General features: G+C 34.2%; 7 protein-coding genes and 1 pseudogene across 12 annotated transcripts; 4 read left to right on the forward strand and 4 right to left on the reverse strand.

The window, feature by feature from the left end:
- Positions 1 to 2,105: 2,105 nt before the first annotated feature.
- LOC134283705 (uncharacterized) lies at positions 2,106 to 8,977 on the reverse strand (annotated as a pseudogene).
- Positions 8,978 to 20,376: 11,399 nt separating this feature from the next.
- Positions 20,377 to 26,714, forward strand: LOC134283718 (uncharacterized). The gene is made up of 9 exons (XM_062766196.1): positions 20,377 to 20,497; positions 20,608 to 20,704; positions 20,849 to 21,520; positions 21,651 to 22,382; positions 22,526 to 22,863; positions 23,595 to 23,754; positions 24,012 to 24,083; positions 24,340 to 25,198; positions 25,288 to 26,714. The coding sequence occupies exons 1-9, from the start codon at positions 20,384 to 20,386 to the stop codon at positions 26,480 to 26,482; spliced, it is 4,239 nt and encodes a 1,412-aa protein (XP_062622180.1). The 5' UTR covers positions 20,377 to 20,383; the 3' UTR covers positions 26,483 to 26,714.
- Positions 26,715 to 31,270: 4,556 nt separating this feature from the next.
- LOC134228359 (protein OS-9-like) lies at positions 31,271 to 38,944 on the reverse strand. The gene is made up of 16 exons (XM_062710020.1): positions 38,770 to 38,944; positions 37,711 to 37,890; positions 37,534 to 37,597; positions 37,298 to 37,374; positions 37,091 to 37,198; positions 36,631 to 36,832; positions 36,430 to 36,480; positions 35,587 to 35,808; positions 35,050 to 35,245; positions 34,512 to 34,603; positions 34,151 to 34,275; positions 33,827 to 33,932; positions 33,390 to 33,485; positions 32,984 to 33,241; positions 32,273 to 32,388; positions 31,271 to 31,978 (listed from the first exon to the last, which is right to left on the reverse strand). The coding sequence occupies exons 1-16, from the start codon at positions 38,917 to 38,919 to the stop codon at positions 31,868 to 31,870; spliced, it is 2,154 nt and encodes a 717-aa protein (XP_062566004.1). The 5' UTR covers positions 38,920 to 38,944; the 3' UTR covers positions 31,271 to 31,867.
- Positions 38,945 to 42,530: 3,586 nt separating this feature from the next.
- On the reverse strand, positions 42,531 to 47,382 carry LOC134228367 (zinc finger CCCH domain-containing protein 13-like). The gene is made up of 12 exons (XM_062710029.1): positions 47,195 to 47,382; positions 46,580 to 46,759; positions 46,215 to 46,400; positions 45,336 to 45,899; positions 45,155 to 45,208; positions 44,873 to 45,013; positions 44,559 to 44,629; positions 44,287 to 44,346; positions 44,074 to 44,141; positions 43,588 to 43,828; positions 42,928 to 43,002; positions 42,531 to 42,714 (listed from the first exon to the last, which is right to left on the reverse strand). The coding sequence occupies exons 1-12, from the start codon at positions 47,236 to 47,238 to the stop codon at positions 42,584 to 42,586; spliced, it is 1,815 nt and encodes a 604-aa protein (XP_062566013.1). The 5' UTR covers positions 47,239 to 47,382; the 3' UTR covers positions 42,531 to 42,583.
- A 2,774-nt stretch (positions 47,383 to 50,156) lies between these two features.
- Positions 50,157 to 52,926, forward strand: LOC134283492 (MRN complex-interacting protein-like). Its single transcript, XM_062765947.1, has 4 exons — positions 50,157 to 50,416; positions 51,451 to 51,648; positions 51,927 to 52,102; positions 52,225 to 52,926. The coding sequence occupies exons 1-4, from the start codon at positions 50,294 to 50,296 to the stop codon at positions 52,889 to 52,891; spliced, it is 1,164 nt and encodes a 387-aa protein (XP_062621931.1). The 5' UTR covers positions 50,157 to 50,293; the 3' UTR covers positions 52,892 to 52,926.
- An 8,170-nt stretch (positions 52,927 to 61,096) lies between these two features.
- On the reverse strand, positions 61,097 to 96,626 carry LOC134228380 (regulating synaptic membrane exocytosis protein 2-like). 5 transcript variants are annotated; one of them, XM_062710039.1, is made up of 23 exons: positions 96,060 to 96,626; positions 93,943 to 94,159; positions 89,001 to 89,045; positions 86,078 to 86,709; positions 82,429 to 83,195; positions 78,169 to 78,365; positions 76,638 to 76,743; positions 75,238 to 75,345; positions 72,593 to 72,716; positions 72,288 to 72,364; positions 72,005 to 72,111; positions 71,273 to 71,403; positions 70,947 to 71,112; positions 70,730 to 70,837; positions 70,132 to 70,258; positions 66,943 to 67,195; positions 66,528 to 66,637; positions 66,128 to 66,313; positions 65,890 to 66,007; positions 64,876 to 65,241; positions 64,543 to 64,763; positions 64,223 to 64,362; positions 61,097 to 63,905 (listed from the first exon to the last, which is right to left on the reverse strand). In XM_062710039.1, the coding sequence occupies exons 1-23, from the start codon at positions 96,197 to 96,199 to the stop codon at positions 63,675 to 63,677; spliced, it is 4,677 nt and encodes a 1,558-aa protein (XP_062566023.1). In that variant the 5' UTR covers positions 96,200 to 96,626; the 3' UTR covers positions 61,097 to 63,674. The 5 variants fall into 5 exon arrangements, with proteins under 5 accessions (XP_062566023.1, XP_062566017.1, XP_062566035.1 ...); XM_062710033.1 differs by having other exon boundaries at positions 72,273 to 72,364; XM_062710051.1 differs by lacking the exon at positions 78,169 to 78,365 and adding an exon at positions 80,647 to 80,735 and having other exon boundaries at positions 72,273 to 72,364.
- Positions 96,627 to 122,358: 25,732 nt separating this feature from the next.
- Positions 122,359 to 135,317, forward strand: LOC134228417 (signal transducing adapter molecule 2-like). Its single transcript, XM_062710070.1, has 15 exons — positions 122,359 to 122,495; positions 124,658 to 124,739; positions 126,030 to 126,105; positions 127,769 to 127,867; positions 128,145 to 128,230; positions 128,440 to 128,506; positions 128,880 to 128,955; positions 129,674 to 129,795; positions 130,070 to 130,155; positions 130,659 to 130,753; positions 130,880 to 130,959; positions 131,390 to 131,535; positions 132,709 to 132,853; positions 133,003 to 133,247; positions 133,492 to 135,317. Exons 1-15 carry the CDS (start codon positions 122,453 to 122,455, stop codon positions 133,694 to 133,696), a joined length of 1,653 nt encoding a protein of 550 aa, XP_062566054.1. The 5' UTR covers positions 122,359 to 122,452; the 3' UTR covers positions 133,697 to 135,317.
- Positions 135,318 to 136,818: 1,501 nt separating this feature from the next.
- On the forward strand, positions 136,819 to 141,922 carry LOC134228423 (AAC-rich mRNA clone AAC4 protein-like). 2 transcript variants are annotated; one of them, XM_062710090.1, is made up of 3 exons: positions 136,819 to 137,417; positions 137,679 to 137,841; positions 138,200 to 138,747. In XM_062710090.1, the coding sequence occupies exons 1-3, from the start codon at positions 137,217 to 137,219 to the stop codon at positions 138,388 to 138,390; spliced, it is 555 nt and encodes a 184-aa protein (XP_062566074.1). In that variant the 5' UTR covers positions 136,819 to 137,216; the 3' UTR covers positions 138,391 to 138,747. The 2 variants fall into 2 exon arrangements, with proteins under 2 accessions (XP_062566074.1, XP_062566067.1); XM_062710083.1 differs by lacking the exon at positions 138,200 to 138,747 and adding an exon at positions 141,197 to 141,922 and having other exon boundaries at positions 136,823 to 137,417.
- The last annotated feature ends 2,257 nt before the right edge of the window (positions 141,923 to 144,179 follow it).

Below are 144,179 nucleotides of genomic sequence, written 5' to 3' on the forward strand. Positions count from 1 at the left end.
TATGAAAGAAAGTCAAGTTAACGAGTTTTAGTCATGTTTATCGACTGTATATTATATTTTAACAAATAAATATATTAGTGACAAGTAACAGCTTTTTAAAAAGATTGCCTGACTAAATCAATCAATTTATCTGCATGAAAAGTGATAAACCTTTTGAGCATTAATACTTTCGTGGGTTTAAAACATATCCTAACTTTATATTTTGAGAACCATGTGCAATTGAAATCTTGATTTTATTTAACTTGTAGAAGAATCATCCCTACACTGCATACTAAAGAATTGTTATTCGGGGGGATGGGGGGGTCTGCTAGTGGAGTGATCTGCCCTTGGATCTAAATTGATTTCAAGCTCCATTGTAACACCTACATGTATTATAAAATTTGTTATCAAATCATGCATTGTAAACATTTCAAAAGATGGATATAATTACATACACATTTTGCTGGAGTGTATTTTCTCCTCTGAAGTAAACTGTAGTAATGTGTGTTTATTATTACTATTTTTTTCTTTAAAAAAAAGGGGGGTAGTGACACTACCATATATTGAGAATGAAATAATTAAATTCAAAATTTAGGCCTTTGTGGAAAGAAAAATTCTACATTTTTCACTGCTTTCTTATTTATTTTTGTGTATCTGAACAGAGACATATAATAATAGATGACTTGAACTGCGGTGTTTAGTTATAATTGGACTAGTCCATTTATGGAATAAACTAGGGATGTCAACGAATAGTCGACTATTCGACTGTCAGTCGAATGGACCGACGATCGAATAATGAAGCCACATTCGAATATTAAATAAATGCAAGAAAAGGGGGTGATAATGAAATGTTCATCTCAAAATTAAAAAAAAGGTCCTTTCTCAAACTATACACCTCAGACAAATAAGAGCTCAAACACAGTCACAGTATATAAATAATTTTCCACATTTTACATATTGAAAATACAGTGATTACATACCGCGATAATCATTTCTCAATCTACCGACTTTTTTTTTTTTGTTATTGTACGTAGTAAATTATGCAACTCTATACTGGACTACTAAAATAATTTAATTGACTTGTACCAATTATATTTATAAACTCTAGGTATTTCAAATGCTTAGGAACACACAATATTTGCATAGCCGTGAAGTTTTAAAGTTCGATAATTATGAAAACAATAATCTGACATAAAAGACATTTTGATGTCTAGCTTGGACAATCATTAATTGAACAAACAATATTTTACATTTTCATCGGAGGTGTGGATAGTGTGTGTTTACAATTCCCAATTTCCAATTTATTTCAATTTTCCAATTCATTTTAATCAATAAGCTTTCAAAACACTTTGCTATAAAAAAAAAATAATAAATGCTCTGAATAGTCGACTATCGTTCGAATAATGCAATCGAATGTTCGACTAAGGAAAACTAATATTTTGACATCCCTAGAATAAACCAACCGCGGGATAGGGAAACAAATTAGAAAAATCATTCATTTAGTGTTGCATGTCCATATGCTGATTTATACGATATGTTGTTTTAAAGAATGATATAAAACTTGTAGATAGAATTCCTGAGGCATTAGAATGAGGTTTTCATTGAAGTTAGCATACCCATTCATACAATTGAGCAATCTGAGAAAAAAGCGCGAAGATAGCTTCCTACTAGTGACCTTTAGCGCGAAAAGAGCGATTCACCCCTTTCGTAGAATATAAATGGACTAATCCAGTAGTATAAAAATGCAGAAAAAAGGTTACATGGACATGTTGAAACGGCGAATCACATGGAATAATCTGTTCCATGCAAAAAGAGTAAAGAAAGTAAATACTGCAGTGTTTTGCATCACTAGTATCATTCTTTTTTCTGAAAACTGTTTCTTTTAAAATGCAGGTAAAGACTTCCAATGTAAATCAGCTTGCACAAAATCTAGCTCTGTAGATATGATCGCGCACACTTTCGGATCTTGGAAATATCAATCCTTATACAGCCTGACGCCTGGCAACGAATAACAATTTGGCACTGATAATTTTATTTTTATAAACCCCATTTATTTTCTTCTAAATATATAAATGTTATCATTATTTTTTTAATTAAAGCGATAAAAAATTATTGATGTACAATGTTTAAAGCTTAGAACTTTCAACATAAATGTCATTATCAGCAGTTTCTGTTGTATCTTTATTTTCATTCAGATCCGGATTTGAATCTTCTTCAGTTGCGGTCTCAGAAGACTCTCGATCTGTTTGACTGTTTCCTGTAAAATTATAATCAGTTGATTCTTCTTCCTCTTTAATTCTATCTGCACTTTCGGTAGAATCATATATTACTTCACCGTCTAAGTTGGCCATTATTTCACTATATATAGACACTTTGACACCTAAGTTTTTATTTCGGCGGGTACGTTGGCGTCGCAGCTGGTCGTAAGTTATATCTGACTCCTCGTAGTAGGTTTCTTCCTCATTTAAAGGAGCTGATAGGGACGCAGTATTAAAAGAATTGCCTAATGAATCTCTTGATTGTTCAGAATTTTCCCCAAGTGATGAAGGTATTGCGTTCATATCTGTTGGTTCCGGTAACTGAGGTCTTCGGTTAATCAGGGAACTTTTTCTACGTTTATCTACTGTTGCGTAAACAGGCATCTCCTCTTCTAATCCACCTTTTTCCCCTTTGGACTCTTCATTATCTTGGCTTTTGTGAACAACTGAAGTGTCATCTTGTATTCCGCTGGACACTTCTGCATTGCCATAAATTGCTTGGCTTTCGTCGATGACTGGGGTGTTGTCTAAAACTCTGCTGCTGGTCTTCATATGATCATATGTTTCCTCAGAAGCTGACACTTCACTATAGGTTCTGTACTCATTTGGGTCTATTTTTTTCATTCTTCTCTGTCCCAGCAAATCATATGCATCATTGTTTTCAACATAGGGACTTTCCTCTTTCTTTGATCCTAAAGTTCGCTTTTTTCTTTCAAGGGTATTTATTGTAATATCCTCTGCAGAATAGTAAACAGATTCCGGTGTTTTAGAATTTTTGCGGGACATACGGAAAACAGACTCTCTAGCAGCAACGATGGATTGCCGCGATATGGCGTCATTTTCATAGGAGCCCATGTATCCATCTGTAAAGCTGTCCTTGGAAACGTAATTTGGATTGACAATAGATCGTAGCTGTGAAATGGGAAGATTCATTTTTCTGAAAAAGAGGAACATTAAAAACTAAATACTTTATGACTCAATACAAACAAATATAAATTGATGATATTACACTTCTACTTACTTTCTCTTGACTATAAATCGGACAAGTACAACAGCAACGCCAAATATCATTATCAAAAGCAAGATAGGGACCACTGCAAAAGTAAGCGAAAAATTGTTTTAATACACTTTACAACTATACGTTCGTATTTTTATGAACATCTTGAATAACCTGGCACTTACCAATGATTATAACCAGTAAGTTTGTAGGCATGCTTGTTGAGGAGAACACCATAGGATCTGAAATAATACATTAGAATTTTAAATTACATACATATATTTACATCTGAAATATTTCTTCTTTCTTATTTTAGATGTTCCAGATGTACATTGAAACCAGAAATTTCGAAAAAGTGCCAAAAATATTGATGACAAGATACATTTTGTATGTATATTGTATTCGTATTTATATTCAAAAGCTCGGTTACTTGAAGTTTTGATAACCCCCAACATTGATGTAGAAGTCATATATCCTTGTGTTGAAGTTAATTCTGTCATCGTAGTTGTATCTGTAACATAAATACTTGGTGTTCATTATATGATTTGTTAATTTGTTTAGCACATCCTTAAAACAGATCTTTTGTTTGTAAAACTCTATTTATATGCGAAAATAAGACTAAAAAGACGTCTATAATTAGAAACCTGAACATATTTCATTTTTGTATCAATACTCTTGCGAAAGTGAGAAAATGATGAAACATATCTGGCATATCAGACTTTCATCTTTTTTTCAAACCAGAGGTTACACTATTCATTCTCCATGACTATTTTGAAAAAGGTAGCGGTAATGTAACCTCAGAAACTTACAATATTTGTTTAGGAATTCCAAAGGATGTGAAGAACAATTTAAAGAATCACATTATAATCAATTTACATTACACATCGGTTCAGTTACTGTAATTAATACAGGACATGCAAGGTAATAACATGTTGTTAAAATAATATCTTTTCACAAAATTGACATTAACTAATATCTTCAATACTAGTAATCTCCTACCATGGGGAGGGGGTTATATAATCACCTCCAAACATTTGAAATCGCTAACTTGACAGCGATTATATCAATTATTTTACATGTAAGGATGACATGTACTCACCTGAGGTGGAACTTATCACTGTGCTTTGAGTTGTAAATGTTGTTATAGAACTTTGAGTTGTAAATGTTGTTATAGAACTACTGGTTGAAAGTGGCGTTGTTGTCTCTGTCGTCAAATCTTGACCTACATAAAAAATATGACTCCGCTTGTGTAATCTATATTTCGCACAAATATTAATGCATTTACTGAAAAAAGGGAGCAATGATAATACTTTCAGAAAGTTAGTGGTTATCGAAGGAAGGTCATGTCCTTACCACAGAGCGGGATGTTACAATATTCCGGGGACATCGTATCAGTACTGAAACACCAAGGCATCCCTCGATTATTGGGATTCCTACAATAGTTTTCCTGGTCTAAAAGATCCATAAACCCATTCTTAATGGACAGTTCGCTGCTCCATCGTGCACATGCACTACCATTTGCAGTGACATTTGTATGTCCAATGTAGTTCAAACCCTGATGATCTTCTAAACACTCTGTGACGTTATAGACTGTAAATATTGAAATTATTAATTTTCATTAAACTTTAAATTTCATATTATTAAAACAAAAACGTTTAAATTTAACTAATTGTCGCATTTAACATGAAAAGGATTTTATAAGTCTAATTTTCTCCCAAACATTACAACACAAAAATAGAATGCAGTATTCAACAATAGGCATGGTATACATGTATGTGCTATTTATGAATACCCTTTATGTAATTCATAAAAATCATGCTTATTTTTCCAAATCTTAACTCTCCCCCCCCCCCTACACACACACACAAATTAAAATACATATAAGGTATTGAAAATTAATTTTCAGTAACTTAAATCGTGCTTTGCGAAGTTTAATGTGGATGTGAGTTGATATTCGTATCAGCACGTGTAATATGTACGGTCACTTGATATATAAGGGATTTATCACTTCAAAACAAAAACCAAAATACCAAACATAGGCAATGTATTTCGTTGGCATTATATATCATTAATAATGCTAATATGAACATATCCGTTCGATATATATACTATCAATGCATTCCTCAAGGTATTTATTGACGTTTTTTTTTCTAATTAATGTATTGATTTTAATTTTCTAATGATTTTTTAAACCATCATAGTGATTAACTTTTTTCAGGAAAAATAAATAAAGTATACAGAAAACTGGTGAAAACTTTATCAGTATTACCTTGATATGACAATTGAAACCCATCTTCATTTTTACTTCTGTCACTGTAAAACATCATCGTAGCATCTCCTCGGTAGAAAGAGAAACTTCTGGGTACTGTATCACCACAAAACTGTCCCAAAATTCTGAAATCTGCATCCCTCAGCTGTAAACATATAATTACCTTTATTAAATGATAACTTAAATGATTGCAATATTCACTGATAATTATTAGCAATCGTTTGTTCTATACCTTGTTATGCAGATAAGTTTTCACCCTTGTATTATTTTCGCCCCATTCGTGCAACTCTCAACAAGACGTTTTTTTTAAACGTTCATACGTTTTGTTTTTTTTTTTAAAGTTTATACGTTTTTTTTTTCAAAAATACAATTTTGACTCTGGTACTTGGAAAGCAGTCCTTTAGATGAGATCGTATAAACCGAAGTCCCGAGTCGCAGTAGGTGCATGCATGAGAAAGGTTTCTCATTGCTTAATGTCAGTAAGAGCTTAGTATAGGACAAAATAAGCCGCTCTCCATCGCAAACAAATGGTAGCGTCTCCATACGAGTAAAAAATTATCGAGAGTGACGTTAAACAACACACATACAGACAAACAAAGACTATTTTTTTATTATTTAAACTTACCCTAACAAAATCGGAACACGATCCATCTTTGCTTTCTTTCTCAAGATCAAATGACAGAAAATTCAATTTCAATAGCTGATCCGGCCGAAAAATAAACTTGTAGACACACTGAACGTTGGATGGATATTTACTGGGGTAGTTTGGAGATGATATAGTACCTGATTCATCATTTATCATATACAGGCAATCTGCAAAATTACATGTTATTTATTGCAATGGTTATACCAACCATATTTTCATTTAAAGATAAAAAAATTTATTGAACTGATGAAACAGTTTCTTTTTATTCGAATGTGTATGTTTTAATGATCATTATTAATTGGTGTAAGGATTTTTTTTATTTCTCATATCTACCTCTGTCAACGAATGCGTATTCGCCTTTAAATCCCCTTTTACTGATAGAATCGTCCGATGTAAAAGTAATCCTGACAAACTGAGAGGCTGACACAAAGGTAAAAGTATCATCAGTAATTCCGTCGACCTCTTTGCATAAATCGTATGTCTGTGAGACTGAAGTGGGGGTTCCCTCAAATATCTATGAAATTAGAGGTTTATTAAAAATTAAATTAACTTAATTCAGTTGATTGGAAATCCTGAGAGAAAATATAATTCTAATTAACAATGTAATTCACAATCCTATTCCAACATTACAATGTTCTTCTTTTATTCTGATTAAACACACTTGAAATTGGCAAAGAATCAACCAGTAAATAGCAATCATCTGATATAATATGATCTCAAATTATTTGATGGCTTCCTTTGTAAGATTTTTTGCACATAGATATGTAATTTAAGCGATACAAAGTATTAGACATTATTGCTGTGGTGGAGATATGGAGAAAACGAACAGTATTCAACATCAAAAGTCCATAAAACAATACAAAATGGTAAAAGAGCAGACACGGACCTCCAAAACATCGGTGGTGGGGACAGGTGCAATGGCGGAGTAAGCATTCCCTGCAGACTGGTCAAACCCGCCGTGTGCCCCCTGTCATGATCGGGAAATAACGGAAAAATTCGTCGCCAATTCAGTATAATGGACTAACAGTATGAAAGACGTCAGTCAGCATTTAACTCAATGATAAATTTTATTTGCTGACAAAGTCATTGTATCGACCATAGAACTTACGAAATGATCTCTTTAAACGAGACTGCTGATATTCTTGTTTCATCAACTTGTTTGTCAATAATTTACCTCATTTTAGAAATTGTTCATACTTAGAACATACTCTTGCATACATCGAATTAACTGAGAGATGTAAACTCCGTATGCAGATGATGAAGGTATATTGCTGCATAAGTAAGGGAAGTTGATGATAGAAGAGTTAAAGTAATCACGCTTATCATAGAGCTTTGTTGTTAGATTACCATAAATGTCTTTTTCAAGTAAAGTATCCAAGTATGAAACAGATGTGTCAGACTCCGTGGTATCTTTTATCCCAAACTCACTAGGATACACAGTATCGACATAGGAGTGGAAATTGCTCATCTGGATATGTTCTTTTTTTAATTTCTCTACAGGCCACGATTCTATTGCCTTGCTAAAATCAAAATCGGCGCCTTTGCAAGAATCCATATTTCCAAGCGTTTGAAAGATAAAGCGCTTGCGTTATACCCCTATACCATTGTTTATTGACAATACGTTGTCGATATAAATGGCACGCCAAATTCACAGAAATGAGCTAAACATAGTTTCACAGTCAATAAACAAGGTTTTTTTTATTGAAAACTATAGTTTACGGACTGTAAACTATAGTTAACGACGTTAATCTATATTTTATATCTGTAAACCATACTAGTAGTTAACCCGATAATCTATGTTTCAAATCCGTAAACTATACTTAACACTGAAAACAATCATTTGCGACCGCACAACATCGATTATCTGATGAATACAGTTTCACGATTTGTACACTATGATTTACAACTATTAACTATTAACTACAGTTAACGATCTGATAAATATAGTTTCACGATTTATGAAACTATGATTAACAACTCTTAACTATAGTTTACGATTGTAATCTATAGTTCACTATGGCACACAAAATTCAAAAAAATACCCCAAAGTATAACATACGGACATACAGACGAACAGGCGAAATCCCAAATCAATATACACTTTTCAAGTGAGGGGTATACAAATTATTAAAAAGAAGCTTGTGGTATGGATTAATAAAAAATGTGCAGATGCTCAGAAAACGAGTGCTAAGAAGTAATGTCAAATTACGGCGTCGGTAACATTCTTACCGCAAGTGTCAGAGGTAACTCCTAATGTTGTGATTTATTTTCTATTTTTAATCGTAATCAATATAACTGAAAATTTTTTTATAGCAATACTCAAAATGTATAGGGGTAATTGTATATTAAATGTGGTTTAGAACAGTTGTGTCTTGACTTTTAAACATTTACACTCACCTCAATTGTGTCAAAACAAGATGTACCATAGCGTTCCACATCGATATCCGTCAGTGTTACTAATATCTTTCTTATCCACTGGACAGCTGATATCCCAGTCACATGACAAGTTGTCCCCATAGCCCTCTGGATATCCAGGGGAGGTAATATTGCCCGAGGAACTTGTTAAATTTCCACCACAAACATATGTATGCAGAAAATAGTTTGTCTCTTCTCCAATGTATACTAAAAGAAAAATGCTTAGTGTGCAATTCAATGGTTTACAAGTCTATTAAACAATATACAGTATACAATAATATTTTTTAACATTCAGGAATTGATATCTTTTAAGAAGCACAAAATATTACAAAAATATGCATTGAGAACTTACCGGCAAAAGCAAAATTTTGTATTGCAATAAATATGATGGCTTCTTGGACAAGTGATTTCATTTTTAGTCGTGACAATACATCTGTACAACAATATACAAAAACAACCGGATGTCCATTACTTGCCTAACGGACATTATGACTGCTGATCAGATGTTTGGTATATCATGTCCGGCTTCCTCATCATCTCAGTATCCATGTAATGCATGTATACGCACTATGAAATTGTCATGTAATGAGGCGTACTCGTATATCTACTTTCCTAAGGCGTTTGAACTATTACAATTCTTCTTTAATTCAAAACGTAAAGAAAAGGGTACCGTAAAAATTTGATGTTTCAGTAGTACTAGTCAGATTCATTCATTTATTCAAGAGAAAATAATTCAACTTAAAAACCTAACAATGATCAATGATAAACGTGATATGATTTCAATACTTCAACTTTTTCTTCAGTTCTGATTGCATCATTAACCCTCCTTACCACACATCGCCTGCATATGGGGTTTATGTTTCTTAGTTGATTCGGTACGCAAGAATGATATGTTCTACGTATGAACAATTTCTAAAACGAGGCAAGCTACTGACATACAACTTGATAAAAGAAGGATATCAACAATTTAATTTGAGGTCATCATTTTGCATGTTTTATGGTCTTAAAAAAGACCTTGTCAGCAAATTCTCAGTACAAGCTATCATTATGTCATATTCTCACTGACATTTTTTCATACTAATTGCACACTGAATAATCCCGATCATGTCCTGATCATGTCAAAGAGCACACGGCAAAGATGCTCATTCTTTCATGGAACTTGATCCCACCTCTGATGTTTCTGAATGTCCGTATATATTTGAAATGTTCCCAATATGTATTGTCTAAATGGATCTTGAGCTTGAAAACTTTTCGTTAATTCCCTGTAGTAATCATATTTTTGCAAAATACTCTATGCCAAATGTAAAAAAAAAAAAAACAATTTTAAGATAGCATGCACTTTCCATGTAATCATGTGAAAAAACGATGGTTCACCATGAGACTAAGACTTTAGATAAAGAAAACACTAATGATAAAAAAAGAAATCAGCTTCCAAGTTCCATAACATTTTTCTTTTATCGACAAAGTGTCAACGAGATGTCAAATATTACTTAAATTTTAGCACTGAATTAAATTTTTTTAAAACATACAAACAACAATGCCCTGGCCTGCATTTTGAAGTATGTTCTATTAACGGTTATAAACATCAAGATTTTAGAAGAGGACTCATTGCGTACGTATAAAGACAATTTGTTTGCTGGGTTAAGAGAAGGGAACAGATAGGTTGAAGTTTGTTCAAGAATTTCAGAGATATTGCAAAATGTTTACAAGAACCTTAGTTTTTGACTACACCAAGACGTAAAATCTAAAATTTGTAAGATCTTCATATCGTGTTAAGATTGAAATGTAATGATTGATTGATTGTATATTGTTTAACGTCCCTCTCGAGAATTTTTCACTCATATGGAGAGCCACCACATGCCGGTGGAGAGCTGAAAATGTTTTTTTTTCTGTTCTCGGCACTCAGGGCCATTGATCAGGGAGGGATATTTTTTCGTGCCAGCATCTTCTGCGACACGGGACCTCGGTTTAAACAGTCTCATCCGGAGGACCGGTCTCCACCTTCCATAGTGAGATTGAAAGGTTATGAAAAATAAATCAAAGTTTGTTTTTAACATATTTTCTCGATTCAGTTCTTAATGGAATGAGTTTTTAACTTTTTTGAATATGTACATTATTTCGGGTTCTGGTAATAAGGTACCTGGTATATTGTTTGGAACAAGAGGGCGTAATTATTTTCAAGTATTTCAAAGTTTATTTGCCTTTCTATCAAAGGATTTGAAAAAAAAAATCATTTTTTTTAAAATTGTAAATATTTCAGGTCTAGGTAAATTTTCTTTATTTGTGTGTGTGTGTGATCTTTTAAAATTTACCTTAAATGTATGTAACATTGAAATTTGAAGGATGATTTTTGCAAATTAAAATTCGTTTTGTCACAATGTTAGTCCTTTATAGATATGTGTCTATTTCTTATCAATTATTTAAATGAATAATTATCTTGATGTACAAAATTAATGTATTCATATATAACGCAATATTCGATATCGCCAATCTCTTGTATTCTAGATATGTTTTTTTTAATGAATAAAATTTTTAGTATTTGAAATGAATGATCCTCTTTGTCAAATATAATAAATGAAATTAGAAATAACAATAACAAAAGAAAACAAGATGTTTATTGATCAACAAATAATGATCACAGTAAGCTCTTTGGATTTTACAAGGTTATTTTACAAAGTTAATTTCCGTAAAGCCAAACCAGAAAGTTCTGTTAAGTTTTAATAATTTATATACGAAAAAGTACATGTACATATTTAGTGCTAGTGGAAAATGTCTTTTATTCACTCTTTCTTCTGTTCTGATTGCATGAAACTAAGCCAGCTCTGGAAAGAAACCAAAAGACGGTTACCAGTAATAATTCAATGTTCAATTATACAGTTACAATATCATTCCAGTTGCTACAAAATTCATACGTAATAGTGAATGTATGTATTTGAATTATGAAAATTCTTCAATTGACGTACATGTATACTTAAAATATATTTTTTTTCTATTTGCTGATTCAGCATAGCCTGAAAAGGTTTGATAAATTTACCTTTTTTCAATATACAAAGTGTGTTTTATATACGATACATACAGTAGGTTATAACGAAGCTTAATTTAATCAGTCAGAAATAAATGTGTAGCTCTGCTTAACATTTGTCTCATGGACATTAACGCAGATAAATGTATAAGATTTATAATCAAGTCAAACTCTGTTATAATTCTTCAGTTAAATTTGTTCAAAAACTAGGTTAGTCCATGTATACCACTGTCTGAAATTAAGCAAGTAATACGCTTAATACCGTCCCAATTATACTTCATGCTGAACATCATTTAGGAGGAGGATGCCTTTTGTACTAGTATAACTTCACAAAAAAGACCTGATTTACTTCGTGTTGAATGTAATATTAACTTGTCTGCAGATTCAATCCGGAAAAATCTCATTTCCTACGAGTTAAAGTGACAGTTTTAAACTTCGCAATTTACAGCTTCCGGCATATCATATTTATGACCAACCACGTCATAATAAATTAGATTAACTTAATGAAGACTCCAAACCCTTTATATCAATCTTAATTTAGTGTCAAATTTTCATTTAAAAGACATAACCATAAAATACGAGCAGGACGTATGGATAAGCCATGAATACCTTTGTCAAAGAAAAAAACAACGAAAACGTTGTCATCTCGAATTCATGCTCTTAATCGATGAGCTGTTTGATCTAACAATTAAGTCTCAGATTTAAATATATTTTAGGATTTCTATGAAGTAATGATTTACTTTATTCTAATACAGGCAATCAAGTTTTAGGAATTGCAGACAAATTGTTTTAAACACGCAAAAACCTTATTAAAACCATAGGGGGAAAGTTTGTCCATTCTTCATTTAATATAATCTTTAATCTTAACAAGTGTGGATGGGGTTGTTTCTGGGAAACTCTCTCTCTCTCTCTCTCTCTCTCTCTCTCTCTCCCTCTCTCTCTCTCATGCTGTTTTTCAAAAGGGAAGAGAACATTTTTTTTCGTATTTTCGGTCAGTTTTAATCCCATATTTTTCAACCTGCTATTGACAGATATTTTCAAAAATTTCGATAAATATTCAAAATATCAGCAGTGATGAATTGTCAAAACAACGTTTTTTATAAACCACTAAAAAAAATTCGTCAAAAATAAAATCTAAGTCTTTTATATGCTTTAGATGGTATTCTGACATTCACAATATCTGAGTCAATGATGAATTGGTTTTGGATTCAATTTGAAATTATAACTCTATGAGTATTATGATTAGCATTTAAAAATATACGGATTGATATTCGAAACATTTCTAAAACGAAGTTAGTTATTGAAAACAATTTGGTGAAAGGAGAATATCAACAATATTATTTTAAGTCCTTTCGCAAGTTTTAGGGTCGATATAATGGACTTGTCCACAAATACAATCTATCATTGCGTCAAAAGCCAATGGACGTTTTTCATAAGTTATTCACACACTGAATTGTTTACGGATTTCCCGTCATTTCCCGATCATGACAAGGAGCACACGACGGGTGTGATTGGTAGCCAGGGAATGCTAAATCCTCCATGGCACCTGCTTTCACCTCTAGTGTCTTAAAGGGTCGTGTTTGCTCTGACTTTTGAGCTTAAATACTAGTTCTGTCCGTTATCTCTATAATTCATGGACCTAAATTTACATGTCAGAAAATGCAACAAGGTTTAACGTATTATGCAGATTTAGTAATTTTTTGCAATAGATATGAATTACCATTGTTTTCTTTTTATAAGAATATTGTGAATATATAAGATTATGATTCTTCACGTGTTTTAAAATTAGCCTAAACCCATAGATACCTTTGTCTAAATGTCGTCTTCACCCATTCTTTCGTGTGCATATTCTTGGCATGCAGTCATGATGCGTGTGCATTTGTCCACAATTATATCGTCTAATGTTGCTCTATCTACAGCTCGTTTTCCGAAAAATAAACTGTTCATATTAGGATTCATTCCTCGCCTTCCAAAAAGTAAGGGCTGTTGCCCAACTAGCCTCGTAAGTCCTCTGGAGTTTTCTTTGGATGATGCTGATTTTAAAATTGTGATGGCCCCCAGAGCGATGATAATTGAGATAATGGTATATGTCCTCATTTTCTTTAAAATATACAGAAAATCATTAAAAATTTCAAAATTTGTTCATAAAAGTAAATGGAAAATAAGACATTATGTATATAAAATGAAAAGGGACAGGAAAATATAAAGAATAATTTCATGTACTATGAAGATTTTCTCTGCAAGGTATTGTTAGTTTATACAGAATTGTATGGTTATTTAGTAAAATTTCATGCAATTTTTTGCTTCTTATTAAACTTCACGATTTACATTCTTCGGTGTTTTATTTTTTGTTTTAATTTATCTATATATATTTATTCATTGGAGATACTGTTACTTTATATACGGTTGTACAACTATAATAAAAATTTAATTTGGTACTTAGTCCCGCTATGTCATGATCAAGAATTTTCTTCAAAAATATCTTTTCGGCAAAAATGGATGGGCATAGAATTAAGGAACACAAAAAATATTGTTCAAAGAAAAAAAAATTAATTTAATATTGATCGCAACAAAAAATATATATTCTAAAGCAATTTGGATAATATACTGATGGTTCTATTTTTGAATAGCTTTGATTTCGTTTTATTGTTGATTTATCAAAATTGTATTCATTCTTCATTTATTTATAAAAATTTGATCTGCATCTTTACGCTTACGTATTTGCATAGAGAAAAATAGTTTTTAAAAAAAATAGAACACATAAACCGTCTTTCTCCAGGCACTGTGTGCGAGAAAAGGCAGAATTACGCGTTCCACAGCTAGCATCAAAAATGTTACATTTGGTTGGTCAATCTCTAGCCTGAAACAGAATCCCAAATTAAGATGACAATTTTGCATGGCTTAATTAACAATCCTTCAAAATTGTGCATTCTAGGTAAATAGTAATAGTTTTCTACAAATATATGAAATCTTTGTTTTCCAAAATGCTTGCCTAATGCAAGCTAAGTCGACATGCAAAGCAATTTAAATGCTTATTTCTTTCAGGTTATTCTTCAATGCGTCAGTCAACTGAAATTAAACGGTCCAAATGCACAAAACTACACAAACCATATACATGTAACTTAACCTGCTATGATATCTTTTCCCACATCAATGCGAAATAATTTTACAAAAATCAGAGTAAAAAACACATGTTAAGCAAACAGAAAGAAAAATTCATTGTAAACATTTCATTTTTTTGCTACATGAATAACAGGAAATAAGAAAATCGTATATCGACGTGGTCTTTAATATAATAAATAACATTGTTTATTTTCTAATCAAGACAGAAGAATGCCACAAAAGGTGTTTCTTTTTATCAAAGATATTCATTAGATTAAAATACTGTAGTATTCTTAAAATATGTTTTTCAAAAGTTTTGGATTACTGTTTGCTATTATCACTAAATTATTTTTAAAAATTGTATCATCTCAAAAATCTGACAAATTATCATACGCTCTGTTAAAAGTAGATGATTCACAAATTCAGAGATATAATAATTGGAATAATTATTGTTATTTCCTAGCATGGACTTACCTTTAAGTTTCTTGAGTTGATTTTCTGTTTGTATTTCCCTTCAGACTGTTCCCTCTAACCCTCTTCCCTATATATTTGAAATGCTTAGAAGCCAAGCCTAAAAGCGAAGTTCCAGAAAAGGCGTAACTTGGCTAAAAGGCACGTGAAGACTGATAGCTAATTAACCCTCTCCGTCTGTTTCACCTGTAATTCCCTAATGAAGGGAACGTCATCAAATCAAATTAAATGCTTATTGATAAGGGCTGACCGTAAGTTAGATTTGTATGCTAGTGCCTTAATCTACTTAATGATGCCAAAAAATCTTTGATGTGAACGGAATAACACAAAGACGGGTGTAAACTGACCGCCTGCGTGCGGAGTTTGTCAATTTGTTTGGAGGAACTGAAATCTTTTTATTTGATGGATGATTTATTCTTGTCATACACCGAAGCTTTTAAGAAAATGATTTATGTTTCACAAATCTACCTGATTGAAGAACGTCTTTAGGGAAAATGACTTGTTCACATGCTGCTTACATCCGGTCAATGGTCTCTTTAGGAGAATCACTTGTGCGGAGGAACACTACATCAACAGTTGTACTTTTATTAATTCATAAAATTCTAGGTACATCTTGATTAAGACCACCAATATATGACCATACATCTACGTTGATACAAGTTTAAACTTGTATATAAATTTTGTGGTCTTTGATTTTTTTTTTTTTTTTTTTTTTTTTTTTGGTATAGTTATCCTCTGCTAAATGTTAAAATGTTATATTTCCATTTTCTTAAATTCAATATATAAACATTTTTTTTTAAATGTAAAGACATAGTTTTAACTGATTTTGGTGATGTTCTTGCTATTTGTCGGATCAAAATGTTCTATTTCATGATCGAACACATTCGCTAATTTCTAAGGGAAACAGAAATTATGATGCAAAAACTTTATTTTCTCTTATTCTCTTATTACAATTATTTTTTAAAATCGATTCTCAAAACTTTTTAACATCTTTGCAACATAATAATAAAGAATTAGATTGTGGGTTTGTCCTTCTTAAAGTTTAAAAAAGAGGATTGTTGGAATAAACCTAAAATTTATAGTAAGCACCTTCTTTTATTTGGTTATCCATCGTGGTTTACATCCAAATCAGCAAACGTTTTTTTTTGTTTTGAACATATTTTATTGACAATATGTCAATGGGATTGGACACAAGTTCCAAAACCTTCGATAGTCCTTTCCCATACATAAAATCTCAATAGCCATACAATATTTACGAAGATTTACAATTTTTCAATAATATATACATGAAAATAGAAGAAAAAAAACAATAGGTATTATTGCCCTAAATACCAATTGATATTCTAAAAATCATAATGGCGACAATAACCATAATAAAAATATTTTCAAAAGAGGTAGTAAATACAAATAAATGTTAATTGAAACGACCTGTATCCTGATAAATTTTTTAACAATACCAAATATTCTTTCATTTTTCTTGCAAAGATAATGATTCATCTCCCCAAAGCAGTCTATGTACATTTAACATTTTAATATCATTGAATACAAGTAAAGAATTCAACATTACAGGTCTAGCTTCTGGATACCGGGTATTTTCTACACACAGAGAAGTAATGATGACTATCCTCCTTATATCCACAAGAACAGTTTGGATTTGTTATAATGTTACATCTGTATAAGTCATAATTTAAAATACAATTGTGCCCTAATTTTGTATGTAAAATGTTAAGATACCTTTTCCATATGATAGATATCTGGGAGGCTTGTCACTATTATTATTCAGTTTTCTTTTGAAAATTCCTTTTGAAGTCATTTCTCTTATAGACTGACATATCAGTTTCATACTTGGATATTTTTCTACATTTTGGCTCGAAATAATTACTTGAATTACGATAATTGTAATTTGAAACAATGTTTCTAATTATTACTGAAACAAAATTTTTTGTAGATAATGAGGAGCTGGGTTATTGTGGATATTTAACAATGTTAAAAGTTTAGTTTTATCCCTTCTTATTATAGGAGGTTCCCATCCTGTTTCAACATATAACGAAATGCTTGATGCTAATACTGACAGACCTCTCACGATTCTTACAGCGGTTAGTTGAACTTTTTCAAGTTTTTCAAATCCAAATTATATATATTTGATGAAAACTTGGCATTTTCAGACATTTTTTACTTCAAACTTGTCTTTATGATGACGTTTAATTTTTATATCCAGTCATTCCAGTGGTGAAAATTAAATTCTTACCAATTTTTAGATTAACTAATGATTACGGAAATGCTTTACTTATGTTCCATTTACTTACTTTCTTAATCTTTAGTATCATCTTCATAAAATCTGAAATATGTAACATAGACTTGAATATGTATCATATACATACATATAGTGCACTTACTTAAGGTAATATATTGTCAGTCAAGTAATATGCCACCTTCTGTCATTTTTTTTTAATTATTTGTTTGTTTGTTTGTTTTTTTTTTCTTTTCTTTAAACGATTGATATCAAAATTTGATAAAATAGCAGGGTCGTACAAAAAGCGATGCAGTCTTTGTAAAAAAGAAACTTTAAAGTCAATTTGAACAAAACATATCAAGAACAGAGCAAACACGGACCTTTAAAACACAAGGTAAGATTGAGTGCCATGGTGGAGTGAACATCTGTCCTCAAAACTGATGTATGCTTCTTATCATGATCGGCAAGTACTGTAACAATCTGTAGAAATGGAGACAATTCAGTGTGTGAATAATGGCCCAAAATAATTATTTTGAAAAACGTCCAACAGCATTTGACTTAATGAGAGATTATAATTGCTTACAAGGTTGTTGTATCGACCATAGAACTTTCGAAATGATGACTTAAAAGCACAAGGGGCAGTTACATTTTTAATCCCTAAAAGTGTTCCTTGTTAATCTTTTTTACATGGTTTCCCTTTTACACATGTCTCTGTCTGTAGTTATGATCAGAACATTTCTAGAGGCCCGTGTTTTATGCCATATTTAAAGATTTTTGATATTTATAAACTTTTTTATAATCAAACACTGTTCAATATGTTCTCATTTATCAAAATTTAAACAGAATGGGTAAAAATAAGAAAACTATTGCTTTATTGTTTCCTGTTACATATACAGGAATTTGGAAGATCCATGAACATTTACCATTTCCTTCACGTTTGGTATTTATTTTATTTCAGAAGTACAGTATATAGCATTTATTACTCCAGATGGTTTCCTGATATAAAAAAGAAAATACTAGTAATGCATGGTTATGAGTGAAAAAACTTGACTGGGAGTTCTTGCCAAATTAGACCAATGTGCTGCCTTCTTCTGGTAATATGGTATCAAAAACTACAAATAAACACATGATATAAATGCCCTCTTTCATGCGAATTAAGAAGCAAGGACGTGCCAACATACAAGCAACAGCAAAGTGAAGCTAATGACTGTCATTTGTAATCGGAAATGGATAAAGTTCGGGTGGCTTAAATTTGCACTTTTGTTTTCTAAAAATGAACATTTTTTCCTAATTCATAATTATGTTTGTTGCTGAATTAAAGTTGGCAAACACGTATCCAATGCCGGTATTGAGGGTACCGTAACGAACAGTACAATTTTACCTTGTTATAACTATCCTTATTTTTAAACTGCAACTAATTATCCAACCTAGCTGTTGCTAAATCCTAATTTGAATCCTTAACATATCTAACAAAAGTTTACTTCTGATGAAAAATCCAGAATATAGCAATCGACTGCTGACTTACGTTAATTAATGAATTTTTAGCATGGTCTTCATATGACTAGCAATAATTTTAATTTATTCTAATGCCCCTTAATTAAGTGAATAAAATTGGACAGCATCTGCATTGTCTATTATTATTCATTTGTTAATATTCAAAAGGTTTACACAATCATGAACGGTATCATATACTATATATAAGATATTTATTTATATAAATTATTTATATCCATACAAAATATAGAGCTCTAGTGTATAAGATATTTACATGAGATCAAATTAAAAACTCAAAGTTTCCTTGAATTCAAGGCAACCTTAATAAATTGATCTTTATTGTATAATTTGTAAAGTTGGCGAATCTTCACATTTATAGGAACTTAGATATTTGCATAGGATTGTAACAGGAAAATCACACTAAATATTACATGAAATCATATAGAAATAGAAAACCGGACGTTTTGGTTTAGTGCATGTTTTATAAGGCAAGTGCAACTGAGGCGCCCCTGGAATCCAAGATGGCAAATGTAAATCCTTTCGTCTTTTATACACTGAGATATGATATTTTTAAATGCTTATTTCAGCATTTTTAGAATCTGAAATGGGTGTTTTTTTATTCTGACAGACATAGGAAAAAACCCAAATCAGATCATCCTTAAACAATTAAAGCTCCTACAAATTTAACAACTGGGGTAGTTATATAAAAAGCACATGTGTTTAAGAAAAATAAAGTGTTATGCTAGAAGAAGGAAAGTGTTTTAACTAACTTGGGATTATCACATTCACGTAGTACCTCTAGGTGCATACTATTAAATCAATTCTCATTTTAAGTTAAAAGATCAGGAAATAAAACAACAAAGCACAACACACATAAATAAACTGTTCACTGTGATAGTTCACATCCCCTTAAAGATCAATAAAACTGTTCAAATTAGTTTCCAGTTTGATGGAAAAGTTTTTAAAATGACTGGACCATATGTAATCATTTACGGTGGGGTTTTTTCCCCAAATACTTGATGAAATACTATTTTATTACATTTCAATTATTCAATGATTAAGACATATTTGTCTTGATTACCAATTGAGTTTTAAGAGTTATGTCCCTTTGTATTATTTTTAGAATTAACACTTGATGAAAATTCCCAAAATCGTGTCATTTAAATCCATTGAAATCGAAAATAAAATTATTTTAATTCGAATGATAACACTGCATTTGATATTCAAGGTAAATAAAAAAAAAAATATAAAATCTTGAGCATTAGATGGAATACATATTTTCTAGTAAAACAAACCATGTTGTAGTCTTTAAAAAAGTTAAACTGAAAGTACAAATTAATGAAAATTTCTGATAGCGTAAATAGATTGCTATTCTAATCAAACAGGAAACGAACTTTAGGTTAGAGTAAGGCGGATGTCCCTTCTAACGTTTTTAATTTGTTATTCAACGTTTGAGAATGCCTTGAAAGAATAGATTGTGATATTTGCCAAGCATCCATGCAGCATTGTTCTTTTAAGAATAACTTCTCAACGAAGATGGATGAATGCGATTTGTGTAGATCGGCATTGAATTGCTCTGGAAAGAGATCACGCTGTTCTTACTGTAAAAAGGTACTTTTTTATAAATCTAATTTCATTTGTATTAATTTCTGAACACTGCCGGTATCCTCGGTCTTATGTGATTTCAGAGTCCTTTCTTTTAACTTGTATTTCTCCAACAGGTGCTATGTGAAAGCTGCAGTGAATTGAAATCGAAACTACTTTTCATGACAAATTCATATGGAGACACTTGCTTATGCATTCTTCTACAGGAGCTGGGTATCATTTTTAATTAACATTCAATGATTCTAAACACTAAAAGTAAATATTTTCTCTACAAATATGACGTGAGATTAATTGCTGATACATATTTAAGTCTTAATTGTTATTTGAAAGTGATTTTTTATGACTTTGCATACACAGTGGGACCAGAGGTATCTGACACCCAAAAGAGTAAACTCAGTACTGCCGAAAAATCACCCCGTTCAGAAAACTCGAAAAGCATGAAAGATCTGGCGGACATTGAAAGAAAGAAATCGTCTGGGAATGAGTCTTGCCAAAATCTACCATCTCAAGAAAGTATCCTACATTTCAACAAAAGTGGATCTCATCATGAAATTAGTAACCTTGATACAATTGTTAGAAAAGGGTCTGAAAAAAAGGTTGACAATGAATCAAGTAAACAAAAAGAGCCTTTAAGGGAAGAAAGAAAAGAAAATTTAATTGAAGAGAGTGGAAGCAAATCAAGAAATATCGAAGCAGATAACAAAGACGAAATTGATTCTCCCGAACTTTTAAAAGAGACAACAAAACCCTCACAAGAGAACATCCCAGATAAAAAGTCAAATCAAATACTTATAGCATATCAAAGTGGACCTGAGAGTCTTGGAGAATTCACAAACAATTTTAGTGTCAAAAGTTCTACATCCTACGGGGTTCAGACAGATAAAGTGATGACTGGGAGTGATGAAGTCTTGGAGAAAAGAAAAGATGTAGATGACAAAAACCAATCTGAAAATGTTTTGGAAACCAGGACCCGTTATCAGTCGTTGTATCCTGTCATTGAGGCAACGGACCAAGGAACTGGGCAAAAGTGTAAGTTGGTATTATAAAAATGCATATAGATTCTTATATATTGTGCACATAGTATATTCTTTGTTTAAAAGATTAATTAATATTTCTAACACATTTATTTTATATGGAATATGATGTGTATTATTTAAAGGCAGCTCAGATCTCAAACATCACAGTGAAAACGAGAAGAAAGAGAAGGAAGAATCAAGTGACAACACAGCCATGATTAAACACCAAGAAAGTAGAAACGCGCAGAACATATTCTCACCAGACAAAGAACGTGTTCCTTCAAAATCCTTAAATGATAAACTAGAATCTAATGTTGATACAGATGCTTGGAGAAATGATGAATCCAGAAAGGCTCAAACACATTCTACACCACACTGGAATAAAATGCCCCCATCTTATCCAAACTGGGGATATGATCAGCCAATAGGAATGTTTTCCGATGGATTCCAACCCTTTGGGAATTGGAACAATAATTTAACACAAAATGCTTGGGACCTCCAAGATGCCAAGGGAAAAGATTCATCCAGTGATAGTCAGTCAAAGAACAATTTAATACCAAGGAATACAGAAGACTCAGATATGTTAACATCCTTGTCACCACCACAAGGAATAAATTTACCAGATCAAAATCATTTACTAGATGCTCATCTTCAGCCAAGTTGGCCATCATCATCTTTGATCACAGGAAGAGAGCTCAGAAGTCCAGTGACACCTCAAACGTGGAAAAATGAACAAGAAAGGCTTCGTGTGGAGACATCAGAAACCAACACTTTCGGTCAGACATCGAAGATAGACGTTTTGCCTGCCAAGAGAGAAATTCCATCGACATCATCAACAAAACATAAGAAGAAATTGTCAAAACATACTTGTGCAGGTAAGATGGGCATTACTAGGGCTATGAATGAAAAAGAGTCAGGATAGGTTGATTAATGACGTTTATTTGCAAAGTATCTGCATGAACGTACAGATTTTTTTTTTCCATTTAAATCCAGTCCATTAAACCTTCCATATTTGTAGGATGTGGCAGAAGAGACTGCGAGGGTCAGTTCATGAAGCTGATGAAAGCAATGACAGTCGCTGCTAAGAATAACAATTTCGTCGTTCATAATGTAGTTCCAGACGGAAACTGTATGTTTGCTGCCATTGTGGACCAACTAGAAATTAATGGCGACTGTTCTTTTAGCTCTAAATCACTCCGACAGGCCTGTGTGGAGCACCTGAAAAATCACCCCGAGTCTGATGATGGTACTCACTATGAAATGTTCATGGATGGAGAGTCCTGGTCGAATTATTTGGATCGTATGACCCAAGAGGGACAATGGGGAGATCATCTCATGTTACAGGCTATATCACAAGTACTCAACTCTCTCTCTTTCGCTCTTTCTCTCTCTCTCTCTCTCTCTCTAATAAAGTTTACGATCTGATTTGGAAAAGTTATATCATTAGATATTTTCTTTGCAAAATGCAAAGTCGTTATCAATATAATGTCATGTGTAATATTTATAGATTATACAAAAACGTTTCATTAAACTGAAAAAAATTGTTTCTCAGCACGGAAGATGAGAGAAAAATTATCCTTGTATTTCCCGTTTCATATACATGTATATTAATAGCAGATTAATGGTCATTTATAGAGTAGGAAGACAATGCATATTTGTAAAACAGTATTCAAGACTGAACGCAAAGATTTTCTACATCAAATATCTAAAGTTTTTACATTTTCCTTGCGTTAATTGCAAAACTAACTTGTAAGACATTGCTTTAAGTAGAAAATAGTTTTAAAAGCAGGATCTTTTTTATGCGTTGTTACTTAAACACGCCACCTAAGAGTTTTCGTATTAAAAAAGAAATATAATTTCATAAGGGAACGTACATGAATACTGGTAAAAATATCGACTAAGTGGCTGAAAATTGTAAACGGTTTCGACCTTTTCGGCTGGTTTTAAAATCTTCGCCGTCCACAATGTTAAGACTATAAGCCATCTTTTCTAGAAAAGGGTTGTTTCATGATGTAACTCAAATTGTATTTAAGATTTTAAATATCCATATTACTATGTTTGAAAAGTGTTTTATCTTTCTTAATAAGGTAACACAGAGGAACATAGAAGTTCTACATGCAGGAGAAAAAGAGGAGATAACTAAGATCACGACTGCTCTAGCAAAGGAAGACCAGAGGTGTTTACGATTGGGGCACGTGGGAGAGTTCCACTACGTCAGTCTACGAGAGGTACCAGAGGGAGATGTCAGTGGGTACCTTAATTCAAAATTTCATTAATATGTATGAACGATATCTTTATGTAAAATAGGGATATATTTTATACAGCGTGCTTGGTCTTTTAGAGCCATTAGTCTCTGTCTCAGCATTTTTATCGTTCCTTAATAATCCTTATTCGTACGTTTGCAATTTAGTTTGCTGATTTTATATGACATCTTTAAAATTAGAAACAAATATGTAAAAAATATAAATGTAATTTTTTTTTTTCATAAATGATTATTTTCGTAGGTCAATTTTCAAGTGAAGAGGAAGAGGAGTCGCTATATAGCTTGCCTCTGAACAGTTTATCGATATTTGAAGGTAAATACAATTAAATATGAATTCACAATGTAACATTTATTTTTATAAATCCGATTTTATTGATTCCTTTACTCTTGAAATAATTGTTTCCATGTCACAATATACGATTTTTTAAAATATGGTTTTGGAGTACAAATACATCTTTAAACATCACTGCTTGAGGAATCAAAATCCTTTCATTTTGAGCTTTTTTCTCACGAAAATTAAATTTCATATATAATTAGTTTCTGTCTTCAAATTAATGCTTTTTTTTCAGATACAAGAAAACGGGACATGTTTGTCGAGGATTATATTGATCCGTTTTGTGATATACCATCCCTTCATTTATCTTTTCTGCTGAAAAACATGTTCCCCATTAATATGGTTCTGAATGAATCTGACAATTTCAAGCATACAGCCATGTCAATGGAATACAAAAATAACAGCCACGGGATGCCCGACGACTTAGAAGGAACTGGACATACAGTAGAAAATGAAGCAAAATTTCCATCGTGGAAGGCCATTGGAGAAATAATTAACGGGCTGCATATTGACAATATTTTTAGGAAGTGGAAACCCAAAGGTACTGGACAGTCAAAAAATGACTTGTTATATGTTCCAATGTTATACGTTTATAGTCACATAACTACACATAGAACAGCAGAACATTTACATGACAATGTCAGAGGATCCTGTCCAGTGATTGTAAAAACTGATGAAACGCACCCAGGATATGCATACCTTATGACGTACTATCCGAGGAGCTGGAGTAAAGAAGATTGCAGTGAAGGTCCCGTTTACGTGCCCAACCACCATTCCGTTTTCATTCCCCCTGCCAATCCAAAATCTGAAGAAGCAAAGGACAAAGTGTCTTCCACTTATCCAACGTTTTCGTTGTATTCCAAATTAGTACCGTCACTTCACTCCGAGTGGCCAAAGGAAGCTCAAGAGTGGATTACAAGAAAAAGACCATCAAATTGGCCACCTGCTAATATCATCAGCACTATACAGGGAGAGGGGTGCCATCTTGTCAGTAAGGCACATCCTAATAGTTCAAACTCTGACATTGAGTTTAAGTTTTGCTTTGGTGTTGCAGAAAGGACACTCTGTAATGAGGCACTTAGTAGAGATCAAAGGTAATTATAGAATTTTTTTGGCTACAGTGCAAAATCGCCAGTATAAAGTCACATATGATCTGAATCCGAAACCTTTTTTTCTGTTGTAGATATTGTCTGACGGTGTTCCTGGAACTCTGCATCTTTGGACTAGAAGGGTGCACTGCAATTACCAAAAACCACTTAAAGAGAGTATTTTTCTATGCTTGTGAAGAACTGCCTGTCGATTGTTGGGCGTCTAACATGGGTTCTTGTTTGTTTTATCTTCTTGAGTCTCTTATTTCTCAAATTGAGCAGAAGAATATTCCATGTTATTTTATTCGTCAGAACAATACAATTGATCACTTAAGTGAAGAACAAATAAATGAAGCTCGAGAAAAAATCGGTTTGCTACGGGGGAGTCCACTGCAGTATTTGTTGAACTTATCTAAAGACAGCGACTATGGACTGGAAGTCCAGCAAATGATAATGGAGGACATGGCACAATTCAAACTTACTCACAATGTCAGAGAAAGCGTTTTGAATTGTTTTATTCCATATGCAATTAAATTGGCACGGTCATATATACTACGGAGACGCTTCAAGACAGCGATGGACACATTACAGACCGCTTACGAGGATAGATTAACTGTAGCAACTTGTGACGATCAGGTGCCTTTTCAGTCGATCTTCAGTGAAGCTGTCCAAGGAATTCCATTTGATAGCCAATGGTGGTTCCTTCTGTACTCAGATGAAAAACTAGGAATGACCATGTCATCAGATCTGAGTTTAAATCAACAACCAGTTACTCTTGGAGAGCTAGTGGGCCCCTCCATTGCTAAAGACTATGCTAATCATCTCATACCACAGCACATGGCTTACGAAAGATGCCAGTTGTACACAAACTTTGCATGGTTTCTGCTCTCAAAATACAGAACGCAACAAGCAGTTGAGTATCTCTCACTATGCATCACAACATACAAAGACAAACTTGACTTAGAGAGTAATCCTAGTTGCCCACCAGAGAGTCTGGAACAATACCACGACTTCAATGAAAGAACAATGTACAAGGTTTTGGTTTACCTTTATCAAGCTCTTTATAGACAAAAGCAAGAGCATACTTTTGTTCACTACTTTGACGTTGTAAGCAAAGTGTGTGAGAGGTTAGACTGTCGTGAGGCATACAGCAAAGCATATTACATGGCACAACAGCTGGACGAGCGATGGGCAAACATCTGGGCTGAGAAGTGCCGCGTCTGCCAGAGGTCCGATCCCAGCATAGACTATGATCTTTTTGTTGATACAATCCAAAATCCAGATTTTTAGGTGCAAACTGTCTGGTCTGAACATTGAAATCTTGCAATGTCTTGAATAATGCAATGACTACATATGACACCGTATCTTCAGTTTCCAAACTGGAAGAACACGTTTTTATAGAGTACAATGAATTTTTTCATTGGTGCAAATACAAAGATTTACATTCCTCTGCTGATTTTGTTTTAACTTCACAACTGATCACAGAGCGGGGTTTTACATCCCAAACAATAAACAGTCTTAGGTCACAGTACAATGCACTTTGTTTTCATAGAAAATCTTTGTCATGTTATTGACTTGATGTCTCTTCCTTTTCAAATTCTAGATTTAACCTAAAAGTAGTTTTTGAAACTTTTAGTCTTTCCAAAACTCTCAGTAAAAAAATTTCATTTTTTATGTAATATAACCTGAATGTCTTTCGACTAGGAGGTCAAAACAAAATGATTGCTGACTATTTTCATGTCTGCCAAGACAACTGACATGCTTACAAAAGATCATTGATACTGGGCAGTATGTCATACAGAGGAAACACTAGATATACGGAAAGGGACGGGAATGGGGGCCTTTAAGAAAGAGTCAATAATATTGTTTCAAACTCTATTTCAGAACCACTGTCTTAAAGATTTTATTTGGAAAATATGTACGAGCTAAGATACCCATTTTAAGATAAAATCGACTTGAAGGCTCCGAGGAATTACTATAGTAAACTTGAATAAATAAGATCATTTTATAGCTTTGAAAGCCCATGGCCAAGTATTACTAGTAAATTGTTTGAAATTGTATGTACGAGGGGTGATCAAAAAGTTCGGAAACTAATTGAATAACTTCCATACAAGAAACAATATTTGGTTTTAATGTTGATTATATTTTAAATTAATCATCCCCGATTTTAATGCACATCAACCACCGTTCTGCGCATGCGCGAATCACGTGATATTGGCGGTCACGTGACCCCCTCCGTAGCGTTCTGTCACAAAAGTTGAAAGATTTTTCCGAGTTTTATATTTCTTTCTATGTGAGTTAATTTTTATGACAAGAAGAGTTCATTTGTCAGAAATGGTCATATCTCGGCAACAGAATGGGTGGATAATAATATCCTTTCCAAAAATAAGCATGGCGACCATTAAAACACAAATCTTCTGTCTCAGGAGAGACCTTTATTCAAGGTGGATAGAGAATGGGTGCATCCTTTTTATCATATCTAATATGTTTAAAATCTAAAGTAAACGATATCTTAGGTATATAATACTTATATCATTGTTCAAATATTCAACTATTTTTCATAGTGCTAATTGGAGGTCTTTGATAGCAAATTGCTTAATTAAAAATACATATCTTTTCAAACTTGCTTTCACTGGGCAAGATGACAAGTATCATATTTAACCATCAGCCTTCCTTCACTAAAACGATTAATCCAATCATTAATTGAATTTATAGGAACTCATTTATCTCAATAAACTGTGTACAAATTATTATATGATACTGTAGAGGGATTTCTAAGATATACAATAAATTGTACAGTCGTTTGTTGAACGAGTTCGACTAAGACAACCATTTTTCGTCACAAGTGACCTAAATAGTGACGTCATTTTCACATTGTGACGTCACAAACGAGGAGAAAACCTTTATTCAGGATATGCTATTTAAAGAACTTGTGCATGGCTATGTGTGTACCGAATTTCATTCCAATCTGAATTGTGGTTTTGTAGATATAGAGATAGTTTGCGAACTTTTTGATCACCCCTCGTATGATACCTGTTTCCAGTACTTCAAGTGTTTGGACTTTTTATTGACTAAGCACAAAAAAATCAGAGCATTTAATTATTCCACGTCACCAGGTACTCTAACGACTTTCTGGTCGCCTAAATGCACATGTATGATTGGAGTCACCTGAAGAACAGAGAGACACTTTAGGGGTTGTTGCAACCACTATTGAAATACGACCACTTTTGAAATAATTATTTCAACAATGGTTGATTGTGCATTTCAATAACGAACATTGGTTGCAACCACTATTGAAAAACGACCTCTATTGAAATAATTATTTAAACAGTGATTGAAAGTGTATTTCAATAACGAACATTGGTTGCAACCGCTATTGAAATAATGTTCACTTTAAAATAAAGATTCAAAGATGCAAAGATTTCAAAAGTGATTAAAATATAGATTTCAAAACTGATTGAAATCTTGATTTCAATAGTGCATTAAACAATGATTCCACAAGATATTAAAATAATTATTTTTATCGTTGCTGACAATGATTTCAATACCAACTAATGTTTTTATTTAAGTTTTCCTTTTTTGCAGAAATTTCCATTAATGCACAGACACTTTTTATTAAACTAACCTACCTATAATTCAAACATGTATGCAAATGTTATGAGCAAGCCCCTGTTGAATCTGGCCGAATCGGCGAAAACCAACAGACAATCAATTAATAATAGCCAATTTTGAAATAATTTTGTTAAATATCCGGCGTCTGTCCACATCTATCAGGTCTTGTATCTCGGCCTTGTAAACAGCATGAAAAGTGTTGGCATTTGGTATTTTGGTCATGTATTGCTTGGTACTATGGCTTTTGTAAAAGAGACAGTCATGGTTACAGAACTCGTGACATTTCAACTTGAACTTAAACATACTTTTCAAAATATTTTGAATTACCGAAATGCAGCGTATTTTGTTAATTTTAGAGGCAAGTCTGTGCTATTTAGCATCTGCACTAATTGGCATAATACAGTGTACATGACAAAATACGAGCTTTACATTTCCCTTGGCCTCCCTTGGCCTGCACCTACTTTTAAAAATACTACAAACGATTAATCAATTTCAGGTTGATTGATTGATTGTTTGTTGTTTTACATCTCATTCGAGAATTTTTCACCCGTGTAGATACGTCACCCTATACTGGTGAAGGGCTTCAAAATTTGACCTTTGCTCGGCACTCAGGGCTATGGAGCAGTGAGGGATCTTTATCGTACCAACGCCTGCCATGACATGGGACCTCGATTTTTCAGATCTAATCCGAAGGATCCGCAACTTTCACTTCAAGTGCCGAATGCATGGCGAAGGAACAGTTGCTTCCCTTTTTTATCAACATAGGTCAGTCGCGGCCGAGATTCTAACTCATAATAGTTTATAACGTTAGTTTATATAAATAAAATACTATTTTCTTTTATTTCGAATACATGTACTTTCTTTTTTCATTAATTTTAGCTTTCAAGGTTGGGGAACTGGTGAGCAAAAGACACAAGTTACTCAAAACACTTTAGTTTTTTTTTTATTAGTTTCACATAAATTTACTAAACTTTGAAGTATATGAAATGGGCTTTTCCGTAGCCAACTATTCTTAAATTGGATTTTTTATATATATATATATTCACCATCTAAAGATGAAATTAACATCAGAACAAAAAGGAAATCGATATTTTGATACTTTAAAGGACCAGACCCAAGACATTTACTAAGTAGTTCTGAATGCAATGCAATGAGTGCTTGTGGAATTGGGGAAAATTGTTAAAAGGGGGTAAACCAGGTCTGTATTGGAGGTTGAAGATGTGGCATTGAATAATATAACTAATGCCAAACCTCCAAGTGCGTATGCCGAAAAAATCATTCATAAAAACGTGAGAACCTTTAGTTTATTTGAATACAGGACAAGGGATTGCCCTTACAACCCAAGGCTCCTTTAGGATATCAGAATTTTTCATTTGATTTAAAATGATATCGCTTTATACCCCAATAGGTAATGTTTGCCATTCAAATTATGTACGAGATAACAATTGCTACAAAGTTAAGACAAAACGTGGTACATACATTTACTCTTTACAAGAAGTACCGGGTATCAGTCTTACTGTACATAAATAGATGTACAGATATTCAGTCTTACTGTACATAAATAATTATAACACAGAGAATGTATCAGTAAATATAGCAAAACTGACTGCTAGTATAATTTTTATTACTTTCAACTCATCTAGTTGAGTTAAAAATACTACTAGACAGATGTAAATGAAATGGAAAGTAATGAAATAGGTGTATATTTTTAATAAATTTATTTTTAAAAATGGACAAATTTCAGTTTAAAGAGCAAGAGCCATCTTATGCATAAAATGGCCCTGTACTTATATCAATTAATTAATTATCACCCTCTTTCCCATTTCATATATTAAAATAAAGTAGACACTTTGTGCTTTCATTTTCTTTAATAAAATTTCGTTTTGAGAATCCGCATATTGGAAAACAGGCTTTGAGATATTGCAATGTTCTTGAAATTTGCATAAAACATGCGTATTTAACTACCTTCAGCAAAGAATTAAAATATGAGCACACCCCACAATCCAAAAAATAAAACATGTTTTTTGATCTTCAGAAACAGATCTTTCATTATGTATTTGCATATTTTGGATCAGAGGTTGTGCTCTTTATGAAATATTGAAAAAATGCTTCAAGTTTAGGTCATTTTTAAAGGAATTACAGGAAATGAGGAAAATGATGCATTGTATGACGTCATAATGCATTGACAAGATGTAAAATTACGTCATGGTTAATAGATACGTGGTCACCAACACTCCAAGTGATAAATACTGCATTTGCAACCTAAACTAAGCCGTTTTGATTTTTCAGAAATTCTCAGGGCCAAATAAGGACCAAAGTGGCTCTTGCTCTTTTCCATCCAAAGTTTCACTATTATGCAGTGATATTACTTTTACATATTTTTAGTGTGTATAAAAGAAAAACAAATCCATGTTTTTCCTTATATGGATAAAACCTTACTGCTCAAATTTATATAATTTATAACATTTCTATAATTATTGATAAAATATCACAATATCCTTCAAATTCAGTTGAATTAATTAAATAGCAACAAGGAAAAAATAAACTCCTTTGTCAAATTGCCCCATTGCCCATCATGTATACCATTCTCAAGAAAAATACATACAAAATTTACTATGTGCCATGTACAAACTTTAAAGCAGTTGACCTCTGGTCAATAGATAAATATACATGTAATTTGATGGGTGAACTGATTCCATCATTCTGACCCCTCCTCAGAATCTCCAAAACGTCTTGTCACTTTATTTGTGTAAGTGGAACTGAGATTTGACTGCTTTCATATTTTGTGTGTATAGTTGTAATTTCTTGCAAAATTTTAATGCAAACTTTCAAGACACAAACTCATACTCTTTCTTAACCAAAAAAACATATACATATACACTGTACACACAAATACACTTGCATATCCATTTACACACAGGCAAAAAAAAATTACTTTGATTTTCATCATCAAAATAAATAAATTTTAACCTGTCCATAGACAAAATGTATCCAATAACCAACCAAGAAAATAAAAAAAAAAAAATTATGAAAGACACTGAGTGGTGTGATTCTGTAGGCTGCTTAGGGAACTACCTCGGGGGATTTCCTCCTACTTTTACCCCAGACTTTGTTGTAGTTTGACTCCATGTTTGATTGTCGAACCTCTTCCTCTGCTGCCTCATGGTCCCCGCCCTAAAGTAACACAATTTTTTTAAAATCATGATTTGATGATCAAAGGAATCTAAAATTTTTGTTTAAATTCAACTTTTGAATACTTTCATCAGAAAACAATAGAACAGTTTTGTCTGGTTTTAAGAATCGACATTCCCAAAACTTGAAATCTTTTTTAGAAATCAAATACAGACTATTTTTGTGTTTTATATGAAATTACTTAGCCATAATTATGCATTGAGTTTATCAGTAGACTAAATTTGCCAAACATAAGGAGAATCTATAATAAGTCTGATATAATATTTCTGTAATTACCAGAATGGAGACAATCATATTTTTAAATGCACTGGTATCCTCTGCAGACAGTAGATGAACATCGTCTTTATCATCAACATAACCAGCAGTAATTATCTTCACCTGAATCTTTCCATCTACACAAATCAAAAAAAATTTAATTTCTGAACTGTCGTTAACTTATTTATGAACAATACTGAGGAAAGTCTTTCATCAATTATATTTTTGCATAAATATAAACAGATCTAACTACTTTGGCCATCTTTGCTAGCCAAGGGTTTCTCATCCAGGTGCAAATTTATATTTCCTATTTAGTTTCCCAATTGAAATTTTTTGCACATTAGCTAAATTATGAATGACACCATAGCTATTTATTAAAGTATGGCATGTTATCCTATGAATCCTTGAAAAAAAATCATGACTTCTGACGGCACCATAGGCCATACGAGTAGCAGATCATACATCCTTTGCTAGTTATGATGTACTCTGGCTAGATAAATAATTGTGAACAAAAGGGGGTAGAGTAAAACTTGTTTCGTACAAACACAGACATGGATATTGCGAATTCACGGATACAGCGAAGTTATCTTGGATCCCCAGCTATATAAATTTCACGAATTCCTTATACATATATGACGAATTATGGATATAGCAAAGGAATTTCATTGGTCCCAGTGACTTCGTTATAACTGAGTTTTACTATATTACAGATAAAATCAGAACAAGCCTTACTTCCTAGATCTAGCCCCGCCTTCTGTAGCTGGTCCTGTACATCTTCCTCCAGCTTCTGGGTCTGGGGAGTACTTTTCATAGCACTCTTCTGAAATTCTCCCTTTGTTAATTTTGTAACTCTTATCTTCACACGATCCTTTGATGATGATTTGGATGATGATTGTGATAATGATGAAGATGATGACAAAGAGGATGAAGATGATTTAGATGACGATGAAGACTTGTCATCTGATGAAAGCTCTTCTGTTTTTGATGGACCTGAAAAAAAAATCTTCATTTAAATTCCATTCCATTCACACTTTTATACGTATTATCCAGTTAAAAAAAAATTACTTTTTAGTCTTATTTTGAATTGAAGTTTTATATTCTTCATTAAAATATAGGTATGTACTCATATTCTGCTTGCCTTTTGCTATTTCATCTAATTCCTTGTCTAATTTTTGTTGAAGTTTAGCATTTTTTTCTGATATCCTCTCAAGCTCTTTGTCAACATTTAGAATGTCTGAAAAAAGAATACAATGTAAAATATGCATGTTACTATTTTTTTCACAAAATTTTCTTGTCATTTTTCCAATTTTTTGCAAATTTTTCCACATAAATGAATTTTAATCAAATGTGCCTGCATCACTTTTGGCACAGATAATTATATCTTGTTTGCAGTATACAACGTAGACATTATCACTGGCAGGAATTATATTCAAGCCTTCTTTATTTATTCGTGCATAGGGTTACAACAACAAAATAATTGTCTGTAACCAGATGAACAAGAAGGGGTACCACAAAATAAAATAAATATGGTAATAAAGCAAAATAAAGGTACATGATCAATCCTTTTTAGCTCACCTTTCTCTGTTTTGTCCAGCCTTTCTATGAGTTTATTTAAAGTCTTACTCAGCTCTTTCTGGGCTCCTTTTCTGTCCTCTAATTCTATACCTGTCTCTTCTTCAGCCTACAAGAATTTTTACTCATACGGATACATTCTCCAAATTATCAATTTTTTTCAACTTTCTTTTATAAAATGTCTATTCTGTATCTATCTAAATTCCTGAAATGACTTATTTTCATCAATCTTTAAAAAAAATCAGTATATTTTCTTTTTTCAGCACAAACAATCTTTCTTAACAATCATAACCCATAACAAGGGAAATAAATTCATTTTCTACAAACCTCTTCAATAATCTCATCAAATTCACTCTCCATGGTTTTCCTGAGAGATTCCTTAATGCTGGCCAAGTTATTCCTATTTTTAGTAAATTTCTCTCGCACACTGTTGATATCATCATCTTGGATCTCTAAAAAATAAATACAAAACATTCAGGATGCAAATACAATAGAACAGGAAACAAACTCTATAACACTGATGATCTTCATATCCTACACTTTCAGTAGAATTAGAGTAAGATGAATGCTCCACCAACTTCCTTAAATAAGTTGTTTCTAAAATTGAATGAATTTATACATTTATGCAGATAATTAAAGATGAACAAATTTCCTACATTAACATGTACAGAGAACTGAAGACTCTAACCTTTGAAAGACTGAAGAACTTTTTCATCCACCCCATCTAGTTCTTTGTCTATATCACTAACTGTGTCTTGAATCTTTTCTGTAATAGACTTTCTGAAAAGATTAAGTATAGGAATCAGAATATATATAATCAGATAATAAAAGGATAACAAAAAACAAATACATTCATTCTGGCCTCAAGACCATAAACTGAGAACAGACTTAAGTCTAAATTTAAGACCAGTATAAGTTTTAAGATAACTTTGTTAACGAAACAAAATTTACTTCATGTATTTGAATTTAAATTTTACAGAGATTTGCAAATTTTCGAGCAAAAATGTCAAGCAAAACTCAAGATATTAAAAATCAAAATTTTGACTTGTCTATTCTTAGTTTATGGTCTTGGGGCCTGATCCCAATTTCTTCTTTTGGGAGGAGGGGAACGAAAAATGTATTTAATTAAAGATATCACATACAATACTTGTCTTTAAATTTTTCTATGATATTCCCAAAAGACATGCTATTTCTCACCTGGAAATTCAATAAACAAAAGCTCTTACTTCTCAAATTTCAGTGTGGAATCTTTCTGTTTATTAGCCCCCTCTGGACTTGATTCTTCTTCAGTTGATTCCTCTTCCTCCGTCTTCTTCTTCTTCACCAAGCTCTCTACCTCAGATTGAGCCTCCTTCAACATATCCTCCAAGTCATCCATGTTTCTCACTACTTTCACTTTCATTTTCATATCTACATCTTGCCCTGTATTCATTAGATAAAAAGTTATTCAAATTTTTTTTATGCTAGCATCATATAGTTTTCAGAATCTACAGTAAAACTCGGTTATAACGAAGTCACTGGGACCTGTGAAATTACTTCGCTATATCCGTAATTCGTTATATCCGTATTAGGAATTAATAAAATGTTCATGGTGGGGGATCCAAGAAAACTTCGCTATATCCATAAATTCGCAATATCCGTGTTCGTACTAAATGAGTTTTACTGTATATAAATGTACATCCATTAAATACATGTTAAGCAAAATAAAGACAGAGATATGTGTAAACAAAAAATTAATCAACAGATGGGGAAATTTTTACTACCTCCAAACTGATCCGAGAGTTTAACGATGTCATCCTTCAGTCCAGATGATATAAGTTTTTCAATCTTAGACATGTCAGCACCTAAATCTGACACATCCTTGAATTCAAATGAGCGACTATTGTCAGTTTTCTTAATAGAGTTGGGGAGTGGCAAATCTTTTTGAACTTTGGAATCCATAATTTTTTCATCTGAATTGAATAAAGCATCTGCATCTCTTAATTCTACAAAACATAAATGACAAATGCATTATTTTCAAGTCTTGATATTTGAAATATTAAGCTTCCTCAATAAAAGGTGTTAAAATATTTTCACATACTGGTGCTTGTCCCTATGATAATAATTTTTTCAAATTAACTGACTTGCTTCATAAAATAAGTAGCTTTCAAATAAAAATAAACAAGAGATGTTTGTAAAACACTTATGCCCACCTTTCCCCACATTGGATTTTTTTCTAAGTCCAAAAGGGCATAACTCTGTCTAAAATGGTTCAATCCTACCAAAACAAATTCAGCTGAAAAATCTGTATACTAAATTTCATTTTAATATTTGCAACCTCTGCAAAGAAAATGAACGGAAACTGCAAATAAGTGGAATTTTTCTAAGTCCAAGGGGCATAATTTTGTCTAAAATGGTGTGATTGTACCCAAAACAGAACTTGACCCAGATATTCACCTGATAAACCTGTATACCAAATTTCATTTCAGTATGTGCAACGGTTGTGAAGAAAATGAACAGAAACTAAATAGATCGACAGACCGACAGACAGCAGCAAAGCATTATGCCCTCCCTTCTTCGAAGGGGGGCATAAATATATAACAATCCCTTTAGAATATCAGTCTCACCTTTTTCTATTCTCTGTTCTTCTTCCAGCTTCTCTTTCATTATTCTTTTTTCTAAAAACAATTGAAAAGAATCTCACTATGTTTCCATATTTTATAATCTACATAAGTCTATCAATCCCTTTTCGACTGAACTACAATAGATATACATAGTTCTACCATTATATGGTTCGGACATCATACAGACAATCACCAGTACATTACCTTCCTCCTCCTTGAGGTAGTCCTGATAGATCTCCTCTGACACGGCGGGGTGACAGGTGATGGGGACAGGTTTCTGGTGGGTGGGGAGTTTGAGATAGGGGTGATGACATATTTTGGTGGTGTGAATAGTCATTACATAGGAACACGTCTCTGGCTCGTCCAGCCTGGCTATGTAATCACCTCTACCCTCCTCACAAAGGAACTGAATATATTAAAAGCAAATGTTTATATGTATCATGCATATAAATATGAGACTGATAAAATTAATAAAATTGCTGGTGCATCAATGAAGTACTTTAAGATAAATGAGATACTGATTTTTCAAGTGGAAACATTGAGTACTATGCAAATTTAAACTAATCAAAATTAATACATTCAAGACAAAGAAAACTTGATAGATTTTTACAATAAACATTAGCATAAGTAAAATGAAAAAAAAAAGAAATGTTTTGATACAAACCCTGACTTCTGTTTTTCTGGCTTTTCCTGTAAGGTCACATTTTGAGCCATTGATGTACTGCTGGCTGTGATATCGATTCAATCGATTTTTATTTCTTGATTTGATTTCCTTTGGTAAAAATAAAAAAAATTACAATGTATGCACATAAACATATTAACTGTTCTTTTTTCTAAATATTAAGATTATTAGGACAACTGTATATCATACCATATTTGTTTCATTTCTCCAGTCAAACTCTGATTCATAATATCCCAACATGATCACATTTCCTTCAATTCTGCCATCTAGCAAAATAAATAAATAAATAAATAAATAAATGTAATTTCATGTTCATTTTTTAAACTTCAGACTAAAAAGTCCTAAAAAAAAGAATTCAAATTTGCCAGAAGAGATAGTAAAATTGTTTAACTAAACTTATTTAACAAATTGTGTCAAAGCTTTACCTTCCATATGAAACTGGCGGACATGTTTTCCATAACAAAACTCATAACTCCACCAATCTCTAGTCTGGAATATAAATTTAAATGTACATTTAATTATAGAAAAAAAATTAAAATACTACATCATTATTGCAAACAGCATATAAATTCATTTTGAAAATGGCTTTATTCAGTGTATACCTTAAAAAGACAAGGGCCTGACTCCATGGCTTTCAGTAACTCTGGGACCCCTGTCTCCATGGCTATTTTCTCCTCCTCTTCCTTTTGTTTCTCTGCTTCCATCTGACTTGGGATAGTACAGCGATACACCTGACCATGCTTTGATGTAACATCAATGGTTTCACTGAGTTTATCTGTATCCTACCAATTTTAACAGTTAGGTACAGTTTAATGATAATTTACAATCTCAAGTATGACACACCAGGTCTTATCTGCTCTGTTCTCTACCCCCTATATAAAAATACATAGATAGAATGTTCTATCACTAAAATGATATTGTCCTACAGACCCATATTTTAAGATAGACTTCATTCTGTGTATTCTAAATGTAGCAAAATAAACACGGGCGATAACTCGTACTCAGTGCATTTACTATGAACAATCCAAAGAGTTCTGAATGTAAACATGGCAGATAAATTTAAAGCAAGAAAAACCGTTGAGAAAATTAGTTGAATTTTCCTCTTTTTATGGATTATTTTTTGGGATAAAAGGCATATACAATCCCAAAAAGGTTTGCTTTGATTAATTTGGTAGTTATTTTCAGTGCAACCCTTTTTGTATTCTTCAAAATCGTTTTGGAGCGGATCCGCTCCGATTTGCTAAATTGCAAGTATATGGGACATATTCTAACTGTGGTGAAGGCTTGTTCTGAGACATAATTAGATTATTCTGACTAAAAAATACACAGTGTACTTTAATATGGAGAGTAGATAACAGAGCGGATATGATGCCCCTGCGAACAGAGCAAAGAAGATGTCCTAACTATATAAATCACTAACTTTATATTGTTGCATGAACTCATTTCATATTAACAGGGCCAAACAGTTATAAATCACATTTACAATCTAGACTAAATGCTAACATGTCATCCTCAAGTATTAACAAACTGATTAAGTAATGTTAAGAACACAGCAGAAACTTAAGTAGTCAGAAAATGTTACATATACCTGTACGACTGAGATAATTCGAAATGTTTACAGATAGAAACCATACGGTAGAAACTTATGCACAAAAACATACCTGTGTTGACAATAAAACGGGTTTATTTAGTATATCTATGCCATAATTTATATTTTTTAGCTCTTCCATGTCCAAAAAACTTGCCACGGTCTTGCATAATAATAAAAATGAGAAAATTATCAGTCCTGCTTGTTTTGATTCCATTTTCATTGCGCAAGCGCACTCTCATCTGTCAAATCATCAAAAACATTTTCCGGTGTAAAATTTTACATTCGAACGCACCCGAGAAAGTATAGAAATCTAGGCCTAGTCGGTTTATTTTTATTTTTTTATTTTTATTTTTGTTTTCATGAGAATCATCTGAAGGGAACTAAAGTGCCTTCTCGTTTTCTTAAATTCATATTAATTAATGTTTTATTTATTTATTTATTTAGGCCTATTTATTTATTCATTGTTATTTGCCCCCTTTATGATAAATTTAAATACAAATTGGGGGTCCAAGTGTAAAAGTTTAGAGTGAGACATTTAAAAAAAATATTTTGAAAAACTTAAATTGCATGCGTTTAAAGAAGTGGAGTGTGGCAACATAATTTTCCGTTTATCACCAAAGTGAACTATCCTGATTAGTTACAATTTCATGAAAAGGTTGAAATGGTTCGCCGAAAAACATGTCTCGCCCACAGGCACCTGACGTTACTTATTTTTCTTTTAATAAAAAAAATATACACATACCGAATAATAAATTTATTATTCGGTATGTGTATATTTTTTTTATTAAAAGAAAAATAAGTAACGTCAGGTGCCTGTGGTCTCGCCCTACGAAGTCAAGGATGGGCAACGCACTTTGAAAAATTACGCAATTTGAAAAAAAAAATCAAAGTGCGTTAAAATTGAGACAAACACAACGCACTTTCAACGAAAACATTCAAAGTAAATTAATAAGAGTGTATATCAATATTAGAATTACGATGGATGAAAAAAAATGTGTTTAAAAAATATGGAATTAAATTTTGAGAGCATTTTAAAATTATTTGTTTTAAATCTTCCGAAAATCTAATGAATTGATCTATCTACCCTCATCGAGAACGACGAGTAGGTCTTTCAGTCCAACTCTTTATCTTTCATATGTAGGCGTCGATGGCAAAATGAAAGGGATGCTGGTAATTAGCTGCAGATCTGTAGCGTTATGGTTTTATATATTTGTCTTTTGCCATAACATCTGTAGCATTATGGCTTTACATATTTGTCTTTGCCATAACGCTACAGATCCCGTAATGCAAAAAAGGTGCAATTTACGGCGCAACATTTTTTGCGCACTTTTGGGGAGAATTCCTCCACTTTCCAGCATCGGTCAATTAACTACCTTTCACTACCTAATTCTAGGCACATTATTTAACTAATCTGTATATTTTATCCATCTCCCGGCTCTTTATAATCGTCTCTACAAGTGATAAATTCGCTTGATTAAAATAATAAAATTATTTGTTAGATTGCTGTAAATTCACTTTAAACGAGTTTATTGCCTGTAGAGACAACTAAAAAAGGTTAGGAGGTGGATAAAATATACATATTGGCTAAAGAATGTGCGTAGAATAAGGGAGTGAAAGGTAGTTAATTGACCGATGGTGGAGAAAATCTTAAAAGTGCGCAAAAAATATTGCACCGTAAATTGCACCTTTTTTGTATTACGGGATCTGTAGCGTTATGGACAAAGACAAATACAGTACATAAAACCATAACGCTACAGATCTGCAGCTAGGGTTATTGAAGGTGGAAGGGGGGAGCTAAATAAAAAAAAATGCAAGCCCCAATTTTTATTGCCTATATTAAGTATTTACATAACTGATACATGTATGATGTTGAAAACTTTCAATAAGTTTGCCCTAACGTAAAATACAGGAAAACTAGAAAATGTTCAGTACAACAAAACGTATTCGAGGGAGAGAATTTATACTATGGAAAAAATCAAAACTGCTCCCTTTTTCTTTAAAAGAAATGCAGTAATGTAAATTAGATAATACCTCGGGCACGATATTTTTGGATAGAGAGTCAATTTTTCGTTATTTTTGATTTGGATTTTTTTCAAATACAGTACATTGTAAATGTGTTCCAGAAGATAAATTTATGAGAAAGATGAATAAAAATGTCCTTAGACCCGGGATGTATACTCTCGGGGAAGGGGGGGGGGGGGGGCTGTCCACAAGCACCTGTGTGAAACACAACTCAGTTTTATTTGCCATTCTATAAGAAAAAGGGAAACTAATCAGTATCAAAATATCACATAGCAGAAGAATGTGCGGACTTGATATTCAGTATGTCAGCATATTGTAACTTACGATGTTTTCACCCCCCTTTCCCCATAAAGAAAACTCATTCAATTCTAGAATAAACTCAGTATTAATGAACTACCAGTACAATGATTATCTGAATTACACGGGATTTCAAAGGATTTTTCATTCCATAAATTAAATATACATATTCTTTTACAAAATATGACAGATATTCTATTAAAGATTGAAACCTTCAAAAGAAAGCTGTCAATATTTTAATAATAATCAAAAACTTTTGTTGTCATTTGAGAGTCCGGGTTCCAAAAAACTATAATTCTGATCAGAACAAACTTTGCAAGATAAAATATATGATTATGCCCCGTAATCAGAGATTCATGGGTACATATGTAGTTCCTGTTTGTACATTCGTCTGTCTGCTTGTGCTCAGCCTTTGAATAAATGGGCTGGGGCAGGATTTTCATATTTCACATATGTAAACCAAACTTTAACTTTGGCTATAACTTTTAAACAGTTGTTGCAATACCTTTAAAATGTATTCATCAAAACTGCACCCTAGCCTCTCAAAGTATGACTAAGTTACATTACTAATACATGTACATTTGTACTGCCACCACTCAAGCTGTCACAAGCAAACTTAAAAACAATTATATATATATTATAGCACTTGACAGTATTCACAGATATAATACAATGAAGCAAAACGCCTTGAATTTTAGCTTTATTCATTGATATCTCACATGACTATGTATATATTGTACAGGTTTCCATTGTCAAGTTACAAATTACATTAAACATTGGAAATCTACTTCCTTGAACATGTTTGATTCTGGCACACATCTGTAAAATCATAAGCTGGATAAAACTTGCTGGTCTCTTGTAACACAGCTGTCAAGTCCAATCAAATTCATACATACATTTAAAAAATATATATTTACATCATTATACACAAACATTGTGGGAACAATGTGTTGCAAACTTGTAGCTGTTTTTCATTTACAACTGCCTGACAAACAAACTATGTCGACTGAAACAAACAGCTACAACATGTTGAAGGGATCCAATCACTGATTCAGAAGTACTTTGATCATCCCCTGTCACACTGTCAATGATGGAAATGTTGAGAACACATTATGGAATTTAGAGAGACTCAATCAGAAGTTTCAGTGTAATTATTCTTGTTCTTTGGTAAATGATTTGTTGAATATGATACCGATAGAAACTTTTTGCTTAAAGAAGTACTGTGTAATGGGTACAGGGTATGAGGTTTAAAAATTGTTAATCTGGTAAATGATTTCTTTGTGATACAGCTGTAGTGGTACTCGCATGGTGCAATGGGAATGATTATTTATGTGATAGTGGTACTTAAATGGTAAAATGGTACTGACTGCTCATGTGTTATTGTTGTTGTTCTTGTGTGGTAGTGGTACTTGTGTGGTAAATTGGTACTGATTGCTTGTTATGGTATTGTTGTGTTTATGTGTTAATGGTACTGGTGTGGTACATTTGTAAAGGTACTGATTGCTTGTATGTGGTAGTGGTACTTGTGTGGTAACTTTGTACTTTTTGCTATGGTATTGTTGTGTCTATGTGGTAGTACTGGTGGGCTTGTTATCATCATGTGACTTGTCCTCTGCTTTCATCTCCTCTTTGTCTTCCTTCTCTATGGTATCATACAAGTCGTGTTTCCAGGTGTCCAAATCTCGTGAACGTTTGTCTATAAATTTTATAAAAAGGATTAGAGTGAATAAGAAAAAATTGTTATCATTAGACAGAGCGCAATGTCTTTTGTCTATATCAATGATAATTTGTTACATTAAATGCCGATCTAGATTACATGTATACAATATGAAATCTGAAAATTTAAAGAGAAAAACTAATACAAGTAAAAGAGAGTAGAATCATATAAAACACGGTATCTTTATTTTACCTGACTTATAATGAAATCCATATTTTTTGTTGTAATTGTCATCTCCCTCTTCAGGATAGTCATGTGAACGTTTATCTGCAAGAAAAAATCAAAGGGACCATACAAAAGTACAATGTACAGTAAAACTCGGTTATAACGAAGTCACAGGGACCTATGAAATTACTTCGCTATATCCGTAATTCGTTATACCCGTATAAGAAATTCATTAAATTTATATAGCTGGGGATCCAAGATGACTTCGCTATATCCGTAAATTCGCTATATCCGTGTTCGTGCTAAACGAGTTTTGCTGTACGTATATTCTTCCAATACAGTCCTAATAAATTATCCAGTGAAGTATACTACAATGAATACATAACATTCTGAATCAAAAAATAATACATCATTGTGTAAATGAAAATATTCCATTATTTTAAACTTTATGAATGTTTTGACATAACTGAAAAACAATATTCAACATTTGATTTTTAAACTTTCAGAAATATATTGATTTGAAAGACAGAGAAATAATAGGAAACATAGTTTATGAACTAAATTAAATTTTTTTTTTGCAGTTTTATATTATTTCTAAATCTCAGATAATATCTAACTATTACATAAATTCAGAAAATTGGAAGATTCCCTCAGAAATTAAGAGAGTAAAATCACCAAGACTTGTACCTGATTTATAATAGGAATCATATTTTTTGACATAGTCATCATCCCCATCCTTATCAGAGGAGTAGTAATTAGAAGTGGGCCTGTAGTTACTGTTGTAGTTACTGTAGCCCCGCCCCCTGAATCTGCCCCTAAATCCTCGCCCTCTGTACCCTCCTCTGAACGGCCTCCGAAATCGTCCGCGGAATCCCCGAGAATTATTAAATCTTCCTCTTGAACTGGAATCACCTTCTCTGTTATCATGCTGAATTAAAAAATCAGAGTTAGTTTGTGAGATTCAGATTTTCAGTCTTATCAAACTTGCAATAAACAATACAAGAATTTTGTAAGATCCAGGGGGAAAAATTACAATGTAAAGCAGTTACTGTGTATTCATAACATTTCAAATCTATTCATTCAATTAATGTTTCCTAAATCATAGATGTTATACTTTTCATTCTGGCCCTTAAAGTCCTGGCGTCGGGCAATGCTGTCCAAAACCTTACTTACCTCAAAATACATTGGATTCTTGGGTATCATTTCTGGATTTTCCTTCCATGCTTCAAATTTGTATTTCCCTGAAATAATATCCAGGATGGAGATAAGTTTTGACAAAAACACAAATATAAGTAGACCCCCAAACTTGAAGAAATCAGCATCTCATCACCCAATTGAGGAAGACATAATAAGCCTTCCAAAAATAATTCTGAATATTTGACTAACCAGGTCTGTTTTTAAAATCTGGCAGTTCCTCAGAATCAGACTTCTTTCCTAACCTTTCATCTGCAATAACAGTGTACTGCTAAAACAATATCTGTACAATATCTCATGATATTCACCAATTGTGATTATGAAAAGAGAATAACCCCTTTTAACAATCATCCTTTGCCTTTTCCTTTTATGGACAATTACTGAATCATCCAATAAGTATTAAAAAATGGAATTTAGTGTTAATATTTATGCATAACTTCCTTTTTTACGAGCATATATATTACCCAGTGATCTCTTTCTATCTCTGTCTGAGTGCTCCCGTCCTGAGCCTTTCCTTCTGTCTTCTAACTTCCTCCTGCAATCAAAAAATGACACAATCAGAAACAAAGACTGCATGGTTACAAAGCTCACAACTGATCTTATGTTTATTTTCTTTTTTTACAATTGTGATTCAATTTATATGATTACTAAAATTCTTCAACTATAATTAATGTGCAACAGTCAAATCTGAATATACTGGATAATATGAGAGTCATCAATTCCTTCATAATTGTCTTTTTCTAAAGTAGTCTCAAACATTCACAAGACTGTGATCTACCTTGCATCAAAAGAGTCATCATCATCATGTTTCCGTTTCATCAAATTATGACGTAAATCATTCGGGTTAATGCTTTTACTGTCGTACCCTTCCGATTCCTGGAAAATTTTCTCATACCTGGGATCAGGCTTAGGATTTAATCTGTGTATGGACAAGGAATTGATCATGAGTTCATAAAAAAACAAAGTCAAACAATTATGCATGTTTTCCATGTTAGCCCATGCATCTACATATCCAGTTGCTAACCTGAATTCCCACACTACATTCAGTACACTTATTTACCTGACTTTGGGCTCTCTAGGTCGGTCTGCAGATCGCACTGTCCTCGTGTCCTCTCTGTTGTAATAATTACTTTGTTTTATTTCAAAATACATTTTTTGTATAAAAAAATTTTAATTTGCCAGAAGGTGAATTTCTAATTTGATTAAATGAGTATCAATAAAGGTGAAATTTCAACTTATACCTGTCAGGTGAGTACCTGCTACCAGAACGGTTGGATTTCTTGTGATCATCTGATGGAACGACACTTATAGTTCTCTTCTCATCATAAATTTGCTCATCTAAAATATTATCTAGGCCAAAAATCTTAATTTCCTCACGATCAAAAATAGGTTTCTTTCCTTCATCTCTTCTACGCAACATAACAAAACTATACATGTCAATATTTCTAACAACAGGCTTATTTGGAGTGTTGCGTAGATTAGGGCCAGTGCGATGGATCCCAATGGTGATGTTTTCATCAATTCTGACTGGCCCTACAAAGTCCGAGTCAATAGTTTCGAATCTCTCAGATAAAAGTGGCCTCCTGGAACTAGGGGGAGCCACCGTCACTGTTCCTATGACACCAGGGGGCAGTGCTGAATGAGTGTTGTCAGGTGACAGATCCCGATAGGATTTGAATCCTCCAACACCCAGGGAGGATGAAGGTTTACTGAAGGGGTCCTCAAGGGAAACAGGAAAGGTTGACGTCTCAGGGCGTCCCAGTGATGATAGTCCTACCTTAAAGGAATCTCTTCTCTTTTCATCCCTGCACAAAGACAACAATACATGTTATTAATTGTAAGAGAATATTTGTAAAACTTGATGCAGAAACCTCAACCTGACTATATATAGTTTAAATGTTGTAATTTCTTTTTAAATACTTGAAAATCAACCAATAAGAAATTGCTACAATACAAATTTTTCTTACATTATTTACATTTTATTTTCTCAAACAAAATATTACATGTGTACTAAGAGTCTAAATCATTCTAAAAATATGAATTTACATTAAAGACTTCTCCATTTCACTGCAGTATCATTTTATCAAATAATAATAAAACAACCATGCCACTTTACTTACAAACTTAGGGGTCGCAATCCCCTCCCTGATACTTCGGGGGACTTTCTCCTTGGTGACCGGGAACGAGACCTTTTCTTTGGCGATGGTGAACGAGATCTAGAATAACGATGGCCTGAATCTTTTCTGTATGGAGACCTGTCACGTTTTTCAAATGGAGACCTGTCACGTTTTTCATATGTAGGTTTTCTGTTGTTAAAAAAAAATTAAAACATGATATTATCATAAAATAAATATAACAACTTGAATAATTTCAACAAGTTCTAATAATCAAAAAGTGTCAAAATCATAATTTTAACATAGAAAAAGGAATTCTACAGTTCATTGAAAATCCCATTTGTTGAACAAAAATATATTGTAAGCATCACCTTCCATAAGGCACATTGTGTCCTCCTCCTCTACCTCTGCTAAATCCTGAGGATCTGTGTTTTGGAGAAAATTGTTTTTTCCCTCTGTACTTTGGGGAGAATGACCTTGACCTTCTTGGAGATCTTGATCCTCTAGGTGATCTTGACCTTTTCCTTCTGTCATAGCGTTTCTCCGGTGTCCTGCAAAGAGGATACAATGTCAGATACAATGTCATATTAGACTTAACAGATGTAAACAACTGACTAGTACTCAGTATGCGACAATTCCTAACTCTGAATTCTATGACATTTAGTGCATGTCAGCTTCAGATATAGGTAGATTAAGCTATTGATAGGTTTAAATACCTAGATAGCTATATTTAGCTATATAGGTGGATCTAGTGATTTTCCTGGACCTGTTACTCTTATCAGGATGTGCATTATTGAAATGAAAGTAGAACACTTTAATAAACTTTTAAATAAATTTTAAAATATCAAACACACATGCTATATTTATCTTCTAAAATGCAAATTGAAGACTTTTACATTTTATTACCACCTTATTATTACAAGTTTCTCCCTCTGTGGAACTTGAACTGAGGAAATTCGATATTATTGAGCATGAACATATTTTACCTTCTATAGCCTCTTCTCGGCGAATATGACTTTTCCCTTGGCATGCCTAATGTTCATATAAATACGGTGACTAAGTGATTTACCAAATGATGATTCGCAATATTTTCAAATAATGAAAATTCCAATTTCAGCTGAAATGGAAAGTAATGGAGGGGTAGTCGATACAAATTAACTCGTTCAATAGTAATTCTTACCTTCACTTAATATTCAAATATTCTCATTACTTTATCCCATTATTCTGGTAGAAGTATAGTAATATAAACATATACTTAAATAATCTATGTATATAATCAAATAAATAAAACATGCTAAATACGTAAATAATTTTAATTAAACGACGACTCATTTTTAGAACGACATAGCTGATAAAAGAAAAGATGGAGGGATTTTCAATTTCAGATAAATAATAAAATATTTATCATGATAAAATTTATGTAATATAGGTATTATTAATGAATTCTGGGTAATAAGAATTTTTTTTGATATGTCTATGTGTTATTGAAATAATTACTATGTATAATTTTCTTTATTTAATGTTAGATATGTAGGTATGGTATACACAAAATTAAACTTAAGCAGTTATGAGGTACAGTAGGCCTATCTATGGCACGCCAAATTCACAAAAAAGAGCTTAACATATATAGTTTCAAAGTCAATAAACTAGGTTCATCGGTTGTAAACTATAATTTACGGACTTTAAACTATAGTTAACAACATTAATCTCTTATTTTTAATAATCTGTAAACTATAGTTAACGTGATAATCTATATGTTTCAGAACCGTAAACTATACTTAACATTGAACATGTTGAAAACAATCATTTGCGATTGCAAAACATAGATTACCATTGGCATGCCACTGGTACAGTTTTTTGCACAATTTGTAATTTTTGTGGTTCACAGCTTTTAACTATAGTTAACGATCTGATAAATATAATTTCACGATTTGTGAAACAAAATCACATAAAAATCATATCAAACAGTTAAATTCACAATTTTAAAGTGTGTTTATAGACGTGAATCTATGTTTATCAACAAAATCTATTGTTAACGTTTTAATATGTTGACGGTGCGACCGTTAGAGCGAGCGCAAACTCTTCTATTGTTTTAATTTATGTGTCAACTTAGAAGACAAACCGCATCGTGACATTTGGTATTACCAACGTTTCCATTGGACGTCACATGACGTAACATTTGTAAGTTACAAATGCCAAGAAAAAACTGAACAGTGCTGAAAGTTAATGAAAAAAGTTACGTTTACAATTAATCTTCAATATGTATCCATTTAATCAAAGCAAACTTTTTGTTGCAAAACATTTGCTGTATCTGATAAAGAACGCAACTTTGCTAAGTGATGCACTTTTAACTATAGTTAACGCGGCAAAAAAATTTCAAGAATGAATGTGCAGTAGTCCGAATTTTCTCTTCGCCCAGGCATTGTAAATTATAGTTTCGCAGTTACGAGCGTCTATGTTTATCAACAAAATCTATTGTTAACGTTTTATTACAGACATGTAAACTTAGACTAGCATTCGTAAACTATAGTTAACAACCGTTAAATATAGTTTTACAGATGAAAACTATAGTTAACAAATTGTTAACTATAGTTCACGGTTTGTAAACTATAGTTTACAGTCGATAAACCTAGTTTATCAACTGTGAAACTATGTTTAGCTTATTTTTGTGAATTTTGTGTGCCATACCTATCAATGCTATCATGGTGCTATTCATGCAAGTGTAACAAGGAACATTTGTCTCTGGTGACATTGATGTAACACTGTGATCTAATGCATTGATTAACACGAGTGACGAATAAAAAATTTAGCTGTTTAGTAAACATGGAAGTAGACCAAATTTGTTTGATGCAAGAGTATACTTAAATTTAAGTCTCCAGAGTACAAATTCAACTAATTGACAAGAGATTTCCTCATGATATAACTTAGATAGAATGTTCTATTGTTAAAATGTTATTGTCTAACGGACCGGGTTGTCTCAAGACACAGTTAGATTATTCTAACAAGTATAACTAGATAACAAAGTTAAAATGGTGGTGATTATAAAATAGCCGAAAACATTTGATAATAGATGCATATCATCTGCATGTGAATTGTATGTCTCTCAGTTGATTCAATATGCAAGAACAAAATGCTATATCTGAAGGTAGGCAAGCTATTGACAAACATGTTGATGAGACAAGGATATCAATAGTCCCATTTGAAATAAATTTTGCAAGTTTTATAGTTGATACTACATTGTATATACAATGACCTTGTAAGCAAATGCAAAAATCACGTTAATTCACTCATGTAATATGACACAATTGTACCGTAAAATCTGCAATTTGTACTCCATTCTGCAAGTTCTTTGAAATTTTATCGTTAATTTTATTTGAAATGTCCAAACAATTGAGAGATTGTAGTGACATCAGAGAGGGGACGGGTTTCTTTTTCCAATATTCCATTAAGTTTTACCCCTTGAAAAAAACAGACATAGATCTAGGAAATATTTAAATGAACTACTAAGAAATAAATAAAATGCATTCAGAGACCTAGTTTTTAAAGGTCAAAAAAGATTGATAGGCTGGGTATTGGCCAGAGATTTCGTACTGCAATATATTGCGATATTTCAAAATGTATCATGTAATGAAAATAACATGGCATTTTCTTATTATTATTAACATTAATTTGCAGGTAGAATGTACATAACTATGAAAAGTAACCAAAAGGGAAAAAATCTTGTTGCTTTTATCAAAGTTCTGATCTAAAATATATCCATAAAACAGCTCCTGTCATACTTTTTGGCTTAATAACAAACCTTTCTTACATTTATTTTTATATTCAATGATAAAATTCCTTAGTCTTAGCATTTTGCCAATATATCAATATTTCTCATTATTCATAGTACATGTATTAACCTTTCCATGGATTTTAATATTTTTGATCTAGGTAACCTTTGGTATTGACCTTGACCTTTGAGTTTGACCCACTTTTGTTTTAAAGAAAACTTGAACCTTGGACATAACTTCTCAATCATAATAAATTTAAAATATTTAAAATTGATTATTTTTTTTAGGGTTGACATGTACCAATTATCCTGAAAGATGCCTCAAGAATTCCACGTCCTACAGTGCTACAGTTGTTCCACATTTCAAGTACATCAAGTGAAAAAGTCCAGTAACAAGTGGAACTGTAAACTTTGTGGAGAGAAGCAATCCATCAAGAAAGTAAGAGAGTCTATCTGGAGAGTATGGATATTTAGTATATCATCTGTAGATATAACCTTATAGAAAATCAAGTGTTCTATTGAAATCACTGGATCACACAACATACTGTAAAAGTCATAACCATTAAGGTTAATGCTACATTCATTTAGTACAAGCACAGATATTGCAAAGAACTTTATTCGGTAATAACCAATATTTGCCTCCCAAATCAAACTTTGATGGAGATATATTTAATTAAGTTCTTAAACAGGGGAGTATATGCTGACTTCAAAGCACCGAATATTTTCATAAGTAATGACGCCATATGTAGGTAATGACGTCACAAACATGAGGTAAATTTCTGCTTTTTATGAATCTTACAGAAAAATGTACATATAATATTTTGAGTAAGCGCATGTGTGTTCAGGATTAATATTTTGATATAATGTGTAGAATGATAATATCAATGAAATATGTCAATAGTAAGAGAGCTCTATAAATTTTAAAGCTAAAATTGTTGAAATTTTGTATTTCATCTTTCTGAAAAATATATGAAATCGGACTAGTTTGTTCATAAAAACAAAAATTGTGAATACACTGCTTTGACACTATAATATTTTCTGATAATTTACATTTCTCTTACAATTTATTGAATTCAGCACATTTCAGGAAGTTTTCAAAATTTGACTTTTGTGGGGGCAAATATATGCAATATACCGCATATAGTTCTTTACAGATAAACTAAAGTGAAGATTACTTTGATCTCATTCTTATAAATTTTATGAATTAAGATTGTTCAATAATCAGTGTTAAATAGAAATAATAAACTAAAATGTAGCGAATGTAATTTCACAGGTCCCAGCAACTATATTATAAACCCATTTTTTATGTATTTCCCTTGTGTAACTTATTTTTTTTGTCAAAAGTAGTATTCACTAAGAAAAAATACATTTTTCAAGATGTTTTCAATTGTACAGTCTCATCAAACACTCTGAGGAATCATTCCTGATTTTTTTGCGATATCTGAGTTTAATCTACATTTTGTCACATTGTAGGTTTTTGGCAGAGGGAGTGGTGCTGACTGTAGACAGCATGTACAGAGACTGAATACTCTCAGACAGCAGCAGGAAGTAGCAGTGGTAGACAGTGCTTATCAGGATGTAGCAGTGGCAGTCAGTGCTTATCAGGATGTAGCAGTGGTAGACAGTTCTTATCAGGGTTTCTCAGGGGATAAGGGTCCAGACAGTGAAGAGGTCAGGTTTTCTTGTAGCACTAGTCTGTAGTCCTGTCTGTCTAAATTTGGGATGGGTTTAGTCTTTTGGATTCAAGAAAATACCGGTAAAATGACTAATATGACTCTTCAAATGGAAAGGATTTGAAGTGGCTGATATTTTACAAAGAAGTGGAAAAATCTTGTATTTATTTTAAGAAGTTTGAAGCTAAAAACATGTATTGATATGAGTTACCAATAGTAAAATCATTATTTTTAAATCAAAAAGGGGGTAATAATGAACATGGATTAAAATTGTGATTGACACAGAGTCAGGACATTCCTCAACACAACTCTGGCAGTAAGTGGAGTCAGTATGTGGAGGAAGCTCATGAAGACTCCACCGCGGAATACCCACAACCTGAGGAGGAGCTGTATACCACAGATGGGAACCAATTTTATTGCCCCAAAAAGAGAAAAAGAGACTATGGAAAAAGGTAAAATTTTAACTTTTGGTATTATTTTTTAACAGTGTCTCCTGGGAATAAATTTTAAATATACCCTTATGTAATAAAATTGCAAAGATTGTCAAATCTTACTCTCTTACCTTCAAATTTAGTTGTAGCTACAACAACAAAAGACAGATTTATCAAAGAGATGATGCCGATTTTTCAAGTAAGAGGACATGGAAAGGACAAAAAGAGAATCTGCAATATGGTTATGATACAGACTACAGTACATGTAATACCCAGCCTAATCATAACTTTAGCCAACCAAAATCCTACACATCTGATCCAAATAATTATGGACCAAATGGAACAAAGTCATCATTACAGAATACAGCCAATTGTAATGAAGGAAGCTTATTCTCAATTGCCAACAGAGACAATGTGGCAGGATTTGAAGGGTTTGAGACATTGAAAACAATTAATCAAAACCAAATTTCTGCTTGTGCTACAAATTCTGAACCAAAACCTCAGAACACTCCAAAGACTAAAAGCTCTTCTCTGTCCAGTAACAGAGGAAGTAAAGGATCTAAGTGGGACCAGTTTCTTGCCGAGGGGAGTGATGAAGATTCAGAGGATACTGAAGAAACGTCAGTAGAGAGTTCCCAGGTTGTCCAGTCACTTATCAAAGAGCCAGCAAGGTTACACAGCAAAGTGCAGGAAACTGGAAGTGTAATCATGTCAAGCAACTGTGAATACTACAAGTCTGTTACTGTGACAGGAAGTGAAATAGGAATGTTTTCTGTAGGAGATCTTGAGGATTCTGACTTTGATGTATGAATATATTGTATTGACCATTAAAAAGTTAAAGCAAAGAAAGCAATAAAAATAATTTGATCGTGTTTTTTTTTCTATTCAACATGCATTGAAATTCTTAAGACCTTGCTCTGAAGGTTTCATATACTGCCATAGGTCCCAAAATATTAGCAGTAAATTAATTATTACATAGATTCTGGAGAAAGACCACTCACAAAATAAAATTTCTTGTTTTCATTTTAAAAATTGCTGGAATAGATGTAAAACAAGATAAACAGTGCATCAATAAATTGAAGTACTTATGATTTGACACATTCTAGTCATTCTGTGATACCTCGTACAATGGAATCTACAGTTATGATCAAATCAAATGTCCATACAAATGATACTAAATGACTTTCCTGGAGATTACTTTCTCACACTGTAACCCAGTCTGGTTCAGACAACACAAGCTGAGTCAGATTGGGTTCACAGAGTGTCCAAGGATAAATAGTGATGTGACCTTCATCCAAGTACTAGATGAGGTCATAGTCTTAATAGATCTTATTTTAATTTTTGTCTCAGTAGTGTTCCCTCCTTTTAACCCTATCTGGCTAACACCACCATGTTAAAAGTGTATGCAGTTACTTTGAACTACCAGGTAATTTTCAAGGTCAGAGGTTAAGGTAACAAAAACAAAAGGCCCAGGGGCCACATCGCTCACCTGAGCTATGAAAATGCACAAATCAGATCAGAATTGAAAGTTTACTTGGGGGTGGGGGAAGGTTTAAATCTTTAATACATGAGGATGCTTACATGTCAATATGACTTAACACAGCCTTTCTGTTATTGAGATTTTTCCCTTTATTTTCCTATGTAAAACTTTGATCCACCATTGAGACCCTTCCCTACCCTTGGAGGTTATGATTTGAACAAATTTAATTCTACACTACCTGAGGATGATTCCATATAGATATCACTAATCATGGCTTTGCTATTCTTTAGAAAATATTTTTAAAAATATATTTAAATGTAAAACTTGGATCCCCCATTGTGGCCCCACCCTATCCCTTGGGGGTTATGATTTGAACAAACTAGAATCTACAGTATCTGAGCATGCTTCCATAAAAATATCACTCATCATGGCTTTGCAGTACTTGAGAAGAAACTTTTTAAAGATTTCCCTATATATTCCAATGTAAAACTTTGATCAGCCATTGTGGCCCTACCTTACCCCGGGGGCCATGATTTGAACAAACTTTAATGTACACTCTCTGAGGATGATTCAACATGAGTTTCATCTTTCCTGTCCCTATGGATCTTGAGAAAAAGATTTTTCCTATATATTCCTATGTAAAATTTTGATTGGCCATTGTGGCTCCACCCTTGCACCGGGGGCCATGATTTGAACAAACTTGAATGTACACTATCTGAAGATGATTCAACATGAGTTTCATCCTTCCTGTCCCAATGGTTCTTGAGAAGAACATTTTTAAAGATTTTTCCTATATATTCCTATGTAAAAATTTGATCAGCCATTGTGGTCCCACCCTTGCCCTGGGGGTCCTGATTTGAACAAACTTGAATGTTCCACTTGAGTTTCATCTTTCCTTGAGAAGAAGATTTTTTTTAAAAATGCCATTAATTTTTCACTAATTCATAGGGATGAGTCAATTTTTTTCATCTTTCCTGGCCCAGTAAAAGTGTAAATAAATATGAACAAGTAAATTGATGAAGTAAAACATTTTTTTTTTTAAATGTCATTTAATACAACATTTATTTTTCAATTTATTTATCAGATAAACACAAGAAATATATTCGTAAGTGGTTCATGGTGTTTTTGCTTAAAAAAATAAACTACTCCGTAATTGTACTGTAACTCTTTGTTGCATTTGACGAAGAAGGCATGGAACTTGACCCCGATTTACGATTTTCATTTGATTTTATAGTATAAATTTGAAGCCTTTGCCGTCTGGCATGTAATGAAACACAACCATATCAACAGTCGCGCGTGTAATATCAAGGAAATACTTTGATTTGACAAAATTATCTAATTTATTTAATTATAACAGACCCTAAAAGATGTTCAGTGAAAACAAATAATTAAAGAAAATTAGAAGACAGCCGAAGGTGAGAAAAGCCTGGTAACAGTGTCACGATAATTACTGTATAAACACTGCCAAAGGCGATAAGTCATTTGAAGAAACCCTAATTACTGTATGTACAAGTGCAAAATTTTACCTTTTAAAACAGATTGTTTAATTCATTAATAAATAAGCTTAGAAATATTCAAAAATATACATCCGAGTAACCGAGTACCGATTTTAGTAGACGGTTAAACGGACATCCCTACTAATTCAAATTTTGGAAGAAGGCGTGGCCCTTCAGAACAAACTTGAATCCTCTTTACCCAAGGATACTTTGTAGCCTGAAATTGGCTGGTTCTTAAGAAGAAGATGAAAATGTGAAAAATTTACAACAACGACAACAATGACGACGGCAACGACAGACAATGGACAAAATGATCACAGTATTTTTTTTTTTTTGGAAGCATGTACATGTACACTCTCTCATTTTGGACCAGTTTTGCAAATATCTTGGTCTGCATTAATTTTGTAGTTAAAAGTCATCCTTAAGACAAGACACTGTCTTGATCACATAATGTTTCCATGGCCCATTTCAACTCGCATATTCCTTACTTTCTTAAATTTTTAATGCATATGAAGTGATCAACCTTGTACCCAACTAATTTACCACAGCAAGTTTTGTCCTTTTCTTTTGTATCATTCTGTGGCTTTTTAAAGAAAATATTTCCATTGACTTTTTTCTCGTTTTTTTTTTGGGGGGGGGGGATAACGTTTTAAAATTATGGTATGCTTTTTGAACAGGCAATAATAAGTTGACATTTTTCCATATTTGCGAAAATCGGTCCTCTGCTTGTAATATGCTTTTTTGTAACTTTCAAGGTCAGCGCTTCGAATACTGCTTGCAGCAGAGGAATGGCTGTTTTGCAAATTACTTAAAAGTTGCATAAGTACGCAAAATATTCCGTTCTTAACTAATAGAGATGACAATTACATTTAAAGGATAATAACCGCTCGGACATTTTAAGAAATTATAAACACCAAATTAATGACCGCTTATCTGGCCTTATCTCGACCGTTCTGACGCTCTAGACACTTTATCTCTTCTATAAAACAAGTCAGAGAAAGGCACCTTAATTAAAAATCTTCCCTTTGAAGTTCACTGTGTCCAGAAAATCAGCCAGGTATTTCTAAATTCTTGCAATTCTTTCAGAGTATCTGCTAAATATATTTTCTGAGTGAAAAATTACTTAGTAATAGAAGTCATGTGCTTGATATTAATTATTTTCACTTTTATGTTCCTTTTTTATATTCAATCAAAAATCTTCAAATGATAATCAGAAAAAAATCTTCAATATTTAGATACATCAAAAAACGTGAGCAACATTTTATTTAAAATTAGTAACATACAAAGATTTCGTTTTCAGTTCAGTTTTGTATGGAATCCGGATAGGGCCACGCACTTCACTATCGCACCATCGAATATATACGCATAGTTACATGTGTAACGATGAAGGATGATGCGATAGCGCGATCTTTTGGCGCGATTCGATAGTGAATATCGCTTCATGTCTACGTGAGCAACATTTTATTTAAAATAATCGCATTAACCATCGTTCATCGATTTCGCACTGTCGCGCCATAGCATCATCGTCATCGCGCTATCGCACCATCACTTCATCGCTATCGCACCATCGCCTCATCGTCATCGCATTATTTTTTAAACCTCGATGGTGGGATGATGCGATAGTGAAGTGCGTGGCCCTATCCGGATTCCATAGTTTTGATCGCATTCTTTCTTTACATAAGTTACATGTTAAAGTTGGATGCAATTTCAAATGAAACTGCCTTTTAAAAAAATATTTCAATGACAACGGAAAATTTTTAATTGCTCCTTTGTAGAAAATGATAGTAAAGGTTTTTCTTGGTGTCCTGATGACGTCACTGGCCGTAGAGATGATTCTCAGCTGCAGGTCCAGCTACCAAAATAGTCACTACAGTCAGTGCTACTGCGCATGCGACGACAACCTGTTTAATCCATGTATCAAGAACTGTAGTGTTACATACACAGACCACACACATCTGAACCATTGCAACATAAGATGTCACGACAAACTAGCGCATTGTCTTCATGTCTGCAACCATCCCGAGGTTATTGGCTAATCAAAGATGATTACACGCAATGTTATAACCGATATCGGTTTTCAAAGATTTATAAAATATTGTTGGGGAATCTTTTTTGTTATTTTGTTTCCATCTTTAATTTAAAAGTGAAAGTGTTGTTTTTCATCATGGGAACAAAGGATCCACATTACTAATAGGTAATTTATCGCACGATGACATAGACCTTCATAAAAGTGGTGAATACGTCAGGCGAGCTAAGTAGTCACAAGGCATATGTTTTGCAATGGTAGGAGAAAGTGATTGAAAAGCGAGACAAAAAAAAATGGGCATATTGGCATTAACTTTCAATTTCGGCAGAAATAAAGTTCGGTATAATACTTGAATATTTTTTTCATTTTTTTGACATGATTATTCATAAATATTTTACGATATAAAAGTTGAAAATGACTTAAATAAAAAAAAAATGCATTAATGAAAAGAATAAAAATTACAACCAAATGGCACAAAATTAAATTATAAAGTGATTTTTAACGAAGATGACATCCAAATAAATTCCATTTAATCGGTGAAACCATTCCATTGGGAGCTTACCTCATGTAATTCTGTAAATGACGATAGATAAGTACATATAGGTCTACCCCCTCTGTGCTATAAAATGAAATAAAATAAAGTTATTTTATAGTATAGAGAAGGGTAGACCTATATATACTTATCTTTCGTCATTTACAGAATTACATGGGGAGCGCCTTTGATTATAATGTCCATCTACGGGTCAAGATCTGAACAAATCTATACTGTCTGAAGATGCATCAATTTCAATACGATTAATCGGGGCGTTGTTATTTTTACGAAGATCTTTAAACTACTTATTACTCTAGATCTGTAAAAAATTAAGTTTTCATAATGGCAAAACCCTTCCCCGGGGTTCATAATTTGAACAAACTCACTACTCTGCTCGTGGTTACTGCTGTTCTTCAATATTTTCAAAGGATTTTCCCCTCTACATCATGTACATTTCTAAGTGAAAACGTGATTTCAAATTGTGGTCCTACTCTATACCAATGAGGGCATAATTTGAACAAATTTCTTCTAGATCAATATGGCTTAGCATGGTATAGTTATCCTTGAGAGTTTTTCCTTTTATACTCAATGTTACACTATGATCCCATTGTGGCACCACCTTGTCCACAGAATGTCAAGGGTTCTTGAGAAGATTCATAAAAGACCGATGCCACTAAAATTTTACTATTTCTTTAATATTCTCTTTGAAAGAGGACGCGGCCCTTTATTTGAACATTAAACTTGAGTCTTTTGTCTATGAATACTTTCACAGGCACTTGGGGTATGGACCCCCTTTTCCATTTTTTTCTCTTTAAATCTGGGATCAGTAACTTTTCCTCTATTTTGTATTCTAAAATACATGCACTAAATGTTATACAGTATTAAAAATGTAACCCTTTTGTCTCTATAAGCTGTTTTTAAATACATAGTTTTTGACTGATACATAAAAAGAGAGAAGCCTTCTCTCTTTTTATGTATCAGTCAAAAGCGATATACTAGTATTTAAAAACAGCTTATAGAGACAACAGCTTTTATAGACGGCCACGTTTCACGCTAAAGTGGCCTTGCAAAGACTATCCTGCAAAAGATGAGGTGGGAAGACAACATCCCTTAGTGGACTGGACTGAGCCTCGCATAAACCCAGAGAGCGACAGAAAGCAGAGATTTATGGATAAAAGTGGTGGATAGGTCTTCGAAGGTGCCCCAACGACATCCACGGAAGTCAAGGGATAGGTGAAGGGTGAAGGTGAATAGAGACAAAAGGGTTACACTACTGATAACATATAGTGCATATTAGAATACAAAAATAGGAAAAAGGTTACTTGATCCCAGATTTAAAAAATAGAAAAAGGGGGGGGGGGCATACCCCAAGTGCCTGTGGATGCTTTATGGCAATTTTGGTTAAAAACTAGTCTAGCGGTTTTGGAGAAGGAATCAAAATTATGTGACATTTAGAGATTGAAGAATAAATGAGAAAAACTGTGAGTAGAAAAGCTCACTTTGGGTTTTCACCTAAGGTGAGCTAAAAACAGCACCTTCTATTACTACCTGCAGAAATTTTAAGAGAATTTTTATGCGCCCTGATTGATAGATCCGGGGCGTATATTGTTTTTGTCCTGTTTGTTTGTTTGTTTGTCTGCAAACTTTAACCTTCTCCATAACTTTTGAACCAAGAAAGATAGAGACTTCATATTTGGTATGCATACTTCACTAATTAAGCTCTTTCAAATGACACCAAGGTCAATGGCTTTGTGACCTTGACTGTGACCTATATACTAAAAAGAGCTTTTCATCTGCAAACTATAACCTTCGCCATAACTTTTGAACCACGAAAGGTAGATATTTCATGTTTGGTATGCGTACTCCACTAATTAAGCTCTTTCAAATGACACCAAGGTCAATGACCTTTTGACCTTGACCTGTATGCTAAAAATAGTTTTTTCATACCTTTGCCATAACTTTCGAACCATAGAAGATAGAGACTGCACATTTAGTATCCATACTTCACTAATTAATCTTTTTCAAATGACACCAAGGTTAACTAGAACTGTCCAATAGGGACAAATACCCCCCGCTGGGTTTTTCAGAGAAGGTGTCAATTCAAAAATACTTTATGGATCTAGAGGTGTTCACTATTTACTACAAAAATTTCAGTGAAATATAATTGCTCATCATGTTTCTTAATGAATGAAACAAATGTGCAACCAAATGACTTTTGACATTTTTTAAAATTTTTTTCATTTTATTTTTTTTTATTACTGCATTAAAAAAATAAATTGCAATTATGTGTTATGTCACTCTGCAAACTGATTGTTAAAAAAAAAAACCATTATACAAAATCAAATTAATCTTGATATATCAATTTGAAATGCATTTTGAAAATAAAGAGCTGGTCATCCAGTAATGAAGTGCTTTGACAGACAATAAATTACCTTGTGCCTTATTCCCTGGAGATAGATAACACACACCCTTGATAAGAGATATGCATTAACAACTTCCAACACCAAACTCATTAATTTATCTTTAACTGGATGCATGTCCAGTCATTATTCCCAAGAGACAAATGAAATTACATTATCTTCTGTGCAATGTAAAAACTGTTTTTAACACTTGATGATGTTTCTTTTTTTAAGTTTTTATGAGTAGTTTTAAGCTGTAGTATTTTTGACCAGATATTCTAGATTCTATATCTCAAACCTTATACACGAGCCCAAAATGAACAAGTCAATTAAAATAAAAAATAAAACCTGTAAAATGCAAAAAAATCAACAAAAAGAGTTGAAAATTCCACGTGCACACCTTCATATGGTGAATAATAAGTGTACAAATTTTCAGATTAATCCTTGCAATAGTTTCTGTCCAGACAAAACCACAAAATAAAAATGAAAAAACACCTGTAAAATTCAAAATAATAATCCAATCAAGATGAAAACATCAGGTCACAACTTCATATGGTGAATAATATGTGTACAAATTTTCAGACAAATCCTTCCAATAGTTTCTGAGTAATGGTCCGGACAAAATCTTGTCTACAGCTAGACAGACAGACGGACATGGTGATTCCAATATACCCCCCCTAAACTTCGTTTGCAGGGGGTATAATGACCTTGTGACCTTGACTATGACCTGTATGCTAAAAATAGTTTTTTTTTTGTACATTTGCCATAACTCTTGAACCATAAGAGATAGAGACTTCATATTTGGTATCCATACTTTACTAATCAAGTTCTTTCAAATGACATCAAGGTCAATGAAGTTGTGACCTTGACTGTGACATATATGCTAAAAGTCTTTTTAAAAATTTTGTTGCAACCAGGCGCATAGTGTTTCACAAACACATCTTGTTTGCTTTTTCTTTTGAAACATGTAATTGAATTTTTAGCTATCCCTGGTCATTGCAATTCTCTTGCATCTTCAGTTCCTTTGTGTCCATTAAGCCCTCTTATTTCCAATAAGAATAAATGCTTTTAAAAATAACAAATTCAAGATTTCATATTGACTTTATTTGATTGTAACAGTGTAAAGTTGATTCCTTTCCTAAATTTCAACAAAATGGTGCTGTCATGATGAAAGATTCAACAAAGTTAAAACAAACTGGTCAGAATATAGGAAAACCGTCAAGTCTACTGCAGAAAAATATTTCCAGCTAAACAAAACTCATTTTACAGACTTTAAGCAAAAAGTTTTTATTCTCATTAAATCCATCCAGTTTCTTTTTTTTTAAAAATAAAAACCATAAAGCACTCTTTGGTGGGAATATTGGGTACTACATGACCGAAATATGATCCCCCATGTGAGTTAGTCATGTGACAATCTAAGTTACAATGTATCTTAAAAATTTGTTAAGAATCAATGCAAACTTCCTCATTGTATAAAACTGACTTAAGTATAGGAATATGAATATTGTTTACATACATACACCTGGTGAATATACATGAAGATAAAACTGGATTTTCAGCTAATAATGCAGTGCAGAACTGTGTAAGTAAATATGTAGGTAAATAAGCTCTGTATTAAGCTACAGTCAAAATAAGTTGTTACAAAATGTAAATAAATATTTTTTGGGATTAAATTCACACCATATAGATTTTGACAAGAAAGAATCAGTTACAATTCTTCAATTTGTCCTGAAATGCCTTTTGAAAAATGTTATGAAGCACTATCTTTCATATATGTCATGGTCAAAACTTTCATAATCTAGAATTGTTTTACCCTGATTATATACTATTAAGTAGAGAAGAATTTGTGCTTCCTTTGAAAAACTGTGGCATTTGAAAAGATTTCAAGTGAAACTCTTTATTTTTAGGAGGTAATAATGTTACAGCAATTCTAATGACAGTCTGGATTTAAAAAGGGGAGGGGGAAATTGTTGCTTATAACATTCAACTATTTCAACCCCAAATGAGTAATTTCTGATATTGGGTTACATATTGTATGGTAATTAAGTCTTTTTCCCAAAAGAAAATTGCTGTTATGGACCTGGAGGAAATTATCAAATGAATACAAGTACACATACACAGCTTACTCTGTCAACTCTCATTTGCCAAGATCTCCATGTTAAATTTACATTAACACTGTCATTTTCCACACACAATCATGCTCCAACTATTCATTAAGAAAGTCTCTATATAACAACAAACTTATTTACACATCTTATAATCGTAACTTCTAAGGGAAAATTAAATACACACCTATTCTAAATATGCAACATACATGTAAATGTATCATAAGAAATATATAGAAATATTATCCATATGTAATGTATATATCTTAATTAAAGAGGAAAAACAAAATGATCACAGATTTTTGTTTCAATAACAAGGAAAAACAGTCATAATATAAAAATTCAACTCAAACTTCAATTGACACCTGATTTTTAACTAGAAACTCAACAAAAACTCATGTGCATAACACATAACTTTTAACTACACAAGTTTACAACAATGACATTTATACCCTATGCATAATCTTCAACAAATGCAACTACTTTTCACATAAAAAATTTCACAAATAAATAAAAATGTTAATAAAAAATGATCCTTGAACTAATGCAGACATTCTATACATCAACTTCTGAAATCAACAGTTTTCATCCTTAAACAACATTTTCAACTGATCAAATCTTGCTGTTTATATACAAAAGGTGGTGCATGCCATGGGAAAAATGGAACAATGCATATGAAATAGTTTACATTTCATTACTGTTAGCCCTAGAGGGTTGTTTTCAGTTTTTTTTAAACATATACTTTTATTTTTTAAAGTACTAACAGTTCTCAATGCCACAGATATTGCGTGCAATCAAAAACCTGTCCGTTTCTTTATTTGGGATTAATTCCTTCGGACCAGAATACTTATTTTCCTCTCATACAAAACATTCCAGAACAGTTCTTATATTAAACGTTAATTTGCATACTCTGCATGACACATGCATAAATTAATCAATCCGATATTCATTAGATATCCAATTCACACTGTGCATGATACATGCAAATAGCAATTGAATGTACTTAGGAATTCTGTGAAATCACTAATTTCCTTAGGGTTTTTATTTCAGTGTTTTTCATGGAGTAAAGACTCCAAGAAATATATGTCCAGCATGTTATCAACAGTATCACATGTATCATCTATCAACCATGAAATGGAATCTCCAAGATCCAGTTTTTATTTCTTTCCACTATGAAAACTTGACCCCTTGGAAATCAGTGATACTATGAAAGTACATGGCCTGAAGTTAAGGGGGGAAATCACACACACAAATGCTTTATCAAATGGAACAGCTCATCATTCGCAAGACTGCATCTTTGCTGACATGATACCATGAATGTCAAAAAATTTTAATATGCATTAAAAGATGATGTAATTGTATGATAATCAATAAATATTTCATTAAAAGACAACAAGATCTTTTTTTTATACTAAATGCAGCAGGCCACTTTATGCATGAGTTATGTGCCCTTTATGCTATTATATAGTCAATAATTATAAATTGCATACTCTACTACAAATTTGGAAAAGGTTAATTATGATAAGACAGTAAACAAGCTAAAATCTAGCTAATGCTACGTTCGCGGGCTGTTGTTATTGTAACCACTATCTAGAGATGTTGTTGAGCCTTTGCGAGAGTGACCAATCGTCGATGACGATGAATGATGACCAGCCAATGAAGAGCTAGTGAATAACTTGTACCAGCCAATAACAATGTTTGAAAGATCTAAGTGATCTAGGAGTATTTGTGCCACACCCATAAACACTTTACGGTCCATTCTTCCATAATCTCCCCATACTGTAACCTAAAAAAGAGAGAAGTTTTGTAATCAGCAAGCTATACATTGAATAACTTTGATTTTTTTAAGAAAATCCAATAAAAAAGATTCTAAATATGATCTATTTTTTATTCTGATATTGTTCTCACTAAGTTTAAACTTTGCTGAAAGAATGAGTAGTAGCATTTTGAGATATTTATGGCCATGCTACTTTTTTGCAACCATGGAACACTGTTCATGACAAAAATAATTTTTACATCTTATAGAAATTTAAAGTGTTCCTGACAACACATTAGGATGTGAATAAATGAATGTAAATTATTAAAGATTGTGCTGCAATTTACTTGTAGTATTTTGCCCCTGTAGTCCTCGGTGAAGGCCAGCTGTTGTTGATACAGAGGATCTAATGTTCGTCTGGCCACCGTGGTCTTCTGTTTTTCCACACAGTGCTTCCCATCAATTAAGTACACCTTCACATAAGGAGCTGCAAAAGACAACAACTCATTTATATTTTCATATAAATGATTTACATTATTAAATATTTTGCTTGAGAATGCCATAATTATTTAGCAGAAATTTCATTATTTTCATGAAGATATCTCAAAATTTAATACAGCAATATATATTAAGGCATTTAATTTCTAGCTGATCATGGGTTACAAACCTGGAAGAATTTTGGCCCCTGCTTTAGGAATAAGGCCCCGGGCCCTGATGACCTCCACCTCCAGGTGGTGCTTCCTGTCGTACAGACTGAGCTGGATCTCCCCCAGACAAGCTGAGCCCAGGACCTGACGCCCCACAAGCTGAGCTGGACCTAGTCCATCAATAAAATCCCCAAACTGTCCCTCAGGGCCCAGTCTCATTCCTGCAGGATTCAGCCACAGACTACAGGGGAAAATACACATTGTATAATATATACTAAGTTCTAATCAATGTCAGTTGAATTGGGCTGAAATTTTGTTTTCTTAAAATTTATGTATATAGAAGTATTACTTACACACTCCCAGAATCACTGCTAATACTCCCAATACTGCCGTCAGTAGAGTCCTTACTTGGCTGCTTCACCAGACCTCGTCCGGACAACACTTCCTCACTTCGCTGGATGGAGCTCTTCTTCTTCCCATCAGACAGCTGTGAAGCGCTGCTACTTCTGCGCTGGAGACCAATCAGTGACCCAATCTTGTGACCCAGACTTGGCCGCCTTCGCCGACCCTCGGTGACACACGACCCGACCTCAGAGTCGGACATACTACCACTACTGCTCTGTTTCTGGAAGCCTTGACTATCACCAGTGGGAGTTCGTACAGAAGGTTGCTGTTGTCTGGGTATGGTAGACTTGGTATTTATTTTTTCTTTAAATTGGCTGAAATAGATAACAAACACATTGAAATGACATGAATAAATGGAGCTTTCCTATTCAGAATATGTTGTGTACACACTACAAACATATCACAAATCCACTTTATCCCTAGACATAGCTGCAGAAATGTAGCTCTCTGCTTGAGAAAATTTGGACAGATAAAGCAGAGAGCTACAGATCCAAGCGTTGTAAAAACCTTCGATTTACGCCGATGATTTTTTGTCGCTCACTATGGGTATTTTTTTGTGTATTTTATACTTTCCCCAGCTATGAAAATAATTTTAAATGGTATTTGATAATTAATTAATCATACTTCAAGGACTGTTTCAGACCCAGAAAAGGTAAACAAAGTATCAAATATAAGAGTTAAATATATGAATTAGTATAGGATACCATTTTAAAAGCCAGAGAAAGCTTTAATTACACAAATAAATACCTAAAGTAGTGACAGAAAATCATCGACGTAAATCGAAGGTTTTTACGACGCTTGGATCTGTAGCTCTCTGCTTTATCTGTCCGAATTTTCTAAAGCAGAGAGCTACAGTTCTGCAGCTACCCTAGACATGGAGTCACTGTATTTTCAGAATTTATATTCAATAGATTTTATTACTGTTGGCTAGACATACTAACTCCTGTCAATAGTCAACTGACCTAAATTTTCTGTGAGGTTTCTCAGACTGGGTGGAGCGAACACTTATGGTGCTGACTTTGGAGATTTCGGAGATGTCGCTATCGCCATCACTTGGAATATCATATTCATTGCCCAAATCTGAAACCATTCAAATGAAACTGCTAGACTCAAGATAATAAGAGTTTTTCCAATTTATCATCTAAATAACTCAATGCCACAGTTGATGAAAATGTCCTGAGTCTACGATTCCTCCCCTACCTTTTCTGCGCCCCCGTGAGAGGTCTCTGTCGTACTGGGGATACCCCCGTTCCCGGGATATAGATCTGTCGTAAGCTCTGCTGTGACGTCCCCTCATTGCTTCACTGTCAGAGAGATTTGGGGTCACACTGCCTGGTCGCATACGACTCTTGATCTGACGAGCTCTCTCTTCTAAATCTCTCACAACTGATAAATGTATAAAAAGTGTGTCATCAAATATATTTCTTTATGTAGATGGTACTTTGAACTTTTACTGGACAAACTTAAAGCAAAGTAGGACTTATATTAATCCATAGTAATTGTGATTTCATTTTTAAAGCCAATTCTATAAATATGTGATATTTGGTATAATATAAATAATACCCTGAAGTCACTGAATCATACTGTAAGGCTGACTAACCTCTATCTCTGCTTTCTCTCTGAGCGTCTGTAGGAATTGCAGGCAACTGTCTCTTCTTGGGTGAGGGAGTGTTGGAGGGCGAATTTGCCATCAGTCGGGAGGGGGATGAGCTACAGTGAAATTAGTTAATATAAGAAAGATTTAACGTATAAAAGGTATATAGAGAGACTGCTATGCAGTACCTGAGTACTGTACATCCAGATGAGTTGATACTGTGAATCTATTTGTACCATACATTATACAAGTTAGCAAGAAGTAGTTATGCAATTTTTGAAAGAAAGAATTAAATCAATATCTAATTTCAGCAATCTCAACGCTTTCACTGATGCCAAAATTGAATCTTTATTTGATGATTGTTTCAGTTAAACAATCTATTTATCATGATGTCTTTCTTTGTATGTATATATATTTGTACCTTAGATCCGGTGGGGAGAGTGAGCGGGTTACTGTTTCAGGCACACGATGGTAGGAGGAGGAAGGTGTCCTTGACCTATTTCTGGTGTGAATGTCAGGCGGTTTGGGGGAGGTTGACCTATTTCTGGGGTGAATATCAGGCGGTTTGGGGGATGTTGACCTCTGATGCGGGCTCTGTTCCCCGGGGACAGACAACTTCTCTACAGCAGTCTTTGAGTGTCGGTGAGAACGTTCATGTTCCTCTCGACTGGATACTGAAATAATCAAACAATACTTATCATATATAGAACAAATTCTATAACACAAAGAGCATCAATAGAGGCTGTGCATCACATTTTTTAAATTTCATATTTATGTTTAAATAAATAATTCAGTTTATCAACAAAGGAGCCTTGATTAATCTAGATGATAATAATTCAGACGCTTCACCTTTAGGACTAAATTAGAGTGTAATAATTCATATTCATATACCAAGTTATGTTTCTGTTTAGGAACACAAGTGTCTGGATTAATGCGGTTCCACTGTACGTTTCATATTAACTGGCATGCAAAGCAGTTTTACTTACATAAAAAAAACATAGGTAATCAGAGATTACAGAGCTCACCTCAACAAATGTTGTTTTTAAGTAAGGCAAAGTCACACAATTAACCAACAAAAAGTGTACATCCCAAAATGAAAATATTTATGCAATTTTGATCTGATACTTTGGAATAGACCTATATAAAAACTTCAAACTAGTTCTTTTTCATGAAATTGTAATTAAAATCAGCATCTGAATCAAATTTGAGAGTTTCATCCCTTGATGCATCATTTGTGCAAGTTTGGTTTATACAATGTTATATAAGCCATATAGTTTTTTTTGGTAATAGACCTGCACCCATAACTTTTACCTGGTCCATTATCTGAAAAATGTATGTCACATCCCACATCCGAAGCAAGTCCATTAATGTGTATCCTAAACTGTATTGTCCATGCAAGTTTGCTCATTATAGGGCTCATAGTTACTTGGAAATGAAACCTGCATCAAAAACTAACCTTTTCACTCATCCAAAAAATGTAGGTCAGATTCAGCATCTGAAGCAAGCCTGGTAGTATGCATCCCAAGATGTTTCATCCATGCAAGTTAAGTCATTATAGGGCTCATATTATCTTAGAAATGAAACCTGCACCTAAAACTTTAACCTGTTCACTCATCTGGAAAATGTAGGTCAGATCCAGCATCCGAAACAAGCCTGGTATTGTGCATCCTAAGATGTACCATCCACGCAAGTTTGGTCAACATAGGGCTCATAGTTACTTGGAAATGAGACCTGCTCCAAAAACATTTACCTGTTCACTCAACCAGAAAATGTAGGTCAGATTCAGCATCTGAAGCAAGCCTGGTATTATACATCCCAAGATGTTTCATCCATGCAAGTTAAGTCATTATAGGGCTCATAGTATCTTAGAAATGAAACCTGCACCTAAGACTTTAACCTATTCACTCATCTGGAAAATGTAGGTCAGATCCAGCATCCGAAACAAGCCTGGTATTGTGCATCCTAAGATGTACCATCCGTGCAAGTTTGGTCAATATAGGGCTCATTGTTACTTGGAAATGAGACCTGCTCCAAAAACATTTACCTGTTCACTCAACCAGAAAATGTAGGTCAGATTCAGCATCCGAAGCAAGTCCTGTAGTATGCATCCTTAGATGTATCATCCATGCAAGTTTAGTCATTATAGTGCTCATAGTACCATTGAAATGAAACGAAATGAGACCTGCACCAAAAACTTTAACCTGTTCACTCAACGGGAAAGTGTAGGTCAGATTCAGCATCTGAAGCAAGTCTGGTAGTGTACAACCTTAGATGTATCATCCATCCAAGTTTGGTCAACATATGGCTTATAGTTACTTGGAAATAAGACCTGCAACAAAAACATTAACCTGTTCACTCAACCGGAAAATGTAGGTCAGATTCAGCATCCAAAGCAAGCCCAGTAGTGTACATTCTTAGATGTATCACCCATGCAAGTTTGGTCAACATAGGGTTTATAGTTCCTTGGAAATGAGACCTACACCAAAAACTGCACCAAAAATGTTAACCTGCTCCAAAAACATTAACCGGGTCATTCCTTTGCTGAAATTGCAGCATCTGAATCTTTGACTGGTACAATGAAACACACTAGAAGCATCTTCCATGCATGTCTAATCAATATAGGACATAGAAGTACTTAAAAAGAAAACTGCTCCAAAAAACTTAACCTGGGACACCGACACCGACGCCGACACCGAGGGTATTACATAAGCTCCCCTAACTTCGTTGAGGTGAGCTAAAAATCTGTCCAGTAATTTCCTTTTTACTTATTATAAGAATCAATAGTTCTACAGTAATTATCATGTGAAGGGAAAGCCAAGGAGAAAAGTTTTTCAGTGTGGTCAAACACTAGATAAAGGAAAGTTTTGCATTGAGTTTACCATAATCAATTTTAAGCTAGATAAAAAAGTTTAACCATCACCATGTGTATAACTATAGTACTAAGTAATCATGGAAAGATAAGTTTTGTATGGAGCAGCTCTCCTCAAGTTTCTACAGAGGCTAAAATACATAATTCTTAGACAAGGAAGAGAGATTCTATCCATCACCATTTGCTTAGTTAGGCTGCATTCTTAGAGTTTATCTAACAATACCTATAGCTTCTCTTAACCTGGTGACAGGGTCCTCCTTAGCTATGGGAGGTTCCCGAGCTAGGGGGGAGATAGCTGGGTGGAATCGGCTCTTAAGAATGGGTATGGGCCTTGTGCGTATGTGTGAGTATCTGTAATCAGTGGGGTCTGAGTATTCATCACTTCCTGCTGAACTACCGTATGAACTGCAGGAACTAGTCTTATCCCGGCGCCAAACTTCTGCTGTTACACAATATAATCTGTTGTCTTACTCACAGTCCAGAGATTGAAAAAAGTACTTACAGATACAAAATGTGTCTCTATGCTCCTCATTGAGTGAACAGACATTAGTTAATAAGTGAAGAAACAAATTCAGAATCAATATCTGTGATATTTGGTGTATCTACCTTATTATATTGTGTATCGTGGATCAAACCCACCAAAAAATTTTATCAAAACTCCACCTATGTGCATGGTCAAGTAATTTTCTGTCTTGTTATTATTAATACAATGTGTAATTTAAGAAGAATGTGTGAGTTTACCTGGGATATTTCCCATGAACCTTTCGTCCATATCAAACTCGGACATGTCACTGTCGCTGTGACCTCGGGAGCTAACAGGGGGGGATAGGTGATCTTTCCTTCCATAATATGCCTCCTGATGAGTTTTCTGGAAAACCAAAATTATTAACGATTAAAAACCTCTTAAAAGGTGTTTTACATACATTTATATATATATTATCTGACATAAGATTATCTTCAATAGTTAGTTTTATGTATGTTGAAATACCGTATGAGTAGAATTTTTAGCGAGGATTTAATTTTGGCATTATTAGCGAGGGTGCTGATATTGCTAAAAATTAATTGCGTTTTATTTGTAATAGCTTCTTAAATGTGCATTTTAAAATTGCTAAAATAACATCTCGCTAAAAATAAATTACCAGTTTTTAAGGACAAATCGCTAAATTTGCATCTCGCTAAAATTTCCACTTATACGGTATTCATGAATGCAAAATTGCTACCAAAAACATAAATGCACAAATTTACATATCAAACTTGAGTATTCAGACAAATAAAGAGGGTTTTATGCCCAGAGAGATTACTCAGGTGAGCTAAAATACATGGAAGGATTAAAACTTACAGTTCTGGGTGAGGACTCAGGAAGGGGTAAACTGCTCTCATCGTGTTGTGACAGGGCGTACCAGAAGGGGTCATCCTCTAAGTTAGCACTGTGCAAGTCAAGCAGGACCTGTTAACAGATATCTTTATTTATTGTTTGGCTATTTTGACAAAACAAAATTTCTAGCTGTAATAAAATATTAACCTGTACAGTAAACTTTGTAAAAAATAATATTTACCTCTCCCAGAAATTCACTAGGTCCCATGCGATCGTAGTCCCATACAGTAATCTCCAGCAGTGAGTTACGGAGGTCCGCTATCGTGACTCCGTCGTACATAAAGGTCTGGTTCCAGGTAGGCTCGTTGCTATTCATCACTGTTTTTGTTCGCCTCCTACTTTTTTCACTAAAATTAGACGTATATTTTCTACATACATATTTGTATTCATCACACAACTTTAAACAGCACATCTCAGAAAAAATTATAGAAAGCTCTTGTTCATTTATAAAAATTTTCAATACAAGTTTCAAAATTGTTTTTCTTATTAAAGATAAGGAAAACAAACCTCCTATCTGGAAGTAGATAGACTTTGCAGTAAGGGTGTCTGAACTGGCCTTTAGTTGTGGGAGGCAAGTTTGTAGCACTGATGATGGTCAGAATCAACTCCTGTTCCTTCACATTGTACCACAACTTCAACTGAAAGCAGACCAATCTCTTTATAGTAAAACTTGGATCCCTCCCCCTCCTCCCAGAAATACATAAGAGCATGCAATGTAAATCTTTTTTATTTTAAAGAACTTTTTTCGTGGTAATTTAACATGACTGTCTTCTCTTGAGAAATTTGTTCTCTCATATACTGTTATTATAGTTTTTAAATAAAAGACTAAGTTTAATGCCAAAAATAGCCATCAATCATAAAAATTTCACCTTATCTATGAAGAAATCAAAAAGTAACATAAGGTGTAACCAGATTTGGTGATCCACTGCATTTAGAAAATATGCATTTTTCTTTTTAAACCTTCTCAGATGGAACCATACTAAATCACAACAACAGGTATTAAAATAAATTTTATGTTTCTATAATTTGGTCAAATCCATATTGATGAAGAATTAGGAGTGCTGCTAATTGCCCATTTTACCATTCAGACATCTTCTTTGTTTTTGATACAACAGAGACAAAATTGATTTTCTTCGGTTTTACTATGCATGTCTTCAATCTGATCTGATTTTCCCTAATTAACTGTCTCGTCAAACTAAAATTGGAAAGTCTGGAAATTAGAGCGGCTGTAACAGTTACCTGGATTTTGCCCATGGATTTGGAAGTCTGCATCCTTGACCTAGAACTGGAGGGTAAAGGGGTTGTTTCTGAGAGATTTGGTCTTCTGCCATGGCCATTGGTATAATCTGAATTTAAAAAAATTCATTGCAATTAAATTCGTACATTCTCAGCTTTGATCTCTTGTTTCCCTAGTTGGACAATTTATTTTGTCCTTAAGTTACTTTTTCATAGCAAACCATATATACTGCATAAATTCCATTAATAAATGTAATGTATATATACTGACCTTTGACCCTCTTACCTCTTTGGTCATGGTCCAGTGGACTTCGTCGAGTATTATGGTCACTTTGTTGTAATCCTGGTGGAACTTCACCAGAACTGCAAGTAAATAAAAATATGAGAACCAAAATATCTGGCTTAAAAAATGCAACAAGAACACATCAATCAAACTTCAGAATACTCCAACATGTCCAATTTGAGAATACTTTCATATTTTATTTAAAATCTAGAATAGTTTTCAAAAAATATCCAAATAATTCTTAAACTTGCAGAAATTTCCATTAACTTTGAAAATAACAATGAAAATGTTGCAATTTGTTTCCTTACATGGCATTACGATGGACAATTAGCTCCACCTGTGGTTCCTGCTTGGACTCCATGATGATGTCTCGAACCTCCTCAAACGTGGCTCTCTGTAGACATCTCCCATTGAACTCCAGCACCTCATCACCTACAATAAACACACTCATAGAGCACCTCATCACCTACAATAAACACACTCATAGAGCACCTCATCACCTACAATATATAGACTCATAGAGCACCTCATCACCTACAATAAACACACTCATAGAGCACCTCATCACCTACAATATACAGACTCATAGAGCACCTCATCACCTCCAATAAACACACTCATAGAGCACCTCATCACCTACAATAAACACACTCATAGAGCACCTCATCACCTTTAATAAACACAGACTCATAGATCACCTCATCACCTACAATAAACACAGACTCATCGATCACCTCATCACCTACAATAAACACAGACTCATAGATCACCTCATCACCTACAATATACAGACTCATAGAGCACCTCATCACCTACAATAAACACAGACTCATAGATCACCTCATCACCTACAATAAACATAGATTACTTCAGTACTAGTAGTTGAGGTTAATATACAAAATTTTTCATCCTACAAAAACCTTTCCCAACTGTGGCACAAGTCTTCAATAGTGTTGTCAAATCGGTTGAAAATCAGAATCGATTAATCGGTAGCATCGGTTGACCTTAACCAACTGATCATCGGCCAATAATCGAATCGGTAACTCTTTGCATAAAATAGGCATTAGATTTTATAAAGATTAGAATTTTATTGTTAAATAATGTAAGTAAAGGTGCATTGTACAGATCGAAATTCTAAAAACAGTATATATGCAGTTTGATTAACAATTTCAGTAATACAAACTTTTGCATGATTATGAAATACTTGGCCTGGGAAACATAAGCATTGACAGATCAGGTTTTAATTTCCATGATCATCTAAAATGTATATGGAATTAATTTTTAAAGCTATTATAAGACATTTGATATTGCGAATTCCTTGTAATTCCCTATGAAATGACAGGTGAATTCCCCCAAATACTGAAAACTAATTTATTTCATTTACACAAGTAGTTTAGTTTCTTCAGTTTAGAAATACAAATATCATTATCTTTTGATTTATTTTAAACAGATTTTAAGTACATGTATTTTAAAATAGTAAAGGACAACTCTTGAAAGATATATATTTTGATAACAAGAGCCTGTTCTTGAAATAAAAGTGAGAAAACTGTAAAAAAAAAAAAAAGATATGTGCTGAAATATACCGATTAATAGATTGTTAAAATCTCCAATCGATTGTCTAAAATCGACAGTCTTTCCGACCGATCATCGATTATAAATCAATCATTGTGACAACACTAGTCTTCAATAAGCAACACAAAATGCCTTTTGCAGCATCTTATGCATTGGCCATGTTGACCAAACAAGACTGGTCAAGGTAGGACTTGGAGATCTGTGGGAATTGACCTGCTTCAATTTTGTTTACCTCGTCTTGCACTGATTCAGAAGGTATACAGATATAAGTTCAACATCCCAAGCATGTCAGAGAGTGGTCCATGTAGAGCTTGGAAAATGAACTTGCTTAAAAAAATACTAACTTGGGATCCAAGAACAGAGGGTATTTATACAGCATACATGTATAAGTATTCCCCAACCTTATAGAGGTTTGTTGAAACCCAGAATTATTTTCACATAATATTTAATGCTTCCAATTGATTGACTTGAAATAAGATCACTGAATGACCTAGATGTTGTACTCTCTAAACAACATTGGGAGAAAAATCAATCCCTCGGAAGAGACATGACAAGAAGAAACCCAATCTGTTCATTGTGACTGTTTCAAAAAACAATAGCTGGACAAACTGGTTTGAACCGAAAATAGGTCCATTTTTCATCATGCACCAAATGACTCGAAATTTTCTCTATTTCAATTCTTAAAACAGTTTGTCTATTGTGTGTAATTTTGTGTAGATGCTTCATGCAAATGCATGAAAATAATTACAGGTTACAAGCTAATTCTCAGGGGTTCTGTAAAGAGTTCCGAGCTAGGCATTCTGAAAAATGAACTTTCCTCTCTTGGCATAGATTCAGAAACTGTGTTAACATCAACATATAAGCACCCTCTTATGACAAAACATGAATGAATTATGTATGAATAGCAGAGAGCATCCCATATCTTATAGTCCTGAACAACTAAAATTAGCAGTTTTTAATAAAGGATCATAACCATCTGGGGGTAATAAAATTAACAGATCATATCAGGATGGAAATTATGTATCTTAAATTCCATATTTATATACCTTCCATTACTCCTATCAAAGGATAATAATATTTACAGCTTGTATGAAGGTATGCAAAAGGATTACTACTTACAGTTATATAATGTGTTTATAAAATAAGAAAATTTGGTTGTCCAATTCATTTTTTACTTTGGCCTATCCTGTTAAGCCTGACAAATATTATGGCTTAGCACTCATGGGTTGGAATGAACTGCCTAAGTCTCTTTCTTGTAAAAAAAAAGTTACAACTAAAATGGCTTTGATGCAATGCTTAATTTTCTTTTCCCCTACTTCATCCTTATTATTATTAAAATCAAGATATTCATGATAATGAGAGAAGTAAGGTTAAACTATACCTGGTCTGAGATGGCCTACAGTATCTGCTATACTGCCCTTTTTGACTTTCGTAATGTATGCACCGTGTTGGCCTAAAGGGGTCTCTCTTCCTCCAACAATACTTAACCCTAGAGAGAAGGAAAGACCTGTATTATTTAGTAGTTATTAACATAACTTACCATATATCAATGAAAGCACAACGGTTCCCTGATCAAATGATCATGGTTGTGTCTTATAACACAATTTCTCAGAATTTGATGACTAACATTTGAACATCTGCTCATTAGTATCTTTTGATATCATCTGTATGATCTTTAAAATTCAACAGTACTGTGGCTTTTATCATAAGATATTTATGCTCCTTTTATATGTTTTTGCTTTAGTCAAGGTAATATCTTGCTTTTACATCTTTTTACGTATTTGAGATCTCATATCTTAACGTATGTGCAAATATTATAATGGTCTTTTTCTGAACTGGAAATATACAATTATTGTTGTTTTTAGGTCAATACGATGATTTAACCATCTGAATAGAACAATATTCACCAAGTCCGAAGGCTGAGGATTAAGGTTAGGTTTTTGGGGATGGGTGGGTCATGGGTCCCCTCCCTTCCCCTCAAACACCTCCACCCCAAATCATAATTCCCCTTTTTAGTGTTCACATAAATGGAAGTTATTGGTAGCAAATGAAATAACTTTCAAAAATGTATCAATTGGAAATTTCCTGATTTATTTTTACACAAATGTAGAGAAAGTAAATCCTTATATTTACATGGAAGGTCACGTGCAGATAAACATAACAGTATTTTTTCTACATTGTTGAATCTCAACCAATCAGAGAGATAGGACAGGTAGGAACTATTGAATCATATAACAATCATTTTAAGAACACATTGGCTTTCACAAAAAATATTAAACCCCCTTCTCTGTATACATTGTCAGTATGTCTGTCTATGTCAACATTTGTCAGTTTTGTCACAGATTTCTGGTATGTCAATTTATTTTGTAGATTTGAACTTTATATTAAGCATTTGTGTAATTCTAATATCTGCATGCTGTTGTTTAAGGTTATACCGTATAGTGGGTTATTTTAGCAGAATGCTAATTTTGGCTTATTTTGGCGTTTTGATGGTAGCCTGCTAAAATTTGAATCGCTAAAATAGTCAGTTCTCTTCTTAGTATTCATTTGCAAAGAGCTGAATCACTGTGTCCGCTAAAATAAATTACGACAAAATTATTGGCATACCTTTGAGAAGGCAAAGCACCAAATTTTACACCTGCCAAGAAAACCCACTATACTGTACCTTGAAATTCAGTTTCCTTTAAATATCCCACTTTTTCCCCTCTTAGAGCCATATACTGTGACTAAAGAATTTAACGACTTTAACAGAAATCCAGTTTATATGTGTTTACAACCTACCTAAAATAGCACAATCATCCTGTCTTGCTCCATCAATGGTTTTTTTAAGAATCATGTGACCTACGTAGGTAGAGCCATCTGATGATAATTTCCAAGTGACAGGATGCTACAATTCCAGCATTAAATCAGTCACAGCAATCAAATCGTTAAATCAGACACACAAAATAAATCAACATTCTATGATCTTTGAATTTTTACAAAAGTTTTGCAGTGTTCACTTTATGACTCAAATGATTTCATTGGAGTCAGCAGACAATTTAAAATTTTCTTTTCCTTTGACATTTTATACCTTGTATGCAGCAAATGAAACTGTAGCATATTTAGAGATTTCAAATTTTCAAATAAATTTACTTTAAATGTCAAAGCTTCTGCTCTTATTATAAAATTAAATTTCATCATCTCATTTAATAAAACATTATCTATACAGACAATATATGTGTGGTAAATCCCAAAGCATGTCCTACTTAAGTCAAAAAAAATAAATGCATGGTACTTTGAAAATGAGCACATAAACAGACTACATATCTACCACAATACAGAAACTACAGCAGAAATGATCAACACATGCACCAATCAATACAAAAAAAGAATGTATGAAACACACAAAAGTAGGAATACCATTGATGGAAGGAAAATTGTCGAGATACTAGAATAGGTTAACATGAAAATGTCACTGAAAGCCAGACAACACCAGGGTCCTCTGAAAGCAGTTTGGAGCTTCATGTACAAAAAAAGTCATATAATACTGAATTTCAATTGTATTTACATTTTTTTAAAATCTACTTTCCCATTGTCTATGTATTAACTACGTTTCATTTTATAAAGAGAATCCTATGGGACACCTCAAAAGATGAGGAGCAAAATATCGGAGCTCTGTATGATCAAGTGGCATGAAGTTACCCCCCTTTGACAGTGGCTACATATATCTAATCATCATTTTTTTCTGTGTAATATTAACTAAATTGCGTAATTCTAAAGATCAGGGAAAAATCTACTGTGCACTTGCTGTAAATAGTGCATAAAGAAAAGAGTTAATGATGAAAATTTGAAAAAATTGTGACAAATGCTATTTAGAAAAATTAATGTCTAACATGAACATTGGACAGACACCACAATTTCAAAACAGGGAACTGTTAAACATAACTTCTTGTCTTCCAAAATATTGGGCTTTTTAGAATTTTTAAAATATTTTCTAAATAAATTAAATTTATTAAAATGGTTTATTATGAAAGGAAGATTTATTTTTTAAAAAGCTTAACATGAAACTCAAATGAGTAGCTTGTCGTAGTAAATTCGATTGAAATTTTCTCAGGACTTCTTTTTATGGAGTTACTTGCACTGTTTACAATTATGCAGAATTATGGAGTTTAGAACTTTTGAGTCACTTGTCAATGTATTAATTTCCAAGTTCATGTGACAACAAGTTATGTTTTATTAAAATCTTGAAATTGCATGCCTAAATACAATGCATGTAAAAGAGGCTTTCCAGTAGAGGAGGAAGCATTTTGGCGTTAGGAACATTTGGTGGTACCTTGGAACTGTCTTCGTTTAATGTTTGGCTACTACTGGAGTGCCCTGTATCTATTCCAGAGTCTTTCAAAACATGTGTCTCGGTCTCATACGCAGCGTTCTTGCAGCAAACATTGCCATGGCAACATTTTTGACAGCCATTATAGGTGTCGGGCCTACCAGCCGAAATAGTTTGCCTTAAACTGCTTTCATTTCCCCCTGGAAACATAAAAATGGCAAGCTCTAAAAAATGGAGAAACAAAGGGCGAGAGAAAACACAAAAAAAAATACAAAAAAAGAATCCACTACTGCCCAGTAAAATAAAAAAAAAACATGTATAAAACAATAAAGCAACCACAGTTATATATTCCAACACCAGCCAAAAAAAAATTCATCATATTCATCCTGAAAATGTGTCGCTAGCTTGTCAATTCTTTTTTTTCCCCTTTCAACAAGGAAGCTGTCTCTAGGAGTATAAAGAACGTTCATTTTCTTTTTTGCACTAAAGGACTAGCGTGAATCTGGAGGGGAATCAATCCCCCTATATCCGGGATCTTATTCCAGTCTATTTACACAATATTCCTTAATGTCAGGATTTTCCTGACAGCTGAAGATGATGGATGATCATAAGAATGCAGAATTGACCAAATCTGTCTATCAAACCAGAATGGATGACTAAATAAAGCATATAACTTATCCCACAGAGCTGTTTTCAAATCACACAGTCTCCAGTATCAATCTCCCTTTTTTTTTTAATGAAAGCCAACATTTTTTTTTATGTGCGAGGACTGAAAGAAAAATTCCAGTATTTGTGGACTTAATGCACTCCAAATGCATATTTTTAAAACTGAACGCTTTCAAGGAAAAAATACATAGGAAGAAGAAACAGTGTGACCTTATAATGCTAATCTTTATTAAAGTCCATTACAAATCTTCTAACTTGTCAAAGTTTACTTTCAACTAGGAGACTTTCTTAATGATGGGGCTAATTTCTAAAAACAATGTCCCATACTCTTTGTAAGCACCATGCATTACAAGTGATGCAAAACAAAACCCAATGGTATGCATGCTTCAAAGATGTCTCTGCTATTTAATGTGCAAATCAATAATGTTCTCGTGAATCGCCATCAATAATTAAATAGCTGTTCATATATTGTTATCAAAATTCCTCGACAATAGATTGCACAATATGTACAGTCTTTTTGGTCCAATGACTTAATTACATGCCATTTTACACTATGGATTTAGGTTTTCTTTAAAACAAGTCTTCTGTAACTTTGGTTATGTAATATTTCATGAATTCATGATTAGAACTTGAAATCTTTTATTGAATGTTCTTTGTACTAAAGTTCAACTTATTTATGTTATTTGCCAGAATGAGTATCATTTTGAATCTTGTGATGAAAGTGAATTATCTGCATAAAAAATGCATGTACTATAATAGTCATTTAAAGATGACAAATTTCTACACAAAAAGCTGCCAGAATCCAAATATTAAAGAGCTCCCTTCAGCATCTTCATTCCTGTACATAGAATTTGAATTTTAAAAGTAAAAAAAAAAGTACCAAAGTCCCTAAATACAATTTTCCTATGGGCAGGAAAGTTAGGTGTGTTGATAATTAAAGAGGCATTATCTTTAATACATACAAAAAACCTGAGATGGAACCACTCTGGTTCCAAATTATCTGGGTGAAAATGGTCTTAACAGATATATGTCTAAAGACGACATAATTTTACTAGCTGTTGATCAAAAATATGTAATTATCTTTTTAACATATAGCAGGGTACTTTGAACAAATTGTTTATAATTCCTTTCTTTTATCAAAACACTTTAATTAACCTAAAAACATTTCAGGTAATTAGAATCCAATTCCACAGAAAACATTTGTAATGTTAATTATTTCTTCGGGGGTCAAAACAGGAAAACCTATACCATCAAAGTACAAGTTATTGACCAATCAATGTAGAGCACGATCTCCAGCGTAAATCATCTCAAACGTCTAGACAATAAACAAGCACAAAGTGCATTTAAATTACAATCAAAAACAGCAAATTTTAATTACTATTGAAACAGCAATATCAGGATTTGACAGAAGGATTAACAGGTCATTCATGAACTTTTAATCTTCGTTGACAGAAACATGACTCCCCAATAAGTTTACTTTATGGCTCAATTAAGTTTCAACCTCATTAACCAATGAAAGGTGACAGATAGACATCTCTGAGACTTTGGGCCCTGTATATTACAGCCATGTGTCTGTTTTTCCCCCCAAATGAGGCAATATGATGAATTTTTTAAGAATACACAGAAATCAATAACTACATATGTCTCCTTATGCAGATTGTGTCTGGCTCAGCTTTTAGAAAAAAGCTATCATTCTGCAGTCAAGAGCAATACTCAGAAGCTGTAATATATATACGTGATAATGCATGGCAAGAGACAGCTGTACTCTACCCCCGCCAGACTACTTACAGACACACGGACAGCATGCAAACTCACCGACAGAAACTTTTTAATCTTAGCAGCTAATATCTCATCCTTTCTCCATCTTTCTTCTCCCATTTCTAATTCCCCTAAGCATACATTTGCTGTTGCCGGGGATATATATATATAACGGCCATATATTAGTAAGAACTCAAATTACATATAAACTTCTACGATATTTTCTTTTTTTTTTATATATTAGATAAGCCAGTTCTTAACAATTATTTAGGAAAAAAGTAATTTTTAGGAAGTATTTCATATTCTAGAAATTAGCAAAATTGACAAACATACTTCCATACTGGTTTAATAGTTAATTTTTGATGTCCACAAAAACCAAATTTGTGCTGAACTATAGACCAGATGCCATTAATTTTTGAAAGATGTGCAATACCTAAACCAGTTAGATCTATTTAAGATTGAAATCAAAACATTAATTTTCAAAATTATAGCACTGTATGTTCATTTTATACATACTACGATGAGTAAACCTACATAAACATGAATATAGAGAGGATGTATAGAGACAGTGCCTCACTTCCTATCCTTTTTTTTTAAATTCATAATTAAATATTTTTATCTTTGAAAAACATAAAAATTCTAAAGAATTCTCCTTAAATACGAGGGTCATTCAAAAAATACGTAGACAATGCGTCTCATCGTCATATAATTATTACAAGATTATGGATCAACACATTTTCGTAAACATATACATTTATTTTGTCGAAGTGTGAAGTTTCATTCCATTTCATTAAATAGAACTAAAGTTAGCCAAAATTTAAACCAACATGTTTTGTTACCACGGAGCACGTCAACCAACATTGTAACGTCAAAGATAACGTTGAAAAAGTTTGTCAAAATTATACTAATTTTCTTAATTTCAAACACGGTTTGTAGCGTCTTCTCCATTCAAAAAAGCATATCTATAACACTCAACACCTAGTTTGCGAACAATTGTACAAATATAGCTTTAATAAGGGTGTCATTGTTTTCAAATTTTCTAGTTTACCATGTAACTCTATTAATTCTGCAACAGTGAAGCAAACATCACGTTCAATGACGTTCCTAACTCTTTCGACAATATTTTTAACTTTAACCTGTTTCTTTGCAAACAATCCATCGTCCGATTCAAACACGCTACCACTCAAAAATTTTATTTTCCATTTAATACAAATACACAGATTATTTTTCATACAGATCCTGGTTAAATATAGAGAGGAATGTGAAGTATAATTTTAGCTACTTACTGCTCCGTGAGACGTCATGTTTGTTTGCTTTTTTTAATCAAGTCCATTTGTAGTTAGAAACTGATATCTTTTAAATGGAGCGACATATTACATAACCTGATTTCATTTTAATTAAAACAACAATACTTTATCAATACATGTAAATTTTATTTCGCTTCAGCTCCATTTATTAGAGGTATGGTTGTAAATACTATAAAGTGAAAATTAGTAAATTAAAAATTTTTGCTGTTCTAAATCCGTTGTAATTTTAATAAATATGAAGATACATTCCAATTTTTTTCCTCAAATTATTTGAATCTGTTGTTAAAACATTTGTACCAAATTTGGATATAATATGACGTTAAATAAAAAAGTTAGGACAAAAGTCTACGAACTTTTTGAATGACCCTCGTATAGAACTATTGACTAATATTAACTGTAAATTCTGTATATTGTTCTTTATTTTCCATCCAAATACCAGGGAAAAGTGATCAGCATGTACAGTATATCAAATAATGAAATTTAATAAATCTGTTCTTTCATACAACTTAAGTAAAAACTACAGAGTACCCACCTTTTTCACTGACGATGCTCTCACTCTCTTCCTCTCCTTCGTAACTAGAATTCTCCGGGGTGGATCTAATTTCGTCGTCGGAGCTACTGAGTGAGTGCTGTCTTTGTTTTTTGTTCCCCTTGCGGTGTTTATGGGGTTTAGGTGGGGGAGGCCTGGCACAGTCTGAGGGGTCAGAGCTCAGGGAATCGGCCCTCAGGTTCTCCATTTTCTTGCGATTGTTGTTGTTATTGTTCTTGGTTAAGTTTCTTCCCGCTGCTGCACTGGGATCAAGGTGTGAAGAGACACTGTGTGTGTAACTGTAAGATCCATTATTAGCACGCCCACTCTCGTCCTTTACTGTGGGGGACACGTTTCTCATTTTGTGACGGGAGGAGACACTGGGGGACCGCGGTGAGGGGGACTCCCCATGATACATGTCTATCCCCTCCTTCCCCTTCTCCCTCTCGGACGTAGTGGGTGACCTACGACTGGAACTAACCACGGGTGTCCGCTCTGGTCGCGACAATCGGCCACTCCCACTCCGATCCAGTTTCCCTGATGAGGGAGGTTGCATATTGTTGACTTTTGAGAGAGAAGAGTCTCTTGTTCGTCTCTTTTCACCGTCTAACATGTCTACACGCTCGCGTGAGCCACGTATTGTCTCTTTGTCTGCATAGTCATGGCCTTTCATGCCTTCCACCGGAGACTGCCTGTAGTGATCAGGGTCTTTGCTACGTTTATAGACTATGTCATGCTCACTTCGATGAGGGTCACGATGTCTTTCATCTCTGTAAATAAATATTCCATGTTGAAAATCATTCAAAAAAGTTATATTGTCTGTAACTGTACAGTTTATAACTGCATATTTTTTGACAGAGAAAAATATTTGGTACTAAAGTGGATTTTTGAATAACCAAATAAATGTAATTATGAACATTGCAAAAATGCAGAGACTGAGACTTCCTTTGTTATGAATAGGTTCACAAAAAGGGCATTTACACTAATGTATTTAATGACAACTTTATGAAAAAAAATCTTATTTATCTGAAGTCACTATAAGCTTTATTTATCCCTATTTTCTTTGGAACCTGTCCCTGAGTTTCCAGATAAGACAATTAAGTTCTATTGTACTGATCAAATAGGTGAATTATTTTAGAAAGAAATGCAACATACATGTATATACACATATTTGTATTATCATTTTCACATTTTGTCCATATTTAGACATAGTTTATGGTTGGAATTGCACAGAATGCTTGATCATAATTCCCCCCTGTTTTGTAATTTGTTTTTTGCTGCAGTTTTTTTTCCATAGTGAGACAAATGCTGCATATTGATCTGAGAGAAGAAGGTGTCATGAGAAACAGTTGCTTTAACCTTAAAAATCAATTTTATTATAGAATGCACACAGAAATGCACAGATAAAAAAAGGTAGAAAATTTATATTTGAATTCTTTTTCTTTGAAACTTTTTTTCCCATTCACTGATGTGATAAAAAAGAACCACAAGGGATTTGTTCTCCTTAACATACATATACATAAACAAGAGACATAATTTCATCTTCAGAGCCTGGCATTCTTTAGTAGCCAAATCTGTAGCCCGCCAATCCTACATATTATGTGTCTTTCTAATCAATCTCCTTATAATTACATGTACAAAAATTTTTTTATGCAATTATTTTTTTGAAATAGTATATTTTAGGGTTTAATGAGACACAAAGTCCAAACCATATAATGTAAACACCCCTCCCCCATTTTCCCAAAAGTGTCTACGTAAAATAAATAAACCACACGAAATGAAATGATCGTGATATTTTTGAGGATTTTTGCAAGACTATAATCAATGTTAGGGATTGACTCCATTCTTGGAAAGAAACCATGAAGCTATAAACTGCATCGGGGGAAATCATAAGACTTGGTCATTATAAGTGCAGTGTTATATTGATTTAGCTATTTTTACTCACGTTCTCTAACTTGATCTGCCACAACTGGGTTTATAACTATATGTTTTGTCAATGATTTACACCACAATGTGCTATATATCAGTTTGCTAAGCCATAGCTAAAACAAGTTACATAGGAATAGGGAACATTTGGTACCTAAAGATTATGTTCCTTATATTATTATGTTTTAAAAACTCCTCCCCATTTCTGCTGGGGTCATTTAGTCCCTAAGGAAAACCAAAGTATTAATTTAAAAACTGATGTCTGTGAAGCAAACGATTCTCAATATACTGAGTGCTCAGTCAATTTCTTCCTATGTCCAAATTAGACCTTGACCTTTGATTTTGTGACCTCCACATCAATGAGGGTCACTGGCTCCTTAAGCACTGTTAAGTTCCAGAACAAATGTATCAAAGTTAATATTTGCCAAGCAAAGTGTATAAAATATACTGGTAAAATAAAATACCTTTCTTTATTTTCATACCTTGTGTTTGTCTACTACCTCTTAAGGAAACAGCATACCAAGTATGATGACTGTCAAGCAAATAGTTCTGAAGATATTGGTGGCCAATATTTTCATTGTCCAGTTTGACCTTTGACCTTGTGGCCTCAAATAATTAGCGGTCTTCTACCCATAAAAGACAAGTGGTGTTTCAAATTTCAAGCTTGTCAATCAAAGTGTATTAAATATATATATACAGTTAAATAGCTTCCTATTTCTTGTTTGACTCTTGACCTTTGACCTTGTGTCCTCAAAATCAAAAGGAGTAATCTACTCCTAAAGGGGGAGCATAGTACTATCACATTTTTTTACTAGTTTTCTAAACATTTTAAAATTTTAATTTACGCAGTACAGTTAAGGTGCGCAATGGAAATATCGACTAAATTTTGTATTTAAAAATGTTCTCGGGATTAGTACATTATTTATATCGGATAATTGTAATTATGACTACATATGAGGACGATTATATTTTATATTTAGACTAGTCACGTGATGCGGCAGTCACGCGATATTAGCACATTGACTTGAAGTATTGATGTTACATATAAATATCACTAGTGCAAGGGCATAACCGATTTAAAAAGGTATATAATTATTTTCAATACACATTGTAGTTTCTAAAAAGGTATTCTGCAATTTCATTGTAAAAATTATACTTGTATGACCGAATTCTATATTTTTTTTGTCAAATGAAATAGATATAATTAAATTATTTTATATCAGGAAGCACTTTTCAGATATAAAATAGAAATTTAAAATTCTTATCCATTGTATGCCCTTGCACTAGATCGATTTATTAAGACCCCCCAAATTACCCTCCGATGTACTCGCATACAAATACACGGCAGTGTCAATTAAATACGTAATGTACAGAAAATATATTGTGTGAAGAAGACCTCATAGAATATCTGTAAAAAATATTTTAAATAGAGAATACATAAGGAAAATATTACTTGATCTGTCTCTCACTGCATACAAACTACGTCACGGGGTCATATTGACAAGTGTATTGCGATCAGTGACTTGTTTATAATTTTGATTTTAAAGACAAAACAACACGCTGTAGTAAGTTTTTATGTACATTTTAAAATTTTTCTGGTTAAATTTAGATAAACTCATTTTGTGGTATTTTAAAAAAAATAATTGAATGATGTCATAATATACCTTAACTGTGCTGCGTAGATTTTATATAAAAATAATTGTAAAAATAATTATCTGTCTACCACCTGAGATCTCTGGGCCCATCTCGTACTCGTTTATCAGGGTGAGTATCACGTCCCCTCTTCATGTCGTCTCGTGGTCCCCGCTCCCTCGATGGATCTCTGGATCGTGATGAACCCTCCCCCCTACCCATTCTATCACCATGTCGGAATTCTTGAGCAAATCTTCTATCTGTCTCTGACAGCCTTGTTTCACTGTAATGTCTTCTAGAAGCAGGAGAGCGATCGCGGTTTCGTCCCCGCTCAGTCCCTTGTCCATGTTCACGAAACTTCTCACCATCTTCAGGAGTCAACGCATATTGTTCATTATGTCTTCCTCGACCGTGTTGTTGTGAACTTCCTGTATCCAAAGATGTCTGTCTCCTAATGCCCTCCTTGGGATGAGGGTGTGGTCCCCTGGGTCCTGATTTGATATTTTCTTTGTCCGACCCCGATATGGTTCCATCTGCTTTCTTTTCGTAGATTTTTGGTCGTTTTTCATTAGGAGGACTAATTTCTGCCTTGATGGAGGCTGTGTCGCTCTCTGTCTGGGTGTCTAGACCTAGCTGGACTGGTTTAGCCATTCCCCCGTGGTACCAAGCCCCTGTTTTTGCCAGAAGATCCTGCTTCTTACGGCAAAGGTTACAGGACCACACAGTCTGTAAATATAGAATTGATAAGTGTGTAAAATTGAATTGGCATCAACAAATTTTTTCCATTGCAGAAAAAAAAGTCAAGTCTATTGCATAAGGCTGAAAAGTAGACAAATCTTAATTCAAAATGGTGCAAAAAATTATTAGTAATCAGACTCTCAGACCATGCATGTATTCTACAAATGAATTTCACATTTTAACAAATGCATAAATGAAAAAAGAAAAAGATAACAATAGAGGTCTATTTCAAAAAATCAACAATCAATGCAAATCTGTGAACATGGTATTAACAGAGAAATACCAGCGGTGGGATCAGATGCACAGAAGTAGTAAGCATACCCTGTTCTGAAATACAAATTTCGAGACTCTTATGATGAGAAAAGAATTGCTTTAATTACTGAAGTATTGTAAATGTGAAAATTTACATGAGCTCTTTAATGGGCTAATCAACACCGGTAGATAAAAACCATTTGCAAGGGGGTTATTTCAGGCACAAAAGCGGACAAAATTGAACATGACTTGAAAGTTAGAATTTTTACTTGTTTACATATATATACTTATCGAATAATAAAATATATTGTTGATACATTCTTGGAAATGTCTACTAATTAATTTTCCAAAAAAAAAATAAAAATAAAAAGGACAGATATGGGACAGTTTTCACTTCCTGGATCAATATTCAAGCACTTGAACAACTCCACTCCATGAAATGTCACTTGGCTTGTAAAACCATTACTTCTGGTACACTTTATTGGTGCTTTTACCTTCACCATTCTGACATTATGTGTTCTGTTCACTGCCTGCCACTCAGTGTGGGAGGTGAGAAGTGCTTGCTTTTATGTGACAGTGAATATTTTATTAGGGATCAGCCAATAAACTGTCATCCTCCCCCTCCTACTATTCCCTCGTGGATTGTATAATTCCTACTCAAAGTCTAATCCATTAAATAGTCAATTTTTACAAATATTACACAACATATAATTAGTACTTTTCCAATAGATATGGCTAATAATTTATTCCAGGATCTGAAATTTGTGTCCATCTTTTAAATCAAATTTGAATGCCTTTTCAATTGTGAATATCTTTTTAACAAAACATATAACACTATAATAAATTAACAGTGATTAATATACCAGTAACAACAACCAAAATTAGCTTAACGGATAAGGGTACGTCAACAATATTTTGTAACAATCATGTTTTAACTGTACACAATCATGTTTTAACTGTAAATCACTTTTTATCTCCATAATTACACTTGCACTCATATAATTGTATGATTAATGTTAATATTCAACAAGCTCGCGAAAATTTTGTCTTAAATTTCGCGAAAATATAGTGATCTACAATATGCAACAAACAGATTTTTTTCAAAATAATTAAAGATTTCAAAATAATTAAAGTATTCATCAAATATATATCAAATAAACAAAGAAATGCATACATAACTAACATTACATCAAACTCAAGTACTGAAAAACTTTGAAGACACTCTTCTCATGCATTGAAAAAAATCACAAAAAATCCATCTGTACTTTACTACAAATCACATATAAAACTATTTGCCATTTTACTAATTGTCTTTACAACTATTGCCCTTTAGAAGATATTAATGTGACATTTTCCACATCTTAAGTTTTAAGCATAGGACAGCTAGACACCAATTATAAGATCCGTTCCCTCAAATTACTGTAAAAATTATCATCCCCCAATTTCTTAATTCTAAATGTCAAACATTTCACTCATTTGTTGTAAAAACTTTCGCAAAGACTGTGTTTTTATATGATGAAGTACTGCTACATCTAGTGCATTCAATCCAGGTAGCTCGTTCGTTTTCTACATCTCTGAATCAAACAGCTGAATGCAAAAGTTTCATTAGATCCTGAACATGCCACATATCAGACAAACAAACACAATCATGTACCCATTTTTAAAACAAAGCATAACTAAATGTGAAAAAAATTGAAGAACTAAGAAATCTTGCATGTATATGCATGCAGTTATAATAACGGAATGTGTTCAATGGATATGAATTAGCATCTAGTTTTGTATTTGTTTCAATTCAGAAAAATGTTACGTATACAGCCAAATTTAACTCAAAAATACATGTAAACTAAAGATTTGAAATCATATATACTCCACATGAATGTTAGCATTTAATTATTTTTTTAATTTTTTTTTTTTTTGGAGTTAAATATTTCATTAATTGTATTAGTTAATGGGAATGAAAGGTTATGATGATCACACTGACCAATGAGAATTGACTTCAGTGAATACAACAGCCAATCGAAACTTACAGTTGGTGGATTGTTGACAGGGGGTGCAGTTTTATCATCCAATTTCTAACAGACAGGAAAAGAAAACATGGTCAAGTTCAAAGCAAAAATAGCTGAGTTAATAATTTTAATTATTACCAAAACTAAGTCTTTCATAAATATACTTAAAGACACATATATAATTTTGGAAGAAATATATCATAAAATAGATGTTGCAGGTATACATGCATATATAATTTGATCATGAAAAAAATATTTGCATCAATCTACATTAAATCAACGACGGCCGGTGCATTTATCTACTTGGGGGTGTGCAAGCGATGCAACATGAGAATTAAAAGAAGAAGACCCTCTGAGGCTATATTGCTCTCAATTTTCCGATGATCTTCCCCCGCACGGATCAATAGGAGGCATGGTATCCCCATCGACCCAGTAAAGCACGTAATTCCGCTTCCCTTTGTTATCTACATATAAGCTATTGATCTGTTCTCTCTGATGGAACCCACCGCTCTGAGATGCCATAATTAAGAGATATGCAACCACAAGTCATTTGGTGAAATTCTAAAATGTGCACCAGGTTTCTAAGCTTATTAATTGCACAAGCATTCAATAAACTTTATAGATGAGATGAAATGTATTGACCATATCATTTATATAAAAGCAAAAGAAAAAAAAAATTTGGCAATTTCATAACAAAAACATTTGAACATATTCAATAATGAACAACTCACATTACTGGTATGTTTCTTTACAATATATAAAATTATATCCAGATATGACTTTCCAAAACACCAATCATTAAATAGGTATATTAACAAAGAATACACAAAGAAAAGTAAAAGCAAATTAGTTCAACAGTTGATTCACTGTAAATTAATGGACTTGTACATGCAGGCCATTTTTTGGTGTTGTGTAATATTTGACTGCTGAGAGTATTTTTTTTCATGAGATAGCAAAAAGATTTCGCAAAATCACAAAATACAGCACATTATAACAGGCTGTAGGAAGAAATTTCAGTTTAGGTGGGCATAACCTAATAATTTCTGTGGGGGGACCAAATATTTTTCAGTTTGCGAGTCACACTAAGATATCAAGTAGATATACAGTATACAAGAGTATCTTCAGTGGGTTGTTTAAATTTTCATCTTTGTTACATTCATTGATGATGTGACATTGGTCTATCTGCACTTTCAGAGGAGTGCATCTAAGTAAACAAGAACAGCTTGCCAATAAAACCCTTACAAACAAACACCACCAAATGTTACACCAGAAATCACAATCTCAATGTTATTTGAATGCATATCAAATCTGAAAAAGGGGAAGGTCATACTAAATCAACATAATAAACTTGCACTGTTTCTATGAAAAATGTATCACTTGATTAATGCTAAAATTGATCAGTATGGTTATCTTTCATGAACAAATGTATCTATATATATATATATATGCAATTACCTTGTACATGTAAATATAAAATTTGTGCAATTAATTCAGAAAACATGAACATCCCAGTAAGTTTTTATTTAAATTGATTGACATTTTTTCACAAACATTTTGAAGTACAAAAGCAAAGAGTTCCACAAATGTATGTGAAAACAGACCCCAGAGTGACAACAGTTTTGAGTGAAACCGATCAATAAAAAAATTGCAAATAAGTATAGTCAAATTAAGTCTGCAATGTGGTCTCTGCCTGATTTCACATTATTCAAATGTCACATAAATAGTCTAAAATTATATCATATAGTCGTAGATGCCGATTATAAGTTTAATGCGATGGAGCAATGCCAGATATGATCATGTGCCTCTGAGTGTTTGCACAGTAAGCTATACAGCATAAGCATGACAGGTATTGATTGAATTCTTCTGACGATGTCCAAAGCTACACCAAACAGTCATTGTGAATGTAAATAACTGCAGTCTATGAAAACAGCCAATAACTCAAACTTGCAGAAGTTTCATAATGAATTTCTGCAACTGTACAGATCACCATGGAAGGATCAAAACAAAGAATGTTTTTTGCAACAACGAGAAATTCTATACCATAGCAAATGTTTATAAGTAGAAGAATCTAGAAAATCAAGATTCCCTAATTATGTTAATTAAAGAGCTAGGTTTCCATTGTGCATAAAGTGACCCTATCCATAAACCAATTAATTAGCTGTCACTTTTTATCCAATTTCAAACATCATTTAGATATTCGTAATTTCATTTCCTATTAAAAAGTTTCCTTCGTGAGTTCAGGTATTGGACAACAGACTGTGAAATTGCAGTGTTCTTGAATTTTGCAAAATAAACAGGTGTTTCTGCATGTGTACATGTACCTTCAATAAAGAATTAAAATACAGTAAAACTTGGTTTTAAGGAAGGTTACAGTGGAACTCTAAATTTTGCTTCCCTTTAACCAAGATTCTTTATATCTTTAAAGTTTAAAGCAATATGTTAAAAGAAATGTCTTCCATGAGATTCATTAAAAGTTCTTGATAACTAAAATATTCTGATAGGTGGGTTCTTCATAACCCAGTTTAACTGTACAAACACAACTTTTAATCCTGAAAATGACTGCTTTATAACTTCTGAAACAGCTCTATCATTATATAGTTGCACTTTTTCGATCACAAGTTGTGCTCTATGTGAAACAATGAAAAAAAAACTCAAACTTTAGTTAGTTATTTTTGAAGAATATTTCAGGATAAAGGAATAACAGTTCATTTCATGATGTCATAATTAACGCATGACTAGTGAGGAAGTATTACTAGGTCATTTTCAAAAGAAATGAAGATACCAAAGACCCAAGTAATATCAAGTGCATATAAGAACAAAAAAGTTTGGATAACTTTTGATTGGATGGTATACATGCTGCATAATGCAAGACTGTGAAGCAATGGAAACCTTTGGATATTAGCTGGAGATCTCTATATGAAGGTCAAAGATCTGAAAAGCACCGCAGAATATTTGAATATCCAAACAATGCTCCAAAATCCTTCCCCTGAACCAGCCCTCTCTGCACCAGTGAGGAATAGCTCCATATTGATTGTACTGATTTTCTTATATAAAGATAACAGCAGTTAAATATTACCAAGCTTAGAATCAGCATTCAGACTTGCACAGTAAATTCAGGGGAGCAAACATAGGTCCCTACAGAGCTAACTTCCTTTTTCACCATTAAAATATAGGATTGACTATTCCTTGTTTGTTAGGCTAAATCTTTAATGATTCACTAAAATATCTGCTATTCATTACAATATTTCAATGTAATAGTATTTTGAAGCACTTTAATATCTTGAAATCTTTGCAATGCCATGCAGTAGAAACAAAAATTCTTGTTCATGTTTAATTCACAATCACTTTGTCTCAATCGTTTGCCCTTATAAAATTGTTATTGATTCACAGTATTGTAAAATTTGACCTTCAAGACCACTAAGCTTCAAAGATTCCCTACAATTATGATCAAATACATTATGTATGAATTATCAATTCAAGTAATTCACTACAGTGATGCACCAATTTTCTTGAAATCAGCTTGTGGTAAACTGCATCCCTTGCTTAAGGAAAGGTACTGACATTTTTAACAATGCATCTCATAAACACGGTCAGTGAATGAAAAATAATACTAATAACCTTTGAAATTCATATTTTTTTGTTTTATTATAAAAATCATCGACTATAAGGATTATGGGTAATAAACTGTATGAAATGACATAATACACATAAAAATCTTCACTGCCTTTTGGCATCGAATGTTCCTTTGACATGTGCAAATATATCTGCAATAACTGTTGTTATAAATTCCTTGAGTGTTCTGGCTAGAAGTGAACACTTATCAATATTATGATAAATTATTAACGGACAGATCCAGCGAGCAAGTGTTCAATTACACGGGATAACAATAGAACTGTGTATTGCTTTTTATCCCTTATGTGCAGTACATGATTGACTGTTCCATTGTCAGTGACTAATGGAAAAGATGGGTTGTGATGAAAGGTCCAGTATCATTTAACCACGGACAGAAAAACTTAGTCACAGATGGATGTGCAGCTAAATACAGTCCATTCTGTAAATTTGATTCAAGAAAAGAAAGAGGCCCAAAAAGAACCATAGAGTGTCAGTCATGGTGAAATAGAAAGGGGGTGGAGGAGAAAAGAGAGAGAGAGAGAGAGAGAGAGAGAGAGAGAGAGAGAGAGAGAGAGAGAGAGAGAGAGAGAGATGGAAGATGCAGGGTTACATCCTTAATCACATCTCACTTCAGTGTTTTTGACAAAAAGACAATCCAAAAATTCAATGCATGTCCCTTATTTCTTCAGTTCTTTTTAACTTTAATTTTTATGAGATTTATTTTTGGTATAGTGTCTTAAAGCCATCCATGAAAATCGTTTGCTTGGCATAACTTAAGTGAGAGTTGCATACCCAGGAGAGAGGGAACTTATTTTCTTTCTTTTAAACATTTATTAAAGTAAAATTTAAATTGTTGATAAAATGTTAATAAGTAGTAAATATAATTTTTTTTTAACATTTTAAAATAAAAAAAAATCCCATCAACAGAGAACACTGATTTTGCTTAGATCCTATCATGGTGCATGTGATAAGCGGCCAAGATTGATTGATTGAATGAATAAAAGAAATTCTTTTAGGTCAATAAATTTTTTTCAAGAGGAGTCATTATGATGAGATGGGAAACAATACTATTGGAAACAGTTAATAATTTTTTGCTTTAGGATAGGTTTTTTGGTATATTGGGGTGGTTTTACAAAAACACTCATGACTCAAGACCAGAAACCTTAGTTGATTTCAAATTTTGAAAAATTAATGATATTCTGAAGATCTGCAATCTCAATATGATGTTCCTTAGCATAAGTTTGATACAACACAAGTACATTGCAAAACTCCTAAAGAGAACATTGTTAGATATTAAAAAAAATAATGATGAATTTACATGACTCACTAGTTGAGTACTAAGTAGTAGTACCTTATTTTGCTTGACTGTCATTCTTCCTCCACATCTAGCACAAGATTTAAGTTGGCAGTAGTGACAAACATGTCCAACACCATCGGCAAACTTTGTCTTGTGGCAAATCTGGCACACTGCTCCTGTGTCTAGCTGACCTTGAGGACCAAGCTTTTTTGCCTCCAAGTTGATTTTGTCAACAGATTGGCGATAGGCATCAAAATCATGTTGCATTTTCCTGAAAGAAGAAAGTATTATCATACTAATATAAGTATGTATGAAAATGTGTGTATATTCAATATCCATTGAAAATTACATTTGCCCCTTTTAGTTCATGACTGAAAATAATAATTCCCAATTTAACCAACCATTCATACTGTCTAGACACATAAAGATGCTTCTCGAGAATGTGGCCTCATACCTGTATCATTTTCAGACTAAAGACTTTACAAATCTCAACTCATTGAACCTTGATCAGCACAATTATGCATAGACAGCAAAAACAAAAGCAACCAATATTTACAAGTATATAGCTCAGTGATAAGAATATGAGCAATATATGTCTTGTTTTGTTTTTTCCCTTGCTTAAAATGGATTTAGTAATATGCAGGTCCAGCATGATTTTAGTTATAATAGCTTTATTAACTATTTTGCATAAATAAAGTTTTATTTTTACCCCTATTCCATTAACATCTAGTATATATTTTGTTTTTAAAAGCATAGATATACCAACTTCAATCAAAACCAACATTGGACATGGGGAGTACAAGGAACTAAAAATAATAAATTCATTAACACTGTCTAATGTTTAACATGATACTTTGAAATTTTGTTTATCTAAAAATCAAAATTTAAATGAATGACCAGAACCCATCAAACTCTGTCCGTTTATAAACAATTCATTGGCTCAGAGGAGGGCAAATCCTGATTCCTGGCTCTCCACAACCTAACCTTTCCAGAAAACTGGAGACGACCTTCATTTCTCGGATATGTAAAAAAGAATCGGCTGATCTTAAAACATATGTAGTAAAGAGAAGATGTGCGAAAATTAACCAGTTATCTTACTGTAAAAGCGAAAGGTGTCAAGATGTCCGTGCTTACCTGCTTACCTGGAGCTGTTCTTCCCAAAGGAAGCAAATTTTGTAGTGAGGTGTATAGCCAAAGTATTTGGCTATGCATTTTCCCGAGTTTGAGGTTAAATAATACTATTCGTGGATCCATCATACAGGTCAGTCTAGTCGATGGCAATTTATTAATTAGCTAATTTTATTAAAGGATGAAATGTAGATTAAACTTTATCCTCAGCTTCATGCGAATAAAGCGCCTCGAGGCTTTTTCTATTTCCTACAGCTGAAGAGTTTGACGAAAGGGAAGTAATCGCGAAGATGCCTCGAAGAATGTGTCTCCTATATATAAAATTGTTGCGATAATAGTCAATATAAAACTATCCTTTCGAATAGCAGCGGATATATTTAATCAAGAATTATTATGAATTTAAGCTCCTTCGATATATCAATCTATACTTTATTATCTCATTTGCTACTAATGATAAATATGTAATTATATAGGGTATATGTAATTCGTTTATCCGCAACTCCTCTCATACCACTGAAGGAAATTTAATGAAACTTTCACAGAATCTTTATTACATATTGTCATTGTGAACCTCCTATTTTACTTTTTGATCTGACATATATTTTGGATTTTCCAGAGCAAAACATAAACAGTGCCATTATATTCATATGGGAGGCGGGGGGTATCATTTAGTGAGCTCATTGCTCACAGTACCTCTAGTTCGTTTTCTGTTCGTTGATCAAATTAATCTGGACTTATACAGATAATTAGTCATTCTTCATTTCGCATTTTCCAATCAGATTTAACATATGTATCAATGCAAGCATAATTTTTTTTTTAAAATCACACCTACTTGCATACATGTGTGCATTGATTTAGACCTAGGCCCATATTGCTATAAATTTTACATGTATAAATTTTGTTTATAAGGAGACAAAATTTTTGCACTTAGTTAAGTAATACATTCCATAGTTCTAAACGAACCAAGATGCTTATGCCATCTGAGGACATCGAGTGTCTATATTCTGTGACTGCAGACAAAATGGCGGCTGGTCTATCCTCACCTTATCATTTCTTGTTCCCTTTCCTCCTCTTCATGCTGCCTTCTCAGGACTTCCTCTATCTGTTTCCTCTCTGCTTCATCAAGATGGGAGAGGTCCGGCATCGGAGGCAGGGAGGGACGTCTGCTAGTCGTCGACATCATTCCAGAGTTTGAACTAACCTCCGGTGTATTCAACTCCCGATACAGATGCTATGAATGTAAAGCTGCGAAACACTAGATTCAACATTAATATATATCCAATCCGGATAAAGGATGAGAGAGAACTGGGCTTTGTATTATTCCTCACTTTCTACATTTTTCCCCTCTCATGCTCGAGATATTCTCATTATCAATATTGAATAATTTTCATTTTTGTCAAATGACCTCCAGCGAGATGAAAAACGTTAGTTGAGATCATTTGTGAAATATCGGTAATCCATTTCGCGACATTAGCTATGCGACACTTATTAAATATTTATGTCAAGACCGCCAATCATCTTGCAGAATGTTTGTGACGTCAAGATATTGGCGAGTTCTGTGGATGCACTACTTGGAGAGTGGATATCGATTTCTGTTCATTTATCGCGCCTGTAGTCCATTGAGACTCTATTTAATGTATACAACCAGCAAACGTATTCTTTCAAACCGTCGATATATGCATATTATAACATAATAACGACAAACTGTGGAATTGCCTCTCTCGGGGGAATGGCTGGCTTCTTCTTGTCGATGGCGCCTGAATTCAGCATCAACGAGGTCTAACGATGCAAGGAAAATTTTCAATATGTTTATTTTTCAGGCTATTTCATGAGGTCGAGAAGGCAAATATAGGTCAGAGTATAAAAATAGAGAATCGATCTATCGATTATCTAACAAAGACTTCAGATTTGCACTGATCGATTCTCACTCAGGCTTGTTGCACCTGTTACCAAAACAGGAAATAGATTGAGGACATCATCAGATCATTGAAAGCCAATGCACCTATACAGAAGTTGTAGATAATATTCAAAATATCGACAGTATGCATCGTTTTGCAATGCATGAATTACTACTGTATATTATTTTTGTGTGATTTTTAGTAAAAAAAAAAACACCTTTATATGTATGATTATAAGTACCGGGTGTTTAATTTAAATTGAACCAATGTCAGCAAATTCATGAAATTGGACAGTATGATAATTTTGAAATTCGTCCTGAGACACCTGCTATACACAGGCGGTGTCCACCTACCTGCCTTTGTATATTGTCTGTATTTTTAACAGATGGGTTAATCAAGTCAAATTGATCCAAGTTTTATTGACAGATTACACAAAATATTATCAACCGAGCGATAAATTTGGTCATTATGAATTTAAACAAAGAAAATGAGATTTTCCCAAAACTCGGACAGGTTCAATAAAAGCATTCCACTGCATGTGTGTTAAACTGAAAAAAGACTATTTCAGATGTCACAGAAAAATACAATTCGTAAAAGTGCAAAACCCCACTCATCAAACAAATAAGTATTTTGGGACAAAAGACTCCCGAAGCAACCCATCTTTTTTCGAAGGGGTTTTCCTCAGCGATAATAGTTTTAGAGAATTGTATATCACATTGTTAAACATTGGACGTTCGAATTTCACGAAAAAGTTTTGAAAAATACAAACATGTACTTCTAATCTGTGTGAATAATGCAAATATCTTTTTTTATGCAAAAACGTTCAATGGGATACACGAACCGGTACAACTGCATAGTTCCATGTATTTTCTACCATTTACCGTGTTATATCTCGATCAACTACCACTATATCAATATCCCAGAATTGTTATAAAATGTAGAATGATTACGTTATAAGGGTGTGTAATTGCACTACTTCAAAAACTGACAAATTAAAAAAAAAACAAGAAGAAGGATTAGACGTCCATTGCTAAATTGATCTAGTTTTACTGACGTATTAAGATACTATACTTTGTCTCCATCCATATAGGTTGATCAACTTGCCCCTAAACTGCATGATTTTAATTTTTTTATAAAATCTATCAAAGGTTCAAACTTTAAATAGAGATCGAAGTGTATCAAATTGACAAAAGTACGCTTACATGTACTTTTTCAGTCTTTTTGTCATTTAAAATATCTTTTTTAAATTATAAATTAGGATAAACTAGGCAGATAAAAATAAACCAAAATTTTGTAATATCATTTCACACATAGCTCTATTTAAAACGTAAGGCGATGATCTAAATATCATAACAAGCTGTTGCGTCATAACAAACTGTCATTAAAATTCGTGAATGGTATTTAAATGGATATTCTTAATTAGTAACTTATGATATGACATTATTAAATAATGAAATATGAGTCATCAAGGCCGTAACTAGGCTCAAATTTTTAGTGAGGCAAGGGCGCTGGACATTCCTAGTATGATAGCCAGTGATGAGGGTTTCCAGGGGAAGGGGGCCTGAAACATGGATATTAGAAAATAAAAGATTTACTCTTAGAAAGTTTTTATGTTTTTAATTGTTGACCGCATGGCACAGTGGTTAGAGCGTATAATTATGCTCTAAAGTCGCAGACTAAACATTTTGAATTATATCTTACATGCTTTGTAAATGAAAATGAGGTACCTAGTGAGATGAACGATTTACAGAAATTGAAACAAAAGTTGAAAATGTAAATAATTTAGCATGAAGACGAACATAATTCATAAGTTCAATGTGAAAAATTGTCACTTTTCAGAAAACTCATAAAATTTAGTGAGGCATTTGCCTCACTTGCCTCAATGGTAGTTACGGCCTTGGTCATTCCATATGAAGTACAAGAATAACATGCCCGGCACTTGAAAATAGTTTTTATCAAGTTTTGCGTCGTAAACATCATTACGAAAAAACACCAAAAACTAGCTGTTGTTTTTATCGTTTTTCTTAATTAATTGTCTTTTGCATTCTCTATTGCTTTGTTTTCACGAAAACGATTGTTTCTCTCCCAAAACTACATCAACGTTCATGCTATGTGACCCTAATGATAGCCCTTATGATTTTTTTGAGTATAATACATGACAAATGCTTTATTATAACGAAAATATGCAAAATATCGAGAAATGTAATTGTGTGTGGCTTTCAAGCAAAGTGACACTAATTTCAAATTAACCGGGTGGCATTAAATGCAAAATTTACATCATTTTTAGTATAACCCTTCATACACAAATCCAAAAACACTTAGAACTGAACTGCTTACAAAAAAAATTTCCAAATCCGGAATATAATGATGTACAAGTCATAAAACGTCACCATTTAAAGCAATGACATTTTGGGAAACAAACATCATTACTTATTGAACTTGAAATAAAAGACCCAACAGAGTAAGACAAAACTGTTTCATATTTGGATGTTTTACAGACTGTTTATTATCCCGCTATTCCCTGTCTAAAGCCCAGGTGAGAAAGGAGGAGAGTTGAGTGTATAAAGCCAGCAACCCTACCTCGTAAAACCCAAGTATGCTACGCTGCCCAAGAAAATTGAAAATTGACCTTGGAGACTGCAACAAATTTCGAGGGATTACACTTTTCTCTCTCACCAGCAAGGTCTTCAATGCATCACACTAAAAGGCGTCGCAGCCAGCTGCTGTGAAAGACATGCTTTACCAGGGGCAGATCTGATTTAGAAATATAGAAAATTTTGTTTTGACCATATATTTGTATTAGAACAGATACTTGAGAAGTTATCAAGTGGAACAGCATACCCTATCCTGTATTCGTTAATTTTGAGAAATTAAGCTTCTTGATAGCTTACACCGTGTGTCTCTCTGGAAAACCCTGTGTTGCAGCACCCCAAAGAAACCGGTTCATATCATCCAGTCCCTCTATGTAGATGTGTGTCCCGAGTAATGAATAACAGCCAGCCTACAGAGCCCTTTGTGCAAAGAAGCAAAGGTGTATTCTGTCACCTGTGCTATTTTCTCTCGAAATTTGCCTGGTTTATGAAAAAGAACAGCACAAAAGGCAAAAAACAGGGATTGAAGTAGACACTGACCTTAATCTTAGAGAACCTGCATTATGCTGATGACCTTGGCCTCCTATCAAACAGGCACCAGGATATTCAGTAGAACACAGACCTTCTCAGTGAAACGGTATACAAAATTGGATTGAAAGTCTACGGCATTAAGACACACGTATTACGAGTAAATACCACTGATTCTTTACTGATCAACTCAAACCACAAGAGGATGTTGAGGAGGTCTGTCATCAAAATCGCCACAACGGGCGATTGTGACAAGAAAATCGACACCAGAATCAGCAAGGCAAACCAGGCTTTGTCCATGTTGAAACCAGTATGGAGATCCATAGCTTTAACAAACACACCTTGATCAGGATCTTCAACAACAATGTCTTCAGTATCCTCCTGTATGGATCAGGGTGCTGGAAGACCTTTTTGGTAATTGAAAGCTGGGGGTCTTTCAAACCAAATTCCTTATACGTATTCTCAAGAGTAAAGATATACGAGTAGATATTTTGGTCAAATACCATATGTGATGAATCCCACTGTGGGACGTGGAGACCTTTCCTTCGAACGAGACTGTATAAACCGAGGTTCTGTGTCGCTGTAGGTGCTGGCACGAAAAAGATCCCTCACTGCTCAATGGTCCTGAGTGCCGAGTATAGGACAAAATTTGTAGCTCTCCACCGGCAAGTGGTGGCGTCTCCACATGAGTAAAAAATTCTTGAGAGGGACGTTAAACAACATACAGTGAATTAATCATATGTGATGAAGAACTCTCTACTACATTCTATTGAAAAGAACTGGGATGCCAACAATATCGCTGACCATCCAAACAAGGCGCTGTCAATGACTTGGTCATACCATGTAGGTTGCTCATAGATGGATACCTTCGGGAAAAAGAAGAAATAGAGGCAGTTCAAATGTGAGGTGGAGATGATCTGTCCTCAAAGACCCGAAAAGCAGAGGTCTGACCATGGAGACATCACCTCGAGCAGCTGCAGACCTAGTCAAATAGAAACACCTTGTAGCTGCCTTTTAGCATCCGATGACCCAGATCGAATTGAGTGAATGATACTGTTAACATATGAGATCTTGCCTTCTAACTAATCTGAAACTAAACAGCATGCAATCATTATTCATTTTGCCGAAACAGGTTATTCACATATAAGATGATGCTACATGGATGACAACCACTTCGTTTGAAGTCACCTTTTCGAACGTTTTATGGTAGTTATAATGACCTTGTTAGTAAGTGTTAATAAAACAGAGTTAACGAACCGTAATCAAAAATACCGATCGGGTGCAGTACAAACAGATATCAGGTGCCATGGAGGAGTATACATCTCCTCTAGATCAGTCACACCGCAGTGTGCAGCAAAACGAAAAAACGTTGAAAATACAGTGTGTAATTAATAGCATAGCAATTAGTATTTAAACAAGAGGTCCATGGGCATTAAAGGTCACCGGAGCAACAATTTTCCAACAATTGAATTTGGTTCATGATTTAAACCAGAGGCCATGACATTCACAATTTTGAAAGAGGCACCATTGCTCATCATAACTAAAGACTTAAACTGCTCAGTTTGGTTACTTAATACCAACAGGCAAAGCAGGGGGACAAAAATGCATTTCAACTAATCAGTAATATTCAGCAATAATCAGAGCCCCCTAAAAAAACCAAACAATTCACAATTTCAGAAGAGGCATCCTTCTTCATCATAACTATGTACTTAATTATTCATCAGCTTATTTCCCAGGATCAGAGGAGAAATTTTCATGAATTATTGCTTTTTCACTACAAAATCAATTAAGCCCCGCCTGAACAACCGAGCCCCTGACCCAGGGCGCATGAAATTTACAATTTTGGAGGAGGCCCCCTTCCTCATTATAACCATGTACTTAAATTAAATTCATTATCTTTATACCAAGGGGCAGAGGAGAAGATTTTCAAAGAATTATTGCACTTTCATTATATAATCAATAGTGCCCACCCTGGAACTAAAACCCCTGACCCTGGGGCCATGAAACTCACAATTTTGGAAGAGACTTATTCAACATAACTGTGTACTTGGTTAGTTTATTTAATGCTCATGAGCTGAGAAGATTTTCAAAGACATAATGCATTTTTCACTATATAATCCATAAAGCCCCGCTCTAGAACTAGAACCTCTGACACTGGGTCCATGAAATTCACAATTTTGGAAGAGGCAGCCTTATCCAACATAACTTTGTACTTGTTTAGATTATTAAATGCCGAAGAACAGAGAAGATTTTCAAAGAAATAATGCTTTTCACTCTATAATCTATATAGCCCCGCCCTAGCACTAGAAACCTGACCCTGGGGTCATAAAATTCATAATTTCGGAAGACACTCTTGCTCATCATAACTATACATCAACTTTGTTTATTTAATACCCAGGAGCAGAGAAGAAGATTTTCAAAGAATTAATGCACTTTCACTATATAATCTATAGAGTCCCGCCCTAGCATTAGAACCCCCGACCCTGGGGCCACGGATTTCACAATTTTGGTAGAGGACTCAGTGCTTATAACAATCATGCCAACAGTTTGACTGCTTGATGTCCAGGAGTAAAGCAGATTTTTTAGTGGTTTTGGTCCCACTCTTCAGGCCCCAGGGGGACGGGGCCATGAATTTCACAATTTTTGTTCCCCTTCACCCATAGATGTCAAAATTGGTTGAAATTGGCTCAGCGGTTCTAGAGAAGAAGCTGAAAATGATCGAAAGTTTACGACCGATTAACGACGTAAGACGAACGGCGGACGACGACGGACAAAAACAGATGGCAATAGGTCACCTAAGTGACTCAGGTGACCTAAAAAAAAAAGCCAGTCAGCATTCGATTTAATGATGAATTGCATATGGAAATGTTTTGGATTATTTATTTCAGTCAAATTTTTTCACATCAATTATAATAAATAGAGATTTAAGTGTATCAAATTGACAATATTACTAGATCTTACATGTACTTTTTGTCATTTTAAAAATATCTAACCATGAAAATTCTAAATACCCTTTCAGTCATGGCTCTAATTAAAACAGTAGCATGCACAAGGCGAGGATCTAAATATCATGACAACCTGTTGCGTCATGATAACAAATGTGTTTACAACATTTGTCATTAAACTTTGTGAATGGTATTAAAATTGCTTTTCTAAATTAATAGCTTATGAGATGACATTATTAAATAATAACGAAATATGAGTCACTTGAGTCATATGAAGGTAAAGAATAATATGTCAGGCACTTATCTAATAATAATGTTGAAGAAAACTTGAAGTCATATTCTGCATTACGAGAGGACACCAATTTATAGCTAGATGGCGTTTTATATTTTTGCCAGTTTTCTCAATGCTACGTGTTTATCGGCTGTCAAATGGTGACGTTGATTCTCATTGGTTGCATCAGCGATGTACATGTAGCTGATGATTTGCCCCACCTACGAGCTTCCTGTTTTTTACACTCTATGCGCTAGTTTTTGATGTATATTTCTTCTGAGAGAAATGCAATTGCAAATTTCAGTTCAGAATAATGTCAGTAGATCTTATGTAATTTGACCGATTTTAATCATAGTGAAAATGTGATCATTTCACACGGTCAACATAGGCGTCGGAACCGGGGGGGCGGGACGATTATTTATTGCAAACAAGGTTTTTTTTTTCCAAATATATACTTAGTATAGACATTGAACATATCTTCGTAAGTTTAGCCCCCCCCCCCCCCACTTTCCACTGATACGTCTTAGTATAGGTTAAAAATGGGGAAAGTGGTGGTGTTTGGAAGAAAAGTTTTGGTACCGGATTGGCACGAAAAAAGATCCCCCCCCCCCCCCCCCCCCCCCCCCCCCCCACGGAATAGGATTTTCGTGTTTGGGAAATAGACATTTCCTTTTTTTTTTTTTGCTTGTCAGTGTTTTTGGAGGTACAAAAAAATTTTTTTTTACACTTAGCCCCCCCCCCCCACTTTCAATTTGCTTCCGACGCCAATGCAGTCAATCATTGCAGTTATAGCACTATAAGAAACTTTTCAAAAGAGCAAAATGATTTCTGTTTCGAGAAACCCAGGGGTGGGGTTTGAGGAGATATTTGACTAGAAATAACGATTTTCAATCAGGTTCAATCATTTCAGTGTCTGACGTTTTCAACATAACCAATTTAAAATTTACTCAATTTCCATGATCTTCCAGTATGTCCTTATATGAAATTACAGGAAGCCCCTGTTTTATTGCAAATCGCTGCTTTTACGACGGTAGCCGCTTTTGTTAACTCAGATACAAATTTTAACGCAATATTTCTACCGTAAAGATGTTACAGTCATTATGTAAACTGTGAGGAAATGCACAGTGTTGGTTGACCTCTTTTAAATACGAAGTACATGTAGCATCGTTTTTATGTCAATTATATTTCGTTTGTGGAAATAGAATGGAAGCAAAACCCATGGATATCGAGAATGATTGTGACATTAAAAAAAATAATACAGAGTAATGATATATTTCTTGGATCCCGAAGAAAAGTACAAATTTCATTACAAAATAATACAAATTTATTCTCTTTTTTCTTTATAAACATTTAGTGCATTGTGTAATCGTGTTGTAAACACACACCATTTATATAGTCATGTGTCTTTTCCAATCCGCACAGAAAAGCACGAAAAGTAATACGTCCATATAATTAACGAAGAACTCTTTACTCCGCCGGGTATGTTTCATCTAGACTTTATTTAAATGAAAAAAAAGCTTACAACTTTCTGACTCAATGAAGGGGGGGGGGGGTATCATTTGGTTTTATTGAAAGGGTGGTCCCAGATTACTAGTATTCCTGTTTTCAATTTACAGTCTCTTTTTGTCCTCAATGACCAATGACAAATGTTAGGGGGTTCAGGTAACCCGACTTACCTATGTAATCGTGCCATTTACACAACCTAATTTTTGCATTATTATTCCTATTTATCTAAAAATTAAATATAATGAATTTATTCTACATTGTTTGAACTTTCGTATGATGTGCGTGTGATGTCAATCTGAAAAGTTTATTCTAAAAATTAACCGGGTCGAAGTTGTGCTAAAATTGGATGCGGGGTTTTCCCTTTGATGCATGGCACCAGGGGCGGATCCAGCAATTTTTGAAGGGGGGGGTTCCAGGCTTGTGTCCCTCTAACCCCCCTCCCCCCTACACACTCTCAAGCAAAGATTCACACACACGTATGGAAAGATCTAAGGTTGTGGTAAATAATAACTTTGTTTTAGGTCCCTTTTTTCTTTGAAAAGGTACCCCCAATCTGAAAAAAAAAACCAAACATGTTTCAAAAACTACTGAAGCCTTGAAATTGACTGGATTTGCAGCATTTCCGAAGAACACAAAGAATTTGAAAAACTTTTTTGATATTTAAAACAAAGCAATTACATGTTAGTCCCTTCAAAAGATATGATAAAAAACGGTACATATATAGCCAACACCGCTTTTAAAAGATAGCGGAAATATCAAATTAAATCTCACATGTTACATATCATAGATAAGATACTAGTATATAAAAAAAGTAGACTATTTTCTACCATTCTCTCAGAAAAAAGTAATAGTGAAGGTGAATGGAGGAAACTAAATGTGTGAGAATCTATCTATTCAATACATAAGATAGATGTACAAATATTAATTTTATTCTCGAAAAACGTTTTACCCATCTCTTTCTCTCTCTCTCTCTCTCTCTCTCTCTCTCTCTCTCTCTCTCTCTCTCTCTCTCTCTCTCTCTCTCTCTCTCTCACACACACACATACCACTTGGCAAAAAATAAAGAGAGGGTTTCCAACCCCCGGAACCCCCCGTCTGGATCCGCCAATGGGCACTGTAATTTTGTCTCCGCGACGTTGATAGCGTCATTATACCCCCCGCTTGAAAAGCGGAAGGGTATATAGTAATCGTTAATTCCCTCCGTCTGTACGTCTGTCCGTCTGTTACGCTTTGGGGTACCCATCTCTTATCCGCAACTCCTCTCATACCACTGAATGAAATTTGATGCAACTTTCACAGAACCTTTATTACATATTGCCATTGTGCACCTCCTATTTTACTTTTTGATCCGACACATATTTTGGGTTTCCCGGCCACAGGAAAACATGGACTTTTTCACCAGTTATAATCATATGGGAGGCGGGGGGTATCATTTAGTGAGCTCATCGCTCACAGTACCTCTAGTTTTGATTGGCTTTCCGGGAGGCGATTTTTTTATTGAAAGTACAAGTTTTGTAAACTATATGGTGTCTGATAACATATGGATAGTACTGATGCTCAGTTTTGCTTATTTTGTTACTACATGAAATAATACAATTTCAAACTAGTTTTGTGGTGTTTTTTTTATTCGTCGTAGGCAATGCTATGAATATTGATGAGATTATCTGGCAACCAATGAGAATGAACGTCAGCCGGTAAACAAGTAGCGTCGAGAAAGTCATGCCCTACTGAAAGTCCAAAGATAGGGTAAAATCGGTCTATCTAATAATAGTGTTGAAGAAAACTTCATATTCTGCATTACGAGAGGACACCAATAACTAGATGGCGTTTAATATTTTTGCCTGTTTTCTCATATTATTTATAGTTTTTATTGGATTCAAATCCTACTGTGGTACATGTACATGTACGTGGAGACATATAGAATATCACACTGCTGTTTTGATCTCGGCCCTGGTATCAGCCCGAGCGGTTGGTATCGGCCCAAGCCCGGAGGGCGCGGGCCGAGACCATCCGAGGGCTGATACCAGGGACGAGATCAAAACAGTGGTGTGATGTTGTTTATATCATATATCTAAAACCAAAGAAAAGAACAAACATTTAGATATTTTTTCAATCAAAAAGTTTATATAATTTTGTCGTAACAAAATTAGAGTTATCTTTTTTTATTTCGATGTTCTTGGAGATGTTGCTTGACAGCAATAATCATATATAGAGAAAGATTTACTTGGTCTAGTCATTAAAAAGAATAGCCCTGGTGTTTTGAAACATTTAATTCATTTCGAAGCACATATTTAACAAAGATTTAAAAAGGTTAAAAAAAAACTTTAAAAAATATTCTACTTTCACTTTAGATCGAACCGGGGTTACAACTATCTGAAATTTATAGTAGGCCTAACTTTTTGTTTTGTTTACGATATACATCAAATTAAAAATGGCACATTTACATAAAAACTTTGTATTGTCTTACTGTCAGAGCAAATAAACGTCCATTTTTAGCTCTACTAGTCAGAGACCAGAAAAGCTTATGCAATAGTAATGCGTCCGGCGTCCGTCCGTCTGTCCGTCTGTCTGTCTGTAAACAATTTTTCAAAATGCTACTCCTCCTACAGTTTTGGTCCGATTTCAATATAACTTGGCATACAAGTAGACTACACTAAGATACATAATTCTGTGTATTGGTTTTCGATTTCGGTAAACGGTGTTGCCACGGTTACTAAAAATAGAAATTTCTGTAAAATTCTTTCAAAATGCTACTCCTCCCACAGTTTTGGTCTGATTTCAATATAACTTGGCACTCAAGTAGACTACACTAAGATACATAATTCTGTATATCGGTTTTCGATTTCGATGAATGGTGTTGCAGTGGTTACTAAAAATAGAAATTTCTGTAAAATTCTTTCAAAATGCTACTCCTCCTACAGTTTTGGTCTGATTTCAATATAACTTGGCACACAAGTAGACTACACTAAGATACATAATTCTGTATATCGGTTTTTGATTTCGATAAACGGTGTTGCCAAGGTTACTAAAAAAAGAAATTTCTATAAAATTCTTTCAAAATGCTACTCCTCCTACAGTTTTGGTGTGATCTCAATATAACTTGGCACACAAGTAGACTACACTAAGGTACATAATTCTGTGTATCGGTTTTTGATTTTGATGAACGGTGTTGCCGTGGTTACTAAAATAGAAATTTCTGTAAAATTGTTTCAAAATGCTACTCCTTCTACAGTTTTGATGTGATTTCAATATAACTTGGCACACAAGTAGACTACACTAAGATACATAATTCTATTTTTTGGTTTTTGATTTCGATGAATGATGTTGCAGTGGTTACTAAAAATAGAAATTTCTGTAAAATTGTTTCAAAATGCTACTCCTCCTACAGTTTTGGTGTGATTTCAGTATAACTTGGCACACAAGTAAACTACACTAAGAACATAAAGAGCCTTTATCAAGGATCATTATTCTATTTCTTGCTATTGTTAAGTTTCAATTCCCAACTGCTTAAGTACTTTTCCTTTGCTATAAGTATAAACCAGTAGAGCTTCAGTCTCGACAGAGACTTCTGGTTTTCAAAACGTGATTTGTTGCTGTCCTAGAAGTAAACAAGAGTTACCTCTCTTACGTCACAAGTGCTATCATTTGGCGCACTTTTTAAAAACAATTTTCTCCAAATTCTAATATAAATAAATATTTTTTAAAGATTCTGGTTTAATTTTTCGATATATAATGTTTCTCTTTATTACTAAAATATGAATTTTACTCTTATTTCACCCAAATAAAACAGAAATAATGATCTGAAATTTGAGGGCGAGACAGCCCCTTGACGACGGGCCGAAACAGAGATATCTCAGCCCTGAGGGCGAGACAGCCCTACTTCCAAGGCGCTGTCTCGCCTAGTCCAAAAGGCCTGTATCAGGGCTGATACACTACTAGGTATATGATATAGGTCTTTATATCGTATGAGATCGTATATAAACCGAGGTCCCATGAAGAAAAAGGCGCTGGTATAAGAAAGGTCCCTCACTGTTCATTGGCCGTTAGTGCCGAGTATATGACAAAATTTGCAGCTCTCCATCGGCAAGTGGTGGTCTCCATATGAATAAAAAAATATCGAGAGGGACGTTTAACAACATTCAAACAAAAAAATCGTGAACCGCGTTGCACAGTGGATTGAGCGTCTACTCTAGATTCGCGAAGTAATGGGTTGATCCTTACGTCGCGGGTTCGAATCCCAATGTGGGGCGTGGAGACCAGTCCTTCGGATGAGACCGTGTAAACCGAGGTCCCGTGTTGCAGTAGGTACTGGCACGAAAAAAGATCCCTCCATGCTCAATAGCCCTGAGTGCCAAGTTTAGATAAACTTCGCAGCTCTCCACCGGCAAGTGGTGGCGTCACCATATGAGTAAAAAATTCTCGAGAGGGACATTAAACAATAAACAATCAATCGATAAATCAAACAAAAATCTTCCAAACACCGAGTCCTTTGGATGAGACCTTAAAAACCGAGGTCCCGTGATACAGAAAGCGTTGGCACGATAAAGAACCCTCACTGCCCAATATGATGGTCTAGATTTAAAGTCCTTCATCGGTATATTGTGACATCTCTATAAATGAAACCTTTAGAGGTACGCCGATTGAGTTGATCAATTCCCAGTCTTGATATACTCAGCTCTCCGCCTTCACCGCAACACATTGAATGTTCATCACTAACGCGTAGAGGTTTAGTGATACACTTTCTCTTCCTACTTCTTCCAAATCCTAATGGAATTCATTTCTGCTTCTCTGCCCGGACGTCCAGTGATTTTTCGTCTTTCAGTGCCTGTCAGAACGACAATCCGCAAGGCCCTCCACATTTGTTACTCTACAAATCCACGTCATCCAACTTCCACTCTCCGTTGTTTACAGTCTGCAAATAGATCTTGGTACTTATTCATTTTCCGCTCATGGGTTTCTTCAATTCATTCCTTCTACTGTAAGTTCCAGTAAAATAACGAGCCGAGCTGCAAGAGACCAGATAACAATATCTGGTCTCTGATTGGTAGGTACTGTTTCCTGAGGAAACTGCATACGACCGTTGAGATCTGCTTGCATTTCTAGTCACTGGCTGTCCCCAACAGTCCACCATCTTTCACTTTCCTAGCACGATTTTGTTCACTGGCCTTTACAAAGATGAAAGTTTACAGATTTCAAGCTTCCTTGATCTTTTAAGATTTCTTTCTTGTTTCTTCATCACGTCTGCAATTGCAGACATATATTACATCTGTTAACACTACTGAAAATGAAGAAAGAATACTTATTATTATTCTTGGAGAGTATTCGATTGAGGGTTGTCACGTGGTCATGTAATATAAATAGTTGAAGCGTGCAGAATGAGTCATTCTTCCGCTCGCTAGAAAGCAAGGTTATTCAAGGGCTAGTAAATTATAAATATGTAAAGTGAACTTAATAGGTTATATTAGTAATTTAAATATACAAAGGGAACTTAAAGGGCTTGTAAATTTAAGAAATATGAAGACTTCAGGCAGTGAAAAATATATGAATGAAATATTATGAGTGAACATAAGAGTAGTGTACTAGTATATATATGTAATAAAATGTTCTAGCGAGCAGCATTCCTACATTTATGGTTGTTTGTTATCTTTAGATCTACAGTATATATATTAATTTATATTCTATGGTTGTTTGTTACTTTAGAGTATAACATTTAATTGAGAACAAAGGAGAATATAATAGTATGTTCCTGGTAATGGCTGGTCTACAACAAAGATTGCAGTTTGGGTCGTCCCTCATGCCCCAGGTTGTCAGATTGGTTGGGATTGGCAATTAGCTGACTTTAGCTAGAACTGCAGTCTCTGGGGCTCCGTCATCCAGATCTCATTCCGAGATAATTCTTCTTTCGGGCTCCTTCCTATGCAGTTAAGCCAGCTTTCATGCTGCTTCATACCCAATGTTCTCACCAATTTTGTATGCTTTTCTATTTTGCGCACTTCTTTCTGCACAAGTCTTCTCCACTTCCAACGATGTACCTCATCTTATCGATGGCAACATTTCTTTTCCCTGTCTGCCTATTGCCACATCTCCCACAACGTCGTGCAATATCAGAAACTGCCTAACCTTAGTGATCTTGAATTCCTCGAAAATGGATGTCAATGGTTATCGCAGCTTTGTTGCTGCGCTGTATGAACAATGCTGCTGAGGCTTTTGGAAACTGCGGATCATATTCTAAATACCCACTGCTCCGTCGCTCTATCGATTCAACTAATGTCAGTGGCACATCGTACACAAGTAGGGACAAAATAATACGTAGAAGTACGTTGCGCTTGTATATCCATCCTTTGTATTTTCCTGATAAGGCACTTTTTGCCTATGGTGTTCAGTCAATTTTCTAATTGATTACTGGTGTTATAAAATTGTCCATTTGGATCATCAAAGAACTTTTCCAGGCAAATGACCGGTTTTTCTAAGACTGATGGGATAATCTCTTCTCCCATTCTAAATATCTCCTCCGTGACTTTCCTTTTTTTCAATACGAGGCTCCTAGACTTTGTTAGCTTGATCTTCATAATGGCCCAATCGATGATATCTTCTATCTCCTGCAAGGTCCTTTTTGTCTCTTTGAGGGTCTTCGTACTTATTTTTATATCATCCATGAACGCTGTGACAGGGGGGTGTCTCACGCCTACCTATATACCTCATCATCTTTATGACTTAACCATCAAATTCATGGAGGCAGGGGACAGAATATCACCAATGTTGTGCAGCATGTGGCAATCCCAACTTCTAGGCGCTGCAACGATGCTTTTAAGTATTGAGTTGTGAACCGTAGTTATACAATTTAAACTTGACAAATGTAATATGTGGAAAAACGAACAATATTTGAACTCAAAAGCCCATTAAACATTACAAAATGATCGGAGCAACCATTGACTTCCAAAACATCAGAGGTGGGATCAGGTGCCATGGATTAGTGAGCATCTCCCATCGTATCCTGTCTGGTGTGTGGTAACGATGTAATGAAGTAAGACCGGCTTATACGAGACATAGAACGATAAGCATTGGCTAGATCCAACCAATTATGACTGCCAGTTCTTTAATCTTTTTAGCTTCTCGTATAATCCCCGTAAAAACACTTACATGCTCTACACATCCCGATACCTCTCGCACTTCTCCTTTCTGCACAGCTATGTCTATGTCCTTCTCATCCTCTTGGCCAAAATAGCAAAGAAAATTTTCTTTGATGTTCAACCGGGAAATGGTACGGAACTGCTTAAGTGGCTTTCAGTTTACTTGCTCCTTCTCCTCTTCATTATGTCTGCCCTTCTCATGATCTTCAGCTTCTCTTAAATGTTCGTCCTTAATTCAGCCAAAGCAGGTCGTTCCTCCGCCTCTTGTGTTGTAAACCGTCTTGCCAGCTGTCGCAATCCTCGCCTCAGAGTGGTCATCTCTTTTTGTCTTCTATTCTTATTCGCTATCCCTTTAGGTCGCTGCTTTTCCTCCTTTCCAACAAATCTGTCTGGCCCTACGTTATGCATCATTACCATGCCTTCGATCTTCTTGTCTATTTCTCCTGTCAGTCATCTGTTTAGGACTATGTCTACATTATTATCAAACTTCTCCAATTCTTTCCTACTAGCTGCTAGTTGGCAACTTGATCTTTGCTTTCTACTCTGATTCTGCTTGCTGCCTCATGGGTTAATGTGTCTGCTCTGTGTTACCACTTCACGATATTTGACTACCACCGTCGTTGACTGGCGCTGGACGCTGCTGTTATTGTGGTTACATTCCAGGACAACCTCCTCCTCACCAGGTTGTCCTGTGCGTTGCATCAGTCGCTAAATCGGAGCGCATTTCATCTTTATTTCTCATGTGTATTTTAATCCCTCGTTTTTTTTCTTTATGGTCTTTTTAAAACTATATCTGCTTGAATTCAAACTCTTAGTCTTTGGTCGGTCCGGTATTGTTTTCGTTACATCCTCTGAAATAGGTCGCTCATCCTTCCCCGCTCTCTCGCGACTCGGGGGTTTCTCTGATTCTAAAAGGTTCAATCTAACGGACGATGTGCTTTGACTTGCTAAATCTCCACACCCATGGTTACCTGTCTAAACGTCTTTCCAGAGTGTCTCCTGAATATCCACGTCAATTGTCATTGCCTTATTTAGAGTCATCATCCAGACATCAGTGCATAAAGTCATACACTGTAGGTAACTCTGCATATTTTATCAATTTGATTACTCTGCATTAATTCATTTCAAAACGTGAACACAAAAGTTTTGGCTACATCTGGTAACTTTCACATATATTTGTAAACGTACTGGATTGAACTGGTGAAAGGACTACAAAGTTTTACTTAATTCTTACCAATCCCGTTGACATAAGTTGTCAATAAAATATGTTACAAACAAAACCGAATTGAATGTGAATGTGAGGCAGGTTTCTAAGAGAAACATTGATCCGAGAGAACTGTGACCAAGAGAATTGCTCAAGTAGGTTTCCGTTTTACAAATTTATAAAAAATCTAAAAGGTCGGGAGTCGGTGGTCCGGGCGGCTTGGCTGTCGCTCTCCAACTGCCAAATACTCTCACATGCCAATTAACAATAAAATGAATGAAAGAGAGAAAAATACAAATAGATAGTCATTAACGGATTCATTAAATAAAACACAGTGTCACTTTAATTGTGCAGAAAAGAGTCACTTAGCGGACATGATTGGGGAGAAGGCGTTATGTCCTTGGAGTGCATTTCACACAGTGATGGTTGCCTCTTCCTCCAAATGAACACGTCCTCGTGTTCCAATTAAGGTTGCGCACATCTTTCGGGTCTGGCACTCGTCCCCTCCGCATAAGACCTGGAACCGGGATTCCATGTAACACGGTCATTGTACCTGGCTGCCACTTGAATACCATGTCACATCACGTGTGTGCTTAGGAGATTGTCTATCGGTTTTGCAAAACTTTGTTGTAATTGTTTGTAGTTCCTTTTCTTTGTTTTGAATAAGATTGGACATTCCTTCCACTTCCTCTTCCAGTTTAGAAATCAACTTGTCGCGTTCTTTAGGTTCTGCTTACAATATAGTATGGCGTTTCTCGAAAAATGTCGCACCAAAGTGTGGTGGTCAGCCTCTTCACGTAAAACATTCTTTCTGTTGTGCAAAGTCTTTATTTGATTCAGAAAAAAATCATTTTTAAAGTCCGATTCCTTGATTTTTGAAAAAGGGAGTTCTGCAAGGATCAAACGGCTTTTGTTAAATTTCCTTCTCCTTTCTCTGTCACGTTGAATTTTACTGTTAGATTGCTTTCTTTTAGTTTGTGTTGAGCTCTCGGACTTCTTTGTAACTTTAATACCCAAACGTCACTTCGGCAGTCAGATTTCTGCGTCCTACACATTCGTGCGAAATGTCCATTTCTGTTACAAGCAAAGCACTTTGAAATCCTGGCAGCAGAACAACAACCAGGTATGTATTAGTCCGCATCTTCTACAAATAGGATTTTCGTTATGTACAAAGTGCCTCGAACGGTATGTCGTGTCCAACACTGGTTCAAACGAGTACTGGTACTACGAATCCATTTGGGGGTGGAGGGGGGAATTAGCTCTGATCGAGGTACCTTACGGGATCACGTATCAAGCTAAAAACTTGGTAAACCGGATTCGCTCACCAATTGTGACCAAGAGAAAATGTTTAAGTAGGTTTCCGTTTTACAAATTTATTAAAACAGAGAGTCCTAAAACTTAACAAGCAAATTCAAAGAATTGTGGTCCCCCGCTTTCGGTGTCTTTGTGGGTGAGATGTCAAATATGAACGCCCTATATATCATAGGTCATTTAGAAATTATCACCAAAATTGATTTTTTTAAAGAATAAGGTCAATCGTGAAGGCCAAGGTGCAGGAGTCAGAAATCATGTAGCAACCTCGGAAATATTTTGTCATAGGTAATGCATATGTCAAATATGAAAGCTCTATCTCTTCTCAATCAAAAGTTTAAAAAGTGGGCCAGACTCTAAGATCAAGGTCAGAGGGTCAAAGTTCTTGTTATCCAATGAAAGAACTTCTCACAAGGATTACACATGTGAAGTATGAAAGTCCTAGCCTTACAGTTTTAAAGTTATGGCCAAGGTTTAAGTGTTTTTTTTATAAGTACGGAAATCACCAAGGTCAAGGTCAAAAGGTCAAAGTTGTTGATATCCAATGAAAGGTCTTGCCACAAGATATACATATATGAAATATAAAAGTCCTAGTATCAACCGTTCAAAAGTTAAAGATTAAGTATTGAAATATCTATTTAAAAAAAAACAAAAAAAATCAGTTTTCTATGGAATGCCATATACGACAGCCAACTGCTTACTGCCAACTGCTGACTGCTTACTGTCAACTGCTAACTGCTTACTGCCAACTGTCAGCTGCTTACTGCCAATTGCCACACATATTTGAATAAATTTTCATATCTATTTTGATATATTCATGTTTATTTTCAAAAAACAGACGCGGATCCAGGATTTTTTTCCAAGAGGGACACCCGGGTAGAAAAAAAAAACCAACCTAGAAATTTCTTGACAAGAAAAAATGTAAACTAAGTTAAATTCCTAAATGTGAAAAATTATTTTGGCAGGGGGGAGGGTTCTCATGCTTTAAGTCTATGAGATTTTTCAATCAAACACGGATCCGCGTTTTAAGGGGGGTCCCTTTTAATTTATGCATTATATAAATTTCAGTTGGTTTATTTTGTACATTAAATACCTTTACAAATTTCAAAGGGATGGTCCGGACCCCCCCCCCCCCCCCTGTGCATATAAAACATAACTTATTTTGTAAAAACAATGAGATATATAAATCTTTGAGAAAAATGTTCAAAGGTTCAAAATTAACGGGAAATTGAAATTTATTTTTAAAATAACTCCCCTGTGAATCAACAACAAATCCTTTTTTTCAGTTTTTATCCTTTTAGTCCATGAGTCAGGTCATGAATTTTTCGGTATCGGTACCATCTTGGGTGAATAATTTTCATAGTTATTTTTTGAAGGACATACATCTCTACCTTCAGACAATGTATGATAGCATTCAATTGATTGTGGCTTTAATGATGTATCAACCGTTTATATACACCAACCCAACTTGTTTGTTCTCTCAGCTGTGTCTTTGAAAGAAGAAGGTTGGTTTTTCAATATTCAATTTCTATCTTAATTTGAATGATATTTTCTTGAAAATTCTTTTGAATGCAGACCAAGCCTTTACCCCTTTCAATTATCATTTAGTATTGGCTCTGTAATGAGCCGTGTAAATCATACAGTCAGGAATATAATTCTACCCTTGATCATATAAGTGGAATATGCAATTTTGAAATTTTAATCAGCTGAAAGAAATTACACACATCAAAAACATATTGCACGGTCATTTATTTAAAGAATTTTTATCACGTATTAGGCATTAGCATTTTAAAATAACATTTCAGTAACAAATATATATATAAAATGATTTCATAGTTAATCGTTATCCCTATCCTAAAATGAAAATTGAAGAAAAATTCCCTTGATTTATTCTGTGTGTATATTCTTTACTTAACAAAGATATTGTGAATTTGTCAGGTCCCAAGTAGAGCCTTTACGTAAAATGTTTTATTTATTTAATCTCAAGCTAAACCATGGTGATAATGGACACTTGTATGTTCTTCTTCTAAGTTAAACGTGCAATTTGTTACAGATTTTTGACATCATAATTAAGCAACATATGTGCACGGTTATTTGTTTCAATATATATGTGCTTTGTGGGCAGTGTCTCACGACCTGCAATGGCCTGACGCCCCTTCCTTCCACTAGTCCGGGTAGAAGGAACCCGTACCCTCTTAAGGGAGTTTCCTCTTGGAGACTCTCTCTACACTCTCTACACAAAGCTCTGAAGGGTCTCAACCCCCCGTTGATTGAGGGCTTGCCTACCTATTACGAATGTAAAGACTGTGCACCGGCGGACTCTGCGGAGGAAACCGTCATGGTTCAATGGAGAAGGAAGACACAGCAAGCACCGTGGGATGCTTGGAGCAAGACAAGGAACATATATCACGTCTAGGTAATCCAATGCATTTGTCTTCATTTCCAGTCGTCCTGATATTGGTCTTGCCACTAGATCTAGATGGTTGCGGGCGAGAAAGTGAGGTTGGCGACACGCAACCCTTCTTCACTTTAATCAAACTCATCACGCAAGTCATTGTTCATCTTCCATCCCTTCTATCATCCACCCCAAAGCCCTGTGGCGACAGGTGAGGAACGAAGATGACAGGTGCGGGTTCACTTGAAGTTGCTAGTCGCGGACCTGCACACAGGCGGCACAGGCCATAGGATTGCTCTTCACCGACCGGAGCAGCGTTGGAGTTCGGCAGCCACCTGTGCGACTGAGCAACTCTCTTTAGGAACGCACTGCACCAACTATGGCAAAGAGGAGCCGATTAGAAAAGGTATCCCAAACATTGCCTGCTCCACCTTTCTCTAGCCAGTGTACCGCGGCTGATGGGGACCCTACACATGCGATCGAAATAACAAAGAAAACAAGAAGAAAACAAGGATCATCCCATTGAACCTTGGATCATGGAATATTTGAACGCTTCTCGACAGAGAAATTACCGACAGACCCAAGAGATGCACAGCACTGATTACATGCAAACTCGCGAGATATTGCATTGACATCGCGGCTCTCAGTGAAACCAGGATGGAGGTGACAAGGAGAGACGAGAAGCTGGCGTAGGATTTGCTATAAAGACGACGCTTGCTGGCAAGCTAGTTGGCGTACCAAAAGGAGTGAACGACCGCCTGATGACGATGAAACCCCCTCACTCGAGGAAAATTCGCCGCTATTGTCATCGCATATGTTTCTACCCTCACTAACCTAGAGGAGGCTAAAACAAGTTCTATGAGAACCTCCAAAATGTCACCAACATCGTCCCCAACGCCGACAAGCTCGTTATTCTTGGTAACTTTAATACGAGACTTGGACGTTACACCACCACGGAGGAAAAGTGTGATTGGGAAACACGGAGTGGGCAAGTACAACAGTGACGGTCTGTTGCTTCTTCAGACCTGCGCTGAACACGGCCTTCTCATCACTAACCGTTTTCTGCCTTCCCATCTGTAAAAAGACGTCATTGATGCACCCTCGCTCAACGCACTAGCATCTCATTGACTACGTCATTGTCAGGAAGAGAGACAGACAGAAAGTCTGTTTGTTCACCAAGGCTTTGTACGGCGCGGAGTGCTTGACAGATCATGGTCTCATCGTCTTTAAACTTCAACTCTCATCTTCCGGATCAAACACAGGAAACGTCCTCAGGGGATTGAGACTTCAAAACGTCTCAACGTTGGCAAGCTCAAGTTTCCTTCCACCTCAGTACTTTGCTGACGCCCTGGAAGAATACATGAAATCCATCCTGCTGGATGACCACGACGACTTGGAAGCAGCACACTCCGTAATACAGAGTAAAATACAGCCTTCGAGTGTCTTGGGCCCTCCACAAAAACCACTGGATTGATGAAAACCATGCTGAGATCACGCAGCTTCTAGAGGACAAACATCGCGCTTACTTGTACAAGGCTCATATAGATGAGCCCACCTCCACAGCAAAAAGACGCTCTGAGGAACGCTCGCAGCCCAGTACAGCAATAGCTTCGGGATATTCGAGACTCCTGGCTGAATGCCAAGGTTGACGAGATCCATCGTTACGCAGAATCTCATGACAGGAAGAACTTTTACTATGGACTGGGGGTAGTCTTCGGGCCAACTCCATCAGGCTCATCCCCTCTCCTCAGTGATGACTGGTTAACACTCATCACAGAGAAGGAAAAGATACTCTACAGGTTGGCGGAACAATTCAATGGCATTCTGAACCGCCCTTCTACCATCAACGACGAAGCCATCAACCAACTGCCCAGGTTCCCATCAACCAGTCACTGGACGCCGTTCCAACGCTGGATGAGATCAAAAAAGCAATTAATTTGCTGTCAACTGGCAAAACACGTGGTGGATACTCCATCCCAGCTGAGATTTACAAAGAATGAGGCATGGCTCTAGTCGAAAAGCTCCTTCATCTGTGCGAGGATTGGCCTGACCAGTCACCTCTGAGCACACTGTCCAGGTCAACCCCCTCCTTTCAAAGATGAGACAGTGGTCATCGTCGTCATCGACCGACGAATAACTAAACTAGTATATGTGTGTTGGTACTCATCTTTTTCGTTATACAAATTTATGTAGTACAAGTAATTGTTGAATAAAAGTGGTAAAAATATGCAATTTTTGTTAGAATAAGGCTAGTAACTCAGTTAATGCTCTTTTAATATGTTCATCATATGTCTGAGTAATTCTGGTAGAACTATCTATCACGGTTGGCAACTGTGTGACAAATACTTTGCAGGTTGCAAATATATTTAGCTCAAAATACCTAATTTGAGTAAATAAAGGGCAATAACTGTGTCTCCAGCATTGAAGCCACAACAGATTTGATGCTATCATACATTTTTAGCTCACCTGAGCGGAAGGCTCAAGTGAGCTTTTCTGATCACATTTTGTCCGGCGTCCGTCTGTCCGTCTGTCTGTCTGTCCGTAAACTTTTCACATTTTCGACTTCTTCTCAAGAACCGCTGGGCCAATTTCAACCAAACTTGCCACAAAGCATCCTTGGGTAAAGGGGATTCAAGTTTGTTCAAATGAAGGGCCACGCCCTTTTCCAAGGGGAGATAATTATGAATTAGAGAAAAATTAATGGCATTTTTAAAAAATCTTCTTCTCAAGAACCACTGGGCCAGGAAAGATGAAACTCATGTGGAATCATCCTCAGGTAGTGTAGATTCAAGTTTGTTCAAATCATGACCCCCGGGGCTAGGGTGGGGCCAAAATGGCCGACCCAAGTTTTACATAGAAATATGTAGGAAAAATCTTTAAAAATCTTCTTCTCAAGAACCACTGGGCCAGGAAAGATGAAACTCATGTGGAATCATCCTCAGGTAGTGTAGATTCAAGTTTGTTCAAATCATGACCCCCGGGGCTAGGGTGGGGCCAAAATGGCCGACCCAAGTTTTACATAGAAATATATAGGAAAAATCTTTAAAAATCTTCTTCTCAAGAACCACTGGGCCAGGAAAGATGAAACTCATGTGGAATCATCCTCAGGTAGTGTAGATTCAAGTTTGTTCAAATCATGACCCCCGGGGCTAGGGTGGGACCAAAATGGCCGACCAAAGTTTTACATAGGGATTTATAGGGAAACCTTTTAAAATCATCTTTTGAAGTACTTCAAAGCTATGATTAGTGATATTAATATGGAATCATCTTCAGGTAGTGTAGATTCTAGTTAGTTCAAATCATGAACCCCTGGGGGTTAAAATTCAAGCCCCCCCCCGTAAACTTTCATTTCTGATCTGATATGTGCTTTTTCCAAGCCAATGTGCTCAGGTGAGCGCTGTGGCCCCTGGGCCTCTTGTCTCACTAGTTAGGGATATACCTTACCAAATATCACTATAAAGTTTATTCACCCAAAATGATACCGACCACCCCCAGTGGCTCATGGACTGTTTCCAAAGATTTGGTTGTCTCATGTAGGGGGGGATTAAAAACAGGAAAATAGTCATTTTATATGATAACAAATAAAAAATAATATACTTTATCAATCTCATATGTTGAATTTTACATTAATAAAAACATACAATGAGATTAAGGAGTCATTTATCCATTTTCATTAGTATTTGAAGATCTGATGATATGTTCGGTCTGATTTCAATTGATAAAATCTGCCCCTTATTAAAGGAGTTATACATAAGTTAGAGCAATTAACTTTTTGTCAATGGTTTTTAGAATAAGTACTTAAAACTGACCTCATAACCCACCCACCCACACCGCCAAAATAATTTTTCACGTTTACGAAAGGAGTTTACGGTGTTTTTTCTTGTCAAGAAATTTCTAAGTTATTTTTGCGGGGTTGGATCCCTCCTGGAAAAAAATCCTGGATCCACGCCTGTTTTTTTGACAATTCACATAAATATCAACGAAAATATGAAAAATTATTCAAATATGTGTTTCAGTTGGCAGTAAGCATCTAACAGTTGGCAGTAAGCAGTAAGCAGTTGGCTGTCGTACATGGCTTTCCATAGTTTTCCCGACGAAATCGGTTTTATATTTATAAAGGAGATATTGGCAAAAAACTGAAAAAACTATTCATGGAATTAACATATTTCCTTATCTCGGACTTACAGTATTTTTTATTTATTTTTTCGGATTTATTTATTTATTTATCATTATTTTTATTTTTATTTGTGTTGAAAACGTAATTAATTGTTTATTTTTTTTTTTTAAAGAAAATAATTGATTAATATGATTAAACATCATTTTTCTTATTATAAAAAAGTCCAATCTCAAAATCCAATTTTTGAAGGGTTGAATCTTTCCCTACATTTTTAAACTCATTGTTTTTTTTTCCTGCTGTTCTCTCTGCTCTTCTGGACTTTGATTTTGTTATTGAAATTATCGGAGAGCCTCTGAACTACATTTATTAATTCCTTGTTTAATATGTTATATGTTAAAAATAATTTAAGTGTCTATGTATATATATTAGTGTTGGCAACGAGTACCCGGTTAACCGGTTAACCGTCGAACGATGCGAGTATCGGTTAGTAAAGCTGCTATTCGGTTACTCGGATAAAAATACATTTTTCATAGTAAATACGTATAAAATGATTTTTCTGCTATTTGTAATTGTATATTGACACATTTCCATAATTTATTTACCGTTAGGCTTTCTCTACTGGTGCAAAATTGGGATCGATTTATTTTGATAAGTTTTCACAGCGTATATAATTAAGGGTTTTAATTACCAGGGGGATACATGCTTTGAAGACCTGAGTTATAATTACCTAATTTAGACCTGTGACAGTCAGAGGAAGATACTTTCACAAGATGCCGTCGCTAACAAATTTGAAGCGTGGATATATTTTAAAAGAACGACTGAATCGAAATCTGTCAAATGCAAATTATGTGAACTGAATCGGAGTTGTCATAAACGGGTGGAACTATAAATATGCTAAATCACCTTACATTGAAACAAAATTCGGAATTCAGTGACTTGTGCTAATTCTCCTCGATCGCGACACGTATCTTCTTCATGTGTTGATTTTTTTTAAATGAAAACAAAGAGACCGTTTTAGGCGACATTTAAAATCAATATTCTTCGAAAAGGTTGTGTTTTTTTAAAGTTTGCATAAATTTGTAAATAAATTAAAATTTATATACGTTGCACTTGTGGTTTATTTTAAACAATAAGTAAAAGGATGAGGTTAATAATAAATACGGACACTATGGCAAAAAATCATCCGAGTAACCGGGTACTCGATCGGAAGATTAGGCGAGTAACCGGTTACTAAAAATCGTCCGATTTGCCAACACTAATATATATGAGTCATATATATTTGAATTAAAAAAATGTCAGTTATAAAAAAAACATCTCATAAATTATTTATTAATGCACGCTTTAAGCCTTACATCAATTTTATTTTATTTAAAACTGATAGCATTCATCGTTTAACATAACAAGGACAATAACTCGTGTTAAGCGTAATTATCATGTGGGTCTGACTGGCGGAAGTAAACAAAAGATGACGTCAGAACATGCGCAATTTATAGTTCCGTAATATATTTTCCACAGACAGAAGTCAGAGAAGACGAAAATTATGCCACTTTTCACCCCTTCTACGCCTTTCGACGGTGATGTCGGTAAGATTGTATATTTAATCAAACATAAAAGAGCATTTATTTATAATAATGAGAAGGGGGAGAAATGTCGAAATTCAAGGACACAAGGTTTTGACACATGACTAAAAACCACTGTCTATATTACAACAAAAGCTAATGTCTTATGATAGGCAACCTCTTAGGACATTTTTTAAAATAAAATACCTAGTTTTAGATTGGAGATACATAATTCAAATGGCTAAAATCTCACAGTTTTTGTACGATTATCTGATATATCATAATCCTGATCAGTTCTGTTCAGTGTGTTACTTTCTGTTGTTAAAAAATCAATAAACAAATATCCTTCTGAAATCTAAGGTTCAGATTCAGTTTCTTGATTATAAATGTCTTAACTTAGAAATGAAAATTGGTTTAAAGCAATCGGGAAGTATATGACTATTTTTCATTTTATTTGGGCTAAGTCTAGTTAGAATGATCTAACTGTGTCTCGGTACAAGCCCTCACCACAGTTAGAATACGTCCCATATACTTGCAATGTAGCAAATCGGAGCGGATCCGCTCCGAAACGATTTTGAAGAATATAAAAGGATTTGCACTGGAAATAACTACCAAATTAATCAAAACAAACCTTTTTGAGATTGCTTATGCCTTTTATCCCAGAAAATAATCCATCTAAAGACGAAAATCCAATTAATTTTCTCAACATTTTTCTCTCGCTTCAAATTTACCTGCCATGTTTACATTCGGAACTCTCTAGATTGTTTGTAGTAAATGCACTGAGTTATAGTGAGTACGAGTTATCGCCCATGTTTCTTTTGCTACATTACAAATACATGGAACGAATTCTATCGTTAAAGCGGGTCCGTAGGACAATATCATTTTAAAGATAGAATGTTCTATCTAGGCTAACTCAGACTAATAATTACTTTGCCTATACTCTCTCTCTCTCTCTCTCTCTCTCTCTCTCTCTCTCTCTCTCCACATGACTCAAAACAACTTCCATTTTCTTTTTCATAATTTGCAGGGCTAGACACAATTTTAAACAGATTTTAAAATTCACTGTCCCCAGGCCAGCTAGCCCTGACTTGAAGTACCAATTTCAAAGAATTAAAGAAATGAATTAGACATAAAGCAGCATTATACATAACGGAGGTCAACTTGTATTAGATCTACCAATAATATAATGCAAATTTTTTTAATTAAGTGAATTAATGGACTTGATAATAGTTATTCATCTGTGCACCTGAATGTAAGCAGTCTATAACTATAAAGTTGCAATTAGTTAAAAGCTATTCAGCATCATCTCATAGGATAGTGATGTTTTGGAAATAGTAAGAAGTGTTTCTATCAGACTGAACTCAGGCCTCTATCCTGCCTATATTGAAAAACAATCTTTACAAAGAAAAAAAGTCATCAACTTCACTCTTAACCATTTCAGTTATCTTTCAGTTTTACTGTTGACCCTAATGGTGTAATTTGACTTTATAGATATTATACCATGGCTTACTGAATCAATATCTTATTCTTTGAAACTGATTACATAGCACACTGGTACAACAGAATGGTTTTTCCTTTGTATTTCAAAAAATGATCCCTTAAACTATGTTTTATTTAATAAATAAATGTTGTATAATAAATTTCAATAATTTCTTTTCATTTCATATATTAGTAGCTAATTAAGGCTGGAGGTGGATTATATCATAAATTTATCATTTATATCTGATCCTAAAGAGGGATTATGTCCTTGTTGAGAGGCACAGATCATCAATTCAAATTCGACACATTAATTGTGTTGTTTGATTTTATGATCCTTGTCTGTCAACATGATCTGGCTCTTTAGAGCAAGTTATTGTATATAACATGTATTAATTAATTTATTTCTATTTTAAAAGAAGTTTGGGTTTTTGCAAACTATAGCTAATTTAAAAGTATTGTCAGGCATAATGTTTTTGAAGAACTGTCTACTACAACTTGATCAATCTATTAATTAAAATTAGATGTTCTGATAGTGGATTCTGAACATCTTATTTTAATTAGATTGCAGCTTTTATAAATTAAAAACTTATAAAGTGTAGTTCATATATAGGAAATGGAAAATTGCTTTACAAAAACGCAAATTCAGACATTTTCATTTTAATGTTTGATTTCTCTTCAGCCTTCAAAGTTTCTATATCTTTTTTCAGAAAAGGCAACCAGTGAAATGAATACAGAAGAGAACTGGGCTGTTATAATGGACATAGTAGATAAAGTAAACACCACCAATGGGTAAGTTTGATATTTGAGAGGGTTAATAAACAGTGCCAACATTCTATTGCACTTCATTCATATAAATTTGATCATTTCTAAGAAGTACTCATTAATTTTTTTTTACATCACACAGTATCATTATATAACATTTGTCAAGAAAGTACCCAAGGGGGGATGGTGGTATTGTTTTTCAACTTTTTGTGATATTTTTTGTGGTATAATTCAGGTATTGAACACAGTAGAATAGCATAACAATTCTCCTTTAATTAAAGATTGATATATGTCTTAATATCAAATAGAAGAGATCAACATCACTTGAACTTCTCCAAATAAAGATATTGGAGAATGAAAAGATGTATTGTTGGATGGTTTATCATGAACTCAACATAAGAGTATGTGTTACATTTACAAGCTGTAACAAAATAGGTCTTCCTTTTATGAAATAAAACAATAAAGATGTTATGTTTCCTTGTAACCAAGGATAGATATGACATTTAATGTTTGAAAAGGGTCTCTCTTCATAAAATGACTCATTATCATGCTATTGTTTCATTATATATGGTTGGTTGTATGGCTTGTGTTTTTACACATGTATTAACTATTGCAAGAGCTTTCTTTGTGTACCATCATTTTTGATGTCCCATAACCTTTGAGATTTACCTTTTTTTTCTGAAAAATGAAAACTTTTGCCATATCTTTTAAACAATTGTTATGAACTTTAATTTTTCAATTATTTAATTATTGTGACAATACCTTTCTTCTGGCACCAACATTTTTAACATCTGAACATGACCTTGGAGTCTGACCAACTTTGAAAAAAAAATTAGCTTTATTCATAACTTTTGAAAACTTTGTGCTAAGGTTTTCATATTTCAGATGTGTATTCCTTGTGACAAGATTTTTTTTTATTTTTTGGGGGGTTGGGGGGGGGGGGTTGTTACCAACCACCTTTGACCAGGGAATTTTACTTACTTTTTCTAAACCTTTTACCTTGGTCATAACTTGTGAATAGTACTAGGGCTTTCAGATTGCATCTGTGTATTTCTTATGACAAGACCTTTTTTGGAGTATCAATATCTTTATCCCATGACCTTGCCTTAATTTTGAAAAAGCTGTCATATAGGGAGGCATCATTGTTCCACAATCTCATCCTGTTTCAAAATAGAAAGTTAAATAACAGTTGTTTTAAAGTACATTGAAGTTGATATGATATCAGTATTGCATCACCTGTAAGTGATATGATTTTGAAATATCCCAAAGGATTAAGAGCATTATTGATATCATCAATGTTGTGTTTCTCTGTTCTAGATCAAAAGATTGTTTGCAATCCATTGCCAAAAGACTGAATCACCGTGTCCCATTTGTGGCAATGCAGGCATTAACGGTAATTATACTTTGTAGTCTATGTATTGTAATCAAGAAATGAAAAGCAATATACCAGCTGTCTGATGTGAGTAGAGATGTTGCATGTAATTGATATTTTAATATTGAACATGCAAGCAGTGGAATAGATTTTTCACATTAAAGAATGCTCTCCTTAGGCTATTAAGGTTCTGGAAAAAATTGCATAGAAATAAGTAATACAAAGCAAAAAAGCTCACCTATTTCCAAAAATAATCACTGATTTAATTAAATACATCATTACCAGACATATATATATACAGACTGTTTAATTTTGGTTAAATGAACATTTTAAAGACCCAATTTTTTTACCGTACGGTTACGTGAGGAAAAGGAGTGGTCAAAGTAACAGTGGTGTTATTTACCTTGAGACCCCCAATACCCAAGATGTCAAAAATCTGTGTATACGTAGCATTACACAGGAAGTCTGTGTTTGGTAATCAGGGTCAACATTACGTGTTTTGTGTCTGGTTTTGAGTGAAACTACGTAAATTAATTATTTTAATATGAAATTTATTTGTTAACTAAACGCATTCATCGTAATCATGGTAATGTTTTGAAAGGAAAAAAAAATAATAAGATACATGTATATCGTTTAAATAAGAAAATATTTTCCTTACATTAAAGAAAAATTCACGAGTAAAAACTACAAATCAATAATATTTATCTTTTTTAATCTTCAAGTCAATAAAAAAATCTCTTGATTAAAAAAGTCTATTGAAATAAAAAATCATTGATCCACCTATTCGTCGTGCATGTGAACATGCATTTACCGCGATCGGAGTATCTTTTTTATGGCCAACAATGTTGTCCAAAATATTCCATATTTTTTATTCTTCGTATGTTAACAAAATTTTATTGTTAGAAAGATTTCTTTTCAGAATCGATCACTATTAATTATCTTCACATTTTCATTACGTATATATACAGATGCTAGAGGAAATTCGAGCATTAATTCTGACATCAATTTCTGTACAACATCGTGCGGATTGCAGCCATAGTACAAATTAAAACATCTTTTAAAAATTATGCTATGCCGTTTATTAGTGCTGAATATTTTTCTTATAACCCATTTCTTAAAAAATAATTTAATTCGTCGGACTTCTAATTACGGCAAATAGAGCCGGTTTCTGTGGACGCGGTCTTTTTTCTACAGATAAACGTGGACGATGTAACACTTCCAAGTAACAAACAGCAGTGAAGATAGAAAAGAAATATTTTATTATGTCAATGTTTTAATAATCTACTTTCAATTATTTTTTGAAATAAAATTCAAATATATTGGAGTTTTCTAATCCGCGTGTATACTATGCGGGTACATGAAAGCGTTTGAAGCGTGACCAGGTAATTGTTTTCAAAACATGCAAACTCATATTATCAGGAAGGACAGGTAGCTGACCTGTCAATCAAATCAGAAGCTATTGTTTTCTTTAATGATTGACAGGCGATAAATTATTGATCTTGAATCAGGTAGATTTTGGGGGCGTTAACATAAAATTGGGTGTTTAATGAATGGACTTTCTGCTTCATTTAATTTTTCCTTTTTGTTAAATTTTAATATCAATAACCTTTTTCGAGAATTGTTATGTGTAATTGATTTTGCTTAAATTAGATCAAGTTTACTAAGAACACAATTCTTTTTATAGCTCCTGGATGCTTGTGTCAACAACTGTGGTAAACCTTTCCATTTAGAAATATCCTCTAGAGACTTCATCTCGGAATGTCGGACTCTGATAAACCAAAAAGTAAGTTTTATTTTAAATACATAGCTTCTTTTAGAAGGATAATAAATGTATGTGATATAAAAGTAATATCTAAATTACTTCAAATTAAGTTGTTCATGAAAACATACAATTGTGCTCAAACTGCTAATTACTTCATGGACAAAGTTATAATATGTCACCTAGATTTCCAGTTTATTTAAAGCTCGAGATTTTCTATATCTGTACATTTGTTAAAGTAGAGTTTTTTTTCAAGTGGGAAACTTACTGACTGAAAATAATCTAATACCTTCATTGACAGGCCCATCCTAAAGTAGCTCAGAGGTTAAAGTTGATGATCAAGAAGTGGGCCGAGTCTAAGGAATTTAGAGATGAACCTACGTTAAGGTATGTTTCTATAACAGTACAAAAAACACCCCACTTTACATTAAGAGAAAAGGGTGACATATTTGTTTCTAAAAATTCTTGTTAAACTAAATGTGCATGTTTCGGATGAACCATATGAAATGAATATAATCGAGTTTAATACATTCAGTTTGTTTTGATGAAGAATTTCTTTTCAATTTTTAACATGACAATATATATTTTTTATTCAGTTTGATACCATCCTTTTACAACAGTTTGAAATCTGAGGGTGTAGATTTCAGTGATCAAGATGCCCCAGTAAGTCTGCATGATAAAACTTTATTTCATTGATGCAAAAGTGACCCTTGCAAGCTACTGTAAATATCATAAAATGGCTTTTAGACATCAAATCCTGAGAAAAATAATTTGCGAGTGGATTTTTCAGGAAATTTTACATGTATTTTAGCACCATAAAAATAAAAGCGAGTAACTTTATTTTGTGAGTGGCCCTTCTTGCGAAATTATGTGATAATTAATTCCTCACATATATTTAGAAATCTACAGTATTAGTCATATGTTTTAATTGTTTAGTTCAATTTTTTTTTTCAACTTCATATTTTAATTCCTTTTACTAAGAAAGATTTTCTTTCTGTTTGATGTTAATCATTGCATTCCTTTTTGATGGTTTTAGGTAAAGAAGTCCACACAGTTAAGCAGCAATCCCGATGTTGCAAATAGCCAACAGGAGGAAGATGATTTAGCAAAAGGTAAAATTATAATGAGTTAACGTGAATTTTAAGGAATGAGCTAATTACACACTCCCCCTCCAAAGAATCTAAATACATATAAGTGGGTAACATAGAAATCACCTTGACCATTTGTCTGTCTGTGCAGTCATGAGCAGAGTATAACTTTGTAATGGAGAATGATTCGAAACTCAAACCTTCTTGATACAAAAAAATAATGGGTATAAGCTAACAACCTTACGGCATAAAGTTTGTTGACCATGATCCAAGGACATTTTTGCACGTTCAAGTTCACTGGCTGAAAAAGTATAAAATTCATATATTGTTTAAACTCTTCATGGAGAAACAAAGTTCAAACCTCCTATATTAAAATTATGACTTAAAACCCGGAAGTGGGTCATGACATTGACCCAAGGTCATTTGATTAAGTTCATGGTAATGTTTGGAAAAATGTTTAACCCCTGTCCTTATTATATCTTACAATGGAGAACATTGGAGGCTCAAAGTTATGATATTTATCAGAAATATTGTATATAATCTAAGGATACACTGTATTTACTGACCTTGACAAAATTATATCAGCAAGTTCATGGTCAATTGTATACTTTGGAAAATGTTTGTGAAAGAAGAAGAAAACAAATCAAAAGTGATTTTTTAATGTTGCTCAATTCAAAAAAAAAGTTTTAAAGAATATGTATTTTAGTTATTCATTTTTGAAAATCTTTTTTCTTTTGAATAGCAATAGCCCTTTCCTTAAGAGAATCAGAGAAATCAACAACCAAGACCACAAGTTTGTATCCTACAGGATTTAATTCCTCTGCTATTTATGCCACCAGTAGTAAACCCAAAGAAGTCAGAAAGGTCAGTGTATGCAAGAGATGGGGAATCAGTCAGATAAATCTGTGTTACAATGCTTAAGATTTAAATTTTTTTAAAAGGATTTTTGTTCTTGGCTGCTATAAACACAGGATAACATTCATCTTATACATGTATAAACAGTATGTCATGTACTTCTATTTGTACTTTAAGTATATATGATTATATAAAGATGATAAACCAATGTGAAGACTGTCTTTATGCGGTGTAAACTTGTTTGGGTGTTTTGACTTACATATGTTTGTGACCTGTGTTGTAGGTTCGAGCCTTATATGACTTTGAAGCTGCTGAGGATAATGAGCTGACATTTAAGTCGGGAGAATTCATTAGTGTCACTGACGACAGGTGTAGTAACCATTACTCACTATGACCTACATTTATTCAATTTGTTTATGCTGTTAGGATGCATGATTCATAGCCTGAGATTATTTTGCTCATTATGTATCACAGATTACGTGTAAATAAGAAATTTTGAAGAATGCATATAGTTTAGTTAAATAAAGACCAACATTTCCTCAAATTCTTTTAAGATATATAAAAAAATCATGAAACAAATTTAACAAAGGAATAGATATTGCATGTATTCATAGGTCTTCATATGTAACCCCAGGAAAGTGACATTTAGATTGTACAGAGATGACAAATTATTGTGTTCTATATTGAGAAGTTGATAAATAGGCAAAGTCATCAGCAAAATATGAAGGCTATGCAGCTACATGTATTTCAACCTTTTTATAGGAATGATTTGTATTGCTTATCATTTTGAAACTAAAGCCTGACACCATTTGGATTTAAGAGCTCCATTTTAAAAACTAGTAATACTGATGGCATAATAATGTTTTTTACAGTGACACAAACTGGTGGAAAGGCTTCAACCATCGAGGAGAGGGGCTGTTCCCCGCCAACTTTGTCACCTCAGACCTGACAGTAGAGCCTGAAGAATGTAAGAATTAGACTGCATCGAAAGGAGAATGATTTCCAAATTCATATCAATCGAGGAAATATTATGTGACAAGAGCACTTTGTTTTTTATTTGAATTATGATATCTAGTTTCTGATTTCATTTCAGCCAAAGCAGAAAAAGCTGTATCATTTAAGGAGGAGGTTCAGGTTTTGGATTTTGAATCCGATGAAGTGACAATTGATGAGGTAATTATAAACTCACCTAAGGCCCAACTTTTCAGATTATGTGGCATATGTATGTCTATATGTACATTCAGATTTGTTTAAATTATGATCCCCGGGTTAGGGAGGGGCCACTAAAGAAGATTGTGACCCCTGATATTAAGATGGGGCTACAATAGGTGATCAAGTATAGACATAGTATATATATAAAGGGGAAAATCTTTAAAAATGCTGAAAATTAACAAGGCCATGATTGTTCATATGGAAGTATCCTCAGTTAGTATAGATTCAATTCTAAATGCAATGATTTGTAGGATGATTGAATTTGTCAGTTAAATCTTATACATTGATTTAGTTCAACCAGCTTTGTCCGATATTATGATTATTTAAGTTATGTGTAGTACTACTGGTAGTGAATGCTTGTATGGGATCCCCAATTTTACGTTTATATCAGGGTAAGATTGACGAGGTGTTACAGCTGATACAGAATGCTGATCCCACGGGAGAAACACAGCCAGACTCCACCGAAATGTTACGACTGGAGAACCAGTGCTCCAGAATGGGCCCTCTCATTGACACTGAGTTAGAGAAAATTGACAAGTGAGTCTTGATATATGCACTAGGCTCTTAAATTTATTTATTTTCTTTGAAGAAAAGAAACTATGGTGTACCCAAGCTGTGTATGTTTGGTCATGTTGTTTGTTATTTCAGGTCAATAAATTTAAAAGTCAAGAAAGTTAAAAAATGTACCGTAGTTTTTAGCCACCATAAGGTGCCATGTATTTCACAAAGAATAATTGATGATTTATAGGATTTTAAAGTGCTGTACTACACCATCATTTCTGACACAATTATTTTGTTATGCTTGTTTCTTTATTACTCCTAGAAAAAGTTCTCGTAGTTGTAAATATTTAAAGGAATCCACTGCCTACCCAAGCAACTCTGTCCAGGTCATAACTATGTAATGGAGAAACATTTGAAGCTTAAACTTCACAGAAACTGAGAAAGATTTACTTATCACCTAAAAATGTGTCTTGACCTTGATGAAAGGTTATCTGGATAACTTCAAGGTTATTGGCAGAAAAAAGTGTAATACTCAAATCAGGATAAAAACTTTTTAACAAAAAAAAAGATTAAGTTTACACTTTGAACAAAGATTACTTGTGGCCTGAGGTATGTCATGACCTTGAACCAATGTCAATTGGGCAAGTTCAAGGTCACATGCAGAGAAACGGTTTTCTGTCTCAGCACAATTTTGGGAAACTAATACTAAGCACAAACAGTGCTTATGACCTATTGGTCAGAGTACAAGGTCACTGCCAGAAAAAGTATATTTGATTGTACAAAATATACAGTAAAATTGAGTGATATTGTGAACACTGTTGTTTATCCATAACCTTTGAAAAGAGAATCATTGGATGCAACACTTTGCATGGTATCTTTAGTTTTATCCATAAAGTAATAAATGTAAGGGGTAACCTTTGTAACTACAAAATCTAAGTGTTAAAAAATTAGGTTACAGGATTTTGAATACAAATTTGAATGATGCCAAAAATTTTTATAGACTGGCTTCTGCCTCTATTCTATACTTCATGAACAGGCAGTTTAGGACTTTTGACAAAATATATTGTTTACTTTATCAAATTAAAAGTGCTAAACAGCTTAAACATAATTTGAGTTTTTTTTATTTTTTAAGAAAATTTTTTAATTTATTTTTTTTTTTGTAAATCTTGATGGTTAATAATGTTTCATTTTTTTAATTCTCTTTGGCAGAAAACATGCCAGTTTATGTGAATTAAATTCTAAAGTGGTAGAGGCAATGCAGTTGTATCACAACTTAATGAAAGAGACCCCTGCTCCTTATGGCTACAAAACTCAACATCCTGCTGCTCCTATGAATTACAACTTTCCCAGTCAGGTACATATTACCTTTGTATTTGTTTCAATTAATTTTTCTTGATTTCTTTAAACTTGATTGTTTTATGTATGTATTGAATGTACAGATTGTAATGCTATGAGTTTGTTGAAATCATTTTGCTTTTATGATGATATTTTTTCCTTATACAGTCAGTGTATAATGGTCAACCCCAGTTTCAGCCTGGGCCCGGTCAGATGCCACCTAGTACTCTACCACAGGGATCCATACCCGTGGGACAGATGCCCTTACCCCAGGGATCAATGCCACAAAATCTGGGCATGATTCCCCCAAATGTACAGATGCCACAGAATCAAATGAATTCATCAGTTCCTCAGCAAATGTCCATGAATCCACAGAATTACATGCCACAAGTACCCAGTAGTCAACCTTACAGGTAAATAGGCATTTAGAAACAGTTCAAAGTTTCATAAAATTACCAGTTTAAAAGAAAATGAAGAAACATGATCAGAAATAAAATATCTTGGTTGATGTACATACTTGAAAAATTTTATCTATTTTTAATACCAGTACTTAATTTACCATAGTACAAAACATTTCATTAATAGTTTTAATTATGAGAATTTTACCTCTATTTATTTAATCATTTACTGAAGTTATCTTTACTTACAATCCAACAGTTCCTCATCTGATTCAAGTATGAATGCTTACAATCCATCAGTTCAATCCCAGAGTGCAATGCCTCCCTCCCACAACCAATCAATGCCACAGCAAGTTTCCTCGGCCCAGAGCGGGGCCCCTCAACAGAACTTTCAATACACAATGTCACAAATGGACGGTAGACAGTTTTACCAGCCTCCACCCCAACAACAGCCCCTCTTATGAAATCAGTGATTCTGTCTTGTTATTCACACATTTTGTTGTTTTCAGTGTTACATACAAACGTCTACTTCATAAGATACAGGTTACAGCATTTCCGTGTCCATGTTTCTTGCATAAGTAACACATGTAGTTGAGAAACAACTACATTTATATATACATATATGTTTTATATTTAAGGTGGCATAACAATATGTATGTACATGTAAGTTATTTATACTTGTACAGAAGAATCATCTTTGTGTAAATGAACATTTGTTTTAAAGCATTTCTAAGTACATTGAATTCAGTGTACTTGCTGTATGTGAGGTTAATAACAAGATTTATATGAGGAAGAGTTTAAATCAGTGCATGAGACGCTTTGAAGTTTTCTGTGTATTAACGAAGTACACTGTACAAATGTTATGCAGCTGTTTGAAGCTGATGTCTGCTTTTTTTTCTAAATACATGTTTATGAGAAGATATTTGTTGGGGAATGTAAAAAAATTTTAGCAGTAAAATATTGCTTAGTACTTTTGTCTGTCATTCAAGATCTTCATCCTTAATGAAAAAATTACATTCTTACTGTTGGAAGATGAAATTGAGTAAAAATTTTGTCATAGGATTCGCAGCATTATATTTTAGAATGTATATGGTGTATGACTTGTGCAGTAATTTCATTTTTATTCTAAATGATTCCTCTGTTTCAAACACCTCTCCTGCTTGGTACTTGGTTCATTGATATCCTCAATAAATTATTATTCATCAATAAACACAAAAGAACATGTATTTGTTCACATGCAGTCAGTTTTTGATTGTACATGTAAGTAATTTTCACATTTCTTTGAATGTATATTGTATGTTGTTAATGTACAGGTACAATGTATGTATGATGGGGCAGATTGTTCTGTCACCTTGGCAAGCTGTGATACAGATGAGTGATACTGTAGGGAATATAGATCTCGGATACAAAAATCATATGTAGCATGTGCTTGTAAAAAGATATACTGTCTGCTTGAAATGACTGTTTAGAAGGCTTTTTTTTTGATAGTCTAAAAGCAACAGAAATATTTTTGTCTTGATTAATAGAATTGTACCTTGAACAAAAAATTAATACAAAATTTGAACAACAGAAGCTGTGCCTTCGTAGAAAAAAAACAACTTTTTTTATACTTAAAAAAAAAAATAGCTGATTTATATCCATAAGAAGTTGATAAAAAGTTAAAATATTACAGACTTTCTGTATGTTTTTTTTTTGCAGGCTATTTGCAGCCATTATCATTTTAGTCCTATAGGGATATATGTTGCATAGAGAAGGAATTAATTAAAGAAATTCCTTCAGCTAAATAGATTTGACCTATTTCTAAATGCCTTTGTGTAGATGTTTAACTTCCATGTACTGTACATGTTGCTGTTAATTGTTGTTCTGAGTAAAAGTTATGAATGGGCAGATGTTTGACATAATCTGTAATCTGGAATACACAGTGATACAACATTATTAAAGACTCTTCATTTTTGATTTACTAATATACAAATATTCTGACCATGAAAATAATTGTGCAGGCTTGAGGAAGTTACAGCTACAAATTAAACAGTTTTTAATGATTTGGACAATGTTTTGAGATGGAAAGTAAATTATATTATTGAATGGGGGTCTTAAGTGATTTATTTAATACCTCTTATAATTTGGATCTGCATGATATAATCTTTCCTTGGGGGGGGGGCTCATCTTTTCAAGTTTTCACAATATTTTGGGGAAATCGGTTTTAATATTTCATTGAGATAAATAGTTGGGCAAAGAGGCATTGCATGGATGAATAATGCTGCATTCCTCTGTCCCTTAGTCCTTTGTGTAGGACAGTTTTATCTTGTTCATTTACTTATGTTTTCCAGCAGTTTTGAGAGATTAATTTTTCAGATTTTGTAAACTACTATGATTAGATGATGTGAAAAAATTTTATTTTCCAGTTTCCCTTTTGTTGAAACTTCATTCATTTTGGTGACATTGTTCATGATTCTTGCTTGCAAATGATACCAGGGGATAAAAGGGAGGCGCAAGATCCTTTTCTTGCTTTTAGATAGAATTTTTTTTAACTCTGCAAGGTGAATTAAGGGGGTGGGTGGGTTGATTTTTATTGGATTGCTTGTTTTTATTGGGGCATTAACATCGATTAACATTACTTTATAAGTTAGGGATCAAAGGGCCTTGAAGTATGACTGACTATAGCAATACATTAAATTTTTGGAATATTTATAATACGTAATTTTTACATTGTAAATGTGCGTTTAGCCAGATGCAGGGAATTTCTATTAACCAAACAGGAATGCACGAAATATGGTTTTCCAAAGATGATAAATAGGAAAAGAAGTACATTTACTTAAAAGGTCCCAAGAAAAAAGAAACTTTCAGTTAATCCCCCCCTTCTTAAAAAAAGGAAACTGTTCTAAATCGAATAATGATTATAATTGATTTTGTGTGGGTTGGGGAGGGTTCCAACCTTTTTTCTAGAAACAAAATTAAGGATAAATTAACCCAGGTGATGGGTTACCATTCAAAAGCACATAACGCTGTCAGTTAATTACTTCCATGTCATTTCATAGAAAATTTCCACTATTATCGGAATTTTACTTTCTCGCTCCTCTTTTAGCGACAAAAATATGGAGCTCCAAAAATTTTTGAAGATATTTTTTTTTTCTACGGGTAAGTTTAAATTTTTTATCACCCTATGTATAAAGGAATAAAAATGTAAATTTATTCTTAATCTTCTTACTGGGTTTGGGTGGGGCTCAATCACAATACACACATATTCTCTTTAGTGAAATGGACAGACTTTTTGCCTACATTGGATTGGTCGACTGTTACGTTCTTCATTTTGCCAAAAACTGATATAATTATATGATGGACACCCCCTCCCTTTTTCTTTTTGAAAAAAAAATCCTTGATTCTATAGCACATCGACTTAAGTTAATTAAATACTAAGTACATAATAAATAAATGACGTTGGTGTATATTATATTTAGCAACATAAAGTTTCCTTGCTGTATAGATGTACATGTATATTTTTTCCCTGTGTATTTCACCACAGTACAATAAACATCCGGTTCATTATGTATTCAATTCTGATTGGCTAGTATATTTGGCTAGGTTAAAATTAGAAAATGAGCACATGTCTTCAATATATAAACACATTCTTGATTCGTGATTTCATCATACACTGAAAATCGACTCGTGAAACGTGAACAGAGCTAACTTACTAAATGGCAATTAAACTAACAACGATGGATAATCAGATGAACCAGCGCCATTCTGCTCACCAGCCAGGACAGCGCCCCCCTCGGGCGCCAAAGCGCCACCGTTTTTTCTCGAGCCCGCCCCACCATCGGGTCTCTAAGACCTCCTGTGTTAAACAAGAGGAGGGTGACTATAAAATCATCATTGAAGCGTGGGGAGAAAGCTTCTACCCTACCTCAAGTGAAACCGTTCTCTGTTCCTTGTAATCTGTATATAGGGAATAATTTCAACGTTCGAATTTACAATTATTTTGCAATGCAGAAGTCAGTACAGAACAACAAGGATGGGGGTTTAGTTCACCTGGATTTTGACCCAGTTATGCACTTCAAACACATGAAGCTGTCTACGGCAGCCGAGAAAATATGGAGTGTTCCTAATGCTGGGGGAAATTCTGTTATTTCTGAAGTCCTCTCCTTCGAAACGTTCCACAGGTGTTTCCATGCTAAGCTTTTCAAGGTGGGTATACACTAATTTTAAAGAATCCATATAGTCAATATGCCTGATACAAGTACATGCGTATATAAATTTATATAATCCAGATTTATCGTGGTATTTTAATTCCGTTCTTGAAAACATTATAATATTTCAAATGATCAATTTTGAAAAACGTGTATCACTATCAGAAAGGTTAAAAAAATTGTCTGAATTGGGAAAAAGTATTATATACATCTATTCTATAATGACAGCAATGATGTGGTATTTTGTCAATTCTTTCAGACTGAAATGGAGGTTTCTTACTTCCCAGAAGGGGGTTCAATAACGGACTACGTTTGTGAAATTTTCGACACAAAAGTGGGCGTGTCTGTCACACGTGCTATGAAGTACCGAGGGGACTTCACAGAGGAGGATGCCCATCACCTCCTGATGAAAAAGCTGAAAGGTACGTATTATGTACTGAATACTACATATTTATCGTGTTTATGGGATAACGATTGATAATGTCCAAACTCCATCTATTCTATTTCGGAAGCAATTCTCGTAAACAACCGTTTTTCTTTTTATATACATATTTCCAACTTTAAAGGGTATGTGTTTCTTCAAAAAATATTAAAGGGGTAAAGGGTCCGTAGTAATTTTTATCTTACGATATAAATTTAATAATAACTCTGAAAATTTTTAAAGGGTTTAGGACTCCAATCCACACCTATTTCTGCCGTTAATTCGTGCTCTGTCGCCATATAGATTGTTTCCAAAGATACAGGAGTAAGTAAATAAAAATAATAATTTCTATCTTGCAGGGGTAAACCAGGCAAACAGAAATACTTTAGAGAAATGGAATAAGCAGATTCTGCATGTTTGGGTCCAAAACAAGGAGGTAGCTAATTTGATCACTAAAACCTTCAACAACCTGTCAATGGACCTAGTGTCCAGCACTGTAGTGGTCATCTCCAGGACCCGACGGTCAGACTTCATCTTCTACAATCCCTGAGAAGAAGGTCGTGATTTCATTTTGAACGTCGGTTGCAGTCCGTCATCTTGAGGAGCCTAATTCCATGTCTTCAGCTTCTTACAGAAATTTTGACTGATGTCAATATGCCAATGCCCGCTGTCCTGGATTCATCTTCTACAAGCCCGCGACAAGAAGAAAACGATCGGGAGGTGAATTTTTCCAAGACCTACTGCGCAGACTTCACAATTTACAATCCCTGACAGAGAGATCACCTTCAGGGATAATGGTGATCGGCACCTAGTCAGATTTCAATATCAGACAAGACACAGTCAGCAGTGGTACTGGTCTAACTAAAAGCCCTGATATACAAAGATCATCCCAAGTGGTCAACTTCTGGCCCTATACCACCTGACAAAGACACCCTCCGTCTCAGTCCCAGGCTACAGCCAGGGGAAGTTCGATAGGATTGAGCAGCAGGCCAGGCCTATCAAAGACCTCTCCCTGAAATTTGAATTCCTGCCATTCGATCAAAAATTCAAACAGATTATTTCAAATAAAGTTCAAATTAAGTATTTGTTTTTTCTCTGAGATTTTTAACTCACCTGAGCTGAAAGCTCAAGTGAGCTTTTCTGATCACCGTCGTCCGTCCGTCTGTTCGTCTATAAACTTTTCATATTTTCAACTTCTCAAGGACCACTCGGCCAATTTTAACCAAACTTGGTACAAATCATCCTTGGGTGGTGGGGAGTTTAATTTGTTAAAATGAAGGGCCATTTCCCCTTACAAGGGGAAGATAATCAAGAAAAAGACAAAAATTGGGTGGGATCATTAAAAAAATTCTTCTCAAGAGTCAAGAACCACTGGGCCAGAAAAGCTGAAAGTTATGTGGAAGCATCCTGGGATAGTGTAGATTCTTAATTGTTCAAATCATGACTCCTGGGGGTAGGACTGGGCCATAATAGGGATCCCAAGTTTTACATCGAAATATGTAGGAAAAATCTTCTCAAGACCCGATGGGCGAGAAAAGCAGAAACTTATGTGGAAGCATCCTGGGATAGTGTAGATTCTAAATTCATTTGTTAAAATCAGGACCCAGGGCGAAGGGCTAGACCACAATAGGGAATCCAAGTTATCATAGAAATATATGGAAAAAATCTTTAGAAATCTTCTTCTCAAGTACCAATGGAGCAGAATGGCTGAAACATATGTTGAGGCATCTAGGGGTAGGGTAGTGTAGATTCTAAATTGTTAAAATCATGACCCGGGGGAGGGGGGAGGACGGGGCCACAATAGGTATTACAAGGGGGAAATCTGATAAAGAACAGCATCATCAAAGTTACTCGGGTGAGCGATGTGGCCCATGGGCATCTTGTTTTCCTGATACCAAGAGGATACTGAGAATTAAAATGCTTATCTTCCTGTGGAAATTAAATATTAGAATGAAAAAAAAATTGGAATTCATGGCTTGCAACAGGGAACTGTCGGTTGTCATTTTGTTGCCTGTTTCTGCGTTGCCTAAACCGTTAGGAAGGGTATGTGTTTCTTCAAAAAATATCAAAGGGGTAAAGGGTCCGTAGTAATTTCTAGCTCTACTGGTCAGAGACCAGAAGAGCTTATGCGATAGTAATGCGTCCGTCGTCCGTCCGTCTGTCTGTCTGTCTGTCTGTCCGTCTGTCTGTCTGTAAACAATTTTTCAAAATGCTACTCCTCCTACAGTTTTGGTCCAATTTCAATATAACTTGGCACACAAGTAGACTACACTAAGATACATAATGCTATGTATCGGTTTTTGATTTCGATGAACGGTGTTGCCGTGGTTACTAAAAATAGAAATTTCTGTGAAATTCTTTCAAAATGCTACTCCTCCTACAGTTTTAGTCTGATTTCAATATAACTTGGCACACAAGTAGACTACACTAAGATAATAAGTTCTGTGTATCAGTTTTTGATTTCGATGAACGGTGTTGCCGTGGTAACTAAAAATAGAAATTTCTGTGAAATTCTTTCAAAATGCTACTCCTCCTACAGTTTTGGTCTGATTACAATATAACTTGGCACACAAGTAGACTACACTAAGGTACACAATTCTGTGTATCGGTTTTTGATTTCGATGAACGGTGTTGCCGTGGTTACTAAAAATAGAAATTTCTGTGAAATTCTTTCAAAATGCTACTCCTTCTACAGTTTTAGTCTGATTTCAATATAACTTGGCACACAAGTAGACTACACTAAGATACATAATTCTGTATATCAGTTTTTGATTTCAATGAAGGTGTTGCCGTGGTTACTAAAAATAGAAAATTCTGTGAAATTCTTTCAAAATGCTACTCCTCCTACAGTTTTGGTCTGATTACAATATAACTTGGCACACAAGTAGACTACAGTAAGATACATAATTCTGTGTAGCCGTTTTTGATTTCGATGAACGGTGTTGCCGTGGTTACTAATAATAGAAATTTCTGTGAAATTCTTTCAAAATGCTACTCCAAATACAATTTTAGTCTGATTATTATATAAATGTTGCATGCAAGTAGACTGCACTAAGAACATAAAGAGACTTAATCAAGGATAATTATTCTATTTATCTGTTGAAAAGTTTCAATTTCCAACTGCTTAAGTACTTTTCTCTTCCTTTGCTATAAGTACAAACCAGTAGAGCTTCAGTCTCGACAGAAACTTCTGGTTTATCTTACGATATAAATTTAATAATAACTCTGAAAATTTTAAAAGGGTTTAGGACTCCCAATCCACACCTATTTCTGCCGTTAATTCGTGCTCTGTCGCAATAGATTGTTTCCAAAGATACAGGAGTAAGTAAATAAAAATAATAATTTCTATCTTGCAGGGGTAAACCAAGCAAACAGAAATACTTTAGAGAAATGGAATAAGCAGATTCTGCATGTTTGGGTCCAAAACAAGGAGGTAGCTAATTTGATCACTAAAACCTTCAACAACCTGTCAATGGACTTAGTGTCCAGCACTGTAGTGGTCATCTCCAGGACCCGACGGTCAGACTTCATCTTCTACAATCCCTGAGAAGAAGGTCATGATTTCATTTTGAACGTCGGTTGCAGTCCGTCATCTTGAGGAGGCTAATTCAATGTCTTCAGCTTCTCACAGAAAGTTTGTCCGATGTCAATACGCCAATGCCCACTGTTCTGGATTCATCTTCTACAAGCCCGCGACAAGAAGAAAACCATCGGGAGATGAATTTTTCCAAGACCCACTGGACAGACTTCACAATTTACAATCCCTGACAGAGAGATCACCTTCCGGGATAATGGTGACCGGCACTTGGTCAGATTTCAATATCAGACAAGCCACAGTCAGCAGTGGTACTGGTCAAGCTACAAACCCTGATATACAAAGACCATTCCTAGTGGTCACCTTCAGGCCATACCACCAGACAGAGACACCCCCCCCCCCCGGCTAAGTTCTAGGTCACAGCCAGGGGAAGTTCTATAGGATTGAGCAGCAGGCCCGGCCTATCATAGACCTCTACCTGAATTTTTAATTCCTGCCATTCGATCAAAAATTCAAACAGATTATTACAAATAAAGTTCAAATTAAGTATTTGTTTTTTCTCTGAGATTTTTAACTCACCTGAGCTGAAAGCTCAAGTGAGCTTTTCTGATCACCCGTCGTCCGTTTGTCTGTTCTTCTATAAACTTTTCATATTTACAACTTCTTGTCAAGGACCACTGGGTATTTTAATCAAACTTGGTACAAAGCATCCTTGGGTGGTGGGGAGTTTAATTTGTTAAATGAAGGGCCATTTCCCCTTACAAGGGGGAGATAATCAAGAAAAAGACAAAATAGGGTGGGGTCATTACAAAAATTCTTCTCAGGAGTCAAGAACCACTGGGCCAGAAAAGCTGAAAGTTATGTGGAAGCATCCTGGGATAGTGTAGATTCTTAATTGTTCAAATCATGACTCCTGGGGGTAGGACGGGGCCATAATAGGGATCCCAAGTTTTACATCGAAATATGTAGGAAAAATCTTCTCAAGACCCGATGGGCGAGAAAAGCAGAAACTTATGTGGAAGCATCCTGGGATAGTGTAGATTCTAAATTCATTTGTTAAAATCATGACCCCGAGCGAGGGGCTAGGCCACAATAGGGAATCCAAGTTATCATAGAAATATATTGGCAAAATCTTTAGAAATCTTCTTCTCAAGTATCAATGGACCAGAATGGCTGAAACATATATTGAGTCATCTTTGGGTAGGGTAGTGTAGATTCTAAATTGTTAAAATCATGACCCGGGGGTGGGGGGGGGGCACAATAGGTATTACGAGGAAATCGGATAAAAACGGCATCATCAAAGTTACTCGGGTGAGCGATGTGGCCCACGGGCCTCTTGTTTTCCTGATACCAAGAGGATACTGAGAATTAAAATGCTTCTCTTCCTGTGGATTTTAAATATTAGAATGAAAAAAAAATTGGAATTCATGGCTTGCAACAGTGAACTGTCGGTTGTCATTTTGTTGACTGTTTCTGCGTTGCCTAAACCGTTAGGAAGGGCGAGACACCACGGGGGTCTAAAGTTGAATATAGACCTGGAATATATAGAAAATAAATGTTCAAACATAACAAAGCCATGTTTAGTCAAATTAATATGAAAGCACCCTCAGATAGTGTACATTTTAGTTTGTTTAAATCATGACCCCCGAGGGTAGGGTGGTGCCAAAATGGGAAATCAAACTTTCACGAAGGAATACATATATTAAAAAAATCTTTATAAAATTAGTAATGAAATTTAATACATTCTAGTTGATAAGGAGAAGCACTGACTCGACTTGGAATAAAAAATAAGAACGCTTGTATCAAGTAATATACATTGACTGAGTTCGAGGGCAACATGCGTTTATTTGTCGGACCCAAGAATCAACTTATTTGCCCGAGGCCGTTAGACATTTTGGTTCGAGGGTCGACAAAACGCATTTTGCCCGAGAACACAGTTAATAATGTTTTGTTATATACCTTTAAAAAAATATTTATTTGACATACTTGTATCTTGGAATGTCCTCCGTGATGTAAACCTGTTAAACACCACCGAATGCAAGATACGCCCATTGTGTGACGTAAGCGGTCCAACATCTCTTCGACAGGTCCAACATCTCAATAAGCGGTCAAACGTCGATTTTTTATGCCCGCTCAGTAAAGCATTAGAAATGTTAGTCTTTATTTCGTTCGATTTGTATAGAAACAAATATTTTAAGGTATAACAATAATAAATAATTTGCTGACAGAATACTAGTAGTTTGAGAAAACATTAAATGTTCCATTCATGTAGTGTACATACATGTATATATATGCTAGGCCGAAGGCAGGCAGTTTGGTTGATTTGAACATATTTTGTTGTATATATATACTTTACAATTGGGATTGGGCAAAAGTTCTAAAAACTTAATACGCCCTTTCCCTACATATGCATTATACCGAACATATTTACAAACACGGGATTCAGCTTAAAATGAATTAACGCAGAAAAACACAATACTAGTATATAATAATCATAGCAACACACATTCCTTTTGTAATACACATGCTGTATAAAATTGACAAGAAACAATTATTGTATCAACCAAATCGCCCTGACTTTTTAATAAAAGGAGATGGGTGAACTTAGCGTGCAAAAAACCCACAAGCCTCAGATATATAAAAATCATATTTAAATTGTGAATTTAGTATTTAGAGTAAAGTTCTCATCATTGATTTTTATGAAATCATGAGAAACAAAAAGTTTTGAGGAAAAATTTTCGTTAACATTTATTCTTTAATATAAAAAAAAATAATGTCGTATCCATTGGGTTCGAACCCTGGCA

The sequence above is a fragment of the Saccostrea cucullata genome, unplaced genomic scaffold (assembly GCF_032062105.1).
Source record: "Saccostrea cucullata isolate Sc308-1 unplaced genomic scaffold, CSIRO_AGI_Scuc_v1 ctg146, whole genome shotgun sequence".
NCBI lineage: Eukaryota > Metazoa > Mollusca > Bivalvia > Ostreida > Ostreidae > Saccostrea > Saccostrea cuccullata.

Coding starts and splice junctions, on each gene's coding strand:
- LOC134283718 (XM_062766196.1), top strand. CDS start 20,384: ATGCAGCATTGTTCTTTTAAGAATAACTTCTCAACGAAGATGGATGAA. Junction 21,521..21,650: donor CCAAGGAACTGGGCAAAAGT/GTAAGTTGGTAT, acceptor TATTATTTAAAG/GCAGCTCAGATCTCAAACAT. Junction 25,199..25,287: donor GCACTTAGTAGAGATCAAAG/GTAATTATAGAA, acceptor TTTCTGTTGTAG/ATATTGTCTGACGGTGTTCC.
- LOC134228359 (XM_062710020.1), bottom strand. CDS start 38,919: ATGAAAATGGAATCAAAACAAGCAGGACTGATAATTTTCTCATTTTTA. Junction 36,481..36,630: donor CTACCTCAAGGAGGAGGAAG/GTAATGTACTGG, acceptor AATTGTTTTTAG/AAAAAAGAATAATGAAAGAG. Junction 33,486..33,826: donor GCTGGACAAAACAGAGAAAG/GTGAGCTAAAAA, acceptor TTCTTTTTTCAG/ACATTCTAAATGTTGACAAA.
- LOC134228367 (XM_062710029.1), bottom strand. CDS start 47,238: ATGCCAAGGGAAAAGTCATATTCGCCGAGAAGAGGCTATAGAAG. Junction 45,209..45,335: donor AGCAGGTACTCACCTGACAG/GTATAAGTTGAA, acceptor TTATTACAACAG/AGAGGACACGAGGACAGTGC. Junction 44,630..44,872: donor GATGACTCTTTTGATGCAAG/GTAGATCACAGT, acceptor TTTTGATTGCAG/GAGGAAGTTAGAAGACAGAA.
- LOC134283492 (XM_062765947.1), top strand. CDS start 50,294: ATGCCTCAAGAATTCCACGTCCTACAGTGCTACAGTTGTTCCACATTT. Junction 50,417..51,450: donor AGAAGCAATCCATCAAGAAA/GTAAGAGAGTCT, acceptor GTCACATTGTAG/GTTTTTGGCAGAGGGAGTGG. Junction 51,649..51,926: donor AGGGTCCAGACAGTGAAGAG/GTCAGGTTTTCT, acceptor TTAAAATTGTGA/TTGACACAGAGTCAGGACAT.
- LOC134228380 (XM_062710033.1), bottom strand. CDS start 96,199: ATGATGTCGACGACTAGCAGACGTCCCTCCCTGCCTCCGATGCCGGAC. Junction 66,638..66,942: donor CTCTCCCCACCGGATCTAAG/GTACAAATATAT, acceptor ATTTCACTGTAG/CTCATCCCCCTCCCGACTGA. Junction 63,906..64,222: donor ACAGGGGCAAAATACTACAA/GTAAATTGCAGC, acceptor TCTCTTTTTTAG/GTTACAGTATGGGGAGATTA.
- LOC134228417 (XM_062710070.1), top strand. CDS start 122,453: ATGCCACTTTTCACCCCTTCTACGCCTTTCGACGGTGATGTCG. Junction 124,740..126,029: donor AAAGTAAACACCACCAATGG/GTAAGTTTGATA, acceptor TCTCTGTTCTAG/ATCAAAAGATTGTTTGCAAT. Junction 128,231..128,439: donor AGAGATGAACCTACGTTAAG/GTATGTTTCTAT, acceptor TTTTTTATTCAG/TTTGATACCATCCTTTTACA.
- LOC134228423 (XM_062710090.1), top strand. CDS start 137,217: ATGCAGAAGTCAGTACAGAACAACAAGGATGGGGGTTTAGTTCACCTG. Junction 137,418..137,678: donor TCCATGCTAAGCTTTTCAAG/GTGGGTATACAC, acceptor CAATTCTTTCAG/ACTGAAATGGAGGTTTCTTA. Junction 137,842..138,199: donor CCTGATGAAAAAGCTGAAAG/GTACGTATTATG, acceptor TCTATCTTGCAG/GGGTAAACCAGGCAAACAGA.